The 141,541-nt window shown below is 33.7% G+C and overlaps 10 protein-coding genes and 1 long non-coding RNA gene across 12 annotated transcripts; 8 read left to right on the forward strand and 3 right to left on the reverse strand.

Moving 5' to 3' along the window:
• Window positions 1–12,473: 12,473 nt before the first annotated feature.
• On the forward strand, window positions 12,474–15,037 carry LOC114400832 (zinc finger AN1 domain-containing stress-associated protein 12-like). Its single transcript, XM_028363475.1, has 2 exons — window positions 12,474–12,646; window positions 14,238–15,037. Exons 1-2 carry the CDS (start codon window positions 12,539–12,541, stop codon window positions 14,613–14,615), a joined length of 486 nt encoding a protein of 161 aa, XP_028219276.1. The 5' UTR covers window positions 12,474–12,538; the 3' UTR covers window positions 14,616–15,037.
• Window positions 15,038–15,192: 155 nt separating this feature from the next.
• Window positions 15,193–19,573, reverse strand: LOC114400833 (ferredoxin-thioredoxin reductase catalytic chain, chloroplastic-like). Its single transcript, XM_028363477.1, has 6 exons — window positions 19,376–19,573; window positions 18,727–18,839; window positions 16,432–16,481; window positions 16,237–16,308; window positions 15,581–15,641; window positions 15,193–15,424 (listed from the first exon to the last, which is right to left on the reverse strand). Exons 1-6 carry the CDS (start codon window positions 19,467–19,469, stop codon window positions 15,380–15,382), a joined length of 435 nt encoding a protein of 144 aa, XP_028219278.1. The 5' UTR covers window positions 19,470–19,573; the 3' UTR covers window positions 15,193–15,379.
• Window positions 19,574–38,339: 18,766 nt separating this feature from the next.
• On the reverse strand, window positions 38,340–45,702 carry LOC114400160 (CRM-domain containing factor CFM2, chloroplastic-like). 2 transcript variants are annotated; one of them, XM_028362469.1, is made up of 11 exons: window positions 45,033–45,702; window positions 43,418–43,946; window positions 43,214–43,344; window positions 42,136–42,429; window positions 41,888–42,044; window positions 41,439–41,734; window positions 40,745–40,804; window positions 40,173–40,661; window positions 39,790–40,018; window positions 39,285–39,415; window positions 38,340–39,162 (listed from the first exon to the last, which is right to left on the reverse strand). In XM_028362469.1, exons 1-11 carry the CDS (start codon window positions 45,603–45,605, stop codon window positions 38,977–38,979), a joined length of 3,075 nt encoding a protein of 1,024 aa, XP_028218270.1. In that variant the 5' UTR covers window positions 45,606–45,702; the 3' UTR covers window positions 38,340–38,976. The 2 variants fall into 2 exon arrangements, with proteins under 2 accessions (XP_028218270.1, XP_028218271.1); XM_028362470.1 differs by having other exon boundaries at window positions 43,418–43,968; window positions 45,033–45,182.
• Window positions 45,703–47,283: 1,581 nt separating this feature from the next.
• LOC114400082 (CRM-domain containing factor CFM2, chloroplastic-like) lies at window positions 47,284–55,252 on the reverse strand. Its single transcript, XM_028362352.1, has 12 exons — window positions 54,563–55,252; window positions 52,433–52,964; window positions 52,232–52,362; window positions 51,169–51,462; window positions 50,931–51,087; window positions 50,506–50,795; window positions 49,846–49,905; window positions 49,694–49,750; window positions 49,148–49,435; window positions 48,778–48,994; window positions 48,299–48,429; window positions 47,284–48,180 (listed from the first exon to the last, which is right to left on the reverse strand). The coding sequence occupies exons 1-12, from the start codon at window positions 55,199–55,201 to the stop codon at window positions 47,890–47,892; spliced, it is 3,087 nt and encodes a 1,028-aa protein (XP_028218153.1). The 5' UTR covers window positions 55,202–55,252; the 3' UTR covers window positions 47,284–47,889.
• An 11,853-nt stretch (window positions 55,253–67,105) lies between these two features.
• On the forward strand, window positions 67,106–68,483 carry LOC114398161 (metalloendoproteinase 1-like). Its single transcript, XM_028360321.1, has one exon. It carries the CDS (start codon window positions 67,142–67,144, stop codon window positions 68,126–68,128), a length of 987 nt encoding a protein of 328 aa, XP_028216122.1. The 5' UTR covers window positions 67,106–67,141; the 3' UTR covers window positions 68,129–68,483.
• A 3,099-nt stretch (window positions 68,484–71,582) lies between these two features.
• On the forward strand, window positions 71,583–72,668 carry LOC114399057 (metalloendoproteinase 5-MMP-like). Its single transcript, XM_028361158.1, has one exon. It carries the CDS (start codon window positions 71,618–71,620, stop codon window positions 72,515–72,517), a length of 900 nt encoding a protein of 299 aa, XP_028216959.1. The 5' UTR covers window positions 71,583–71,617; the 3' UTR covers window positions 72,518–72,668.
• Window positions 72,669–85,332: 12,664 nt separating this feature from the next.
• On the forward strand, window positions 85,333–86,439 carry LOC114400890 (metalloendoproteinase 5-MMP-like). The gene has a single exon (XM_028363551.1). It carries the CDS (start codon window positions 85,366–85,368, stop codon window positions 86,242–86,244), a length of 879 nt encoding a protein of 292 aa, XP_028219352.1. The 5' UTR covers window positions 85,333–85,365; the 3' UTR covers window positions 86,245–86,439.
• Window positions 86,440–102,476: 16,037 nt separating this feature from the next.
• LOC114399977 (metalloendoproteinase 1-like) lies at window positions 102,477–103,610 on the forward strand. The gene has a single exon (XM_028362208.1). It carries the CDS (start codon window positions 102,513–102,515, stop codon window positions 103,404–103,406), a length of 894 nt encoding a protein of 297 aa, XP_028218009.1. The 5' UTR covers window positions 102,477–102,512; the 3' UTR covers window positions 103,407–103,610.
• A 5,590-nt stretch (window positions 103,611–109,200) lies between these two features.
• LOC114399371 lies at window positions 109,201–110,714 on the forward strand. Its single transcript, XR_003663710.1, has 4 exons — window positions 109,201–109,298; window positions 109,599–109,691; window positions 109,906–110,047; window positions 110,629–110,714. It is a non-coding gene; the product is annotated as an uncharacterized LOC114399371 (long non-coding RNA).
• Window positions 110,715–119,121: 8,407 nt separating this feature from the next.
• Window positions 119,122–121,489, forward strand: LOC114399224 (cytochrome P450 82A3-like). Its single transcript, XM_028361361.1, has 2 exons — window positions 119,122–120,128; window positions 120,671–121,489. Exons 1-2 carry the CDS (start codon window positions 119,175–119,177, stop codon window positions 121,298–121,300), a joined length of 1,584 nt encoding a protein of 527 aa, XP_028217162.1. The 5' UTR covers window positions 119,122–119,174; the 3' UTR covers window positions 121,301–121,489.
• Window positions 121,490–124,352: 2,863 nt separating this feature from the next.
• Window positions 124,353–126,629, forward strand: LOC114399520 (cytochrome P450 82A4-like). Its single transcript, XM_028361718.1, has 2 exons — window positions 124,353–125,512; window positions 125,885–126,629. The coding sequence occupies exons 1-2, from the start codon at window positions 124,568–124,570 to the stop codon at window positions 126,506–126,508; spliced, it is 1,569 nt and encodes a 522-aa protein (XP_028217519.1). The 5' UTR covers window positions 124,353–124,567; the 3' UTR covers window positions 126,509–126,629.
• Window positions 126,630–141,541: the final 14,912 nt, after the last annotated feature.

Genomic DNA, 141,541 nt, shown 5'->3' on the forward strand with positions numbered 1-141,541 from the left:
ACAATGTCCAGAGTATGTATGTATAATACGGGGAATACAAGAACACAAAACCAAAGTGGCTTCCAAAACTGGTTCAGCAATTGATGTCAACGTGTAGAGATAAGAACAGATGTGTCCAAGCCAATAGAACATTACTCCTTTCGAGTTTTAAAGTTATCACTTACCAGCTTTATCTGGTTAAAACAACTCTGGACTTTTACCCAGTTTTGAACAGTCAAACAATGCCTCCATCATTTATGATGCCAACATATAATAATCAGAATTGTCATAAGATATATACTTGTTTGCCTTGAGTTACAAATGTTAATGAAGTTATAACAAACGACGTTTCTAAATTCTATTGTTGGGATCATGAAATGATTAATGGCCATGTTTTCATTCTGTACCAAACAGAACACAACTGGAAAAACATCAATGAGTTGGAAGAACTCTAATTTTTGAAAAATGATTACATGGTCTAAAATCACTCTACATGTGATTGTGGTCCTAATATCTCTTTACCTAACATATAGTCGATTTTTTTAAAATTTATAAAGAGTTAAACAAACTCAATCATGTATCACATAAAGATCGAATAAGATGTAATTCATTACTACAATAATTTCTATAAGAAAAAAAAAATCCTTGTAGAAAGGCAAAGGAACATTGAATAAATTATGGCCAAAAATAGGTATTACTCTAGTTGGGGAGGAAGCTCTGGCTGAGGGCACTTTATGTGAGAGCATAGTGCCACATATTCCATCGAGGCAAGCCTACAATCAACACAAAAAGGTAAAATAAAAGGATGTCCTTTTGTCTTCGACTGACCCCACATGTAGAACTTTTGCAATTTGTAAAACGTCAAATGGTATCTTAACATGCATTGCTTTGCATGGAGAAGGTTGTTTTTCCAACTAAAGCCACAATTTCGTATATCATTATTGCAATCTTAATAGCTAAGTCTACGTCGCACTAAGCACCCTGATATGGACCTTTATGAGTGTAATGGCTGGACATATTTGTTTACCTCACTTTATTTGCTAACAGTGATTGAGTCCTTTTGCCTTTTCCTGGCCTACTTCACGTTCTCAAACCATATCGTTTTTTTTTCTCACTTTCTCTTTACATTACGTTTCATGGTACAACAATTATGGAGTTTTGCATTCTTCCTAAGTGATTCAATAAGTGTGCTCCCAATTCTTAAGCTTCTGTCTTACTTAACATTTACAACCTAGCTAGAAGACATTATAAGAATTTTTTAATTATTGGGTGGATCCACACACCACGTGATAAACTTAATAATTCATATTTCAATTAAAATAAGTCTTATATGAGTACCCTGAGGGAGAAACGATATGTCCAGCTTTTATCTCTATTGTTTTTTATTTAGTTGTGAGAACTTTTCACATACTAGGTGGTGGATCTGTGGCATTTTATTTTCTGAAATTTATAAATAAACTGCACAAAATCTCATTCATTAAAATTTGTTTTTTTTTTGTAAAATAGTATAATTACAAGCATTGGAAAGTAACTTATTAATCTTACAAATCAAAACTACGAATAGTTATTTTTATAATGTATTAACTATATATTTATTTCAAATTATTTTAAGAAAATATTTTTTTACAGTTGTCTTGAGAATATTTTTATATCCTAACAATATCGAGTATCCAATAACTTTTTCTATCCTAAAGAATTACTAGGTTTGTATTTCATAGCATATCTATAAAGAAAATTATCATCCTTCAAATAAATAAATAAATAGCACATCTAAGGATGCTCTAGTAGTCTTAAGAAGCATTATGTAAAGATAATATAAATTAGAAAGATAAAGGGAAGTCAAGAAAATTTTCATCAAAATCCCAATTTAAATATTTATAGAATACATACATAGAAATTAACCTAACCCTAACAAAGAAGTATTTAGCTAGACATAGAAAAACATAAAATAACAAAAAAAGAAGAAGAATGAATATATAACTCCATAGGAGTTTGAACAGATGTGTACTTTAACCCTAATTGTCCTTTTCATATCCGTAGAACTCATAGAAAGAGATGCAGAATAGCCAATGACTAAAGAAGATAAAGATTTATAATTCTCTATCTGTTTTTCTTTTTGAGAAAAATGTAAATTATATTAAATTCAAAATGATACAACAATAAACGGAACATACCCCGCAGCTAGAGAAAATGAAAAGTCTCCCTAATACAAGAAGACCTATATCAAGATGATAAAACAGATGCAAGAGGTCTCTATCTGTTTTTCTCATCCTTTTATACATGGGCCAAATAGTTAAAATTAAAGAGAAAAGCCCAAAACTCTTGAAGGCTTCATTTTTTTTTGCAGTTGCTTCTCCAACAAATTGCTTCCTGTACCATTTTTTCCTTCTAAATTGGTCAATCTAAAATATAAAATTACATCCTAGATTGATTATACCTTTTGATTTCTGAATGACCAATCCAAAAGATTAAAAAAAAATCATCCAAAAGATAAAAAAAAATCCAAAAAAAGTGCATGAAGTAACAACCCATTTTATTACTGTTTTTTTGGTCTCCATTAGAGTTTTGATTTCCCTTTTTTATTACCTATAATAGAAATAGAAACACAAAAATATAAGAAAATAAATAAAATTTGATTAAATTTTAGAAAATAAATAAAATTTGATTAAATTTTAGAAAATAAATTAGATAATCTTTTCTAATATTCTAAAATATATTTTTTTTTGACAAAAAATATTTAAATTTTGAAATGATTCACTTAAAACCCCTTAAAAAAATTAAAATTGAATAGATTATAATTGAAATTTCAATACGTTTAGGGGTAGGCATACTTGAGATGAACAAGGACGATTTATCTTTTTAAGTGTAAATGTTAGGATTAATACATTTCTGTTCTCTGGATCCTGGAGGTGAGCACGCAATTGCCCCGTATGCTTATACTAAATCCCTTCAATTGCCCCGTATGCTTATACTAAATCCCTTATTCTTGGAAGAAAGGGTTTTAATTAATGAAGGATAAATTTATTCGATCTTATATAGTTTTTTTTACAACAATTCTTATAGGGAGATAAGAAAGAAAGAAAGAAGTACAATTATATAAAATGTGTTTTATGAATTTGTTGTATTGTATATATCTTACTAATGTGTTCTATGAGTTTGTTATCAATGAGGTCTAGCTCAAATTTTTTTTATTCCTACGGATAAGAAATGATAAAAAAAAAGAGGAGATCTATTTACTTAAATAGGTATCTATCATCTTTTATCTCTATCTTTAAATTAAATTTCAATATTTTTAAAAATTATTAATAGTTAAAAATAATTTTATATCACAATTTAAATTTAAATTATAATGTGTAAATCTAAAATATAATTTCTAAATTGCTCATGTTAAATCTAAAACATTTATGACCAAATGTTTTTTTTTTTTTTAACAGAAAGGAGACTATGTAATTTCATTGATAATGAAAGGAGCAATACATGGGGGAATATGATTATAGAATTGGATACAGGTGTAAAAAGGGGCTGCCCTAGCTAAAGCATGAGATACACCACTCCCTTGTCTCCTCTAAAAACCCAAATGGAAGGTTTTATTAGATGCTAAAATCTCTTCACACTCACTGATGATAATTCCAGCCTCAGATTCATCTTTCTTGGTATTTTTCACTTTAATTGTCAACGACTGACTTGTTATCCATCTCATAGAGAACGTTAGTGAGACCCATGTTGACAACAATATTTAATGTTGCACGTAAGGCCCATGCTTCTCCTTCCATAACATGCAGACGGGACTATAACATTGAGTTGAAGCTACCACAAACGTGCTCAAGCTGTCTCGAAAACACATATATGCTAATACTTGTGCAATTAAGATCAACGCAAAAAGCTGCATGAATGTTGCACTTGTACGAACCAGGATGAGACTTGTTGGTGGTGGTGTTGATGAACTGATGAGGAGCGTTGGTGATTATTATTTTCTTGTGCTCTGATCCATACTTGGTAGAAAATATCATATTGATGCACCACAGATTGGCTCGTGGAGGATTTGTTGTCCCACACCTTGCCATTTCTTCTTTTCCACAAATTCCAAATAAGCATAGAAGCTCTTGCTTGTTGAGGATCATCCAGCACTCTCATAAAATTGGCCAAAAGAATCTGCAGAATCCAGACATTGCAACATTTTTGTATCCATTTTGACAGCCTTCCAACACTCACTGTTCACTGGACAGGTGAGTAAAATGTGAGAAGTGGTTTCAACACTTGTTTCACAAAGTGGACAAATAATAGGACATTGAACTCCCCTACCACGTAGATTATTTCTTGTGCGAGGACAACCCCTACAAGATCTTCAGATCATTAACTTAACTCTTTGAGGAATTTTCATATCCCATAAGATCTTCCATTCACCATTAACACACCAAGTTTCCTGATTGACAAAGTTATTCATGATCATATGATATGCACCCTTGACAGAGTACAAACCATCCTTGGTTTCATCCCAAATACACGTATCCTGTGACTTGAATGAAGGTGTAGGAGTGTGTAAAATCTCATTGATATCTGCTGGAGAAAAAATCTGGTTCAAGATAGCTGGAGAAAAAATCTGGTTCAAGATATCCAGATTCCAAGCATTATTTTGGTTGTGGACAATGGCATTCACGGTCAAGTTCTCAAGGCCTGACACAACTGGGGAAGTCACATAACGATAACGACCATGCTTATGAAGCCACGGTTCATGCCATATATTTATATATTTATATCAACACCTGTGCCTAAAGGCCATCTGTAACCTTGTTTTAACATAGCTTTGGAAGAAAACAAGCTCCGCCATATGAATGATAGGTTGTGACCAAGAGATGTGTTGGTTTTAATTTAAGGGAAAAAAAAACGTAGGAGAGATGGAAAAATAATATTGAAGAACATGAGTTTTTAATTTGCAGTAATGATTCAAGAAAAGAATCAAAAACTAATTTAAAATTTGAAACTAAATTATTCATTAACAACACAATAACTCGTTCAAATTAAAAAGTAAAGTTGTCTTGACAACATCTAAGACATGTTCAACAAAATTCCTCTTTGCCTTGGAGGCCGTAAACTCCTGTCTTCTTCATAAATTAAACCGGTTGATTTATATTGCTCAAAAACTATTGTTTCCTTCACATGTTGAGTCTTGACATTTTTAGCTTTCTGGTTCTTAGTTAGAGACTTTAAATTATTCTCATTCTGTTCAATTATTTCATCTTTCTCCCTCAAGTGTATCTTCTTATTTATATGCTCTTGTGTGATAGTTGCAAATTTTCCTCTAGTTGAACTACTTTGGGACTTAGGACTGCTATTTTAGAATTTGTTTGTTTTTCTTTAGCTTTATTAATTTCTTTTGTGAGACAATTTAATGATATTCTCTTTTATTGAAAAAGCATTTTGTTCATCCTCCAATGGATTTAAAGTAAAAAAATTTCCTCTCATTTTTACTTTTAGAATATCCTTATCTTCTACATCTTTAATCAAATAATTTTTTTTTGAACAATACTTTATAACCTTTCTTAACTGATTGTGCAACATTTAACAATTCTAATCAATTTCAGGAACATACAACACATCATAAATGAATTTTGTACTTTTGTTGGTTGAGATTGCTACAGTTTCCTTTCCATCCACAACGATGAACTTGCCATTTCCAACTCAAACCTTCAATGTGCTTGTATTGCTCAGTTTCTTGAATAAATTCTTGTTGTTTGTCATATGATTTGTATAACCATTGTCAATAAGTTAATTTTGACTTGATTCAATACTAGAGAAACATGTAGCAACAAACAAGTACTCTTCCTTCAGATCAGCAACCTTTGCAGCTTCACTATGTTGTTGATTCATGTTTTTGCAAATAACAACTACATGCCCCATTTGATTACACTCATTGCACTTAGCATTAGGTATTTTTTTTATAAGTGCTATGCATACGTCATTTGTATATCAAAATTACATAACAATTATCTAATTTTCTTTTTTATTGCTTATTTTGTGTTAAAACAACATGAACTTAGCTTTCTTCTTAGTTTTCATCTAGAAGATGCTAAAGTTAATGATTTTATAGTAATTTTGGTTGTATTTTGTATAGAGATGTAGCAGAGGTATGGAAGAATATTGAAGAATTGAAGTGTTGCGCTAAGCATGACATCCTCGCTTAGCGCATCAGGATCGATCAGCCCAAGAAGTCAATCTGGCGGCTTAGCTCGCATCTAGTGGCTTAGTTCGCATGCATTTGGCGGCTTAGCGCGCATCTGACGACTTAATGCAGATGCATTTGGCGACTTAGCGCATGATCACTTATGCCAGCTGGACTTTCCATATGCGCTCAACGCGTACGTGTAGGGTTAGCACACAGTGGCAGTTCTGATTGGTCATCAAGTGAGAAGATATTTTCAAAAACTGTTTTTATATATAAAAGCAACATTCATTCATAGAGATACTTAACCACGAAGCAAGGACAACAAAAGGAGAAGAAGAATCATAGGAAGCCATTACCAACCGGTGCAAGGAAAGTCCATTTTCGGAGCTTTGGTCGATCCATTTCCCTCCATTTTTCTTCCATTAAATCCCTAATAAATTAGTCCACCTATCTGTAAGCCCCTCATGACAATGAGAGGTTAAAACTCTACCGTGTTAGGTGCTCTATAATCCAAAACTCTCTATGATATAATGATTATGAACTATCTTTTAATATAATGTTGTTATTATTATTCATTGTTAGTCGTCATATACGACTAACTTTTGTATAGAAATTTTTTCCAAAATGTATATATTTTTCTCAATTTATTGTTCTTTTTGTAGGATTGTAAATATTTTATTGTTTAGTTTTATCTTTGCTAAATAGAGGCACTCTGCATGGAATTAATGCAAATTTCACTTCATTTTCAGGCTAGGAGAAAAATTGGAAGGTGCAACAGCTGGTATCTCGCTAAGCCTGGACTATGCGCTTAGCGAGTATCATCCGCTAAGCGAGACATCAGCCCGCTTAGTGAGTAAGAGGAATCTTGAAAGGGAATCTATCACGCAAACACGCGCCCAGCGCGTAACCAGCTCGCCCAGCGAGTCATCTGTCTCTTTTGGCGCTTAGCGTGCCTGGCTCACTCAGCCAAAGATCCTTACTCGCGCTAAGCGCGAAAATGGCGCTAAGCGCGCCTTCGAGGACATAAAACCTTTTTTAAAACCTGAAATGAAGAAAAAGAGAGAGCTTGGCGGATAGAGTGTGAAGAACAGAAAATAGAGGTGCAAAATAGAGCAAGGAAGCAAAAACCTTAGCTTTTAGGAGGATCTTTGGTTTAGGAGTGATTTTTAGGTTTTTAGAGATGGAGGAGACATCCCACCATTGTGTAATATGTTATTTTCTATGAAAACCGTCTTCCTGCTTGTGAAAGGTGCAACCTTGTGATGGAAGGCTAAACCCCTTTGTTGAAAAATTCTACTGAGAACTTGATGTAAATCTTTATCCTATCTATTTAAAGTTGTTTTTATGTGTTCAATGTTTCTATCTGTACTTAATCTATGCATGTTTGTGGCTTGATAACCCATTTGTATGTAAAGTTAGGAGCTTTAGCATTGAAAAATGTACTGCATCCTTAGAACTAGATAGAACGGGCTAGGTTATCGTATGTCTGGACACAAAGTGTGGTAATTTAGTTTTATTATGTCGTGACCTTAATGTTGTTCGATTAAGCTAAGTTCAACGAGACATTCGAGAATGAAGTTTAATTAGAATTAGTCCATTCATGCGAGACATCGATGTTTGGGAATGTTGTCCTCAGTATAGAACACATGAACATCTTTGAATAGAGAAAAACCCTTAATTGCATCAAGTAACTCAGTAGGAGAACCCAACGCTTTTAATTATCTGTTTTAACACCCACTTGCTTATATTTTTTGTAATTAGTAATTAGAATAGCAAACACTATAGTTTTATTCATGTTCATTGTCTTTTTATACAAATGTATGCTTATTGAATGATGCTTCACTAAATGAAACAAGTTCCCTGAGTTTGATACTCAATTTCTTACCGTTTTATTATGACTTGCACGACTTGATACACTTGTCAATAAGATTTCGCATCCATAATAACAAGTAGTGCAGGGCCGAAACATTCATCCCTGTTCTTATTCACATATTTATGGTTTGATCATCCATCTTTATGTACTATTTTAGGATATAAATATTGATAAATGTTTGTATGCTAAGAACTTGGGAAGAATATCTAGAGTGAGTCATATCTAGGGATAGAGTAGTCTTCTTTAGCCTGTTCGTGCATTTCTACTCTTAATGCAAATCATTTAGTAATCAATCACCAAGGGATTATGAGCGATATTAAGTGATTTAGGTTTTTCCACTCGAGGGATCTAGGTTAGAATAAACTAGTAGATGCGTGTAATAATCATATTAATGTTAAAAAAGAAAAATCTATTAAAATTACATTAAGAGAAGTTCTCGTAGTAGAGCCCCCGACACATTTCACACTCATCACCAACCGCATACTCCAAATGTTTGTCTTCTCACATTTTATGTTAATGCTTTGTTGTTAATTCTCAATTTATTTTTGTTAATATTGGTTCTTATGCACAAAACTCTTTTCCATTCATAATTATTGCTTAATCATTATATATATATATATATATATATATATATATATATATATATATATATATAAATTTGAGTGCAAGCATAATCTATGTGGAATATGATATTTGATCTTACTATTTTATATTACTTGTGCAACTTAGTACACTTGTCAAGGAGTCAACACTTTTCCAGCATTTGAATGTAGGATGTCCTTTCTTTTCGCAGAATTGGCAAGGCGGATAAGATTCCTTCCAATTTCCTTTTGCTTTGGTTGATGTTGAACTTGATCTCGTTCCATCAAAGTTCTTGTTTTTCTTGTATTTGGTCGCATTTTGATGCTTGGCTGGTAAAGCTCCTTGAATTGATGATTTTACCTCATCAATCTTCTCTTATCCCGAGCTTGCAAGGCATGTATCACCTCACCTTTGTCAAAGAGATCTTGGATAGATCCTTTGTAATCTCCAAAGTGGTTATTGATACTTTATATCTCTTAGGCATTATAACTAGAATTTTTCAACAATTCTAGAATATGCAAATGTAGTGCCTAGCAATCTAACCTTGTTAACAATGTCAAGCAATCTATCCAAGTACCCTTTAATTGTCTCGGATTCCTTTATCTTTTGCACCTCAAATTTTCTCAGGTATAGTACTTGCATGTCACAAACGTGCTCATTCCCTTCATACTCTTCCTTTAAATAATTTCAATTTTTTTTGGGTGAATTGAGAGTCATGATCCTAGTGAAGATTGTCTAACACCAGCAAATAGACATGTCTTTACTTTCGCCTTCTTGGTTTTTACCTCCTTGTGATGCTTTATTTGGGCCATGGTGAGATTTTCAGGCAGCGGAGACACTTGATAATCTTTTTCCACAGCATCCGACAAATGAAAAGACTCCATGTAAGACTTCATTTTCACCTTCCAAAGGTCATAACTCTCCTCGTCAAAGATGGGAGGAGCAATTAGCGAGAAACTAGATTCAACATCCATTTCACATGTCTCTCAAGAAGAGAGCTATAGATACCAATTATTGGTTTTAATTTAAAGGGAAAAAAATATAGGAGAGAAAGAAAAATAATAGAGAAAAACATGAGTTTTTAATTTGGAATAACTAACACTTTTTTTTTTATTGAATAAGCCTTATATTTAAATACATTTGAATAATTGAATAAAATATCATGCTCAATTATTTTAGGAATAGCTATTGCCTTCTGATAATTCAAAAATTAAATCAAAAACTTGTTTAAAATTTGAAACGGACTTATTCACTGATAGCACAATAACTCATTCAAATTAAAAATCAAATATGCCTTGACAACATCTAAGGCATGTTGGAGAACAAGATGAACCCATAAAATCTCCCATTGAATAATATTTTGCTTTGAAGATCCTTCCCAACAAAGCATTCGATTGGCAATGAGCCTCCAACCTTATTTACCTAACATGGCCATATTAAAAGCAAAGTGGTTACGAATGCCCATGCCAACTCTGATTTTCTCAATACACAATTTGTCCCAATTCAACCATTTGATTCCTTTCAGATCTCTTTTACAAGAACTCCACCAATAAGAGTTCATATTTTTTTTTGAATTTCATCACCTAGAGGTTGAGGAAATTGACATATGCTCATACAATGAACTGGTATAGCTTGAATAACAGATTTGAGCATAATCTCTCTACCAGTGATAGATATATAGGGATTTACCTTTCCAAGAGTTGATTCTTTGCCAAACCCAATCCTTGATGAAAGAAAAAATGGCTCTTTTATTTCGTCCAATCATGGTAGGGAAGCCAAGGTATCTCCCCTTACCTGAGCCTTCAATTACTCCAAGCTCATATGTGATCTCCTTTCGTAAATCCACATTGACATTCTTGCTGAAAGTAACCTCTGATTTGCTTGGCCAGAAGCTTTAGCATAGTTATCAAGGATTTCTTTGACAGTTTTGGCTTCTAGATGATTAGCTTTGAAGAACAGAAAACTGTCATCTGCAAAAAAATAAGCGACTGACCGGAGGAGCATTTTTGCAAATTCTTATACCATGGAGGGCACCTTTTGCTTCAACATCTTTAATGAGGCAAGACAATTCCTTCAGCACAAATGATAAATAAGAAGTGAGACAAGGGATCCCCTTAATGGAGATCCCTTGTTGGGATGATTGGACCCGCACTATCATCATTGAGAGACACATAAAATTTGACTGAGGATATACATTGCCAAATCCAATCAACAAACATAGGATGAAAACCAAGTTTAAGCATCATACCCCAAAGATAATCCAATCCCACTTCATGTGATCATAAGCTTTACTAATGTTGATTTTCAGAGCAACATCACCTTTGCTTCCATTCCTCTTGCAGTGTAAGTAGTGAATCATTTCAGAAGCCACTAGAGCATTGTTTGTGATAGAGATTTTCCCGGGACAAAACCTGATTGTTCTTCAGAAATAATTTTATCAATCACTCCACCAAGTCTATTGGCAAGGACCTTTGCAAGAATTTTATATATCACATTGCATAGAGCGATTGGCCTGAGGTCTCTCATATTGCTTGGATTATCAATCTTTGGGTGTTTGTAGCTTCTGTGGGTGTTGGAACAATTACTTTTCCATCTTCCTCCATCTTCTGCAGACGTGAAATCTCCTTTGCCCTCCTTCGTTTTATTTCCTGAATTAATTATTTGCTCATCATTATGAGTCAAAATAATTTGAAATTCAGGTTGCATCGAATCCAGATTCCCTGAATTAATGTCACTAATTGCAGAATCATAAACGGTCATTGATGTTTTTATCTGTATTAAATTGGCAATGATTGGTTGTCTCTCCATTAATGTTGTGTGCGCGTCCGTTTGAATAACATTGACCTTAATTCTCATGTATGATCTCCATCTATGAAACACCGACACGGACACCAGACACGATATGGACACGTGGACATCTATAATATCTAAAATATAGAACGTAGTACTAGTGTCATGTCGGTGTCGGACATTGACACGGACGCATGTCAGACACCGGACACGGCAAGGAACTGGGGTGTCCTTGCTTCATAGTTCTCCATATACCAGTGTTGTTCTTATCATCATACTCCATGAAGCTTCCAATGAAATTTCCTAGATGCTTTCCCACAGCTTCAGTTGTGGATCTGTAACCAAAAAGGTACGTGATATATGCTTGTTTGATTAGGTGCTACATTTAGACGAGAGCTTCTCCAAGATCAGTAGTTGATTATCAAAGTACCAGGGACCTCCAACATATATTCTTTGCAAATCCAATCTGTGGAAAAACTGGAAGAGATACACACCTCCTTCTCCTTCATGATATTATGGCTTCGTATAATACTATTGTTTTCATCAGTTAGGCTGAAAACAAAACCATCATCTTCTTCATCTATCAACATGAAACCCTACATTACCTTCTCCATGTTGTCACTCTCTCAAAACCTCACCGTGTTTCACTCAGAACTCTCAGTGGATTCTCTCACTCAAACTCAAAGAACAGAACAGATCAAACGCTCGACTAGGAGAGAAAAATATTTCGATATCAACGAGTTATGATCCGTTGACGAATGAAAATTGGCAAATTATGATCCGGTGGGTCCCATAGTCATATTCATCAATACCAAGTAGGGTTGTATAAAAATTAATTCGATAAATAAAAAATTAAACTGAATTGATTTTAAATTAATTTAAACTATTTTAGTTTTATATTTAAATAATCAAATTGATTTAAAAATCAATTCGGAACTAATTTTAAAAGATTTATTCTGAATCAAACTAATTTTTAATCCATTTTAAATCGATTTTAAAAACTAATTTCAAACTGATTTTTGACTTAAGCCCCAAGCCATTAGCAAACCTATAAATACACGCCTTCTGTTTAATTTGTTCATCTTTATTTCAATTCACATTCATTCATCAGTTTTTCGTTCCTTCACGAAACTCAGAACCCTATAATATTCATGGCTTCAGGCGGAACAGAAGCTTTTCCAGATTTGGGTAAACACTGCCAGCACCGCGATTGCAACCAGCTCGATTTTCTTCCTTTCACCTGCGACGGTTGCCAACAGGTAATTCATTATTCATCACCCTTTTCTTTTTCTTCCCCCATAGCATCATAACTAGCTAGAACACGTTATAACTCTTGCACCCAACAACATGTTGTATTCTCAAAAACGATAAATCTCTTATTCGTTATTGACCAAACGATACATGTCTATAATCAAAATATCGGTGCCAGAGAGGTATAATATTTTTCCGTCTATAATTGAAATGGCATAAGTGATTAGTATTATGTCTGGATTCGTATTTGAGAGCTTTCAACTTGCGTTTCAGAGCCTCCAACAATTTTGTTTTTTTTTTACAAAAGTATATTATATTTGATTATTTTAGTCAGAGGTAATTGTACTTTTCAAACATGTTAGGCTAAAAGCCTAAAATTGAAAGTAAATCTCTTTTTACGTAAGGATAAGAATTTTACATTAGATTTTTTTTTTATGATGCAAATTAAAAGTATGAATTACTTTAGTTTTCCATTCCATCCTAAATTATCTTGCATAGTAAAATGGTTATTTTATCATAATTACTTTAAAATCATAACTTTTAAATTGATTCAAACTATTTATAGTGATAATATACTGAAATTAAACTCTTATTTGAAACTCATTTGATCGAAATTATTTTATAAATCAAATTAATTTGTAATGGCACCGTGTGATTATACAGTTGACTTTACTTGATAGGGATAAGGTCACTAGTGCAGTTCTCATGCCAAATATTGTTTTCTCATTTTGTTGTAATAGTAAATTAACTGGAATCAATTAATTAAATTGGTTTAATAAATAGTATTACTAATAATTTTATTTTAAAAAAAGATAAAATTTAGAATAATGTTCTACTAAGTAGGGGTACATAAACGGGCCCAAGTCCATGGAATGACTCGCGGGGCCTGCGGTCGGCTTGGGTAACGGATCAATTTTTTTAAATGGTCCATGATTATATCATATTTTTGAGTCCGTCCTGCTTAACCCGCGGACTATGCGGGTTTGGTCCGCGAGTGACCCGCATTAGGATTTTATTGCTTCAAATATGGAATAATTTATTGTTGGAGATGTTTAAGTTTCATATTTTAGATATATTGCTTGGATTTTCTTTTGTTAAGACATTATTTATTTTATTGATGTAATTGACTAATCGTTAAGATTTTATTTATATTTGTATTGAACTTAATTTGATTGTATTATATTTTTATTGAAATTGAAATTCTTTTGAAACTAGGCTCGCAGACCGGCCGGTTTGACCTGCAGGGTCCACGGACGAAGACAAACCAATTTATTTGGTTCGTATAAGAATGCGGGGCGGGCTAGCCCAGTCCGTTGCCAATGCGGACTTATGCGGGTGGGCCTTACGCGGGGCGGACTGACCCGTTTATCTACCCCTACTACTAATCAATTCAAATTAACATATAAGATAAATGAATTAAGATCATGTTTGTGAAAACAAATAAAAGTATCTTGATTTTATTCTCTTATTAATTAATCTATAAGTGCATTTTGATTAGAAAAATCATGATAAATCCCTGATTGTTGTTGTAAATTACTAAGAAATGCTTGTAAATAGTCACATGGCAACAACGCTAACATGGCTGCAATGCAATGCCAGGTGTTTTGTTTGGAACACAGATCCTACAAGTCCCATTCATGCCCAAAATCCGACCACAACAGCAGAAAGGTGGTTGTTTGCGAAGCATGTTCCATGTCCATCGAGACCACCGGCAACGTGGGACAAGACAAAGAGGCAATCTTGCAGAAGCATCTCAAGTCTGGTATCTGTGACCCCACCAAGAAGAAGAAACCAACTTGCCCCGTCAAGCGTTGCAAGGAGGTTTTGACGTTTTCCAACACCAGCACATGTAAAACTTGCCACATTAAGGTGTGCCTCAAGCACCGTTTCCCTGCTGATCATGCTTGTAGCAGAGGAGCTTCAGCTTCTGTTGCTAATGGTTTGTGGAACAATAGGTTCTTGGCTGCTTTTGGGTAAGGGGAGTGGACAAGAATGTGCCAAAAATGGTGCTACTCGTCCTCCTAGCACTCCTTCTGTTAAGGCCTATTGATTGCTAATTGCTTGATGTGTATGTTATTGATTCTTGAGTGGTTTGATGGCAATACAATATTGCTTTACAGTGTACTTTGAATGTTCATGTATACATTGCATCCATGAAATAGGATATTGAAATCATCTGTATTGGGATTTGTTTTGATTTGGACCATATATGTCATTGCACACAAAAAGACTGACGCAGTCATGCAGACACAATGGTTGCAGTCTTCAAACACCTTAAAAATCTTAACATTGGGTCGCATTTTGAAAATCCTTTCGAATAAATGTATTACCCATATAAACTAAGCTCATAAATGTATCACTTTTGCAATGTACATCCTTGTTCATAGAAACATACTAAAGATTTCCTTGTCATGTATACTATTCATTGATAGTTCTCGACCCTTTTTTTTTATTGTTTCGTCTCTCTTTATACCAGACTCATCGGCTGTGCTGGTTGTACTGATGGTGAAGATATGAAACTAAAAAGACTGTGTTTTTTGCACCAGCAGCCAAAAAATGAAATGGAGAGGTGAATGAGATTTGTGATACAGAGTAAGATAGAAATGCAGTTAGAAAAATTACATCTGATTTTCGGTAAATACAAATATATTACCTACATATCGTTACACCTTTCTTTTCACTTGTCTTTCAAAGCATACAGCCCGTAAAAATTTAACAGTAACTCAATACACAATAATCTGTTACATGTTGGCTGTTGATTCTTTAATTTCATCCAAGGTGATAGTCTGCAATGAAAGAAAATAGAAAATTTAATTTAAGAGCAGAAAATATTATATTTCTAATAAAATGTGCTAAATGACGGAGCAAAACCATATAGCATAGCACTTGCAGCCAACCGGCAGAATCAATTAAATTTTGAACAAATTGAATTAAAGAATTACCTGTTCATTGCCAGCAAAATCATTATCAGGAGTGAGAAATAGCATGCAGTGGCATTCCTTCCTATCAAACAAAATCACAAGAAGTTGATTTTGAGCTTACGTTTTCTCATCCACATTTCTCAACAAATAAAAGCACAAAATATAAAAGGGCTTTCATAGCTTAAAAATAAGCCAGGGGCTATAGCCCAAAATAGTAAAAAAAAAAATATAGTCAAAGTTACACTGCCTCTGAGAAACTATAAACTAAGAAAGGCAGCCTTGTTTCAAACCTGATAACAAGGTCCCCACAACAGTTTTTGGTTGACTTTTTTACAAGCTATCTTGTACAAATAGGTATTTACAAGATAAATAAGATCTGCGATATGGTTGTTTCATGTTTATAGTTCTGTGATACAATTGTTGCATTCTTAAATATTCTCTAAAGGGTATAGACAGGTCTCTAGCTTTTTGTATTATAACCAATGCATAACATCTGCCAAGAAGGCTATATATGCTGATTTCAAAACATTATTAAAGAAATCACATGAAACTAATTTAAACAAGCACACACTTGTATTGTAGTAAAACTAAGTCATTACAAAAGAAGGAGCTTCAAACTTAACCTGATATCCAAGAAGGCACATTTTTTTTCAAGTAGTAATACCAGATATGCATACCTCTCTCTCATGGGAACACAAGGGCAATTCCAAAATCCTTGTGCAACCTCAGCAGCTTTATCATCATAATGCCTAAAATACAATGATTTTGGGCTTAGACTTGGAAAGTTAGATCAAACTAAGCAGCCACACTGCCAGAACTATAGTATGAAGACAAATTCTGCTTGACAACAAGCTAAAAGTACAAGTACCTACCGGCAAGGGCACAGTGGTGCACCCAACGTATCTTTATGGTCAGCCAACCCCTGTTCCAAAATAGAAATAACATAAAAAACATAATTAATCGAGAGAATGACTAGCTCCAATATTAGTTTTATGCACATATGGACATATGTATTCTCATTTTCGTCTGTCATTTTCTGAATTGAATTCTCTGTTATTACTTATAATACAGCTCATCAAATCACAATCTGGGAAACTCTTTCAGATAACGTGTAACTTTATTGCAACATGTCAATCATTGTTCAAAATTTCCTATTTTCCTGATTTATTTTTTTCAAAAAGCCGTAATATGACAATCAAATCACAATCTGGGAAGCTTATTTCAGACTACTTATATCAAAATTCAAACAGAATAACAGATGCATTAAAACCATAAAAACATTATACGACAAGGGGCAGGATTTGATAAACTTTAAAATGAACTATTGTATGTTTTTTTTTTGTCTGAGACACTCAGATATCTGGAAATTACATTTGACTCTGATTAATGAGTCAAGTCAGGTGGACCCAACAAAGGGCACAAAGTGTCTATTTTTTTCCATTTGCAAGACTCAAACCAAAGACCTTTCATAAAGCAACTTAAAGTTTGGTGAAAATATTTCTAAAATTACTTTGGATATTAACAATATCAAATTGAAAAACAGTTATTATTATTAATATTATTATATCAATTTAATAAGACATCATGATATTACCGTAGTTTCTGAAAGAAATCAACCAACCAAAGTCATAGAACTTGGTATTTTGAAATAGGAAAATATGGAAACTAACCCTGAAATTTAGAGGTAGCCCTCGGTATTAAAGTAGAGCAGAAAGGGAAAAAAAAAGTCACAAAGACAGGTACACAGGAGACCCAAATGTTCAAAGAACTCCTAGCTTCCTCCCAATTCACTCGACAATTGCTTAATTCCCATGTTTCCTCACAGCCCCACTTCCCCACATTTATCCCACACTTTGGTGATGCAAAATCATTCTCCCCTCCAAACCTCCAAACAACACATGCCAGCTTGCCTGTCAGTTAACAACCTCAACAGCCTCTTCTTTTGCCTTTTCTCTGCTGCGTAGACCTTTCCTGCAATTCCTTCCTTATTTCCCTTCTCCTCTACATGCAGCCCAGTCTGCTCATTTGACCCATTCCTCAATTGAATTTGAAGCAGCCCATGTTGTTTCTTCTTCCGACTAATAGTATTGGGCTAAGGGTTTATGACCAAGATAAAAAGCAAATTCAGCTTGTAAACCTAAAAATATACAACCACCCTAAAAAAATCTTGACTTAAAACAGGTAATCATGGCCATCTAAGAGTAGTAAGGTGTGGTAGATTTTCTTAACAATTTCTTCTTTAAACCAAAAGAAAAAATAATTACCTCTGCAATGTGCAGAAAATTTAATAAACAAGTAGCTTAATTTCAATTCTTGAATGGAAACCCCATTTTAGACATACTACATCAGAAAAATCTAATATTTAAGACAAATCTTTGGCTTACCAAACAAGCTAAGATTGACATCTCCCAGCATTTTCATTAGAAGTAATTTAAGTATCGACAACTTCTGCATTCCCAAAAATCAAATTGGATAGATGGAAACTGAAGGAGTGGGGGACGTATTTATGAATTCTAATAGTAGCAGCTAGACAAGAAAACCTAGTAGTCATTACAAATAATCCGGGCTTCTTTAACAATAAAGATGATGCCCCCCACCGGTCTTATAAAAAAATAAAATTTAATATCCCTAACCCCTACAGAAGTTCCTTGGTTTTTAAACACGTAAGGTGACAGACAGAGTAAAAAATCTAGTTAATATCATACTAATATAAAAAGATGGATTGCTTGATAAATATCTAAGGAAATTTGGAGAAAATGACTAATGGCAGGAATATGTTCCAGGACTTCCAGCACAATTTGGACACTGTCAATCTTATGTAAGAAATACAGGCAGAACCTAATGTACACTGCACTTGATATGCTACTAAAATAGGTAGAGATGTACCCATTAGAAATTTCTAACAGTTAATTTTAATTTATATTGAAATGCAACAATGCCAACAACAATGAACCTCCCATGACTTTCACTTCTTACAAAACTGCATAACTTCCCGATACTCAAGGACTAAGAGGACTTACTCCCCCAAGATTCATATCATCAACTAAAGGAGTATCAAACTATGAGATTGTTATTTGGCAATGCCTTCTACTAAAACTAAAAGGGAAACTATGTATTAAAAAAATCATATTAATAAGATAATAATATGCCAAAGATAGAGGGTGTACCTTGATAACAACAGAAGTGACTCCTTTGTCAACACAAAAGTATGTTCCTGATTTACGAGCATATTGCTCTGAGAATTTCCTCATAATTTCAACGGATTTATCTGAAGGTTCCGCTGAAACAAGAAAAATATTACCATTGAACTGCAATTTTAACAAACCATCAAATTGAAAGCACAACCATTACAAACAGAAAACTGATCTTCAATTAAAAATGAAAGTTAAACAAATAAACCACGGTTTTTTTTTTAAAAAAAAAAAAGAAAATGAAGAGAATTAATTTATTACTTTTATAAACACCTCCACGGTCTACACTCTACACACATGCAATGCATGTGCAGCAGATTCAAGTTCAGTCAAAAGCCAAAAAGCTTTCAAATTTGACAAACACGAGCCTCAACCCCAAAACCCAATTCCCGAGTTACAAAATTAATTGTGGTAAAATCAGAAAAAAAAAATCCGAATTTCAGGACTTAAGAGCATTTCCACAAACACCTTCTGGATGACACAATGATGAAACTTACAAAAACAAGAGAAGAGAAGAATTGGGGAGCAACACTAAGACCTAACTGGGGCGTTGAAAATCGGATCGGAAGAAATTGGGTAGCGGGAAAAAAAGAGAGACAAAGCACAGCATTGGAATGAAGTGTACCTTGGGCTCGAACAACGAAGGGATTCCGGTGGCTGCGGAAGGGGGTTGTGACGGAGGGAACGGCGACGGCGAAGGTGGAAGCTTGGGTGGTCATTGCCGGAGCGAGAAAAGGGAATGGTTTGTGTGTGTTGTTCCCAGATTGTGTGAGAAAGAAAGACCGAAACAAAACAACACTTGTGTGCTCTGGGTTTTATATGTTCTTATCTTCGTTATTTTTGGTAAACCATATATATATATATATATATATATATATATATATATATATATATATATATATATATATATATATATTATTTATGACCATGGAAACCATTAGTACATAAATTAATTGGTAAGAAGTAGATAGGTTATTTTAGTTTAATTATTGTTTTTAAATTTTATTCTCCTTGAATTAAATGGCGTGGGATTTTATTGTATGTATACGAAATTGTGTTAAATAGTGAAATATTTTATAGGAGAATTTTATTGTTTATAATATTATTTTAAAATATAAATTTAATTTTTGTAAATCATTTTTTAATGTTGGTTTTTAATATTTTTTGTTTATTATTTTTTCTTTTTACTGTAAAATTGAAAAAAAAAACTCACTCGAATTAAAAATAAACAAAAAAAAAATTACAAGCGTCAAAATTAAATAAACACAAACATGAACTATTTAAGCATAAATATGTTCTTCTTTAAATAAGGATATCTGTGATTTGTTCTAAAAACTTTTTTAAATATAGAGAGAGAATTTTTATTATCAATAAGTCCTATATAAAAAATCAGGATGATCTCTTACAAAAAAATATTTTTTTTTAAAAATGTTGTGATCTACAGTAGCTTGGTTTTTTGTAATTTGTTAGAAAACGAAAAGGAATATAAAATTGGGGCTATCATGTTTTTCTTAAAAAAATATAAGGAGTTATTATTATTATTATTATTATTATTATTATTATTATTATTATTATTATTATTATTATTATTATTATTATGGAATAATAATATAAGTTGCAACAGCCACTCGTTGTTAAAATATCTAGGTGGTTGTTGACGTTGAGGTTTCAGGTTCCAGGCAATGTCATCATTCTTTGGCTCTCTTCATCTTCTTATCCACATTATATTCCACCTCCTCATCCATCAACTTCAGATTTGGATTTTGGATTACCCCAAATTTAAATGAAATATGCATTGTGCTTGTTTTTTTAGTTTATTTCTTGAGTTTAATCCTCTTGCAACCATAATTATTCAATCATAATTTATCGTTATAAAACTTTTAAAATATTTATTGTAAAAGTTAATAAATTTATTATATATAATAAATTATAATTTGATGATTATGTAAAAAAATTTACATTATTAATATATTAATTTTTTCTCTTATTTTTATTTATTTATTTTGCACTAGTTAGTTAGTTTATTTTTTAAGTTAATGTATTTTTAAATAGTTTTATAGATATTAACTTTTTACTTCATTTTGCAAGTTTTGGAAGAATTCATACATTTTTTTAACTTATTGGTTTTTATAAGGGAATTGGGAAATCTATATGAGATCTTAAATTTAAGTTTCATTATTTTTTTTTCTCTCTCAGTAAAACAGAATTAATACAATTTATATTGTTTTCTTTATTTGAGATGGAAGCATAATTAATTTACTCACAACATGTTCATCTAATAAAAAAGTGTGAGAATGGTTGGTGTTAAAACTAATTGGGCCAACTGTGAATCAAATGACTAACGTGTTTAAATTTGAGCTTTTGCTATATCCACTTTCCTTTTTGCAAAGTGTTTTTCTATTTTTATTATCATATGTATACCCTTTAAACCCATAACATTCATACAAAACCATTATTATGGAATGTACCTAGAACAATGTTTTGATTTTAACATTCTAAAAAGTAATTTTTGAAACAAAAATTTATTTTAACATTTTAGAAAATATATTAATAATATTGTTTTGTGTTCTAGAAAGTATTTTTTGGGAATATTAAAAAAAATAAAATTGTGTTCCAAAAATTATTTCCAAAATGTTAAGAAAAATATCCAAAAAAATTCAAGCATAACACTGACCCCGTACAAATCTCATATAAACGGAAAAGTTGTACAATAGTGAAACAATTGAAGTGGAGAAAGTATATTTATATAGGGCGTGTTTGGTTTTACCGTAGGAACATCCAAAATTATGTTTGAGAATAATAAGTTTGAGATTGTATTTGATTACTCCCCAAAATTATGTTTGTGACTAGAATTATGCATGGAAATTATGTTTGTTACTTTTGCAAACTTCAATCCAATCATGCACATAATTGATATTGGTCCTTCAATATGAACATTCCAAGAAGCATTCTGCTGCAACAACTCAATGTTTAGAGGATGAAAAAATCCTAACACTAGGGCAAGAGACTAAGAAAGAAAGGAACAAAGAGAGACTTGGCAAAGAGATTGAAGGGGGTGAAATGAGTGCAAGAGAGGAGAGCTGTGAATATCTGATGAAAGAAAAGGGAATATGTTGTTGCTCTGAAAAAAGGGAGTGTTTATTTGCTCTGAAAATGGGAGTATGCAAAGGAGAAAAAGTTATGCAGCAATAAGGTTATTTAAGTCATTTTGATTGTAAAAAAGGAAAAGAGGAGTGTACTTAGCAAAACTGGGAAGTGGACATAGCAATAATCTAAATGTGTTAGGTTAGGCATACTTTATAGTTTATATTTTGGGTGAATTAACTTCTTTTTAGCAAAACAAGACAATTGCTTCTTCCACTCAATGTTTTTCAAAGTACACCCTATATTGAAAATTAAATCTAAGCAAAAGGCCAAAAATGTCCTCAGCTCTCTATGAGAGGTCTTCGTGCATCCCAATTGTGAGTGACACCAGTGAAGGTAGCAGGCAACCACCGTAATATACTATTTTTTATTTTATTTTTTGCATCAACTTAATTATTTTGTCGCTCTTTTTTTTTCCCTCTCTCTCTTGTCTTTCTCTTTATTATGAAAAATTATTTAAACATACGAATTATATCATTTTTGACTTTTGAGTATTTAAAAAAAGCATACATTTAAAATCAAAATCACAGATTAAGTTAAAATAATTTGACATTAACTGAACGTGTTTGATGATAATTTTATTACATTCTATTGAATCTTATGTCACACTTTTTATTATAGGTTCCATGCATTTTCATTAACTTTCTGATCTTAACTGCTTCAGCACTGGATTTAGAAACTTCTTCAGTACTAATTTCAATAAGCTCCAGGTAGCAAAGCACTGTAATTCACTTTTCGTGTTCCACACGCTCTCTCGTGCTTTACTTTACTTTCCAAATCATCGTGCCATTGTCACTTCGACGTAAAAATCAGAAAGCTTAATTGACTTAAGTCGAAGATTGAAAAACAATCAAACAGTGAGACTAAGACACGTTATTTTTTTGGGGGGTAAACAGCTAGCGAGATGATTGTTGTTTCAGAACTGACAAAACTAACGTGGCTTGTAGCTCTTGGTGCATTTGGTTAATTCAAAATATTAGTTGTACAAGATCATTATGTTTGAAAAAGCTAGTATTTAACTATTTGTATATTATTGATTATTAGCATGTTTTTTATGACACCCTTTTCGCTAACATGTGAATTTATTGCCTTGTTTCGTTTAGCCATATAGGGTATATTATCATTAACAAGTTCGTAGTTGTGCTTCTAAATTTGTGACAGAAATTATTATCTTCATGCACAAAGGAAAAAAGGCCACAAAGTCAAAAGATTAATGTCTATATATAGAACGCGTTTTGATCGCAATTCATGAAGATGACCTGTGTGAACCCTGATCGTACGTAGTACGTAGAATATATGTATGACAGTGGGATACTAAAACGGTTCAATATATAGTCAATTATATACGTTATTTTTGTGAACTATTATAGTTAGATCTTTTAAAAAAAAAACTACTCTATATATATTTAATATATAGGGTGTTCACTTTGTCGGTAAGTGGCTAATATTCGAACGCATAACGTGCTAAAAAAATTAAAATTTGAACTTCTCACCTTGTCCTTGTGATAACAAAAAGATTAAAAAAAAGAGAATACGGGTTCTATAAATATATTTTTGTTTGGTTGATTAACTAGAACATGATATTTAAAAAAAGAAAAACAAAAACAAAGTATTTTTTTTCTTCACACTTTAAATTTCAAAACCTTTTCTCTCTCATTCAAATAAACTAAAGAGATGTAATTAAGACTCTATTTTATATTTTGTTTAATTAAAAAGCTACAAAAATATTAATAAAATGACCATTTTAATTATACTAAAAAGGAATACTAAGAAAGATAGGGAAACAGTAACACATGTGATCAATAATCAAGTAAGAAAAAGAAGAAAGAAATAAATGAATTAAAAATATAATGAAGATGAATGTAAAATAAGAACTGTTAATGATGAACTAGTTAATTTACGAATGCATCAGAATTAATGATCTTAACGAATTTCAAGACCAAGGAAATCATGAGGATTATTCAATTTCACAGATCTCATTATGAAGCATGCAATATATAACTAATTATTATAAGGTGGATATCATTAAATAAGTATATATCCTGCTACATTAATTATAATATTGCAATATACTAGTACTATATTATAATATTTACAGTCCCGCATAAAAATAACATATATTGGATGTTTGATATTGATATCATCCAAAAAAGAACAAACAAAAAGCCATCAATCAATGGATCTGCTTTATATCGTGTATTATCAGTCAAAATATATATCATAGATCTTCATTTCAATACCTTTTAAACTGATATTTTAATTTGCACGCGCAGGTCCTATTTAATTTTCAGAAAATAAATCCTTCCAAATTTGGAAAATATAGATCACGAACAAATAAAACCTAGGGTAGCAGAAAGCACAATCAAACACACTCGAAAATTTTTGTAATCATACACTTATGCAGTGGAAGGATCTGTGTTCAACTTTTAAGGTACCTCGTGGAATTCCAAGCGTTAATCCACATTCAAACCTGGGTGAGAAAAAAAAAACAATAGGAGGAAAAAAAAAAGGCAAAAACCAAATTGTTCATTATGAAAATGCTTTTGAATGCTTTCAGATGGGTTCAACTTTCCCAGAACCTCAAGAACATGTAATAATTAATGTTATGTATTCAATATTATTCTACATATCCGTGTAATTATAATACTATATCGCTCTTTAAGTAATTCTCCAGATAAGTCTCCCAGATGTGAAAGGAGAAAACTGTAAGCAAAACCATGACATATAGATCTAACAGAAAATTCAAATTTAATTCATTTTCTCTCACAAGCTTAAAACCTTGATGGGATAAACATAAATAAATATAAGAATCACTAAACCCAGATACATATATAAAAGAGAGGTTCATACAAAAAGAAGGAAAACCAAAAACCAGAATTGTACAGCTTGCTGAAAGCAACAAAGATCAATACTCTCTTATAACTAACACGAAGACAGGAATACACCAATAACATAAGATAACAAGCTTGCAAACTTTTTAACTTTTCAGATACAACATATAAATAAACCCTAGATATGTAAACACTCAAAAGAGATCGAGAAAAGAAACCCACATCAATTAAGGAAAAAAGTTTACAAAAAGAGCATGCACTAAAAAGCTATTAATAAAGTAGATCGACTAGTCAAATTAACAAACTTGCTGGATGAAGCAAAGTTAATTAATGATCGGACCACAACGCTTGATTCCCCCAGAAAGAATGAAGAGAGAGAGACAGTACCATACCCTTGTTCGGTGAGAAACTAGGAACAATGGTCTCAGAGAGAAGAAAGTGATATCGATGATGTTGGCTAGCTTTTTTTTTGTGTTTGTATTTTTTTTCTTTCTTCAACCAACAACAACAACAACACAAGATGGGAGTGGTGGAAATATTGAGCTCTTGTTCATCTTCTTCTTAATTTTTTTTTCTTTTTGGTGTAGTGAGATGTGAGTAGTAGTAATGATGTTGGTGGGTTTAGGTTTGAGGGGGTGGTTGAAAGAGAAAAGTAAGAGGAGGAGGAGGATGATGTGGGCACAATGATGGCGATAGAGAACAAAGCAGAGGGACATGATGATTTCTGGCGTTGAAACAGAGGCAGAAGAGGTTCAAGGATTTTGTGCACCCTCGCTTTATCTCTGACATGGTAAACACTCCATCCATTTATGAAACCTATGGTATTGCCTAGGTCAGGTCTACCCTCTCTCTCTTTCTACACAGTAGTAATCTATCATCTATACCGCTGTAAAGTCAATAAAATACTATTATATGCTCATTGCTTGTCTCTTTGCTAACGTGGGTCTGCCGTAGACAATTTTACATACCAAGGGGAACTTTATCTTCTTCATAATGCACTACAACATTTATGGCCTATGGCTTTCCCTGGAGGCAACAAAAAAAAAACCCTTGCATTAGGTAGTGATAAGCAATGGATTTTCAAATGTTGTTTTTGGCAGGAAAAAATTTATAATTTTAGACAACATTTTGTTACTCTTCAAGTCGAAAATCACGAATATGATTGAATTTCTTAATGTGTAATATTTGTCTACAAAGTTTATCCGTTATATTCTACACAAATCTCTCAGGAATGTCTTAGCAGAGCTAAGATTACAAAATTAACAAAAAAAAATAAAATTGACCCAAAGTAAAGAGAGAGAAGATTTAATAGAGACAAAGAAAAAATAAAGAGAAACAAAGAAGAAACAAAAAAGTAAGAAAGAAGAAGTCAAACAAAAGTCAATGATCTCATTTCCTTTTAAAATCATTTTTCAAAAAAAAAAAAAAACTTCAACCAACATTTTTTTTCTTTTATCACCAATTATGAGCTTATAATGCCATTGTCCCCATTTTGATTTTAACTTTTATTGTCAATAATAGAAAATTTAAATTTTAAATTTAAATTTAAATGTCATAACTTGTCCATTTAATTAAATATTTTTTAAAAAAAATTGTTTTGAAATAAATATTAATATAAATAAATATATAAAAATTAAAAAGTAACAATTGAATGATAATTGTAAATAATTAAATAACAAAAACGTTCAAATATAATATTCAAAATGAATGAGTTGATATAACATTAAATTTTAATTTTAATTAAATACACATTTAATTTTGAATTAATTGACATAGAACCAATCAATCAACAAGGCATCAAATCATATCACTCTATATTTTCTCCATAATATTTTATACTTTAACAAGCAGCCTTTAACTCTACATGTTAAACCAAATTGATCAAGTAATCAGGTGAAAGAATAAAGCCAGTCATGCAAAAGAGTAATAATGGTGGGGCAAAACAAACAATACTACAATAAGTTGCAACACAACACCTACTTTTCTCGTACACCAATTTTTTTTATGCCCAAACCAAAATCAGATTTACTATAACAAAATATATATAATTCGTTTCATTAGGCTATGTAGTAAAGTAATAGAATATGAAGATAGAACCCCGAAAGTTTGTAAAGACAAAACATTGATAGCATTAGACATTACCCCATAAAAGCAAGATAATTGGGCTGGTAATCTTCAGCGGTGCCTGTCGCTACATTCATTTTACTTTTTATATTTTGATACTTACGATGAACTATACAATGGAAAATGATCACAAATCAGAGTACCTGCATTTCAAATGCTATGATGAAACATTACGAAATATCCATTTTTTTCATAGTAATAGCAAAATTGAAATATAAAATATTCAATCACTTGCCTCTGTAGCAATTTACTACCTCCTTTATCATAGTTTGTTTTAAATCAGCAAGATCAATTTCACGTTATACAGAAGAACATGTTTTCTTAGTTAATTTTGATTCAACACATGTTTCACATTTCTTTGCTTATCATGCATATTAATTAAACCTAGTCGTTGCAATTTCATAGCATACGTTGGATTCACATGTCCTAATCTAGCATGTCATATATCATAAGAATCAATCAACAAAATAGAAGAAGAAGAAGATGCATTATCATTAATCACTTCAGAAACATTGAGCATAAAGAAACCCTGATCACAATAACCCTTCCCCACAAATACATTATTCTTAGTCATAATTGTCTTATCAAACTCAAAGGATATCTTTACCCCAACCTTTTCCAACAATGCTACAAAAATAAGGTTAACTCTGATAGAGAGAACATGGGATTAGAAGGAGCAACACGTAGGTTATTATATTTGTACATATTCTTGTTATTGTGATCGGTTTTGTTAGTTTTGTTGGCATACCTCTTATGAGATGATTTGTCTTGTATCGTGTTTGCCTTGACAAACATTGCTTTGGTACTTGTTGCAACACTTTCTTTCCTACTTGTATCTTTAATGATAATGTGGGGTTGGAAGCATCAACATTGTTGATAGGTTTTGTTGTTTCAACCATGATATAAATCTTTTATATTGTTGTTGTTGAAGTAAAAAATCATGAACACGGTTGAACTTCATGAGGCGTGACAGTTATTGACATAAAAGGTTTATCCGAGGTATCCCACGCAAACCTCCCAGATACAACATGAACGTCTTAGCAGAGCTAAGGTTCACTACTACAAAAACAACAATTTACGACGCATCTTCTGCATCAGTCTTCAGAACACGTCGTAGTTACTAAAGCAGTGACATTTTTGTAATTAGGAACTTGGCCAACAAAGATGGTGCTACAAAAGACCGTCTTTGAACATTGCTTTCCCCTTTTTCCACCACGTTTTTGGAAAGCACCGTCTTAGACTTGCCCGTGATTTAGTCATGTGAAACTAGGCTCGTGCCCTCACTCACTATTGGACTACGTACATTACATTCGACCCTCCCTGAGCTCACCGTCTCCATTGTAGCTATCTTCGACACCACCTCGCCCCATCGTCAAACATCTTCGACCATTGTTCAATTATCGTCGTCATTGTCGTAGCTAGGTCAGTCTCTCATTTCCCCTATTTGATTGTTACATTACTGTGCCTTCAAGGGTTGTTGATATTGAACGAAGAAGCATCACTTTTGAGGATGTTAAAAAGCCTCCATTAGGGTACGTATCCTCAAAACTCCAACATTTCCCTGAAGGCTTTTGTGGCCATGGAGTTTATGTTCCTCTTCAAAACATTTCACGAAAAAAAACTTTACTGGTTATAAGCGAGTTTTGTAGCCCTTTAGTGACTTCTCATTAATAGTGTTCAGTGACTTCTCATTAATCGTGTTTAGGTCGCAGTTGTAATTTTGTTTTTAATTAATGCGGATATAAAACCATATTATTGTTTCGTTGCAGGGAAATTGATTATCATTGCTAACAACTGTTCCCCTTTGAGGAAGTGGGAGATTGAATACTATGCTATGTTGGCAAATGTTGGAGTTCATCATTACAATGGGAGCAAGTTCTTAATCTTATGCTTTTCTTTCATTCTCATTCTTTTTTAACGTTAATATGAATTATATGATAGGTGGAAAAATCTTCAGTTTCTGATTTATTTTATAGTTTTTGAAATCTGCCCCGTATGAATTTAACTCGGTTTCAGAGAAATCAACATAATGCTTGAGTCAGTCATATGACTTGAATGTCCTGTATTAAAACTTGTAAACTGGTTTCCTTGAACTTGGATTATAAGCATTTGGTGATTAATTTCCTTTGTTGACGAATTTATAAGATCTGCATTTATATTTTATTGTAGCTGATGCAAGTTTATAGCTATTAGTGTTTTGATGGTTGCACATGCAATATTGGTTTCTGAACTTGTATAAATTATTGCACTAACAAATGGATTGTAATTTAACTTATTGATGATAATTGTGTGGGCTATATGATGATATCTTGTAGAACTTGTCATTTGGCAGTTTTCAATGTTTTGGTATAATTCTGTCTCATTAACAAAATATTTGTTGTTTATAGACAATGTGGATTTGGGCACTGCATGTGGAAAATATTAGAGTGTGCTGCCTTAGCATTATTGATCCTGATATCTGATGTCATGGGAGCTATTGGGCCTAATTGTGCTGTTAAGAATAATAGTTTTGAGTGCATTGAGATGGAAAGGAAAGCCCTTCTTAAGTTTAAACAAAGTCTAAATGATCCTTTTCATTGCCTATCTTCATGGGTTGGCAGTGATTGCTGCAAATGGGTGGGTGTAAGATGCAACAAACACTCAAGGAAAGCCCTTCTTAAGTTTAAACAAAGTCTAAATGTTCCTTAATCCTTTTCATTGCCAATTCACTAGAGGCATACCAACAAATATTGGAGCACTACATCATTTGGAAAGCCTTGACCTTTCTAGCAACCATATCTCAGGTCCAATTCCTTCAAATATGGCTTCCTTGACTTTCTTGGGACATTTGAACTACTTGTCCTATAACAACTTGTCAGGTGAAATACCCACAGCAAATCAGTTTCATACTTTGACAGATCCCTCCATCTATGAGGGTAATCCACACCTTTGTGGGACACCCTTGTCCATTAAGTGTTCAGAATATGATGATGAAAACACCACAGATGAAGATCTAGACAGTTCCCATGATAAGTTATGGTTATATTTGAGCATAGGACTTGGCTTCATTGTGGGATTTTGGGCTGTTTGTGGCAGCTTAGTATTGAAGGAATGTTGAAGACATGGCTATTTCCAGTTTGTTGATTCTACGAAGGATTGGATTTTATATATAGAATTAAGAGAGAAAATTATAAGAAGAAATTATCTACTTATTTAAATGAGTAAAAAAGATAATAAAAATAAACAAATAAGTTATATAAAAGATTTTATATATAATAATAAAAATTTAATATATTAAAAAACCTTTTCATAATAAAAAATTGATAATAAAAGTAAACAAATAAATTATATATATATTGGGTGCCTCTAGTCAAGTTTGAACCTATCTCTCAAACAATAAGAAGTCCTATCCTAAATCCCGTTTAGATTTATATTGGGTTAAGATAAATTCAAGCCAATATTTGCGTTATCCTGACCAGACCTAGACATAAAAACTATATTTTAGGAAAAAATATATTTTTAATATTATTTTAATAAAATAATATTCACTAGTTTTTTTTTCTGAAGAGAATATTCACTTTTTTATATTATTAAATTTACTTATCAAATAGACTGTATCTAAAAAAAAATACTATTCAAATAGAGAAAACTAATTGAGTCTTGAGGTTTCTTATCGACCCTTGACGAATAAATATGGGTACTCCTCTCACCTTTCCTCCCCTTGTTTTCTTCTTCTATTTTCATAGACATAGCTAAACTTGCGCCAATACTGTTTTTTTTTTTTACGGAAACTTGCAACAGTAATGTTATTCGCATTTGTACGTTGAAATTACGTAATTTATTCACTTACAATTTATTTGTATCTACTAAAAATCTCAATTTGAGATGATATATATATATATATATATATATATATATATATATATATATATATATATATTCTGGTTTTATTTATACTTTATTTTAATCAGACTTGTAAACCATTGTTATTTGTTAAGGATAGATTCGAGTTTCAAAATAGTTATAAAAACAAGTTTAAAAAATGTGTCAGATAAAAATTTTAAGATTGGACGATAGATAGTATAACCTCGTCTCACAAATTAACTCCCTACACACGCCTTAGACTTATGCTTTTTTTTTTTTTTGACATTACCTTATACTTATGCTTGTATGTGTACGTAAGATACTGGTTTCTATTTTTTCCTTTTTAACCTCGTAACACTTAATAAAAATCATATAATTTTTTTTCCAAGTTTGTAATTTTAAATATTTTTTTCATTTCAAAGACTAGTCCAATAATAAATCGTTAGTAAATATTGATTTAAAAATTTTATCATAATATCTTAATAGGGTAATAATTTACTCTCTTAAGCAATCTTATTCTTATTTTAGCGTATCATTGAAAATTATTAATAATTTTTATAATAATCACTTTAAACTATACCTAAGAAAGACAATAAAAAACGCGTGTGAAAAAAATTAAGGAAAAAGAAAAGATAAAAGTGGGACAATAAAATAAAATAAAAAACAAAAAAAACTATATATTGATATTCTTCTAGTTCTATATAATACAAAATCAATTAGAAAGCTATAAATTTATTAAAAAAAACTTGTTAATACAATACTTTATTTTTATCGGGACAACAAAATAAAGTCTTTTTTGTTCACGTTACACCTGCATGTAAATGTTATCACACGAAAACATATGGGTTTTAGTACACATTATGACCTCTACTTGGCTCTTTGTCTGACAAGTTTGACTAGAGTAAAAAGTTGGAGCAGAAGAAGTGTACTGTGACTGGGATAACAGTAGTCAAGATTGCGAAATGTGAAGTGGTACATTTGTTAATAGGATTTTTTTCCACAATAATAAAACGGAGATAGTTTTTCTATTTTGTATTTATTTAGAAAGAATATTTTTGAGACATATGTGTTTAACCATTATTGGCTAAAATAAAAAAATATAAATTATCATTTGTACTATAAAATAGCAAAATTTAATACATAATAATAGAAATAAAATAAAACACATCAATTGTAACAATAAACTAATGTTAATCAAAATTCAATGTACATAAAAAATTAACATTAATCCAATTGATAACAATGTTGAAATTATGAGAAGAATCTAAATTTGATTCTCATGTAATATACTTTTTGATAGAAATGATGAATTTTAAGTATGATTGAACTTCAAATAAAAAATTAGTCTTATAATAAGTTGAAAGAATTAAAGCTCTTGCGAATATCTCAGAATTTCATTGAGAAGACAAAGATCCTAATTACAATGGTTGAACAAACACAAAATTAGCCTTAAAATGAACTTTGACAATACATGCACTATTAAATTTATCATCTATAATTTGACTAACTATAAAAAAATATGAGCCAATGAACTAGCCTAGCCCAATATTGGGGGTGACATCTCCACAAGGAAAATAAACACAAAATTCGACTCCCTTTGTTCTCCCCCTTCTCCATAACAAAATTTGACTCCCTTTGTTTCTCCCTCCTTCTTCATAACAAAAATGGAACATCAATCATAGATGACATTTGCACCTTGCCAAAATCTTGAATTGCCTGCGTTGATTGAACCACTGTGTACAATATATACAAGAATTAGCTACTGACTTCCCACGAAATTTTCCTAGAATTATGCTATCAGATTACATATTTCCTAATATAACAAAGTCAAAGATATATACAAATCATCTAAACAACCTTCCTAAAATAACTCCTAAATCATATCTCAATCTTTGTTGATATGATTGGATACCACACAGATAAATATAGCAACAATATATATATTAGCGTATCCTCATATTACCCCCCCTCAAGGTGGCGCATGCAAGTTTTGGATGCCCAACTTGCTTAACAAGAACAAAAATTGCTTTGTCCCAAGAGCTTTGGTGAATATATCAGCAAGCTGAGTACGACTAGGAACATAAGACGGCTAGATAGTATTCTTAAGAACCTCATCCCGTACAAAATGACAATCAACCTCAATGTGCTTTGTTCGTTCGTGAAAAACCGGGTTCTTAGCGATGTGAAAAACTGCTTGGTTATCGCAATAGAGTTGAATTGGTTGAGGGTGAAGCACACCAAGACTAGATAAAATAGCTTTCAGCCACGTCAATTCACATATGGTGTTAGCCATGGAGCGGTATTCCGCTTCGGCAGAGGATCGGGAAACCGTATGTTACTTTTTGGTCTTCCATGAAATAGGCAAGTGACCAAGAGAGATGTACCATCCTGTAAATGATCTACGAGTAAGTGGACAACCAGCCCAATCTGAGTCACACCACCCATACAATTTCAGATCATTGTCGCTGCGCAAGAGAATACCTTGGCCGGGGTTCCCTTTCAAGTATCGAACCACACGCAAGGCAGCATGCCAATGTTCTTCGCGAGGTTGCTGCATAAATTGAGATAGAGTATGGACACAGTAAGAGAGTTCAGGCCTAGTGAAGCACAAGTAGATGAGTCGCCCAACAAGTCGACGATAACGACCAGGATCAGAGAACAACGGACCCTCAGCCAATGCTAACCGATGATTTTCTTCAAGAAGAAGAGACATTGGTTTGGCTCCAAGTAACCCAGTCTCAAGAATAATATCTGTGGCGTATTTTCTTTGACACAAGTAAATTCCTTTGGGTGAGCGAGCAACTTCCACTCCAAGAAAATATTTCAATCTTCCCAAATCCTTCATATGAAAGCATCTATGAAGATAAAGCTTAAACCGAAGAATAGCTTCAGAATCATTACCTGAAACAATAAGATCATCCACGTAAACGAGCACCACAAGATGTACAGTTGTAGTCCATAAAGTGAAGAGGGAATAGTCAGAGCAAGATTGACGAAATCCATAATTCTTCAATGCAGTAGAAAGCTTAGCAAACCAACACCTTGGAGCTTGCCTCAAACCATAGAGTGATTTACGAAGTTTGCATACCATTCCTTTGTGTTCTGTCATGAAACTGGGAGGTAGTTTCATGTACACATCTTCTTGAAGGTCACCATGTAAGAAAGCATTGTGAACATCCATTTGATGAAGTTCCCATGCTTTAGCAGCCGCCACAGCCAACACTATACGAACAGTAACCATTTTTGCCACTGGAGCAAAAGTTTCAGTGTAGTCTAGCCCTTCAACTTGGTGATTTCCCAAAATGACTAGCCTTGCTTTGAATCTCTCAATGGTTCCATCTGAGTGATACTTGATTTTGTAAATCCACTTACAACCAAGAGCTTTCTTCTTTGGAGGCAAGGTAGTAATGGCCCATGTACCGTTATTTTGTAGTGCCTCAATTTCACTTGCCATGGCTTCTCGCCAGCGTTCATCTTGTACGGCCTCTGAAAAATGCATCGGTTCTCGACCTGCACTTACTGCTGCAAGAAACTGACGATGCTGATATGAAAATCTATCACAATTTACATAGTGAGCTATAGGATAACGCGCACCTGAATCATGTGATGAAGCAGAGGAACAGGTAGATGGGCTCAACTTGATCATGGTGTAGGTCACATAATCAATTAACTTCATAGACGGTCGCTTGATCTGATGACCTTTTCCAAGTGGAGAGGTGGGAGGAATGTTGCTTCTTGTTTCCGGTCCTTCACTACTACATTGTACAACATCTATGCAATTTTGTTTTTCTAGTGGTGGTGCAAAGCTTTGGGGTTCATTGCTTGCTTCACTAGCACCCCCCCTGACGTCAGCATTTGTGTCATTATCATGGCCATTTTCAACCATACATTCCTTATCCATACATGGATTAATGAGGGGCACCAGTGATGTTGGGGAAGGATTATTGATTGATTCTTCAAATGGAAATTCTGTTTCAACAAATTTTACATCTCGTGAGACAAAGAAGACCTCTCTCTCTAAATCATATAATTTCCATCCCCTTTGACCATATGGATAGCCAACAAAAATGCACTTACGGCTTCTACTATCAAATTTGTCTCCCTTTCTATCTTGATTGTGTGCATAGCAAAGCGAACCAAACACGCGCAAGTGGTCATAGGAAGGAGAGGTTCCATCGACGAGTTCATATGGAGTTTTTCCATCAAGGATGGGCGATGGTGTCAAATTAATCAAGTAACCTGCGGTTAAAATGCACTCACCCCAAAAACGAATTGGAAGTCTCCCTTGAAATCTTAGAGCCCTTGCTATATTTAAAATATGTCTATGTTTCCGCTCGACTCTTCCGTTCTGTTGCGGAGTGCCAGTACATGATTTTTGATGGAGAATGCCATGTTCAAGAAAGTATTGTTTCAAACAAGTGAATTCAGTTCCATTATCACTTCTAATCACTTTAACGTGTTTATCAAATTGTCGTTCAATTAGAGCAAAGAAATTTATCATTGTTCGAGACACTTCCCTCTTTTCACTCAACAAATATATCCAAACAGAACGGGAATAATCATCTACTAATGTTAAAAAATAGGATGCACCACATGATGAAAGAGTTCTATAAGGACCCCATAGATCACAATGTATTAAATCAAAAATGCCTGATGCACGATAAGTACTCAAGGGAAATTTTTCTCTTGTCTGCTTTGCTCTTTCACATATTTCACAGACTTTATTCGAATGCTTACCACTACTAGTTACATTAGGGATCAATTTAACAACCTTAAAGGATGGATGCCCCATGCGTTTATGCAAGATATCAAGGTTATATTTTGTACTGGTATGATAAGCCTTGGAATTTTGAACACCATGATACAGATAAAGCCCATCTTTCCGCTCACCCGCTCCAATCAGCGTCTTCAAAGTGCGGTCCTGCATGGCACATCATTTTTTTGTAAATTGGACTACACAATCTGTTTCATCAATCATTTGTGACACAGAGATAAGATTGCATTGTAATTTTGGTACATAAAGGACATTTTCAAGTTTGAGACCCCCATCAAGAATCGCCGTCCCTTCTTTGGTGGCAATTACTTTTTCTCCATCAGGCAATCCCACCGGACATCCTTGTATTGTTCTTTGTTGACATAAATTCTTCAAATACCCTGTCATATGGTTAGAAGCACCAGTGTCTATTATCCACAAATTATCAGGATGCTTACCAATCATTTTCTCAATCTCATCTGTCTTACGGTTGTTCAACATCTCAACAAGAGTTTGCCACTGTTCGTTGCTTAAACCAGGCAGCTCAGATTTCTCAACGTGTGTTGCGTTAGCTCGGGCCATGCCTCCTCTGCCACGTCCAGCTGAAGTCCCATTTCGTTGCTGATTTTTGGCACTAGATCCGCCTTCACTTCGTGGGCGATCACCCCACCAGTCGGGATATTCGACGACTTGGAAGCAGTTCTTATCATCATGTCCTGCTTTCCTACAAATAGAACACACCATCGATTTGTCTTTGATTTCTCCTCTCCACTTACTTTTATGTCCTGCTTGTACTGCAAGACCCATGACTGCTCCTCTCTCTTCCTTTGTTCTGCTGATTGTTCTCACCCTTTCTTCTTGCACTAGAATTGCGTATACTCGATTTAATGAAGGTAGAGGATCAACAACTAATATGTTAGACCGCATAGTACCATAACTCGCATCATCCAAGCCCATCAAGAACTGATGAACCTGGTCTTCCTCTCTTCGTTTTTCGAGTTTGGATGCAATATCACATTTGCATCCTCCACATGAACACCGAGGGATCTGCTCATAATTCGCGAGCTCGTCCCAAAGTGTCTTTAATTTGCCATAATAGGAAACCATGGTCATCCCTTGTTGCTTGCAATCAACTAATTCCGCTTTCAGCTGCTGGATTCTCGGACCATTTACAACTGAAAAACGATCTCGAATGTCCTCCCACAAATCTTTTGCGTTTTCCGCATATGTCACTGTTGAACGCAGGGTAGGTTCAATGGCATTCAATATCCACGACACAAGCATGGATTGAACAGTCCACCAATCTTCCATTTCTGGTGAGCCGTCGTCAGGCTGTTCATAGGTTCCATCGATGAAACCCCACTTTCTCCGGGCACGCAACGAGATTTTCATTGCTCGGGCCCATTCTTCATAATTCTCACCCTGCAGCTGCACTTGTGTGATCAAGTTCCCAGGGTTGTCGTTTGAGTTTAGATCATAAGGAGAAGGTGTTTTCTTGGTACCATCGGTATGAGGCTTTTAATTTTCTGCCATGGCTCTGATACCATGCCAAAATCTTGAATTGCCTGCGTTGATTGAACCACTGTGTACAATATATACAAGAATTAGCTACTGACTTCCCATGAAATTTTCCTAGAATTATGCTATCAGATTACATATTTCCTAATATAACAAAGTCAAAGATATATACAAATCATCTAAACAACCTTCCTAAAATAACTCCCAAATCATATCTCAATCTTTGCTGATATGATTGGATACCACACAGATAAATATAGCAACAATATATATATTAGCGTATCCTCATATTACACCTCAATCCCTCCCTCGTACCAAGGTCACAAGGAAGAGGATATGCGGTCCCTATTCATCTACAACACTAATGTCCTTGTTGCACCCTACAACTTTGTTAACAACAACATCCTTGTTCCCGTCACACCCTACAACTTCTGCATCTTCCTTTCTCTGTGTCGAATGAGCTTGGGCTAGTTTAAGTGGTTGCGATGGTGGTGGTGGTGGTGTTAGGTGGTAGTGGTGGAGGTGGGACATGGTGGTGGTCTTTGATAGCTAGGGTTTCTTGGGGGAGCCAGGGGTGCTTGGTGAGTGGTATTTTTGTCGGTTGGCATCTTGTTGGGGGAGTAGACGCAAAAAAAAGGGGTACAAGAAGTAAAGGTCCTTAGTAAGTTTGAGCTTGAATTTTTACAGCTCCAACCCAACCCATTCATCAGGTTAATAGGGCCATGTCCATTATTACACTTGTAGCTGCAACTAACCTCAGACAAGGTGGAGAAAATAACTTGGAAGCCAGGGCTCGCATGCTTCTGTTCTGAGAACTACGTCTACAAGCAATGATTCATTCACTTTGTATTTTGCACTTGCACTTTCTCGAAGAGCATAACAAGCAAAATGACACCGATTAGAAGAATTTTAAAAAATAGAAATACAATACTTTGGATCATTGAAGCCAGTGAACCATCACTTTTGCTCGGTCTTCATAATTTTGGATCAATTCAACAATTTTCTGACCAATTTTTATAAAATTCAATTTCAAGGGACACTCGGACAGGATAGCATACCGTTTCTTGGTCCGACCAGTCAAATCAACCGGTCCTACCCAATTTTCACTATAATGATCATATCTAATCCATCTCATATTTCGTATCCAGACTTCACATACCTAGGTTTTGGCTATTGAATAATACTCTTCATATTCAAAGAGTAGCAAATATTCGAGTCAAAAGAATACTACGCCTAGAAGAGTACTAAGTTTATCAGGGAAGTACCCTTCAAAAGGAGAACTCCTTAATTTGTTTTCTATTCTGTTCTCCACCAATTTTGGTTAGAGTCTAGTTTCGATATTGTTATTGACTATTGAGCCAGATCACCATCTTGAATTTGTATTCATCCCAACACAAGTTCTCATACATTCGGACATTATCTCAAAAAACACACAGTTTAGAATTTTTTAATACGTGAGTACGTAGATTTTTACGAAAATTTGATCACGTACATGCTTACACATGCAAGTCAAAACTTGAGTCACATCCAATCATCTACCACAGCTTTGCCACGTCACCTACCACATTACTACCATGTCAACACTGGCCACATCAACTACCCAAACATCACTTGCCACATCACCATAATTGACTTTGATTGTTGATTGTGGACTTTTACATTTACCCATGCTTGGTTGAATTGATCTGGGAGCCATTACATGTTAGTCCCAGGATTAAAAAAAAACCAAAAGTTTAGGCACTTGAGGACTCAGAACGGCTTCAAGAATAACAGAAGCTCTGCCATTTGTGTATTTCTTATTTCTTTTTCAGTTCTCGTTTGGTGTTTCTTCCTCCAAGTACAAATGCACAATCATACGTTCCTGACACTAAAATTTCAATATTCATCACCAGCAACCCCCAATTTTCTTTTGACTTTGTAGCTCCATGTCTAAATCCTAGGGTTGATGGAAAAAAATGATGGCAATATGCTTGTAAAAACTTTGATCAGTAAAGAACTGCAATGTTCTGCTTGTTACTGCAATCCACATTCAACTCTGATTGCTTCCAAGAGTTCAGGAGAGACGCCAGGCTTTGCCGCTACCTCTTTACCCACTTTATCAAAATTTATTGCAGTGCTAGGTTTCTCTCCTTCCCCCCAACCCCTGTACAGTATGACTTTGTTGAGTTCTTGAGAGACTAGAACGGCACCAGTTTCTTGCTGCAAAAATAATAGGGAAAACAAATTTCAGGGATTTAGAGAAAGAAATTTGCCCAAGATATGAAATAAAACTTCAACGACGAAGAGATGAGAAAAAGGGAAGGAATTTTCAGCATGTGCACCTCTAGCTTGGACACCACCTCCTGAATTGAGGTCCCTTTTGCCCTTCCTTTGACATTAACTATGGCAAGAGGGTGCTTCTGGAAGTGAGCTTTGATTGCTTTCGCAAGACCAGTTACAATGTTGCTCTTTCCTGAAGAAATTATGGCCATAAAACAATAATGAGATGAAGATATTCAGGAAAATACAAAAGGGATATAAGGCAAAGCCGAAAACAGAAGCTGCAGAGCCACGTGGAAAGAAAGTACTTAATACATCATCTAAGAATGGAGACCTTTCAAGATGTTGATATTAATTGAAGATTTACATCATCTAGAATGAAGATATTAAAGACCCCCCCTCCCCAAGGGCAGAAAAACATAGCAAATCACACAAGAGAAAGCTACAAAACAAAAACTTAGTAAGATTACATAGCATAAACTTAGGTAGGCTTACAAAGTGTAGAGACAACCTAGAATAAACATGCAAATAATATTGGCAAAAGGAAAATAAAGCCAAAAACAATACCTACGGAAAGGACAGGCCGCTTTTTCATCTTTAATGCCTGCTTTCGTAGAAGAAGTCTTTCTCTATTGGAAAGATATACAGATCTAGAAGGCAACTCGTTGGAACTCATATCTCTCACCAGAGCTGATAGGTCAGGATCACTCTCTGATGCTACGATTGATGATTCCATTACCTTGCTAATAGAGACGCAATGCTGAGTATCAACAACAGAATCACTGTCTCTGTCCAACTGAAGTCCAAGATAAATTTTACCAAATCAACATTTTAGAAAAGAAACAAGAACCCAGAAAATGCCAAAGGAAGCCTTGACATAACCAGATGTTAATCCAGGAGAGGATTGAGGTCAACAGTTCATTTCTCATCAGTCAAAGTCATGTGTTTACCTTTGTTTCTTTAGGAATCAAACCAGACCAAGATTCTGGTTCATCTTGATGAGCTCCACCACCATCAATCAGCTCAACTGGCTGCCCTTGTATAGCTTGTTGATTGTCAACAGAAGCTTCTTCAGGAGAATTCCAATCTATGGAATTTTCTGGTTCACCATGATGAGCTTCACTTCTATCAATGAGCTCAAATGACTGCCCCTGTATTGCCTGTTGATTATCGACAGAAGCTTCTTTGGGAGAGTTCCAATTTATGGAGTTTTGTGGTTCACTTTGAACAGCTCCACCACCATCAAACAGCTCAACTGATTGCTCCTGCATTGTTTGTTGATAGTCAACCGAAGCTTCTTTAGGATAATTCCAATTAATGGAATTTCCTGGTTCAGCTTGATGTGCTCCACCACTATCAATCAGCTCAACTGGCTGTTCCTGTATTGCTTGTTGATTGTCAACAGAAGTCTGCTTACTGTTTGCCTCCATATCTTTAGCCTAATAAGGTGAATAATCTCTATTCCTTAATTGAAATCAAAATGTATGTCAGGAACATAATAAAGAAAGCAAGGACCACTCACCATTTGATGTTTCAATTCGTTTATGTTCCTATCTAGTTTCAAAACATGGAGCTTCAATGACTGCAATAAGTGAGGAGAAAGGAATAAGGTTGTGATATTTATGCCATATAAGATAAGGTTAGCAGACAATTCCCTCTTCAAATGAATGGGTGAATGAGTGATAAGGTATAAGACCCATGCCACATGTGGTGGTCACTTGTCGGGCACCACCAGTAACATAATATTAATACTATCTGTACCAAATAAAATATTGAATGTCTTTTTTCTAGATAAGATTCTTATTTATGCATGTTTCTATGTCTTAGAAAGTTCAGATGAGCACTTCTTTAAAAATTGAAGCATTGAAACAAGGACAAATGATTTTTTTAAGCCAGAGTTTGCTGCTTCTAATAAAGTATCTTGTTTACAACATTGAAAAAACTGTTCAAACATTGAAAAAAATAAAACAAATCTTCTCAAATTTTACATCAAAACTTAAAATAACTTTTCTTCTTTTTTTTTTTTGAGAAAGGATTATATAGAAAGATCCTTTTTTTTAAAGGTGATTCAAATCCAATCTATAGTCATCATTTTACATGTGGCATACCCGGCAAAATAAATCTCTCCCACCATACCCTTCCACTTCTCTTTTTCACAAGGAAATGCAGAAAATCAGCTAACACTCCTATACAAACATAAGTTAATACACCTTTACCTCACAGCGCTGTGCTTCTATAGAGCGCTTCAATGCTTGTTTTTTATTTAAAAGTGTACGAGGCCTTAAACTTGCAGGCCGACTATAATTCTTTCCACGATACACAATGATTGCATAGCTCTTGTTCACTCTTTCTACTGCAATTAATATTCCGCCACTTTCTGCCTCTAAGGTTTGAGCTATCTGTTGGACATCTTCCAGGCTCATCTGTTTATTACATATTATCTTCACAAGTTCCCGATACTTCCAATGAAGATGCATATTTTCCACCGTTCCATCAAAAACCCCTCGTCTACCTGAGAAAGAAGAGAAGAGGATCTATCAGGAAAAGGTGTTATCTTAAAGTCAAGTACTTTAAATATGTTTAAGGATCTCAGTCATTTCATTCAAAATTCAGAACAATCAAATATTTATGATTGTGAATTACAGACATCATCTTCAAGAATCACCTAGTAACAGGAAGGGACTCATCTTCAAGCCAATCCTCCGCAACATGTATTTCTCTTCTTCAGTAATACCCTCTTTATTGATTTCTTCTTCTTGGGGGCTCTCTGCATTTTCCAGCTCCGATAGAAGTTTTTCAGCCTTTGCTTTCTCTTCTAGTGCCTGTATGTGAAAGCTACTATACTATCTGTAACTCAAAAAAAAAAACAAAATTTGAAAAACAGAAAATTGGAGCTTGTTAATGAAATCATACCATTGACAATTTGATGCTAGTGCTTTTAATAGCTGCCTCAGCCTCAGTCAACATTCCTTGTTTAGTATCTTTCTTGAAGTTCATACCCTTTACTTCAGAATCACACTCTATGGTTCCATCTTTCAGGTCTGGATCGTCTGTAACTGACAAACTGTTTCTAGTCTTCAGTTTGTACATTCCAATACTCCTTCGCTGTTCAATTGCGGATGACACTGCAGTTGGCAAGAAGTCTTTTCCTCTGTAGAAAACGATGAATTCTTTATCCCGAGCAATGAGAGTACCTCCAGTCAGATACTGCAGAGAAATATATCTTTTTATTGAATTGCAATTGAGATATAATGGTATTATATATCATTTTTTCTCTTCATACAAGATTGTGTTTTAGTTAAGTTCTTTAAAACAACTATCGCAACTATTATATTTACAAAATAATTATGACATATGTTCAATGTTGCTATTAAACCAGTGTTTAACTAGCTCCCCTCACAGTTGTGCCAGATCAGTAGTGCAATTAATATATAACTGGTAGTTGATCTTTGAGTTCTTCTATTTGTCTCTCGGGACTAAAGAGGAGAAAATATTACTGAAGTAAAAAGCCAACTATGTGAGTTTTAAACAAGATTTCAGGGCTGCCATTCCTGTTATCATGACGAGTCAAAAGTGATAGAATTTTATCATTAGATTCAATTTTACCCACGGGATGATTGGAAACATCTAATAATAAATTGATATAGTGCAAACATATCTAGCGTCCACTTATTTAATATATGTTTAAGTATGAGAAAAGTAGAAAACTTATAAGTTAAGGACAGTATTCAAGGTCCTGCAGATCAGCCACCAGCATAAAAATAAGAATGACAGCAAATATGTGATTTAATTACCATCCATGGCGAAATACACTAGCTAATCATCTTCTCAAATAATTTAAAAAATGATATCGATGAATGATAATAGTTGACAGCAGTAATGCCTTTCACACAGAACAGGCTATACACTTCCATTTACCATAATATTTAAACCATAAGTGCTAAATACCTTAAAACTTGAAATATCATAAAAAAGTGAAAAAAAAACTGACCTTTATCTCTTCAGCCATCAACTCGCCATTAGTATTCAGCACACCTCTCTTTATGGCAATCTTGACAATCTCACATCTTTCCCAAAGCTTAATAATTGCAGCAGCCAATCCATGAAGTTTTTTATTTCTACCTGTGAAACAAAAGAACATGAAAAACGACTACATCTAATTTTGGTTAGATAAGAAAGAGTAGGACAAACTCACCTAATGCAAAATGACATGGTAAATGTTTGCCAAGTCTCCTCATTGTGGTCATTTCATCATCTGTTAGTTTAGGCTTCACACCATAAGGAAGAAGGCGAAATGGCTTCCTATATCCAGGAATAACAGCTGGTAGAAGATCAGCGTCAACAGGCAGAGGGTCATATCCCCACCAATCAATGAATCGTGGCCCTATACCTGTTAACAAGCTGTCTGCATCTTTTGCAAGTTCTGCCTCACCTGGCAGTTGAAATCGTACTTTATTGGGACTCCCAACACCTTGTATCAAAGCTGGTTTTGCTGTTTTGACATTTGAACTTTTCCCAGCATATGTCACTGAATTCTTTTCAGACGAGTGACTCTCTCTTTTATCAAAATTTTTAGCATCCTCATCCATATGTTGCATAGCATCACCAGTGTTGTCATCTCTGGACACTTTATCAGATAGGAAGTAAGGGTACTTATAATCAGTCCCTCTGTATAATATTATCTTACTTCCAGATCTCCAAACAACAAGGCCTCCAGTTTTTCTCTGACAATGACAGAGAAATAAGCTACAATCAGATAATTAGAAAGTTCAATAATCTTAATTCCTGATTGAATGACGGTGTAAAAGGTGCATTCTTATTAGAAGCCATGTTTGGATAAACCTTGTCAATAAGTACTTGTAGAAGAAGAAAATAGTAAGTCAAAATGAATTAGGCTTTTATTAAAAGTTAAAATTAACACATGCATAAGTTAAAATCAACTTTCAAAAAAGTTAAACAAGAGAGCTTCTATAAACTAGTTTAATTGTAAGCTAATTTTAACTCAAAAGAGAAATTTAATTCATTTCACCTTCTTATTTTCATCTCTTATAAATACTTATAGAGACATCTAATAACTTTTTACTATAACTCGTGGGAGAAACTCAATTCATTTTAATTCCTTATTTCCTTCCTATAAATGCTCATGGAAAAATTTATTGAAACATGGCCAAAATTCTAGCTAGTATGATTCTCAATTCCAAGTGACACGTCCAAGGCTTCCATACCCTGTGCCATTTCCATAGAGCAATAACAACTTAGGGCATGTTTGCTTAACCATTCAAAACGTATTTTTGGGTGCTGAACGTACATTTAGAGATTTGCACATTATGTTTGGTTTGCTGGTGGGGGAGCTCCAAACTCAGTTTGGAGAGGGAACTCATTTTGGTGACATGTTTGGTTACCCCCAAAAGTATGTTTGTACATGAAATTTTTCCTGAAAGCTAAGTTGTAAGACTTGTGTTGCTTTTGCAAACTTAAGTTTAATCCAAACTTAAATTTGCATATTTTAATCCAAACATGTAATAAATTCCGTCTACAAACTCAGTTTTGTAGAAGTAAGACTTGAGTTGCTTCTGCAAACTTAAGGTTACAAACTTTAATCCAAAGGAGATATAAGGTGAATTGGATGGTTAAGGGAGAAGGAAAGAGAGGAAAGGTCGCGGGTTCCATCTCATCTGCTAACAGAAACTAACCTTCTAACAACTAACATGTGCCCATAAAAAAAACAAACTTACTTCAATCCAAGCATACATTTATTCATTTTGAAGTAGTAGCAAATTAGCAATGGCAATTGGGTTTTGTTCACTTACCTCCAACAAGTCATGAGTCCTTTTCATGTTAAACCTAGAGAGATCCTCACACACGATCCTCACCACCTCGAAACTCCTCCACCGTTCGTGAATCCCGTTCACGATCCCTTCCGTGAGTCCCGCCTTCCCGACACGCAGCTTCTGCCTCATCGCCAGCCCAGCCGTCGTGAGCCGCCGAATCTCGGCATCCGAGAGGCTCAGCTCTGCCAGCGTCGGAACCTTGTCCTCTCGCCTCTCCCGCTTCGCCCAGGTCGGGTCGATCGTGTGCCCCACGCGCCGCGTCGGGAGTTGCTGCGGAAGGGGAACGAAGATTTCACCGGCATCGGAGTCGGAGGGACCAGGAGTGGCGGTGGAGGGTTGGTCGGCGATGCCGAGGCTGCGGAGCTTGTCGGCGATTCGCTGAATGGCGGAGTCCGGGAGGGTTTCTGTGTCGGAGCAGCGAATGAGGAATTTGGGTTTGGGTTTGGGGAATTGAAGAGGGAAAATGTGCAATGTAGAAGAAGAAGAAGAAGAAGAAGAAGAAGAAGAAGGAAAGGTGTGGAAGTAGTGAAAGTGAGTTGCAGGAAGCAGCATTGCTGTAGAAGTTGGTTACTTCATGGACATGGATAACGAACGAGACTATACATCAGTTTAAGAAGTTTGTTGTAATGATAAAATATCGAGAAATGTTATGTACACTCTCACACACTTTTTCTCAAATATTTTTTATAATTGATTAAAATTTATTAAAAAAACATATTTTTAAAAAGTTTTGTTTCTTATTTGATAATTCTTTCTCCTATTTTTTATTAGATGAGAAGCTTAACCTACAATAAAATAATAGTTTTTAACAAATCATAAAGAAAGTCTATAAGGGAAAATATCATAGTGTGTTTAGTATTCTTTTAGAATATTTTGTCTTTCAAGTTTTTGGTAATATATAATAAGGATTTAAATATAATTTAATATAATTACACCTTTTCTTTTTATTCTCTTTTTGTTGTGACAAAAAGTGTTGAATTCTCCAGAAAACTCATATTTTTCATAGAAAATTATACAATGAGTTAGGTGATTTAAGTCATTAACTCCTCTAATATGTTCGGCATGACTCAATGAGTTGAAAAAAAGTTAAGATAGACTCACATGTCAAGCAAATTATATTAAAAAAAATATTTTTATTCTATTACTAACATTTTTTCATGATTTATTTCTATTCGTCATTAAGACAGATTAAAAGTGAGTTAGTAAAGTTAGTAAAGTTAGTACGTTTTGTCACAAACTCACCATTATTAAATAATTAGAAAGATAACCTAGTTTTTCTTATTTTTCTCAAGAAAAATACTAAATGTTCACTCATTACGGAGGAAATTAGGCAAAAGAAAGAGAAAAATAAAAAATAAAGTTATAAATATGACAAACGGTATAAAGAGAAAAAGAAAAGTGAGATAAAAAGAAAATAGAGTGAAAATCAAACAAAAGAAAAAATAAGTATATATTTATAATAATCCTTTTCTTAATCCAATTCCAGATAACTTGGAAAATTTCTCATTATCTTTTCCTTTCTAGCTATTTTCATCTTTCCCTTCTTTAATTTGATTATTTAGTTTTCGCTTATTTTATTTTTACTACAATTTTTTAACATAATCTTTCATTTCTCGTCATTATTGGACATAAACTACTATTGTTATAATTATTTTAGAGTTTAAATATGTTCCTTTTAAGTTAAAAAAATATATGACATTTTTCAAAACTAATTCCTTTTTATTTTTTATTTTTTGATTTCTAAATCTCATATTTAACAAAAAAATAGTGTTCTTTCAATGTCTTAGCAGGTGATTTAAGGAACTAAATATTTCTCAAGTATAAATGAAAAAAAATAATTAAATATAGTTGGATACAAAGATTAAAAAACATGTTCAAGCCACTTTTTGTTACAAAATATTAAATAATAGTAAAAAGTAAATCAAACTGAAGATAATAATTTTATATTTCCAAAATTGTTTTACTCTTATCACCTGATCGAAAAGATTTTTTTCTTCAATTTTTTGACCTAATTTAAATAAAATAATTTTTACTTTTATTTCCTGAATCTTTACTTATTTTTAATATGTCTAAAACAAAATATTAACATTATATATTTTTTTAATATGCTAAATTTCATATAATGCTAAAAATATAAGATTAAAACTTATTTTATTGTACTTGAACGTTTTTTAAAATAAAGATAAAATAGGAAATACAAATAAAAATGGAAAAAGAAAAGGAGACATAATGAAGTGGGAGTGGCAAACAATGCCCCACTGAGGTTCCCTGGACTGGAACTTCAATATTGTGAAGTGTATAGAGTTAGATGAGAAAACCTGAGAATACCAGACATGGATGTAATGGAGTTCCAAATTTATAATCAACAAAGACAACTTTATTATTTTATTTTTTTCCTTTCTAAACATTCAAACATGTGGTATTCTTTTCCATTTAAATGTTTTGTTGTAATACAATTTTTTCTTCTTCTTCCGCTGGTATCCGTATGCTGTATGCCTGTATCTAAATTACTTTCTGCTCAAATATGATTCAAGCATATCGTGCATGATGAGTTGATAACCTTGAGTGTTAAGAAACAAGGTGCTTGGTAGGGAAAACATGATGACCTTGTCTTAAGTACCAGGAAGATATTACTAGACATGTAAGTTCAGTCCCAGAGAAACAAAAACTGGGCACTTGAGGAGTGAAGAAAGGCTTCAAAATTAGTAAAGGCTCTTTGCTGTCTTTCTTCTTTCTTTTCCAGTTCCTGTTTGGTGTTCTTCCCACTAAAAAATTTCAATGTTCCCATGTCACCCCAAATTACTTCTCTCTGAGTTCACAGTGCTGAAGTATGATGTTACGAACTAGTGCTAAAGATGGGGGTAGAATCTCTCCTAAAATTAAAATTTGGCCTTGAGCCTGTTCTATCTATTCTTCTTTTCCCTATCATACTTATTCTTATTTTCCTGTTCCTGTTCCTGATCCTGATCCTGTGTGCATAGGCAGGGGAGACACTGGGCTCTGTCCCTTCCTCATTTCTCACTTTATTAACATGCATTGCAGGGCGGCTACGTCTCTCTGATGGCCAACCCCTGTAAAGTATGATATTGCTAGGCTCCCGAGAGACTAGAAGGGCACCTGTTTCTTGCTGCAAGAATAACAGGGAAAAGGAAAATTAGTATGTAGGGAGTATTTATTGCCCAAGAACAAGAAAGGTTCAACGAGGAAGAGATGAGAAAAATGGAAGGAATTTTCTGCATGTGCACCTCTAGCTTGAACACCAACTCCTGAACTGAGGTCCCTTTTGCCCTTCCTTTGACATTAACTACAGCAAGAGGGTGCTTTTCAAAGTGAGCTTTAATTGTTTGCACAACACCGGACACAATATTGCTCTTTCCTGAAAAGATAGTATGGCCACAGAAAAGAGAAAGGAAGAGAGAGAGAGATGATTCCTCCCAATTAGCATAATTTCAGGAAAATACAAAAGAAATACAACACAAGACAAAGCAGGAGACAGCAGTTCCAGAGCCTTCTGGAGAGAAAGTATTTTTCAAGATGTTGACATCAATTGAAGATTTACCCCGCACAAGTGAGATAAGAAAAGCCAACAGCAGTTTTTTCAATTTCTTTATAGTAACAAAGACCAAAACCTAGAGTGCTAGTTAGCTATCTATCTTTACTCTGCTAAAACAACCTAGAACAATCAATATTGGCAAAAAAAATAAAATAAAGCTGAAAACAATACCTATGGCAAGGACAGGTTGCTTTATCTTTAGGGCTTGCTTCCGCAGAAGAAGTCTCTCTTTGGTTGAAAGATGCACAGACCTAGAAGGCAAACTCATATATATCACTGGAGCTAATGGTTCACGATCATTTTTTGACAATGAGTTTGATGATTCCATTCCCTTTCTATTAGAGATGTGAAGCTCGGTATCAGTCACAGAATCACTCACTTCATCCGACTGAAATCCACGATAATTTTACCAAATCAATATTGAAAAACGAAATACGAAGCCAAAAACAAGTCAAATGAAGCCTTGACATAACCAAATGATAATCCAGGAGACGATTGCAGTCAACAGTTCAATTTTCATCAATCAAAGCCATGTGCTTACCTGTGTTTCTTTATGAATCAAACTAGGCCAGGATTCTGGTTCATCTTGATGAGTTGCACCACCATCAATCAGCTCAACAGGATGCTCCTGTATTGCTTGTTGATTGTCAATGGAAGCTTCTATAGAAGAATTCCAACTTATGGAATTTTCTGGTTCACCTTGATGAGCTCCACCACTATCAATCAGCTCAACTGGCTCCTCCTGTATTGCTTGTTGATTGTCACCAGAAGCTTCTTTAGGAGAATGCCAATTTATGAAATTTGAACAAGCTTCATGTTCGTCTGTAGCCTTGAACCATGCCACAAACTATTTCAGATATTATATAGAGAACCATACTAGTAACTATATTGCAATAATAATTCTTACTAATTTTCTACTAGTAAAATACAACCATACTGTTATCACTTTTCATATTGCCCATCTTCATTACTGCAACATTTACAATGGATCATATAGTCTGTTCTGAAGTAACAAAAATGCTAGGCATTGTATTTGTAATGAGGAAAGGAGAATATAGAGCTAAAGAAGTAGCATGAGATAATTTACCATGTCAAGTCTCGACGCTTCAGCCATTTGCTTACTGTTAGCCTCCTCATCTTCAACCTAGTCAGGTGAATAATCCATATTGCAAATTGAAATCAAGGGGAGAAGTATTTCAGCAAAAATGCAAAATAATAATAAAAATGTGGACCACTTACAATTTGAAGCTTCAATTCATTTATTTCCTTATCTAGCGTCAAAATACGAAGTTTCAATGACTGCAGGAAATGAGATAAAAGGAATAAGGAGGTGAGGATGAAAACCCATGCCACAATATAGTGGTCACCATAGAGACCACTGGTAACAAAATTAACACCATCTCTCGATCAATCAACCAAATAAACATCAAATGTAATTTGCTTTTCCAAGATAAGAAAGATTTTTTTAATATATATATATATATATACACACACTTTAAAGTGATCATATGAACTTAAAAATAAAAAAAGAAGCTGAAGCACTGAAAAAAGTACAAAATGTTTTTTTTTTCCAACGAGGAATTTGTGCTTCTGAAGAAAAATCATTTTTACATATTAAAGATGCTGTTCAATTCAAACATTAAAAAAAGTGCTTCTCAAATTTTACATCCAAACATAAAATAACCTTTTTTTTTTATGAAGATATTTAAAAAAAATCATATAGAAAAGATCATTTTCTGAAAGTTCATGCAAAACCAACCTATAGTTATCATTTTACATGTGGTGTAACAGGCAAAAAGAATCTCTGCCCCACCCTACCCTTATTTTTCACAAAGGAAATGTTGAAAACAAGTTAACTTACACTCCTACTCAAATACAAGTTGATGATGACAGTTTTACCTCACGGCGCTGTGCCTCTATAGAACGCTTCAAAGCTTGCCTTTTATTTAAAAGCGTTTGAGGCCTCAAACAAACAGGGACACTATAATTCTTTCCACGATACACAATGATTGCAAATCCCTTTCTCACTCTCTCTACTGCCACTAATATTCCACCACTTTCTGCCTCTAAGGTCAGAGCTATCTGATGGACTTCTTCCAGGCTTCCATTACATATTATCTTCACAAGTTCCCGATACTTCCAATGAAGATGCATATTTTCAACCGTTCCATCAAAAACCCCTCGTCTACCTGAAGAATAAAGAGGACTTATCAGGAAAAGGTGTTGTTGTCAAGTATTTTAAATAGCTTTAAAGGTTTCATTCCAAATTTAGAATAATCAACTATCTATGGTTGTGAACATCAAAAATCATTTTCAAGAATCACCTAGTAACAGGAAGGGCTTCATCATCAAGCCAATCCTCCGCAGCATGTATTTCTCTTCTTTACTAATACCCTCTTTATCTATTTCTTGTTCTTGGGGACTCTCTGCATTTATCAGCTTTTCTAGAAGTTTTTCAGCCTTTGCTTTCTTTTCTAATGCCTGTATGCCAAACCTATACCATCCGTAACTAAAAAAAAAATGTAAAAAACAGAAAATTGGAGCTTTTTAATGAAATCATACCATTGACAATTTGATGCTTGTTCTTTTAATAGCTTCCTCAGCCTTAGTCAACATTCGTTGTTTAGTATCTTTCTGGAAGTTCATACCCTTTACTTCAGAATTACACTCTATGGTTCCATCTTTCGGGTTTGGAGTGACTGTAGCTGACAAACTGTTTCCAAACTTCAGTTTGTACATTCCAATATTCCTCTGCTTTTTAATGGCTGAAGACACTGCAGCTGGCAAGTAGTCCTTTCCTCTATAGAAAACAAAGAATTCTCTATCCCGAGAAAGGAGAATTCCTCCAGTTAAATGCTGCAGAGAAGTAGATATTTTATTAAACTGAAACTGAGATATAATGGTATCATATATATCATTTTGGTTTTTAGACAAGATTGTGTTGTATTTAAGTTCTTTCAAATCAACCATCTCAAATATTATATTTACATGAAATTTATTTGTTTACTATTGCTACATAACCTAAGTTAATTAGTTCCCCTGACAGTTGTGCCAGATCAGTAATGCAATTAAACTTAAAACTGATAGTGGATCCTTGTGTCATTTTATTCATCTCTCGAGATGGAAAAAGAGAAAAGAGATACAGCAAAAACCAACCTTATCAGTTTTAAACATGACTTCAGGTCTACTGTTCCTGCCCTCATAAGTCATGTCAGAGGTCAAATCAATAAGAATGTTCTCATAAGATACAATTTACTTATTTTAATCACACCAAATAAAAGAAACATCACAAGGTGATTACAATCTTCAGTGATCACAAGTACCAGTAGCACCATTTGCAACTTATGACTAGTAAAAATTTCAATGTCAGTTAATCAGTCAGCACCATATTATCACTACATTAATTTATTGACATTGTCTAAAGAAGCATTGCCTCGCCTGGTTGATCAGTCAATAATCGCAGTTATATGCAGAGAATGCCATTCTCAGACAACATATGGCACAAGAAATGGGAAGTCATAGACTGTGACTGGTTATACAATTCCATTTACTATATTTAATTATTTATACTGTAAGTTCTAAATTTCATAAAATTTGAAAATTCTCAGTGAAAACAATAACTAACCTTTAGCTCTTTAGCCATTATCTTACTGCTAGTATTCTGCACACCTCTCTTTACAGCAATCTTGACAATCTCACATCTTTCCCAAAGCTTAATAATTGCAGCAGCCAATCCTTGAAGTTTCCTGTTTCTCCCTGTGAAATAAAAGAAAAAAAGAAATTAAACCTAATTTTGGTCAGGTAAGGAAAAGTAGGACAAACTTACCTAATGCAAAATGGCAAGGTAAAGGTTTGCCAAGTCTCTTCAATGTGGTCATTTCATCATCTGTTAGTTTAGGATTCACACCATATGGAAGAAGGCGAAAGGGCTTCCTATAACCATGAATAACAGCAGGCAGAAGATCAGCATCAACAGGCAAAGGATCACCTCCCCACCAATCAGTAAATCGAGGCCCAAGCCCTGTTAGCAAACAGTCTGTATCTTCTGCAAGCTCTGCTTCATCTGGCAGTTGAAATCGTACTTTATTGGGAGTACCAACACCTAGTATCAAAGCTGGTTTTGCTGTTTCAGCATTTGAATTTTCCACAGCACATGCCACTGAATTTTTTTCAGACAAGTGGCTCTCACTTTTATCACAGTATTTATCATCAGCATTGACATGTTGCAAAGCATCATTACTAGTGTTGTCTTGTCTCGTAACTTTATCAGATAAGAAGTAAGGATACTTATAATCAGCTCCTCTGTACAATATTATCTTCGTTCCAGATCTCCAAACAACAAGGCCTCCAGTTTTTCTCTGAAAATGGAAGGACAGAAAAAAGAAGCTACAATCAAATCATTTTATACACAGGGCACCATAATCATAATATCACATCGGAGAAAAAAAAGGCTAAAATGTAAATAGCCCCTCCAACTTTGGTTTATTTCCTGCTTTAATTTTCACTTGATATGCTTTCACTAATAATTGCAAATACAACGCTTTATTTTCACAAAAAGATCATTTTTTTTTAAAAATTATTCAACAATATCTTGGAAACAAGACAACCTGAAAATAAAGTAGCATTGCTGTAATTATAAGTTAAAACATATCAACTGGCGTTGAAAGAAAACAAAAATGCAACATTAACAACTAGAACTCTGAACTTCGTCAAACCATGCCAATCAGTGTCAATTATTTGCTGGTGCACAGGCAGAAAACTTGCAACACTTACAGTTTAACAGCATGAAGAGTTCCATTGCTGAGTTTTGAACCACATGGGAATTTTCTATATTTACATATGAACACTTATCGTATAACAACTTCAAGAGCTGCATTGTTGAATTTTGAACCGCATGGGATTTTTCTACATTTACTTATGGCTGAAGAAGATTTCTTATATTTCAACCCAGAAGAAAGAATAAATAACAATGCCATCCACAAAGCCATATCTCATTCTCACAGCACTAAGGTTCTATCCGGACACTAAGGTTCTATTTGGATAAATTTCTCCATATGCATTACTTGTAGGATAAGAAAATAAGGTCATTTTTAGATAAACTTGTCCATAAACACTTGTAGAAGAAGAAAGTAAGAAGCTAAAATACGTTGAACTTTTCTATATGCAAGTCTAAAACCAACTTATGCACCATAACTTTTGGAAAAGTTAAATAAAACGAGCTTTTATAAAAGTTAAGTGCATAAATTGATTTTGGTTTATATGACAAAGTCAATTCATTTTACCATCTTATTTTCCTTTACTAGGGGTGCTTACAGAGAAGTTTATCCAAACAGTGTCTTAAGAAGATAAAGGGCATGTTTTAGTAAACATCCTCTTCCATCAAAATCACGTTTGCCAAAGCAACACATGCCTTACTTATGCATTAGAACTGCATTAGAATGTGTGCTACAACAATTTGGACGGCTACCCAAACGTGCACAAAAATTGAATATTTGCTTATGTTAAAATCAATTTATGCATCTCATCTTTTAAAAAGGTTAAATGAGAGAGCTTTTACAAAACATAAGTGTATAAGTTGATTTTAACTTACACAAAAGAAATCTTAGTTCCTGTTTCACAAGTTAAAATCAATTTATACACCTAAGAGGAAACTAGATGAGATAGCTTCTACAAAAGTTAAGTGAATAAGTTGATTTTAACTTAAAAAGAAAAGAAAAAAGTTTAATTCATTTTTTCTTCTTATTTCCTATTCCCCTAAATATCCATGGAAGCCAAAATGAAGGTTTTAAAAAACAGTCTCTGCCACCATGATTTAGGTCACAACATCAAGGTTTTTTAACCGTCCGCAACCGCAATTGCGACTGCATTGGTCCGCGATATCAACAATTTAAAAAGCTTAAACAAACAGAACTTTGGATACAAAAGTGGCAGTGGTGTTTCATGTTTGCTAACTCACCTCCAACAAATCATGAGTCCTTCTCATGTCATCTCTAGAAAGCTCCTCACAGAAGACCCTCACCACCTCGGAACGCTTCCACCGCTCGTGAATCACGTCCACGATCCGCTCCGTGATGCCGGCCTTGGCTAGCCTGACCTTCTTCTTCGTCGTCGAAAACCCTAGCGTGGTCAGGCGCCGAATCTCAGAGTCCGGGAGGCTCAGCTCCGCCAGCGTGGGCACCAATTCTTTCCTCCTCCTCGACTCCTCTGCCCGCAGTTTCTTCTGCCTCCTCACCTCGCTCTTGCTCAGCGCCGCGATGCCGGACCCCGGGACCGGCACCGGGTTCAGCGGCGTGCTCCAGCTCGGCTCGAAGGTGTGCCCCACGCGCCGCTTCGGGAGCTCATGCGGGAACGGAACGTGAATTTCGGAGGAGGAGGAGGTAGGGGGTTCGGTGATGCCGAGGCTGCGGAGCTTCTTGGCGATTTGTTCAATGGCGGAGGAGCGTCGACGGGTTCGGGTTTGAATCTCGGGAGTGGAGCAACGAATGTGGAATTTGGTTTTGGATTTGGGGAATTGAAGAGGGAAAAAATTCAATGAAGAAGAAGAAGAAGAAGGAAAGGTGTATTGAAAGAGGACATTAGTTGCAGGAAGAAACATTTCAGTAGCAGTTAGTTACTTCATGGAACATGGATGACAACACTGTACAATGTTTGCACCTAAGAATAAAAATAGGAGGCACCAAGGTATTTTTTTTAAGAAAAAAACTATAATTGAAAATTATTGTATGTATTAAAAATTGCCCCAATTTGGATTCGAACCAATATTGCCTATTTCTTAGAAAAAATTATACAGTGTAAAACTCTTTAAAATTCTAGGGATAAATATATTTATTCTTTAAAATATTATCTATATAGTATTTATATGAAAATAAGAAAGATATATACACATATTAATGTGTAAGAATTATATATAAAATAAAATTAGTGGTAAAAAAACTAACAAGGAAAAACTAATGAAAAAAAAAATTGGTATTCACACATTTCACGCACACCAATTTGTTGGTTGCTGTTGAGATTTTTTGTCACAACCACACACAACAACTGAAATTGTGAGTTCACCACATTTGTAACAAGATTCGTAATATATATATATATATACACTCCAACTTGAGAGAAAATATAAATATCATTTGATATGTTTTAATTAGAGCAGTTTAGTATTTGATTATTTTTCTTATTATTTATTATTTAGTTTTCTTATTAATCAATAATTGATTGGTCTACATGGACACACAACTCATAAGAGTAAATTCCTTCAGTTGTATACATTCTCTTCAATCTCATTTTTATCTTATTTTATTTTCGTTTTTTTTCTTATTTTTTTATAATATTATCTGTCATCTAGCTAATCAATTTTTCTCTATTTTTTTAAAAATCTTTTTTCTCATTTGTTTCTTCTTTCACCCTAAGTCTATAAAAAAAATGGAATGAAATTTTACAATTCCATTAATTCACATAGAAAATAGTAAGAATTGAGAGAAAAGATGTATGAGAGGGAAAATTTTACAATATATATTTATTCTTGTGTTATTTATTATTACATATCCATCCATCCTTAAATATAAGGTGTGATTCAAAACAAAATATAAAATTTGTTGAAAATTCTCAAATTGTCTAACTCAATTATTGGGTTTCAACGCGATCACTTTTTTTATTTCTGGGAGAGCTTTAGTTAATGTTAATTAATTTTAAGAAATCTAACTTGATATTAGATCTTAAATAAAGTTCATGTGAATTGCCAATTCTAATAGCTAGAGATTGGTTGTTTAAGCAAGTATTTATAAATGATATCTCAATTCTTCTTGAAGGGTAACTTATAGAAAGTCCATACATCTAGACACTTCTACCAAGTAACCAACTAAAACTTAAAACAAAGAAATTAAAATAGAAAACAACAAATTGAGTAAGTAAGAATGAAAGTTATACAGCACTGTTGATTCTTCCTTTGCTTGTTGATGCTATAGGAGTTGCTACAGTCAGGAAATAGTTTTTTCTTTTTTCTGCTTTTTGTTGTATCTTTCCCCTTCATAAAAAAAATGTTATCCTTCTCATATATTCTTTGTAGAGAAAATTTTGAAATTTCATTTGGTCAATTTAAAGGTAGGATTAGGAACTTCTGTTATGAATCATCTTATGTTGTTTGATGTTTGTCCTCAAGACCTGTATAATTGGTTTTTTTGCTGATTCTATAGGGCTGTTAAGGACCAGACTTCGTTAGTTTCTGGTTTTAGGCAGTGTGGTGCTTGTTTTTATCTTTCCTCATGTATAAAAAAAAGTAGGATTAGGAAACAATGGCATAACAAGTCTTTCATAGAAAATAATGGTAAATGAATTGGATGGAAAAACGCATAATCATCATAAACTGTCCATGAATTCTAAGGAAAATCATTATAATTGAACTAGGTCCTGGATAAGACAAAAAATCTTATTAGATTATATTAGTTTTCAAAACGATACATACATATACTTTTCCTCACTTAGACTTATATATGCTTGATCTTTCCTTTTGTTTCAAGACTTTGATCGACCAATATAAGAGCTTATCCAAAAGTAGCATTATTAGACCCTAGTTAGCTGCTAAGTTTTAAGTTTTCTATGAATTGTGATCTTAGGTTTTGCTATGAGCTTCCAGATGAATTTGGCTTTGAGGTGAACCAATTCATGAGCTTGAAGCTTGAGGGTTCTGTAGATTAAACAACTCATGGTATATCGATTTATAAACTATTGTGTCGAATTTGTTCAGCTTTGAGCTTAAGCATTATATTGTTCTGCTCACAATTACAGTGAAATTCAACACTGTTTGATCCACAATTCAGTCTAAGTTTCAGTCGAATAAATTCTAACAGAAAATCATACAAAATCATTAATTAAATTTTAAATTAGATTTTTTTTCTTTAAGTAAAATCAATCAAGTTAATCACAATTACATAAAACATGGTGTCACACCTATCTAATGATTTCAACATAACTTACAAAGGTGTCAATCTCTGTACACCTTGTACAGGTTGCTTTTTGTAACTATGCTTGACACATCAATACAAATCCTATATTTGTCTTTCAAAAAAAATATTTTTGATCTCTTAATTATACTATGGTTTCAACATTTGGGCAGAGATTTTTTCAAGGTAGACCCTGACTTTCTTGTTTGATATGGGAAAGCAAATGATGTGGGAAATAGCCTATGTGTATTTTGAAGAAGGAAAATGAGGATTCATGCTTGTAAAACCATGGATTTCTGGTTTTTCGGTAGTATTTGTTAAGGTAAAGAGTTTTGTGCTTTATACTATCTTCCTAGTTGTTTTTTTCTCAACAAAACTTTGTAAGTTGTTAGCACTTTCTCTTTGCAATAACACATTTTTGGTTTTAAATAACTATTACATATCAATAGTTGAGGCACCACTAGTAAGGATATGTTTGATACAAGTCATAAGTGTTTGGAGAGTTTCTCTCTGAAAATATAAAGTTTTTTTTTTTTAAATAGAGAAAATCTTAAAAACTCTAAAAACACTTCTAATCTTATATACCCTAAGGACTTTGATATATTTGTGGCGGTTGCCATAGGAATTGCTGTAGGAAAGAGAGTAATTAAATTCAGGCCTTGAGGGATGACGATGGTAAAGAAAATGGGATAGTTGAGAGTTGCTTGAGGTTGTGAATGAGAGATTGGAGATGAATCAGGTTCGACATTTTGCATTGACAAAGATGCATGATAGCTAGTCTTATGATTGTCAATGCATATAGCTCTTTGGAAAGCCATGTCTCGCGGCAGTGAATCATACATAAATCCTCAAAAAGCAAACTTTGATATATAATTTTAGAAAACAAAGATAACATGACAAAATGAAACTAACAATGCATGATAGAAAATACGTCATATGATGGTAATTGAAAATGATATCAAGTTTCATTGCCTAAGAATTCACTGCTTCAAGTTTCAATAACTAACTTACAAAGTGATTTCTCTAATAAGGTGTGATAACTTATATATTTTTGTAGGCAAAGTTTTAAAATTTTAAGTTTGCTAATAATAATCAATTTCTAGTTGTATATCAAATTGAAGGTCTAACAAATAATGGGGATGCATATTATCGATACATATAATATGTTAGCATGATATATTATATCAATAATATGGATATTTAATGCCTATTTCACAAGATTATTTAAGTCTATATATATCGATCAATACATGTAAGCTTAACAATTATATTATTATATTTTCATTAGTATAGTATTTTTTTTTTTTGTAATGAACATGCTTAAATTGAAAACTTAAGTTTGAATAGAGGGATGCAAACCTAGCTACAGGAACAATTGTATCGCTTTTTACAATATATCAACTACCACATCTTTTAACACCTTGTTTAACTAAATTTCTCATTCTAGAGCTCAACTCAAATTTGGCGGCTTCAGTGTTTGTTTGTGCAATTGTGCACATGTCCACCACATTTTAGAAGATATTCTCTAGAATTATGTAGCATTTGGTATGTGCTTGTGTCCACCTAGTTTGACAATTAATCTATTTGAATTCTGAATTTGCAAGGTATTTTTGAACTAATCAGGGCACTATTTTGTTGTGTCTATGCACGTGTGGCTGGTTTTGATAATCCATCTTCGATCTGCTTGATATCATGTGGTTGTGGCTTTGGAGTTCTAATCCCCTATTGTCCTATGTTAGAAGTTTGTGGGGACCGATCTCAGAATGTGTTTTCGGACCTTTTCCATCCTATTGATGCTGCAAATGTTATATCATCACTAAATGCCTTTATAAGAGGGGCAAAGAAAGTTGCATAGATTTTAGTTTATTGGGCTAAATTTAATAAAGTAGCTTTTTCTTTATTTTTATTTTCTTGACTTGAATGTTGGCTTGACCTAACCTTTTGTGTATTTATACGAAACTTGCCAATAGTTTTATTATTGGACTTTTATTTCGAGGGGGCATTTCGTTTGACTCGATTTTGTGGGCACTATCAATGAAAAATCCTTAATTAGTAGTGGGTGGACTTTGCACTGCTAACTAAAGAGTTTACCACTTTAATTTCATTGGACGTGAACATCAATCTTTTAAGGGTATTGATAATGCATATATGTTAAGAAATTCAAAAATAAATTTTTTATTTTAAAAATTATAGGAGAACTAAAACATTATGAATAATACATTTTTATGTATTTTAGCAAAAATATTTTTATTTTTAATTTTTTAACCAGTGTACTAAGAACACTGATTTGCATTTTCCATCTTTTAATATTTCATCCAATGAATCTTCAAATTCAATAAAACTACCTCTCCAATCATATTAATTTTTATATTTTAATAATAAAAAATAAAACAAAAGATTTAATGATCATAGAAAGTGTAATACATGTTGAGTACCACGAGTAAATATCTTTTAACAAAATGTAACTTTTTTCAAAAGTCCTTAATGACAGCTTATAAAACTTAAGCTGATTTATTTAAATAATTGAATTTAATTTTAAGTTTGAGTTTATTTATTTATTTAAATAATTCATTTTTATCAAACATTTAACCTGTTGAATGATTAGGTTGCAAATATTTTAGCTCATTTACATTCCTAATAATGATAGACTACTAACTATATATCACTATATGATCTCTCAGAGATGATGTCCAAGAAGTCCATTATATATTTACCTAGAGAATTTTGTTCTTCACACTAGATGCCAAATTCCAAATAGTCCAATTACAGAATTTAAACAAAATAATAGAAGAAAAAAACTCATTAACTAGAGAAGTCTAAAAAGGATGTTAAAAGTTACTAAGAACATGCATGAAATTGATCTATTATGGTTAAATTTGCGCAGAAATCTATTTCACTTATATAATTCAGACATAGATTTAAATAAATAAATAAAAAATTCTATCATATTAAATATGCATATATGTTTCTCTATCAGTCACATTTAACAGAGAGACTGACGTTTCTCTATTAATGACACTTGTAGGGAAGCCAATGTTTTTGCTGACATTTTGGCTAGGAGAGAGAAGATCTTCTTCCTTAGATAGTTTATAGTGCCCTTCCTTCCTTAATCTGGCTACCTTAATTACCAGATTTTGCAGGGACTGTTCATGTGCGCTCTTAGTTCGTTTTGTTGTTTTTTTAATTTCTGATTGATAAAAAAAAATGCTATGTAAAAATATATATTAGATAGTTAATACTATTTTATATTTATATTATTATTTGCTCACTTTTAAAAATATTTTCACACAACAATGATAAAAATCATTATTGCCAAATAATTTTAAAATCAGATAACTGAATTATAAATATGATAAATAAAAAATTAATTATAATATTTAATGTTAGATTGTTAGCACCACCCACCAGATAGAAGAAGAGAAGACACGTTCAATCCCGTCGACGCCGGTGGTACAACCCATGAGACCAGCACGAACTAGGGCCAGGCCATTGTGCTTGCAAGATTACCACGTAGATGGGTAACCATATTAGCTTTTGATGAAATAATCATAGTAAGAAAGAGCACGTGTGAGTAAGAAGAATAGACACGTGTATGAACTGTAGTAACTCATTTTGTTAGGCAGTTAGCTCATTCTGTTAGGCAGTTACTGTGCCAATGATTGGCCATAAATACTGGTAAAACCTGTAATAAGGGAAGGAATGAAAAGATTAAGCCATTTTGCTCACAGGAGTTTCATCCCTTCCTCGAATAAGGGTGAATATACCTTCGTCTACGTCCATATTCATTGCGCCTTCCCCTCCCCGCCACCGTAAACCCTAACAACTGGTTCGACCTGCGCCGTCGCCATCGCCATGGCTGACCACGGAACCAGAAAGATGACCACTGATCGCCTCGAAGATGCCATCGTACGCCTCACTAATAGTCAGGCTTTCATTAACGAACGTTACGCAGACCTTTCTAGCAAGGTCGATTCGATTTTGGATCACCTTTGCCTCCACGATTCCGGCCAGAACACCACCACCACTGCGAATCACCAGAACCATCAACGCAACGCGGTCAAGCTTGACATACTGAGATTTGATGGACACGATCCGTTAGGGTGGATCTTCAAGATCACACAGCTTTTTCAATACCAAAACACACCGGAGGAAGACAGGATCACCGTTGCGTCCCTGTACCTTGACGGCACCGCATTGAGATGGTATCAATGGATGTTCAGCAATGGCTTTATCACGTCATGGAACGGTTTCCTCCAAGCTCTCGAATCATGGTTTGCTCTGACGTTCTACGACGATCCAAAAGGCGCTCTACTCAAGTTGATGCAACGAGCAATAGTGAATGAGTATCTAACCTAATTTGAACGGCTAGCAAACCGCGTGGTAGGCCTTCCACCTCCATTTCTCTTAAGCTGTTTCATCTCTGGATTAAACCCAAACATTCGACGAGAGGTACTGGCGCTTCAGCCAATCTCACTCTTGCAAGCCACCGCCTTTGCCAAGCTCCAGGAGGAGAAACTACGTGACAAGCAAGCTCCAATACCACGCAACTTCGTCCCACCTCCGCCCTCCGCTAGCCATATCACTCACACAACGAGCAAAGCTAAACCTTCCTACGTTCAACGAACACTAGAGGAAATGGCTTTCCGGCGAGAGAAAGGCTTATGCTATAACTGCGATGAAAAGTGGAACGCTAATCATCACTGCAAAGGGCGAGTAATGTTGTTCATCGCCGACGAGCAATTGTCGTTACCAGAGACTATCGAGCCAGGACCTGAGGAGGAGCAGGTTGCAGTTGTTAGTGAACACACAGAATCCCCGTCTGATACCGGCTGCTCTCACATAAGCCTCTATGCGTTATCTGGGTTACCTTCGTCGGATACCTTCGGAATATTTGGCACGGCTAAACACGCGCGACTTACCATCCTCATTGATAGTGGGAGTACCCACAATTTTCTTCAACCTCGAATAGCACAGTTTCTTTGACTTCCAATCCAGGCTACCCATCCCCTTCACGTACTAGTTGGAAATGGTTCTATGTTGGAATGCGATCAGGTTTGCCCCGATATTCAGGTCGCCATGCAAGGCCACTCCTTTGCAGTTACATTCCATCTTCTCCAGATCAGCGGTGCCGATGCCATACTAGGGATCGATTGGTTGAAGAAGCTTGGACCAGTAACAACAGATTACACTACGTTTGTTATGCACTTTAATCATCTGGGCCAAGATATTTCGTTAAAAGCAGATGTCACAATTGGGCCTGAACCAACATCAGTAGCCCAATTGAAATGCCTCATTCATACGGGTTCGACGTCAGTGTTTTATCACTTGAGCCTCGTACCCGAACGTCGACCCGAGCAACCCACGGCCCAACACCCCATCTCCTCTATCGCAAACCTTCTTCTACGATATGATCATCTCTTCCAGCCTCTATCTCAGTTACCGCCACCATGCAATGTGGTTCATCGAATCACCTTGAACCCATCCACCGCTCCGGTGAACGTCCGGCCGTACCGCTACCCCCATTTCCAGAAGAATGAGATAGAGAAGCAGATTTTTGACCTCTTCTCTGCGGGGTTGATAAGGCCAAGTACGAGCCCCTACTCTTCTCCGGTGCTTCTGGTAAAGAAAAAGGACGGAATGTGGAGACCATGCGTGGACTATCGCGCACTTAACTCAGTCACAGTTCGCGATCGCTTCCCCATACCAACAATCGATGAGCTATTAAATGAATTGGGCCACGCCTCCTGGTTCTCTAAGTTGGATCTCCGGTAGGGGTTCCACCAAATACTGATGAACGATGATGACATTGAGAAAACGGCCTTTCGAACTCATCATGGACATTTCGAGTACTTGGTAATGCCCTTCGGGCTGTGTAATGCACCGTCGACTTTTCAGTCCGCCATGAATCAGCTCCTACAACCATTCTTGCGCTGATTCGCCATTGTGTTCTTTGATGACATCCTGGTGTATAACAACTCCTTGTCATCCCACGTTCAACATCTGGAGATCATCTTTCAAACTCTACAACAAGGTAAGTTCTACCTAAAACGCTCTAAATGTTTGTTTGCATAGGAGAACATAAAATAACTTGGCCATATCATCTCCGGTAAGGGAGTTGCCCCTGAACCATCCAAGGTTCAGGCCATCGTGAATTGGCCACCACCAACGTCAGTCAAAGAACTACGTGCCTTCCTTGGCCTCACGGGATTCTACAGAAAGTTTGTTAAGAGCTATGCCGCCATTGCAGCCCCACTTACAGGCTTGTTGTGCAAAGATGCGTTCACCTGGACACCGGAATCCTAGTTAGCATTTGAATAGCTCAAGCCTGCAATGACTAGTGCCCCAGTGCTAGCTCTGCTCGACTTTTCTGAACCATTCGTTATCAAAACTGACGCTTCAAGGACGGCCATTGGTGTCTTGCTTCTGCAGAATGGGCACCCTCTGGCTTACTTCAGTAAAGGCCTCGGCCCTCGGCTCCTCCATGCCTCCACCTATATTTGGGAACTGCATGCTATCGTCGCGGCGGTAAGAAAGTGGAGGCAATACCTCTTGGGTCGGTCATTCACCATTCTAACTGATCACAAGAGCCTCCGGGAGTTGATGACGCAGGTCATCCAGACCCCGGAGCAACATTACTACCTCTCAAAATTATTGGGTTATGAGTATTGCATCCAGTACAAGGTCGGCGTAACCAATGTGGTCGCGAACGCACTTTCGTAAGCCCCACCGCCTGTAGGGCAATTGCTGATTCTTTCGGTGCCTCGACTTGATTTCATGACTGACGTTAGGCACTCATTAGAAGCTTCCTTGGAATTCCAACAACTACTAACATCGATCCAGACTGAACCAGCAAGCTACCCTGACCATACCTTTTGCAATGGCTTGATCCTGTTTAAGGGTATAATATGGCTAAACAACGACAACCCATGCATTCCCAAATTGTTAACTGAATATCATGCAACTCCGTTAGGTGGTCATCTGGGTGTAGCTAAGACCACCCATCGCATCAAATCCAATTTCTTCTGGACAAGCCTGAAACAGGATGTTAAACGTTTTGTTAAAGAGTGCTCGACATGCCAGCAAACTAAGAGTATTACCAGGCGTTCAGCAGGCCTGCTGCAGCCATTGCCACCACCGACTGGGGTGTGGGAAGACCTCTCAATGGACTTCATCACACACCTACCCCTTTCCAATGGCTTCACGGTTATACTCGTCGTAGTTGATCGATATTCAAAAGGGGTGCACCTGGGTGCCTTGCCCACTGGTTTCACTGCATTCAAGGTCGCCACCTTGTTCCTGGACATTATCTGCAAACTGCATGGATTTCCCAAGAGCATAGTGTTTGATCGGGACCCGATATTCCTGAGCAAGTTTTGGAGCGAATTATTTTGGTTGAGCGGGACACGGTTGCGACTGAGCACTGCCTATTATCCCCAGTCGGATGGCCAAACCGAGGTGATGAACTCGAACAATATCCTTCGTTGCTTTGTTCATTCCCAACCTACCGCGTGGTTCCGATACTTGGCTCTTGCAGAATGGAGTTACAATACTTCGTTGCATTCTAGTTCGGGTCTAACACCATTCAAAATCATCTATGGCAAGCCACCCCCAACCGTACTTGACTATGTGGCTGGCACGACTAATAATGAAGCTGCCCAGTCCTTACTTGAGTCCCACCATGCACTGCATTCTAAGCTTCAACAAAGGTTGAAGAAGGCCCAAGAAACGATGAATCACTACGCTGATGCAAAACGAGATAGCGTCTCCTTCGAAGTAGGGCAATGGGTTTACGTGAAGCTCAGACCAGGCCGCTAGAGCTCCGTCATCGGACAGCCCCACCCGAAACTATCCGAGCGTTTCTTCGGTCCCTTCCAGATCATGGAGTGCGTCGGAGCGGTGGCATATCGACTCCAACTCCCGCCTGAGTCCTGAATCCATCCCGTCTTCCACTGTTCTCTTCTTCGAGCTCATCATGGACCGAAACCAGCCGCACATGATGTTTGCCCCTTATAGTTCCTGGATCAGCAACCTCTCCGACAACCATTATGTTTCCTCGACGTTAAACTCGATCAGTCGACAACACCACCCACCCTGTTGATCCTTACACAATGGGTCGGCGAGCCACCAGAGGATACTTCTTGGGAGTCGTGGTCTGAACTACGCGACACCTACCACCTTGAGGGCAAGGTGGATTTTGGAGAGGGAGGTATTGTTAGCACCACCCACCAGATAGAAGAAGAGAAGACACGTTCAACCTCATCGATGCTGGTGGTACAACCCACGAGACCAGCACGAACTAGGGCTAGGCCACTGCGCTTGCAAGATTACCACGTAGATGGGTTACCATATTAGCTTATGATGTAATAATCATAGTAAGAAGGAGCACGTGTGAGTCAGAAGAATAGACACGTGTATGAACTGTAGTAACTCATTCTGTTAGACAGTTAGCTCATTCTGTTAGGCAGTTACTGTGCCAATGATTGGCCATAAATACTAGTAAAACCTATAATAAAGGAAGGAATGAAAAGATTAAGCCATTTTGCTCACAGGAGTTTCCTCCCTTCCTCGAATAAGGGTGAATATACCTTCGTCTACATCCATATTCATTGCGCCTTCCCCTCCCCGCCACCGTAAACCCTAACATAGAGACTATTTATTTTTTATCCATAAAAATGATAATAATTACCAAAGAATTTATAACAACTCGTGAACATTCCTCAATCAATTAAGGCAGACTCTCTTGGTGTGAGATGATATTTGTGATCATTTGTTTGTTTTCTAAATATTTTAAAATAAGATTAAATAATAAATTAATATTGTTATTAAATTATTTTATTATTGAATAATTATCTATTTAATAGTATATCATTTGATTATGTATTGTTATGTTTTTATTTTAAAATTATAATTAATTTTAATATTGTTATTAATGTTTCTTTTCAAATGAATTTTACTTAGATGTAACGATTCTAATTAAACTCGTATAATCCATATTTTACTAAAAAAAAGTTAAAGTATTACTGCCAAAGATTTTGTCACTAGGATTATTTTTATAACTAATACTTGTGTTACTAAATTTTTACTGACGATTTTTTTAAATGACATAAATTATTTTATTACTATTGTTAAGTTTTTTTTTTTTTTTTTTTAGTTTCTAAATGTTTGTGCAGGTCCTACTGCCTGAGCCTAATTTCATCCAGTCACGCATGGTGGGCTATATATGTAGATATAGACTAGTAATTAATATTGGTGATGCTGGACGAAGAATACTGAGTCTAAGTGACTAATTAGCCGTCAAAATTAATCGGATCACTAAATGTGGTAACTAATGTCTAATGTCTCGTTGAAAATTTCTGTACTGTAATTTTAGTGTTAAATAATCATATATATATATATATATATATATATGATATAGCTTAATTAGAGTATGTGATAAAATATCAGTAAAATTTATAATTTTATACAAATTGAATGTTTTAGTCACCGTCCATGGCCAGTTGCACCTAATTGGTGTTGTGTATAAATAGTCACCTATCCATGTAATTTACTACCCGCCAAACCATTACAAAACTAAACACCCAGCTACCACATTGTCTAGTATGGCTCTTAATCTCTTAATTTCAATCCCATTCTTTTTACTCTTTGTAGTGAATCCATTTCACTTTGTTGAGCCAAGAACCTTAGAAGTCTCCGAGCATCCATTCACCAGAACTCTCCGAAAACTCAAGGACATCAACAAGGGACAAAGGGTGAGAGGCGTGGGCGAGCTCAAAAGCTACCTAAAAAAATTTGGCTACCTAACAACAAATGACAATTCTTCAAACAACAACCACTTCGACAAAAACGTTGAGTTTGCTCTCAAAGAATACCAAGTGTTCCATCACTTACGTCCCACGGGTCGTGTGGATGCCGAAACCATCAAAAGAATGGGCCTCCCACGTTGTGGTGTGCCTGATATTATCACCCCCCAAAACCATAAGCTTAAGGGGTTGGTGATTCTTGCAAACTATAGCTTCTTCTCGGGTTCACCAAAATGGGAAGAGTCTAAAAGGGCACTAACCTACACATTCGTATCAAGTGCTAACGTGTTGAGGATGTATGATGTGAGGCTAGCAACAAGGAATGCCTTCCAAAGTTGGGCAAGAGCCTCTAACTTCACATTTATGGAAATGCCAAGTGAGTATAATAACCTAGCTAACATAGTCCTAGGGTTTCATCGTGGGGACCATGGTGATGGGTACCCATTTGATGGGCCGGGCCAGGTTTTGGCCCACACTTTTGCACCACAAGATGGTAGGTTGCATTTTGATGCTGATGAACCATGGAGCATTGAATCAACAAGCTGGAATGTAGGACCAGGATGGAATGTGGGTTGGGATTGGAGGAGGTGGGTGCGTCCTAGATGGCAAAGCCGAAGGACCATTGATTTGCAAACCGTGGCTTTGCATGAAATAGGTCACCTTTTAGGGCTAGGGCATAGTAACGTTCCCGGCTCCATTATGTATCCCTCTTATGAAGGGGTAAAGAGGGATCTAACTCAGGATGATGTGGATGGCATACGGGCTCTATATAGATTGCCCAACTAGAACTTGAGAAATGTTGTTCCACTTGAGTTTTGTGAAATAGTTGTCAAGTGTAACAGCTAAGCCTTGGTGGGTTGTTAACTTAAATTGGTTAAGTAGTGTGTTTCGTAACAAGTTGATTTGCATTGATCGAGGTTTCTTGAATCAATAAGTAGGTGCTTTTATGTTGGTTTTATTGTTATTTTATAGTGACTGTAGATTTCTAATGTCTTACTAGCTATATGCTTGAATGCTTTTATCTTAAAAGCAAATTTACTATAAAACTTATTGTAAAATTTCCAATTCAACATAAAAGTTACTTTTTATCATATTCTATATAAAAAGTTCTAAGCGCGTTGAATGAAACAACTTAATTGCAGATCAATTATTTTTAACATATATATGATGTTTTCAAGAACTAATCACAAAGTAGGTAAAAGAACAATAGAATAAAGCTAGGCTTAATTATATTTTTTCCTTCAAAGTTTCACATTTTTTTATGAATCTTGTCTCCCAATTTATAAAAAAATCGCAATTTGTCTTAATTATGATCATTTTTAATACATTGAGACAATATTCAATATATATCGTAAATTAAGAGGCAAATTTCACACACAAAAAATGTTGAGAAAAAATTTATGAGATTGTAATACTTTGGAAGTACAATGAAACCATAAAACTAAACAAAGTAGAAAACTAATAATAAACTAGATAAATTACACAATCAACCAGATCGAAAAGTAAATAAAGCAAAAAATAAAATAAAATTAGTTAGTAGCAAGAAATTAAAGGATTAGTAGGTGTTAATAGACGATTATAAATCAATTATAATGATTAGTTTAGATTATTAGTAACTTATATATTTTAAGTCTTAGAGGTAGAATAATAAGCAAAGTTTTGACGGTCTTCTATTGTGACAGAATGAATAGCAGAGATTACGCAAGATCAAGCAAGATGGGATTAGAAACACCTCGCCAAACGCAAGAACAGTTATATTATTGTTTTAGAAGCCATGATTGATGCCTCCTCCCCTACCTTATTTTGTGTAGCTGAAAGAGCTTGACAAATGAAAGAAACTGCTTGATTTATTTTCAGATTAAATGAGATTATAGGAGCTTGGAGCCGTGTTTAGTGATTTAAGCTTGTTGAGAATTTGTGTGAAACAGAGAAGAGTTCCTGAGGGACAAAAGATAAAGAAATGAAGGAATTGAAATATTATTTATAGTAGGATCTAAGGAATTAATCTTAGTTAATTAAATCAACGTACGAGTTTCTCCTTATTACTACATTATTTCCTACGTGAAAGGAGGAGAACCACAAGTTGCTACACGGTTATACTTAATTTATTAAAAGGCATGACATGCACATAGGTTTGTAATAATAAGTTTAGTTCCTAGGATATGTTTAGTTGAGCTTTTTAGTTGCTTTACAACTTGTTTAGACATTAGTTTTAATCAAAACCATATTTTGCTCAAGGTTTGAACGGTGCATTAATCTGCTAAAGGATAAGAGCATTAAAGAAGAGCATTAAATTTTAGTTAGCTCACCGAAACTCACGTACGTGTATCCTATCCATTATTTTTTTTAAAAAAATTTACAAATAGTTTTATATTAATACAAATTCTCGTTAGATTTAATTTTATCCATTAGAGGGAATATTTCATGATTCCCACGTTTTTTTTTGAGAGCACGGTTCCCACGTTATTTCATTTTCTATGGCTTTTTACAAATAGTTTTATATTATTACAAATTTTCGTTAGATTTATTATCATTAGGGGGAATATTTCATGGTTCCCACGTTTTTTTAGAGCACGATTCCCATGTTATATCTTGTGATTCTTATCTACTAAAATAAGTATCTGTTATAAATCGAGAAAAACTAATGAATAAATAAAAAATAATTTTACATTTCTAATCTTAGTATAAATATTACATTGAAAAGTTTATTATAGTTGTTAGTGAAAAAATAATTAATATGATATTGTTTTACAATATTTTTTTCTTTAAATTTGATGTTTATTTTGAGATGGAGGAAGTATTATTTTATACTATTTTAGTGATTAAGGTACTAAATTAAATGTAAGTGATGACTTTGGTCTAGATTTATTCTCCTAATTCTAGATTAGTGTATTTGAATTGTAAATTAATAATTTTATTCTCTATTTAGAAATTAACTAAGCTTAATCGTACTTAATTAATTATTTCACCAATTAAGATTAATTTTTATTAATCTAAGTTAATTAAGATTAAGCAAAAAATGTCTAATTAGACAATTAAGAACTTAAATTACATAAAAACAAAAAAATTACATAATAATAATAATAATAATAATAATAATAATAATAATAATAATAATAATAATAATAATAATAATAATAATAATAATAATAATAATAATAATAATAATAATAATAATAATAATAATAATAATAATAATAATAATAATAATAATAATAATAATAATAATAATAATAATAATAATAATAATAATAATAATAATAGAGTACTTAAATTTGCTAAAATTGATCTCTTCTACAAATAAATACCTTAAACATTACTCCCTAGATCTCAAAATAATTGTTGTATTAATATTTTATCCAAAAATAAGTTAGTTTTTCAATGAAATATTGATTGTTTTTTTTCCACAAATACACCTAATAAATATCACTTTATCTTTTAATGTAATATTAATAATAATATGAATTTTGTAAAGTTATGACTTTTTTTCATTTTTTTTAAGTAGGTGTAAAATAATCTAGGATTACACTTATTTTCAAATATGGAGAAAATATTTCCATTCAAATTCATCATTAAACTTTATGCCCTTGAAAAAATTGATATTTAAACTTTAAAAAATTTTGTACATAAACAACTTAATTTCAATGTCATCTCAATTAATTCTTAATTTTTACCCTTTCTGTAAATAGTCTCTTATGTCAAACGAGTTTAATGTTTTTCTTAAGGAAACGAGTATAATATCTATGTATTGTTATTATGTGTAAAAACTATATTTTCATACGAAATTCATGGAGGTTTAAACTTTAAACTACTAGTAAAGAAGAAATCTCAACCATTTATTTATTTTAATAACAAGAAATTTTTGGTTTTATTTCTCTTAATCAATTTTCCAAACACTAAAACATAATAATATTTATAATTAAAAATAAAATAAAGAATATTTCATTTTTTTATTTTATTCTTTTCCAAATTCATATTTTTATTATATTTTAAGATATGAAAAAAATGAATTGTAACAAAAAGAGGAAGTCATGAACATTAACGAATACTTGACTTTTAAGACAAATAATTTAACTCTAACATTATAGACAGAATTATTTTATTAAATAAATTTCCAATTATATAAAAAATTGTGTAAATCGTATGTTTTTAGTCAATGTTGAAGGCAACAGTTGCACCATGGTATGTGTATAAATAGCCATGCATCCATGCAAGAGAATACCCACCAAACCATTACAAAACCTGAAAACCCTAGTTAATTACACTTTGTCAAGTATGGCTCTCAATCTTCCCAAACTTCCCATCTTGTTCCTTTTACTCTCTAGCATGATTCTATTTCCCTTTGTTGAGCCACAAGCCTTAAAATCCCCTGCAAATGCATTCGCTAAAACTCTTCAAAACCTGAGGGGGGTTCACAAGGGACAAAAGGTGAAAGGCGTGGGCACACTCAGAAGCTACCTCCAACATTTTGGCTACCTAGCAAACGGCGATTCATCGAACGACAACTTCGATGAAATCTTCGAGTCTGCTATCAAAGATTACCAAGGGTTCCATCACTTGCACGTCACTGGTGTGGTAGATGATGAAACTATCAAAACATTGAGCCTCCCACGTTGTGGAGTGCCTGATATTGTCACCAACCCTAACCCTAACCCTAATCCAAGGGGGTCGACGGATCCTGAAAACTACAGCTTCTTCCCGGGGTCACCAAGATGGAGGAAATGGGCCCTAACCTATGCACTATTGTCGGGTGCTACCGTGTCGACCATCAGCGGAAATGCTGTGAGGCAAGCAATGCAGAATGCCCTACAAAAATGGGCTCAAGTCAGCAACTTCACGTTTACTGAAATTGGAAGGACCCCAGCTGACATAGTCTATGGGTTCCACCGTGGCAACCACGGTGATGGCTACCCATTTGATGGGCCGGGCCGAGTGCTGGCCCACGCTTTTTCGCCACAAGATGGTAGGTTACACTATGATGCAGACGAACAGTGGAATTCTAACGATGGGTCAAACGTTGATTTTGAAACAGTGACTTTGCATGAATTGGGTCACATTTTTGGGCTTGGACATAGCAACGTTACTGGCGCGGTTATGTTTCCCACTTATGCAGGGTTAAGGAGGTTTCTAAGCCAGGATGATATTGATGGCATACGAGCCTTATATGGCTTTTAAGCCAGGATAAATTGTTGCCAATTAACTGTAGCACGTGTGTTAATTGGCTATTTGTTAATTAACTTGGCTGCTAGCAAGTTGCATGTATTAAGCAATAACTAAATAAGCCACCACGTACACTTGTTACGGTAATATCCTTGTAATAATGATCAGCTACTTTAAAATAAATAATTGGTTAAAGCCCAACATTACTTTTTCTTATCATGAAACTGATAGAAGAACACGCAAAAGTTGGTGATGAAATGTAAATTCAGTCAAACGAATCATATTGGTACAATCAGTCCATTACTCATACAAGGATACACTCATACGAGGTTATTGGAGTAACTAATTCGGGCTGTAGCTTATTAGTTAACTACCTGGTAGCAGTTAGGATAAATAACTAACTGGTCAATTATTAGTTAATCCATTCCTTAAAATTCTGCAAGGTAATATACTAACTGTGTAAAAAAAAAAACTAGTTTCTATCATTTTTCCTATACTTGATTTACCTCTCTTGCAAAGTTTTAAATTAAGCAATAAATAAAGAGAAAAGACAATTAAAGGGGCTCATTTTAAAAAAAGTTGGACTAACTAAATGAATTCAAATAAAGGGTTCCTGAATCCATCCATTTTTTTTTAATCGGAAAAATAGATAATATTAAAACGGTACAAGGAGTGCCATAAACCCATATACAAGAGGATATTGATTCCAACAAAAAACTTACCAAGGTTATATACTATTTTACCATCCTCATGTAAAAATGTATAATAACCCCGGTTACAAGAATAACCCAACCCTATTGCAACAATGAGCCTAACAATACTTTCCATACAATAGTCTTTACCCACCCTTTAATCAACCATCTTCAATAGAAACTAACAATACTATAGATGCCATCCCTTTAACTGTTAAGCACCACCCAATACCAACCGGCCTTCATAAATAAACCTGCCCCCTCTGTTTCAATAAATTGCCTTAAAACCAAACATGATTCACGGCTCAAAATTGACCACCTTATACGTAGCCACACAAACCATGCATGTTGCGGTGACAACACTGCTACCTCCAATATAATATCACCACCACACAATATCGATCACGACACATGAAATTAGCTATGGACTAATTTCTTCCACCCTCTCAAGCAAGCATGCTGCATGAAATTAGTTATGAGTCCATTCATATATATTGTTCAAACTTCAAATCATTAAACTGATAAAAAATTCAAAATCAAACAAATTGTTAACAAAACACACCATGAAAAACTATAAAGACACGTTTTGCTAATTATTTGGTTCAGATTCCAAAGTTAAAAAGCAAACTAAATCAAATCGAATCACTAACAAACGCTTTTAAAAACTAATAAATACATATACAAGGTTGTGTTTTAGGATGAGATTTAAGTCTTTGAACAAGTTTTTTTAATATTAAATCTATTGTTAAGAAATCAACGCTTTGATATCACTATTGAATAATCAATACTCTCATAAATAAAATTACACATATCTACAAAAGATCGTGAGAACACACACAAAGATTACACCGTAAAAAAATAATAACAAACACAAAAATTTAATGTGGTTCAAAACCTATTTTCTACGTCCACAAAATAGTCTCAAAAAGTATTTCACTATCACAAAAATGATTATAAGATTGTAACTTTATTTATAGTGAAGATTGTCATCAACTATAATAAATAAGCTCTCTTGAAAATTGAAACAAAAATAATTTTCAATGTATCCATTCAACTAAGGTTCATCTAATAAAATGCAATTTTTTACTTTGTATTTAAGTCATCTAAACCTTAATAATAAAAATCAATTCTTAATATACATACACCTTATCTTTTGGTTTGAAACTCTACCGTAGATGACTTTCTAGTTAACATTGTTCCACACCCGCTTTATGACAGGTCAAGGTTTAACATAAGGTTGCTTTTCTTGTGTGAAGACTGGAGGGTGTTTCTTGATGATAGATTGCCCACAAAAAGTAACTTGCTGAAGAGAAATATCCAAGTTAATGAGGGTGATTTTAATTGTCCTTTTTGCAGCTTGGAGGAGGAGACAACTTACCATTTATTTTTTACATGTGGTAAGCTAAAATGCATTTGGGATGGACGGTATTATCAGGCGGGTATTGCAGCATTTTCCTAGTGCAGGATATAATCGTATTCATAGAGATTGTTGGGTCAGCAAGGTTTTAAATATAGATTGTGTTGTAATTTTTTGGCATTTGTTGATATCACGACAAATTACGAACATATACGATCGATGTCGTTCCAATTATGGTTGCGTTACAGTTGCAGTTGTTTAAAAAACTTTAACGTTGTGGTCTAAATCACGGTCGCAAACCCTTTTTTAAAACCTTAGGTGGCCGGTGGTTTGGTGTGCAATAGTCTGGTGTATTTGTAAGCTTAGGAATGCCTATCTGTTCAGAGGTCTTGGGTTGGATATCCAATCACATAAAACAGGATATTTTGTTCTTCAGTTAGTTGGTGTTGGATGAAATCCTCTGGTTTGAAGTTTAATAATTCTGTTTCATCTAACCTATGATGGGGTGGCCATACGTGGTGCAGTATTATTAATAGTTTGCTGGGACGGTGGGTTTTATCTAATACTCTTTGTCTTATTTTTGTAGCTAAGGAACCTACCTAGCTTAGTAACTTATATATTCTAAGTCTTACAGGTAGAAAGTGCTCTTCCTGGATTCATGAATGTAACATGCAGCGTGTTATAGTAGAGCTCGATTGCAAATATGTAGTTGCTTAGATAGTAATAGTTCCAATTTATTCACAAATGTAAACAATTGCTTTTTCACCTTCCAAACTTCAGTGCATTTTATTCGTCAACAAGTTAATTAATCAAGTTGTTCATTCTCTTATAAATGCATCTAGATATTATTTAATTTGCTAGTCACCATATCTTTGACCATGATGTTATTCGTTGTATTGAAATATTTTACATTAATGAAATGATATAAGTCTTTCTTAAAAAAAAAGTTACATTACAACAAAATAGTATTACAAAAGTCATCATAAAGGTAAAGGATATGGTTCTCCATATTCTATATTGCAAATCCACTTAATATAAAAATGAATTTGAATCTTAATATAAAAATGAATTTGAATTAATCATATAAGATATAAGATTGATTGAATGATTAAAAAAAAGATTGCTTTCAATTCCTTATCTTATCATCAAGAATTGGGAAAGTTTCACAATCACATTCTATTACACATTGCAATGAACAATTCTTGTCTTCACATATAAAATTCTTTGCTTATCTCATTCAGTGTTTGGATGCATGAAACTTAGATAAAGTAGGAGCTCGCACAAGAACCTTTATTAATTATGTATGCTCAAATAAAAGGCGAATCCCTAACATTTTCTTGCCTCCATTTCCTATCTTGCATCTAACGTTGTGATGGAAAGCTCATTAATTTATCACAGTATGGGATTTGCAAATAGAGAATTTCAGTCGGGTGTAACATCTATTTCAGTGTAAAAACCAGGAACTTTTGGCTTTGGCAATAACTTATCATAATTCAACAATAAAATTTAAAAACACTGATGACATGTCTAACCTATCTTCTGGTCTTTGTTGCACGTATAATAAGGCTACTTGTATGCATCATATGACTTCCAAGGACGTGCATTGTTCTCCTAATACTTCATCCAACAGTAAACCTCCCTGCCTTCTGCTCATAATTTCCATGCCTAGGTGGTGAGAATTAAATTAGTTGGAAAAAAATATTTCTTTATACAAATTAGCAACATAGTCAGATTAATATGCTTACACATGTCCTATTAGATTGTTATAGTGTTCTGGGTCTGAAAATTCACTGTTTTTCTTCCCACTTAAAATCTCTAATACTATCACACCATAACTAAAGGCATATTATTTCACCGAGAAATGCCCGCGCGCAGCAGCATACTCCAGAGGCATGCAACCACTAAAAATTAAATTTTCAAAATAAAAGAATGAAACCTTGACAGAAAAATATCAAAGAATCTTAATCAAATAGAAACTAACTTTGTCGCAGCTGCCCTATTTGTGTTTGCCTCAACTTGATCTCCCAAAAAGGATTGAGTCAAGCCAAAGTTTGATATTTTGGTATCCAAATTTACTTATAGTCAAATACACACATTTAGCATGGCAGTTACAGTTTTTATAATTTCCTAAACTATAAATAAGAAATAGAAAGATTAATAGATGTTTAGAATACATCATAAAGGCTCCAACCAAAAAACATAGTAGTCCAAGTTGTGGTTGGGCATGTACTCATAAAACAACATTTTTTCTTCTTCTCCTTCAATGTGATTATGGTGCTGAAATTTTGAAATCAATGCAACCAGTGAGCTTTATTTTAGCGGCTAACTCTTTCCCATTTATCATTTTGCCGTGAAAAATAATTATCAACTATAGTTAGAAACTTAGAATATTTTAAAGGAAAATAGAAGTTTAGGATATCAGTTTTTCTTATCACCTTGGATACCTGTCCAAATCAACATTCTCCAAACAAAGATGGAAAGTTTTTAGTGGCATTAGATAAGACTTGCAAAGTTGACAAATCAATGTTTTCCTTCTTTATTAGTATATTTTTGTAAGGCTTGAAGTAAATTTTTCTTGCAACCCCTGATTGGTGAGAAATAACAATAGTATGTAAACATGACGTAATCATAAGTAACTACAGACAAAGTGTAAACTAACATTAGGTTACTTGAGAGAATGATATAATTTTTTAAATGACAGTTTAGTAACAAATAAATAGCATTTGTTTCAGTTTTTAAACTCCTTGCTTGAGAGAATGATATGAAATTTTTTTAATGATAACTTTGTAACCGATGAAATGAATTTGTTTAAGACATTAAAGAGTGGTCAAATTGAGAGACACTTGATGCAGAGATTTCATTCACGGCATGGTCCTGGTTAAAAGGGAAAAACAAAAATTTCTCTTACTCTAATGCATTTCTGCTGGGTTATGCAGGGACGGTTAGAAATCTTGGTGGTGGCATTAAAAATTCAAATTAGATGGGAACGGATTCGAGGTGATTTAGTTGGAATTTAGATGCCAGGTTTTTTTGGAATTTGACGTGGGATTGAATGGTGGTGTAATTGTAACTCAGGGTATGGTGTATCTCCACTACGTATCAAGTATGTAAGATGCCATTCTCTATTGGTTAGTAAGCATATCTATTTTCTATGTGGATAGATAATTATCTAACCTGTAACAAGTGGTATATAGGGGTGCTCATGGTTTGTTCATTCAAATAATGATAATCATAACTAATAAATAATTAAATTATGAGCTGTATCATAACCAGTTTTGTATATATAACTAGTTATATAATCAATTAGGGAGCTGAATGATAGTGAGGGACAAAAGTTAAAGATTAAAGGAACTAATCTATTTATAAAAGGATCTAAGGCATTAGCCTCGGCTACAACCTCTAACCACATGTACTACTCGGACTCAGCGAGTCCTTGTACTTAACTGGCCGACATAGTAGATTACTCAGATTCAAAATATCCAACAAATTTAAATAAGAAATTAATGATTGAAAATTTTATTTTCTAGGAGAAAGATAAAGATAAATTCTTATTACCATAAGCTATTTATTATTAGAGAAAATATATGATAACATCATATATTTTTTTATTTAGATTATCTTTGCAGGGAGATTGAGATCAAATAATTCAATTTCATCTCTATAAATAGAGATCATTTGATACGAATAATGCGATTCTAATATTACTGCTACACTACTAAGAAACTAAGAAGGAACATTAATGGAGATAATTATTCTGATTCCTTATTTATTCCACTTCTTTTACATATTTATACTACTATAATTAATAGAATTATCACTACCAACAAACTAGTGGAATGCTGTAACAAACTCAGGAAGATTCTACAAGAACTTGGAGCCTTCCCGCAATTGGAACTCAAATGAAGTCCTGCAAGTAAGTGGGCTTCTTACTCACTCTTCTTGGCCTGTTAGTAGCTTTTGCAATGTGGCCTGTGTGGTGTTCTGTTGCTGAATTGCTATCAACACCCACCGCTCGAAAAATAACCTTGTCCCCAAGGTTGGACAATAAAAAAACAAGTGGAAAACAAAGGTGAGTTTAGGAAATAAAAGGTACGTAAGTGAAGTGGCTTTGTTTGTGGGATGGTTTGTGTGTGACCCGTGTCATGGAGCAGTCAAGGAAGGTGTTAAACACGGTTGCGGAGATGATGGTGGAGGCGATGGCTTCGGAGGTGGTGGTGTATGTGGTGGCAGTCGTTGACGTCGATGACGAACGGAGCAAAGCAGAGTCTCAGTAGCGAAGAGAATCCAAATCCAACACGGACGAATCCGGTGCGCGACGACAGCATCCCCGAGCAGGAAGATGTCATTGTCATAGGGGATCTTGCGGTAACAACGGGGGTTGGTGCGGAGCGGTAGAGGCCACAACTGGATGGACTGGAAGTGGCGATTGATGTCGGCACGATGGTGCTGCCACATGTTGACGGGGAAGTCGATGGTGCTGGAATCGATTCCAATAACAGGATTATCTCGTTGTCCAGCCATGGGAGGAGGCACGTGATAGCGAGGCGGAGGAGGGTATTGGCTGGGGTGGTAAGAAGTAGCGTACGACGGAGGAGCTGGCGGTGGCGGTGGTGGTTGTGCTGAAGGAGAAAATAGTGGCAGCAGCGGTGGTGGTGGTTGTACCGAAGAAGGAAACGGGGAGCCTTGGCGGGAGATCATGGTATCTAGTTTGAGGATAATGAGATCGAGTTTGGAGAGCATGGAGGCTTGGAGCGCGTCTAAACAAAGATGAGATGCATGGAGATCGGAATCCATGGAAGTTTGGGCTACGACAAGGTTGGCCATGGCGGCGTCGAGGCGAGCCAGGTTGGCGATGAGAGAAGGGGCATGTTCGGCATCTGCCATTGAAGAGCGGCAGAGAAGGGCAGGTCAGACCAATTGATACGAATAACGCGACTCTAATGCTACCGCTACACTACTAAGAAACTAAGAAGGAACACTAATGGAGATAATTGTTCTGATTCCTTATTCATTCCACTTCTTTTACATATTTATACTACTATAGCTAACAAAATTGAAATTACTGTAACAGAATTATCACTACCAACGAACTAGTGGAATGTTGTAACAAACTCAAGAAGATTCTACAAGCACTTGGAGCCTTCCCGCAATTGGAACTCAAACAAAGTCCTGCAAGTAAGTGGGCTTCTTACTCACTCTTCTTGGCCTATTAGTAGCTTCTGCAATGTGGCATGTGTGGTGTTCTGTTACTGAATTGCTATCATCATTATTGTCTAGATAAACCATTATGATTTCAACCTACATATTGTTGCTTACTTATCTCTATGTCTTTAACTTGAGTGTCTTCATAGATATATTCCACCACTATTCTTGGAGGAGTTCACGAAGGAACACTGCTATGAGAAGGACTTGCCAAACCCAATAAGAAAAATACAAAAGAAATTAAAGCAACAAAAAACAAACAAAACTAACTATTCCTGGTGAAGAAAACACCAAGAGCATCAACCAATAACTAGGTCTAAGGCTAATAGGAGAGTCTTCTAAGATAAAAAAACTAGTGATCCTCTGAAGCATCTTTCTTTGCAAGCCAGTTGCACAACTGTTAGCTTCTTGAAGTGTGTAAGTGAACCAAAGTTGCCAATAGAGCAACATGAAACAATGAATTTTGTGAACAATTGGGTAGTATGGGTGAGTTGGAACCACACCATTCGAAATAAATTGAAGAGCCATTTTAGAATTGGATTTACAATCCAGGTTGTGGATGCCTTCAAGCCAAGCAAGACCAATCCCATGATAGATTGCTTGTAACTCGACATTAGTATTGGTTGAGACGCCACATGTTCCATAAAAACCAATTACCAAATGACCATGAGTGTCATGAACCAATCCTCCAAATCTTGATTTTCTCGGGTTTCCAAACATGCTTTTGTCAATGTTGAGTTTGTAGCTATCACTCTTTGGAGCATGCCACTTAAGTAACGCTGATGATGAGGTTTTTGCTTGTGCTAATAAATTTTGTTAACCAAGTCATGAAGGCTGTAAATTTTGAGAAACTTGAGTTAAATCACAAATTAACCACCTTATTGACAATGACTTCATTGTTTCTAGCCTTTCAAATCTCCCAACACGTGAAAACAAAGATGGTTGTTATAAATAGATATTGTATTGTTCAGGACCCATAAAATACATGTGGCATTCTACATGACACTTTGAGACATGTGTCAATTCTCCACGTCAACCTTGTAATTGGAGTGTGGACACTCGACTCTTAGTCGTCGGACTCCCCAACCAATAGGTTATCTCTAACCTATTAATATTCAAATATATTTGAATATATTTATTTGTTGACAAATAATTAATTATCTACAAAGTCATACATTATCTACAAGGTACAATTATCTTTTACCTTTTATCAATAAACTATTGTTTATTTCTAACATTATTTACAAATTCACGACTATTATCTACAAGTCGAGATTTATTTGCAAAGGTTATAACAACCCTTACAAATAAGGACCCGCATCTATGCTCCACTCCTATAAATATTAGGTTCCATCAAACATACTCAATTACATTTGCTCATCTCTCGAGCTCACACACAATCGCTCACCCCTCGAGCTTATGCATACTTGCACTTATACCCATATATTTGCTTATTTCTCCTAACTCATATTCTTATTTGAGTGTCAAAGTCCTTTGTTTTGTAGGTCTTCCTTCCTGTCCTCTTGACAAAGACACCTCTCAAAGTCGACGTATGAAGTGTAGGAGTCCTCCTTGGCCACATCCACCCTGACTTGTGCTAGTTCCAAATTCTGATAAGAACATATACAATGTGTCTTTTGATCCAAATAAAAACATCTTCATTTGCGTTTTGAAGTTTATCTAACGTCCAAATAACATTCCAGATCTTAACAGCCTTTGGGTAGTCTATAAAGAGATGGGAAATGGATTCATCGATGCCTTCACACCTACATATGTTTTTTAGTACTAAAAAGGTTTGGGGGAAGACTCTGAATGATCAATCAACCACAAGGAGTGTTTATTGTTCACTAATAAATTTAGAGACCAGACCCAAAGAGTCTCTCCTCATTCAGTTTAGGATCAATCCAACGACAAATAAGATCTAAAATCTTTTTGTCAACATACATATATATATGACATTTTTTTCTAACAAATGTCTTAATTTTTGTTTTTATAAAAATGAAAAGAAAATATATTATTATTGGGTGGACCTAAAATTTATGCTATAGTTATTTTATCCTTGAACATGTCCTGATTAAATTAGCGGTAGATTGAAGAGGATGAGTTAAACCAACGAAAAGCGGAGCTAGTTGAGTATCTGCCATCCGATGAATTTTCCCAAATAATAATGTACGGAGTATCTTTATTGAGACATTATTATACTCAGTATTATACGGCCTGAGTTGCCTCCTCAAGAATGGGTATAGAGAAGAAGAAGGAATGCAAAATATTTCATTAATTCTCAGATCTAGAAATTACAACGATTATAAAGGAAAAATATCTAAAGGATCTAAACAAGATTCAGCTAAGGATATGACAGCAAGACAATTCTAACAAACTATTGGTGACTCAGTGGTTCTAGAAACAACAGCATGAAATAGAAATCTATTTATAAACTATGTGATCATTGAACCTAATTGACATCCTCCTGTTACGTGTGGGTCTTTTCTTAGCAGGTCCAATATCATTACCAGCAATAGGTCCATCTTCGGAACTTGGACTTGTAACAGACATAAGCTTTGAACCTCCTCTTTAGGCCAAATTAGAACGACAGTAGACACTTATCCCACACCATTGATCATTTATCCACAAATCTCTTTAAGATTATTTACATCCTGAAGTTGACTTCTACGTCTCCAAGTTGCTTACAAATAATTCCCCTATCTGACCAACGATCATACTAGATCATGATTCTAAATAACAGTTCACAACAACAACTACAACGGCAACGCCAAGATATTTTGATACTTCACAATTATATTATGATTGTAATTACAACTGCATCAGTCACCTGCAACACAACTGCGACCCAGGATTGATTTAAGAATAAAACAATTAAAACTCATACATTAGGTCCATAAAAAAACATATCCTATTAATATTTATAAAGTAAAAAACATCTTATATATTAATAAAAACATTACATATGTTAGTAAAAAATCCAAAGGCTTTTGAGCTACTTATTTTAGAAAATTGTTGGCCAGGTTAAAATTCCTCTTGGTCTGCGCTCCTTTGCACCAATAACTATGTAGTTAAGGTAATTAAATAATATGTTGACTAACTAATACTTGTACTGTTCCAAAATAATTGTGGTTGTAGATTATTATATACATACAATAAAAATAATAAATAAATGAGAGATAAGTTATTTTATAAAATTAATTTTATATTATCATTAATTTATTTACAAATTTTATTATTTATTATTAATATTATAAGAGATATATTCCTCATAATTTCAAATATAAGAAAAAAACATTTTCGGTATCAAATATAATAAAATTTTAATTAATTTTAATTTATTTAATGTTACTATTTTTAAAATAATTTTCATTTACTTAAGGTGTTAGTTCCAATAATTATTTCTTATTTTGGATACCAAGTTCCAATAAAAGGTAAGTTAAAAAAATATTTTTAATTAAAATTAATATAATTAAATGTAATTGATTAATTTTTTTAATTAGTATGACATATTTTTTTCTTCTTCTAATATTTGAGATATGAGGGAGTAAATAGACCAAAAAATATTTAATATGAAAATCCTAAAAAGTATAAAAAATTATAAACAACACAATTTTATGAATTTTAATTTATAATAATTTCTTTTAATATCTTAGCCAATTCACTAACTATATTGATTAACATTTTCCTATACTATAATCTTGGCCGTCAGTCTCAAGTGAAGTGAGTCATTGAATCAGTATGTAGACGTAGTAATTAATTGAACGATTAATGTAATTTAAATACTATTAAATATTCACGCAATCCAGTTGTTCTAAAAATAAGTTTTATACGCTCATTTTTAAAAAAAAGACTTACTAAATAAAATTATTAAATAAGTTTTATATATATTATACCAACATTATGTTAATCCGATGGAATTGAGTATGAATTCCTTAAATAGGATTTTGTTTGAGTCCATTAAATAAAAAAATGTGATTAAAAGAAAAGATTTTACTAAAAATAATTAATTAGATTTTTTTATGAAGACTGATAATTAATAATACTTCATATTTATAACGTTGATAAAAAAAAATTACATATATTGTAACAATAATAATAGGAAAAGGAGTATTAATAAACTACCTAAACTTTATCTCTTTTGCAAGACACCTTAAAAAAAATTAGTTTCATTCTATATAATCGTTAAACTTTGCCCTTTAAAAATAAATATCTTAAACTTTAATTTTTATCCCAATTTATCTTTAATATTTTTTAATATAAACACCACAATTTCAATTTTGTCTCAAATAATTCTTAAAATTTATCCATCTTGTAAATAGTCTCTTGTACATAATGAATTTAATTTCTATACATTTCCCCTATAAAAAAATCTATTGTTAATTAATTAGAAATTATGATAAATATCAATTTTATAGTGATTATTGAAAAACTAAACCAACTTATACCATACATGAAAATTTAAAATTGAATAAATGTGTAAAAGTGTTTTAGACTGTAAATGTCAATGTATAAATTGTTTTCTCATATTCAATTGGGGGTAAAATACTAACAAAGAAGCAATGTCAACATTTATTTATTTTAATCTCAACAATTTATTAGTTTTCTTTTATAAATAAAGAATAAGAACTATTTCATTGTTTTTTTTTATTATTCTCTTCTTTTCTAAATTCATATTTTATTGTATTTTAATATATTTAAAAAATAAATTATAACTAAAGAAGAAATATAGATTAATGAATGACGACTTACATTTAAGATAAATATAGTGTAACTTTAACATGATAGAAATAATTATTTGTAAAGAGGTTAAACGTTAAGGATCAATTGAAAAATTGAAAAAAATAAATCATTGTATTTATTTGCAAGCGGCGGGTAAAATTTAAGGAGCTATTATTGAAAAATTAAAATTTTGAATGTTTATTTGTAAGAGAGTAAAGTTTCATGGAGTTGAATGATCTTTTCTCATAATATATACTAAATTTTGAATTAAATATTTTTTCATTTATCTAAATTTATGGTGAATATGTGTGAGAGAGAGTCACAAAATGATCAATCTTAACAATTCATTTAAGATAACAAGGATGGTCATCATCATTCATATTATTATTATCATTATCATCAATATTATTATTGTTATTATTATTATCATCATCGATATTATTGATGTCATCACAAACTTCAATAATAATTAATGATTAGACTTAATTATTCACTGAGTCTAATTATACTTAATTATTTTCAATCTCATCACTATTATTATTATAATTGTAATTGTCCTTCTCATTATTATCAATATAACCATTGTTGCCATAAGGCAGTGACATTAATGTACATAGGTGAGAGTGATTTTAAGTCAATCTTATAATTTTAACCTTTTATTTTAATTTATTCATTCTCATCTAAACAAAGCCATTTCCATCTAATACTTTGAAAAGTATTATAACTTAGAGTATATGGATAAAATATCCATGCAAATTGAATGTTTTAAGTCAATGTCCATGCCCCCAGTTGCACCTTTGGTTGTGTATAAATAGCCATGCATCCATGCAACATCATACTCACCAATTACCATTACAAAACTAGAATATTCCCAGTTCCCTTTGTCAAGTATGGCTCTTAATCTTCTAAATCTTTCAATCTTGTTCTTTTTACTCTTTATTGTGAATCCATTTCCCTTTGTTGAGCCAAGAGCCTTACAATTACCTGTGTTCACCAAAACTCTCCAAAACCTCAGGGGCGTTCACAAGGGACAAAAGGCGAACGGTGTGGGAGAACTCAGAAGCTACCTCCAACATTTTGGCTACCTAACAAACGGTGATTCTTCGAACGACAACTTCGACAATAATGTCGAGTCTGCTCTCAAACACTACCAAGAGTTCAATCACTTACGTTCCACTGGTGTGGTAGATGACGAAACTATCAAAAGAATGAGCCTCCCACGTTGTGGAATGCCTGATATTGTCACCCAACCTAACGCTAACCAGTTGTTGGTGGCTCCTAACAACTACAGCTTCTTCCCGGGGCAACCTAAATGGAGAAAATTTGCACTAACCTATGGACACATGTCAAGTGTTGTCTTGTCCAATAACTTCTTCAGCTCTGTGAGGGCAGCAAAATTGAGAGCCTTGCAAACATGGGCTAGAGTCACCAACTTCACGTTTACAGAAAGGGCCCCACCAGCTGACATAGTCTATGGGTTCCATCGTGGGGACCACGGTGATGGCTACCCATTTGACGGGCCGTATGGGGTGCTAGCCCATGCTTTTGCGCCACAAAATGGGAGGTGCCACTATGATGCAGATGAACCATGGAATTTTAATGGGCAAAACATTGATTTTGAAACAGTAGCTTTGCATGAATGTGGTCACCTTTTAGGGCTTGGACATAGTAATACTCGGGGTTCGGTTATGGAAGCCACTTATGCAGGGCAAAGGAGGAGTTTAACGCAGGATGATATTGATGGCATACGAGCTCTATATCAGTTCTAGCTAGAGCTAGAACTCGATGTTATGCCAAATAATTTTCAGGTGTAGCACGTGTGATGGCTAGTGTTGTTAACTTGGCTGCATGAACATGGCGGCGAGTTGAATGTATTAATTAATCATTAACTAAATAAGCCACCACGTACACTTGTAATAATTAAGTTGGTTATATCACAACCATTACTTTTTCTTATGATGCAACTGATAGAAGATACACTGATGCAAGGTTATTGACGTAATTAATTCCTTACACGAAAATTGGTGGTCAAATGTGAATTCGTTCGAATGAATCACAATGGCACAATCAGTTCATACCTTCAACAAGTTTTCTCTTTAAAAAAGTCTTTTTAAGTATCTGACCTTTTATTTAATATTGTACCCTAAAAATTTAAAATACATAAAATTAATCTATTCAATCCAAACAACAAAAGATCGTATTATTTTAAAATTGTTCATCTAAACTACATAAGATTTTCATGAGGTTGGTGTAATAATATAAGATCTATTGCGTTCAAAATGTAATATAACAATCTATTTAACACCAAAAAAATATATTTGATTCCATTTATATGTAAAAAAAATTTGAGTCAACGATATTCTTACCGTATGAATATAATTAGTTTATGATAAATGGAGTGGGATACAATCCCTAATATTTGACTCATGACAACAAAATCACATCACATAAACAAACTTTGTTTTGTTATGATGAACCACATGATTTTATTTTTGCCTCAAAATTAGACTAAATTGCATAGCAAACAACCCTAAACCCCAAACCATCAAGTTCATTCTTAGATTTCCTCTATATGTGGAATCAAGCCAAGCTAGTAAAATTCTGATTTTAGTAATTTGAAAGTGATCATTCAAACCAATTAATTTTTGAAAGTGATCATTCAAACCAATTAATTTGAACCCCTTTCTTTATTTTTAACACCATCAAGAGGCTAAATACAATTTTAATTTTTTAGCTAAAAATAATGGTTATCTAAACCAGCCAATTCACAACAACATTCTAAAAAACTTTAATAACAATTCCAATTAGTTTTGCCTAACCTATCGTATTGTCTAGAGTTCACAAAATACATGTGACATACTACCTAGTTCTCCAAAGACATCTTGACTCAGGAGCACAAATATCATGTTTTTAACTGCCAAACTCTCAACTGATAGGTTATCTCTAACTTTTTTGTTATTTGCATATATTAATTACAATCTCCTTGTCACGTGACAGATATATAACTATTTCTAAGTTACACATTATCTATAAGTCATCATTATTATTAACTATTATCTACAAGTCAATAATTATCTGCAAGTGTTGTTATGTTACTGTAACAACCCATACAAATAAAGACTTATAGCTCTCACTCTACTTAAGCATAACGTTTCATCTCATTCTTTTCATATTTATTCATATTCTTTTAACTAATTCACGAACTTACTTTAGCATTAGAATTTTTTATTTTGTAGATCTCTCCTCTTATCCTTTTATCGAAGAAAAATCTTGGTCCAACCTGTGAGATCTTGGAACTCATATTAAGAAGTATGTTACAACTAATTATAATATTTTATTAAGATTATTGAGAGTTTATGTAATGTTCATTTTAAAGTTTTAAAGATATAAAATTACATTTTAAATTATTTTAATCAATTTAATTTAATAATTCTTATTTAATTAATAATGATCAGTTCCAAAATCATCGAGAAAACGAGCCTAGAAGTGGTAGGTCTAGTGCCCCGAAAACACTGGAACATATATCCTAATGACCCATTGTTGGGGGAAGCAATGAACAGTACACACGTAATGGTTTTAAGTCATAAAAATAACATTTTTTTTTTACTGATCAATATATCTACAGTATGTTGTTTCCCATGAATCACGTACGTACGTGGTCCATATAATTTGGGTTTTGAATTTTTAAGTATATTCAAGTCTAGTTTATACATTTATATTGATTTATGCATTTTAAATTTTTAGTTTATACGTTTATAATGTCCCGTTTTCGTGTTTGATCCTTGCCGTTTAAAATCAACATTATGTGTTGAGGTGACAATTATTTTAAAACATTTTGTGACGGTTCAGTTTCTTGTTTAATGAACTTCCACAAAATGTTTGATTAAAGTGTTTAAAATATAATGAATAATTTTTCTGGTATTTAAATTAATTAAAAACTAAATAAAAAAATACTTCATATGTTCCATCAATACATTAATAATATTTTTATAAAATTAATTTTTACCATTATTAATTCATTAATTTTATAAGGGATATAATATATAAGTGAAAAAATGTTTAGCATTATATATGAAAACTAAAATAAAAATTATTTTAGAATAATTTTTTTCTTTTTACATAATGATTATTATGAGACAGAAAGAATAATATTTAATGAATACGTTTTTTTTAATTGGCAAAAATAAAGACTCCCTCCGTTACTAAATATAACATTTTTTAAAATTTTATTTATTCATTTTTATAAGATTCTTTTTAAGTTATTTTTGTATTAATTATTTTTTACCTAAATATCCTTTATTATTTTACAATAAATAATATATATTTAGAAGATAAATATATTATCTCTTATAAGAATTGGATAAGAAAACTATAACACATTAATTAATTAAATATAAAGTAATTAAGTGAAAAATATAATATAAATCTCAATAAACTTGAGGATAATTTTGATAAAATAATACTAATATAAGACAGGAATGGAGGGAATGTATATTAATGAAATAGGTACTAGCTAGTGACACCAAAGGATGGGTACATGAATCAAAATCCATATACATGGTAACTGGTTAACAAGTATTATAACACCTCACACGACAATCATGCATTGATGCGTGAATATAACATAATCAAAACGAGGTAATTATGGCAAGATAAACGCCCACTGGCGCCCCACCTTAAACGCAGCATTGATAACAAACTAACTTCCCTATCCCTGATTGCATACAGAATTATGAGTCCTAAAAAGTTACCTATCAACCAATATCCATCATCAAATTCTGATCCCAACATATATTTTCTGGCATACAATATAACATTAAACACCTCCTACCATTCTCAATATCTAATAACACGTAGCCTCCTAGATATTCATCTTCACGAGCTGATCCCATCAAACATCCACCAATACAAGCCACATGACTACTCCCCCAGTAAATGAATACATTAAAAGTAAATAAGAAATCATAATACTAAAAGGGGGGGAGTCAGGGATACATTTGCTAGTCTTTCCCATTCTTATATAATAATCGATGGTGCTATGAACTTGAATTGCGAACAAAAGATTAGTTTGGATTAATTAAAATTTCAACTAAAATAAAAATTCATTTAGTGCATTGCAAGTTAAAAAAATTATTTATAATAATTAAGTCCAAAAAATAAAAGATTAGTTTTGAATAATTCAAAATTCTAATTATTGACGAATTGTTCATTTAAATCACATTACAAGTCTCTCTCTTTCACTCTCTCTCTCAATGGACCACATGATTTTTTAGCCTCAAAATTAGACTAAACTTAATTGCAAACAACCCTACACTCAAAATATTATATTAGAATATAAGTATGAAGGTGAGTCTCACCTTGAGTATAAATGAGTAAGTTGAATAGGATAATTAAGTAGACTTATAATCTTGATGTCTTAAGATTTTAGGTTAAATGTTATATCAAATTTACTTGTGTGGTGTTTTTAATGTAGTGAAAATCTCTTAATGTTTTATTTCCATTGGTTGCTTCTTTTAATTTTATTTTATCGGCAAACCATCAAACCCATGCTATATGTTTAAAGGAATCAAGTTACTGGCTATTTGTGTTACAATTGTGGGTGTCCGAATTGGTTTTTACTTTTAACAATTATACATTCATGCATTATATATTAATGTTTTTAATATCGTTAGGTACTAATTTAATATTTTAGGACCTATCGATTATGGTTGAATCATCAATTTTTTAAACACCATAGGCCTTGTCCATGTACTGATGTACATGACTTCCTTGTGCACCGTTTCAATGTGCACCTTTTAGTATAAGTTTATATCCTTCATTATTAATAAAAATAAAATATTAGGAATTACTTTAAATTTAATTACATATTTTTTATCCAAAATAAATTTAAATACATGTTTACAAATCAATATTTTTTTAAAAATACATATAACTTTTTATAATCTTGCCATATTAGATGCTCTTATCATAGTATTTATATATCTAAGGTGTCTTTTATCATCTTTTAGTTTGTGTAAAATTTAATCGTATGTTTATAAAATCATTACTTTTGGAATATATCTAAATTTTTATAATAATACAGAAAATGTAGTTGATAGTAGATGATAGTAGAGATCCCACTAAATTGAAAGTGGGATAAAATAACAGTATCATGATAAATCATAATTTGAGTGATATTTTATGTGAGTTTTCATGTTATTTCATGTATTTTATTGATATAACTCACGTTTGAATATTAGTTTTTATCTTGTAAAAGTATAATCGCTTAATCAAATGATCCATAGGATTATGTCTCCCGCATTATTAATAGAACACTCAAATCAACTGAGCTAATAGACATAATATGTTATAAATAAATAATGTCGTTATATATAACACTAAAATTTTTAATTTATATTTAATATACATGTAAATTTACATAATAAATTTTGTGATAATTATTTTTTATCTAATAATTAATTTGTTTACATATATAAATTATAAATAAAAATTATAGGTTTAATAAGTATTTACATATATAAAAAAATATCAAATTTATTTAATTATCAATAGCTATAAAAAAACATCTAAATACATCATTCAATTAAATATCATATTTATTTAATTTTTAATCATTATAATGAACATATAAATATATCATTTAATTAAATATCAATTTTTTTTAATTATTAAAATTTGTAAATAAATTAAATAAATAAAAAATTTATGATCTATATGAGTCATACAAATCAGCATCCGTGTTGATTTCAAAACCGTGGTTTTGCATGAAATGGGTCACATTCTAGGTCTTGGACATAGTGACGTTCACACTTCGGTTATGTTTCCCACTATTCAAGGGACAAGGAAGGTTCTAAGCCAGGATGATATTAATGGCATACGAGCCCTGTATGGATTATAGAACCAGAACTTGATATTGTGTTAAAAAAGAAAGCTCGGGTGTAGCACGTGTGTTGGCTGCTTGTTAACTTGGCTGCTGAAATGTTAAGGGCAGAGTTGCATGTATTAATCTATAACTAAATAACCCACCATGTACACTTGTGATAATATCCTTATAATAATTATAAGATACTTTAATAATTAAGTTGGCTAAATCACAACATTAATTATTTATTTTATCACATGGAAGTTTATAAAAACTGATACAAGTACACACGGATCAGATTAATTGGTGCAGTTAGTCTATTAATTACTCACACAAGATTGCACTAATAGGTGGTTAATGGGGTAACTAATTTGGGTAGTAGCTGGCCCCTTCACCCCTTTAACATTTTTTGTTCTTATATATTTCGCTGACATATTCTTCCGTAAGATGCTGGTAATATATATGCTAAGTACAAAAAATTAATTTACATATTGGTTTCTGTCATTTTTCTTATGCATGTTTTACACCTTATGCAAAGTTTCAAATCACGTTTTGGTTCAGATATTGAATTCGTAGGTTTTAATACCAAACTAAATCCAATTGAATCATCAGTAATATATATATATATATATATATATATATATATATATATATATCAGTGCGTAACATGTTTTGCTCTTCTATATTAGTTTTGCTAGCTATTCTATATGAGTTTAACGGGGCCAAATTTGCAAAGCAAACAAATTGTTAACCATTATACAATGAAAAAACAAATTATTAACCAAAAATACCGAAAAATAAAAAACTAGAAAGGCACATTTTCATTTGGTGTAGGTAAGATTCCTATGTTTAAGACCAAAATAAATATAATTGAATCACTAACATAAATGTATATTAGTTTTCCTATTCCGCATTCCCTCAAATAAACATGATATATGTTTCTTTTAGACATGATTAAATTTAAGGGAAGGGACAGTGCCACGGTCTAAGGCAGAAAAAAATTATATATATATATATATATATATATATATATATATATATATATTACCATTTTTAATTTTATTAAAAATCAAAACAATAGATAAAAGATTTGATCCATTTACATGAGTATTCACGATTCCCACGTTTTTCATATACTGGCTGAATAATTATATTACTTTAATGATTAATTAAGTACTAAACTACTGACTTAAGTTTTTTTTTGGAAGGAAAAGATGATATTATGTATATTAATAAGGGTAATAACAGGTTTACAGAAAATGTATAGTAAGTGACTGTACGTACGAGTCCTCCCAAAAAGCATAAAACCCCTCTGCAAAAAGCATCAAAAGGCTATATTACCATCCATCATGAGCACAAGAACAGATCCGTACACCATGAAGAATAGAATAAAGCCGTATTGGTACCATTCCTGTACAGAAGCCATTGCCATGAAACGGACTTAATCCTATCAACAATGTTATCTGCTTTTGCTACCTCCCCTCTATTTTGTAATTAACTAATTAACCCTATTCATTTTGTAAAAGAAAAACCCTAATCATAGTATTTCACTAACTAATATTAAGTGTAGTCAACCTACGTTAATTAATATTCAGCAGAAAAATTCTACTTAGACAGTTAAATAAGATTTTTGTCTTTAACTGACGACGCTTAATCAGTGATTAACATGTCTAAATTTGTATTAATCCAATTTTCTAATTGAGGTGTTTTGTGGTTTTAAAGTTAGGAGTTATGAACTACGTATACCTGCTAGAGGGTTTTTTTTTTTTTTTTTAAAGTTTTGGAATATTTAGATTTTAATTTCCTACACTGACATTGTATAGGTATCGTCTTGAATTTTTTTTTGTCTGCTATATTTAAGTTACAAATTATTTAACAATTTTCTAAAACTTAAATAAATAAAAGTGTGTATTTATAACAAATAAATATCAGTAATTTACTATTTAAATTTAAATTAAAAAATAACCGGTCCTAATATTCAAGAGGTTACACATTGGAGGAATAAGAGGTGCCACCTACGAAGCCAGAACACAAGCAAAGGGGGATCAACTGTTTTTTTTTGGTGGACAGAAAATAAAATTATATTACTCAAGCTAGGATCAGGTATAAGAGATATCAAAAACCATAATACACAGCAACCATCAGTAGCAGAACACAAAAAATCTGGTTATAAGGTAATTATGCAGAAGATTCAAATAAATACTGAATAACCAAAGAGAGTAACAGCTCGCTACTGATAAATACCCCCCACACACTCGCACACACAAATATGATTGTAAGAACAAAATTAACACAATCAAAGATGATCATTGTTGTTGTTGTGATGCTTTGTGCATCATCGCCTTTATATATAAAAAAGGGATGGGTATTTTCTAAAAGGTCCTAAAGATGGGAAGACGAATCTCCCTTTGTAGGGACATCAACACCTTATAAGCAATTTACTGAAAAAAACTCCAGAATTGCAAGCTGTCCACACAAACCAGCCCTCTACATGTTGACACAACTGAAAAGGGTTCAAATCATTCAAGAAAATTTTCAACAATAGTTCTCTCCCACTCGAACCACTCCCTTCTCCACGATACCACCTTCAAATCCATCTTCCCAACTCACTAATCTTACACCATTTATTTTCCTAGTTAGACAAGATTCTTGGAAATTTCTCACACAAAGATTGGTTGTTGTCCCCCCCATTTGTAGTTCCAAAGTCTAACAACTTTACCATTTCCAACTTTCCAACTAGAATTATTCTCAAACCAACCACCCTCATTCAATCCGCCACTTGCTTTCATGGCATCCTTCCACCAAGTTGATATCTTGTCCATATAAGTACGTTGGGGATTAACTCTTCAAATGATCCAAATTTTTTTGTCAGCAAAAAATGTATATGTATTGATGGGATAAGGTACAAATGATACCCATCCAAGCACATAATCAGAATCCATAAGTTTTACTGCCATCAATTGGTTACTAAACATTAAATGACTTAAACATTAAATGCCCAGAAACCAATCCCAACAAACAAAACTTTACTACCCCCCGTTTACATATTGCAATACCAAAAGGATGCATGTGCATGGTTACAAAGAACATCACACTATCCACATAACCTCACGCACCCCAGCTAGACATCTCCACATTTTAGCTCAACCTAGAATAGGACAATCAATGAGGCACACTGGTTTTAAATAGAGTTCTGCAACCGAAATTGCGGCTACAATGCCAGTCGCATTTTTTTGCAGTATAAAAGTTTTTTAATTTACTGCAATGCAACAATAACCGCCACCACAATTTAAAACCATATTCCAGGTTCACACTGTTATGAATCAGCCAAAGTTATGGGACTAGCCAAAGTTATCAAATTAAGGGGAGACAAGCACTCACCTAGGATCAAAAGGCACAGCACACATCCTCAATACTTGAGGATGTCATAACAAACTTGGACCAGGAATGCTTGGCACCTTAGCATTTGACAATTAGAATATTTTGTTGGCTAGAATATATCTTTCTGTTAGGATATTTTTAAAATCTGTTATTGCTAGCATCTTCGTAGGACATGTAGAAAGAACTAGTATTAGCATTTGGTGCCTATAAATGGACAATAATTGAAATGGAAATACAAGCAAAAATATATAAAATTCATTTTCTTCTCTCTTTCTTTCTTTGGGAGGTCCTTAATCCTCAAATTCTAGGATAATCTTTGTTGAGATCATAACACACGCTCAACTGCGTAAAAGAGAAGCCAATAAACTCGTGAGCCAGGACCAAGCGGGGAATGTAATATTCTGCAGCAAGTTAGCTTTATTAAAGGCACGATTATTGAACATGCAACCATTTCTAATATTCCATGTGCACTGTACACCATTGAACTTTAGAATGATCCATACTTTGACTTTAGAACCTTGATAGATATATAATACACTATTGACCAACGTTGGTCAATAGTATATTATTAAACTCCTCCTTCCTCCTTTTTATCTTGTAAATAGTGTTCCAACTTGCTCACACCAATTTCTCTCATTCCTCACCACTACCCCAAGGGGACCAACTTTAAAAATTAATGTTAATCTAATAAATATATATCCATCAAAATCTATACAAAATGTTTTCATATAGTTAAATATTTTCAAACCTTAATCACTACATTGATAATTTATCTAAACATCACTAATGTATATTACAAAATATCTAAAATTGAATCTATACTAAACTTTTCAACAGTTTCCTTATCAAAATAAATATTTTTCTGAACAAAAAATCAGTATAATAAGCATTATTTCAACATATTAAAAATAATTTTGAGTAAAAAGAATAAAGAAAGTTTGGATGTCATTTTTTTTTTGTTCAAGGATAATTTCTTTCTTTCTTTTCCCAATTTAATAAAAAAACATACAACAACAACAACGCCTTATCCCACTAAGTGGGGTCGGCTACATGGATTAACTTCCGCCATAATGTTCTATCAAGTACCATACTTCTATCCAAACCATTAATTTCGAGATCTTTTTTGATAACCTCTCTTATAGTCTTTTTGGGTCTTCCTCTGCCTCGAATTGTTTGTCTTCTCTCCATCTGGTCTACTCTCCTCACTACAGAGTCTACCGGTCTTCTCTCTACATGCCCAAACCACCTAAGTCTATTTTCCACCATCTTCTCTACAATAGGCGCTACTCCAACTCTCTCTCTAATAGCTTCGTTTCTAATTTTATCCTGTCGAGTCTTACCACACATCCACCGCAACATCCTCATCTCCGCTACACCTACTTTATTCTCATGTTGGCTCTTGACCGCCCAACATTCTGTTCCGTACAAAATCGCCGGTCTTACCGCAGTCCGATAAAACTTTCCCTTTAGCTTGATCGGTACCTTTGCATCACATAACACCCCCGATGCTTTTCTCCATTTCATCCATCCTGTTTGAATGCGATGATTCACATCCCCTTCAATTTCCCCATCATCCTGTATTACAGACCCAAGATATTTAAACCGTGTGACTTGAGGGATAATATGGTCTCTTATTTTCACCTCTGAGTTAGAAACCCTCCTTCTTTTGTTGAACTTACATTCCATATACTCCGATTTGTACTTAATATAAAAATTTTCTATTATATGAAATGTCAATGATCATTTTCATGTCACGAGAATCTTTGTGAATTTATTTTATAGTAAAAATGAATATGTACATTAATCATAATTAATTTGTTTTTTAATATGTCATATGGATTATGTAGTGTTGGTAATAAAAAAAATTGTCAGACCCAAATGATTTAATACTTAAGTCCGATTTGATCTCCTGTTTAAATATCAAGTCACAACTGAACATATTATTTTATAAAAAAAATGAGTCGACCGATAAGTTGGAAGGACGTTAGTTGTCGTATTCACTATTTACCTGGATGGGAGGGAATTTTTTGTTAGGAAACGTGGGTTATAAAATATTTTTACCCGAGGTTGGTGAAAATATTATATAACCTGCGGTAGAGCGATACTTAATTTTTTTTTTTTTAGCCCTCATGTATATGGTTCAATGTACCCTTTTACTTTTTATTAGTATATATTTTTCTGTCGAGAAAAAAAATAGTTGCGCTAAATAAAAAGTCTTAGATATCTTTTGGTTAGAAAAAAAATATAATGTTCATAGTCTTGCCCGATTGACAAAGCTTAATAAATAAAATTTAATTCTAAAGTCAATTGCAGCCAAATCAACATAAATACAAAACTAAAAATTAAAAGTCATTTGATTGAAAATAAATTATTTATAGCCATTAAATTAACAATAGCAAATTAAAAAAGTAAAGACTATCAAAAACTTTTGTTATGAGATAAACACTTTTCCGTTTCCACAAAATACGTAATTTTCGTTATTCTGTTTTTCTTCAATCTCTTTCTTGCTCATCTTCTCCATTTTTCTTGGTGAGTTTCTTGGTGAGTTTGTGTGTGTGATTCAAGTTTACATTGCTTGATGCGTGCTAGATTAATGTTCTAGATCCAACATTTTGGTATCCAGAGCCTAATCGAGTCTGGGATTGGGAAACATGAGTGAAATCAGTGAGGTTTCAATTTGCAATTTGGGAAACACGAGTGTGAGCGAGTGTTCTTCATCGATTCAGTGAATTGAACACGAATTGAGTGAAAATGAAGTTAAGCACAAATGGAGGAAATGTCCCTGCGCAATTGCTGGTTCTTGATGGAAAAAATTGGGAGCGGTGACATATTCAAATGAAGGTGTTGCTTGAATTTTAAGACGTGATGGAGGTAGTGAAGAATGGCGTAGCGGCGGAACCAGCAGAACCCGCTACTGAGGCGGTGAGGAATGCATACAAGGATAGCAAGAAGAAGGATGCGAAGGCAATATTCTTTCTGCATCAGAGTGTAGATGATGCGAATTTCAATCTGATCTCGAAGGCGACCTCAGCGAAGCAGGCCTGGGATAAACTTGAGAAATGTTATGCTGGTGGAGATCGAATCAAGAAGGTGAAACTTCAAGTGTTGCAGCGACAGTTTGACTCAATGACGATGGAAGAGAATGAGAAGATTGCTGACTTCTTTGCACGAGTAAAGGTAGTCACCAATCAGATGGCTACACAAGGTGAGATCTAATTGATGGAAAAATTTGTGAGAAAATTACTCGATCTCTGCTGGAAAAATATGATTATATAGTATGTGCAATTGAGGAATCCAAGGAAGTAAGTGAAATGAGTTTAGAAGAATTGCAAAGTTCACTAGAAGCTAGAGAACTTAGATTGCTAGAGAGAAATAAGAAGAAAATTGTTGAACAAGCCTTATTGGCTCAATCTAGTAACAAGAATTCTGGCGACAGTAACAGAGGAAGAAGTGGTTTTAGAGGAAGAGGTCGTGGTAGGAGCAATAGAGGAAGAAGTGGCTATGTTTCTAGTAGTGGAAGAGGCCAGAATAATGTTGAAAATAAACCTGATCAGTCGCAGAGAGGTACCTGGACTAGAGAGCAATTTGCTCAGTCTAGGACAATTAGTGGAGAAAGGCCATAAGGTGATTATGGAAGATAAAAAACTTAAACTGTTTGATTCAGGTGGTAAAAACAGTTTGATATTTGATGTTTCTATGTCTAGAAACAGGACATTTAGAGCCAATCTGGAAGCACTTTGCCATAAATGCCTAGCTGCAGTAGTGAGTGAAGATGATTGGGCGTGGCATCACAGATATGGTCACTTGAATTTTAGAGACTTGCATGACTTGAATACTCACAACATGGTTAGGGGGCTGCCATTGATAAATGTACCAAAAGAATTATGTAAAAATTGTGTTGAGTCTAAACAGCACAGAGAGTCTTTTAAGAAATTTGTTGAAACTAAGGCAAGAGAAAAGCTTGAAGTGATATACTCTGATGTGTGTGGCCCAATGCAGTGTGAATCTCTTGGTGAGAGTAGATACTTTGTATCATTCCTAGATGATTTCACTAGGAAAATGTGGGTGTATATCTTGAAGAGAAAGAGTGAAGTGCTAGGAGTATTCAAGAAGTTCAAGAGAATGGTGGAGAGACAAACTGGTTTCTTGATAAAAACTATAGTCACTGATGGAGGAGGAGAGTATACTAGCAATGAATTTGATGAATTCTGTGAACTGGAAGGTATTGTGCATGATGTGACACCTCCCTACACTCCCCAACATAACGGTGCAGCAGAAAGAAGAAATCGAACAATGATGAATATGGTCAGATGCATGCTTAATGGAAAGAAGCTACCAAAATTTCTTTGGGCAGAGGCTGTCTCCACTGCAGTGTATGTGCTAAACTGAAGCCCAACAAAAAGGCTCAATAAAATCACACCTGAAGAAGCATGGTCTAGACGCAAACCAGTGGTTAGTCATTTTAAAATTTTTGGCTCTATTTGTTATAAACATGTGCCTGATCAGTTGAGAAAGAAGTTAGATAGCAAAAGTGAGATAATGATACTGCAGGGTTATCATGCCACTGGTGGTTACAAATTGTTTAATCCAGTAACCAAAGAAGTGCTCGTGAGTAGAGATGTGGTAGTTGATGAATCCAAGGACTGGAATTGGGATAAAGAGATGGTAGAGGAGCCTACAAAAGTTGTGATTGAAGCTTCTATTGATGAGCCAAGTGATTCTTCTGTTGCAGTAATTGATGACAGTGACCAAGGAGGAGTAAGGAAATCACAGAGAGCTAGACAACCCTCTAACAAGTTACATGATTATGAATTGATACATGATTCAGCAATAGGGGAGGAAGGTGAGCTAGTACACTTAGCTCTATTTGCTGAATCTGAATCAGTGAGCTTGGAGGAAGCAATGAATGACACAAAGTGAACTGATGCTATGAAAGAAGAGCTGAAAGCTATTGAAAAGAATAATACATGGCAACTTGTGCCTTTGCCTGCTAAGAAAAAACCTATTGCAGTAAAGTGGGTTTATAAGGTAAAAAAGAATCTGAAAGGAGAGATTTCCAAGTATAAGGCCAGGCTAGTGGCAAAGGGATTCTTGCAAAAGGCTGGCATTGATTTTAAGGAGGTGTTTGCACCTGTTGCAAGAATGGAGACAGTGAGAATTATTACTGCTATAGCAAGTCAAAAAGGGTGGCATATGCACCATATGGATGTGAAATCAGCCTTCTTGAATGGTCCTCTAGAGGAGGAGGTTTATGTGAGTCAACCACCTGGGTTTGAAATAAAAGGAAGTGAAGAGAAAGTGTATAGATTGAACAAGGCTTTGTATGGCTTAAAGCAGGCGCCTAGAGCCTGGAACAGGCGCATTGATGGCTTTCTAATGAAGCTTGGATTCCTCAAATGTACAACTGAGCATGGTGTTTATATAAAGGGCAGCAATACTACTAACTTGACTGTAGTGTGCCTGTATGTAGATGACTTGCTTGTGACAGGAAATAATGAGACTGAAATTGCCAACTTTAAATGAGAGATGATAAGAAAATTCGAAATGACTGATTTGAACCTTATTTTTTATTTTCTTGGAATTGAATTCAAGAGAACTGATGAGGGAGTGATCATGCATCAAGGGAGGTATGCAAGAGATGTACTGAAGAAGTTCAAAATGGTTGACTGCAATTCTGCAAACACACCCATTGCCACTGGTGTGAACTTGGTGAAAGATCCTAATGAAGAAGAAGTAGATGCAACTTTGTATAGACAAATGGTGGGCTCACTGAGGTATCTTTGTTGTACTAGACCTGACTTATTGTATGTTGTTGGCTTAATTAGTAGATATATGGAGAATCCTAAACTTTCTCACTTCCGTGCTGCCAAGAGAATAATGAGGTATGTGAAAGGTACTCTCGATTATGGTATTCTATTTTCCAGTGCTGCCAAAAAATGTAATGTTCTGGGATATAGTGATTCTGATTGGTGTGGAGATAAGAGTGATAGGAAGAGCAAAGTAGGTTATGTGTTCTTCTATGGTGATGCCCCAATCTCGTGGAGTTCAAAGAAGGAACAAGTGGTGGCTCTCTCCTCATGTGAGGCAGAATACATTGCAGTTGCTATGGCAGCATGTCAAGCTCAATGGCTTGATAATATTTTTGGTGAATTGAAGATGAAGGAAAAGGGTGCTATTACACTGATGGTGGACAACAAATCTGCCATCAATCTAGCTAAACACCCAGTTGCTCATGGGAGGAGCAAACACATTGAAACACGATTTCATTTCCTTAGAGAGCAAGTGACAAAAGGCAAGCTAAGTGTTAAGTATTGTCCAACTACTGTGCAAGTAGCATAAATATTCACTAAACCATTGAAGATTGATCAGTTCAAAGAGTTAAGGAGCAGATTGAGAGTGATTGAAGTGCAGTGAAGATCTCTGTTAAGTGCTGTGAGGGTGTTGTATCTGTGATTTGTTGTTTTCTTTTACTGTTATTGTAATGTTGAGTTTAAATGATAGATACAGAATTAAAGGAGAGTATTAGAGAAAGGGATAATTCTGTCTTTACTGATATAAGTAGGGGAATAAGTGTAATTTCACAATAAGGGAAGCATTTTGTTATAAGATAAACACTTTTCCGTTTTCGCAAAATACACAATTTTCGTTATTATGTTTTTCTTCAATCTCTTTCTTGCTCATCTTCTCCATTTTTCTTGGTGAGTTTCTTGATGAGTTTGTGTGTGTGATTCAAGTTTACATTGCTTGATGTGTGCTAGATTAATGTTCTAGATCCAACAAAAATAAAAATAAATGTTACTCAGATATTTTGGCTATGAAAAGAAAAGAATGTAATAATCTCTATGAAAAAGGACTATAAAAACTAAAAGGAAAAATAGAATAATTGTCTAAAAAAAATATCCTTATTTTCACAATTAAAACTATAAAAAAATATTTTGTAAAAAAATATTTTTAATAATTAATTGATACGTGTTAGTCATCTTTTTCAATCTTCTGACTAAGAATGGATTTATTTTGTTAATATATAGACTTTTTATAAAATAATTAATGATATTTTTGTAAAAAACAATTAATGAAGAAAAAACATAAAGAGAGTCTCATAGTAGGATTTTTTTAAGATAAATATATTTATAGACGAAAGTAGTATTTCAAATACAATCTTTATTTAATATCTTGAAAAGTAGTGTACGACTTAAAAAGTACCATATGACTTTCAAGACGAATTGTATAATTTTTATGTCCAAATTTTTTATCTTTTAATTAAGTTAATAGTTTTTTTTTAAAGAAAAGAGTAGCACATAACTTTTGAAGCATAATTTTGATGTTAATAATATTTTTTTGAAAAATCTTTCTATTCAAACACTTCTTGTATGACTTATTATTGTTTTATTTTTGTAAAGAAAAAAAAAACCTTATTAGTAAACTAGCTACATAAATTTTTTAGCAAACATATACTATGTTGGAATATTTTTATTTAAAATTTATTTTGATATGTTAAAAATAATTCAATCAATTAATCAGGATAAGAGCTTTAATTTTTTATTTTTATCTCAAATGATTTTGGGCGATTAAAAACATATTTGATATGTACAACTAGAGAGCCAGTTTGCGTCTGGTTGTGTTTATATAAATAAATCATAAGATATATAAAATTTTATGTAAATTGAATGTTTCTAGTCAATGCCCATGCCTAGTTGCTCGTTTGGTATTGTGTATAAATAGCCATGCATCCATGCAATAGAATAGCCGCCAAACTATTACAAAACCAAAAACCCCAATTTCACTTTTTCAACTATGGCTCTTAATCTTCTAAACCTTTCAATCTTGTTCGTTTTACTCAACATCATCAATCCGTTTCCCTTTGCAGAGCCAAGAACTTTAGAAGCCTCTACAACTCCTTTTTCCAAAACTCTCCAAAACCTGAGGGGTGTTCACAGGGGACAAAATGCAAAAGGTGTGGGCGAACTCAGAGGCTACCTTCAAAAATATGGCTACCTAACAAAGGGTAGTTCTTCCAACGACAACTTCGACGAAAACGTCGAGTCCGCCCTAAAGCACTACCAAGCATTCCATCACTTACGCGACACTGGTGTGGTGGATGACGATACTATAAAAAAAATGAGCCTCCCACGTTGTGGAATGCCTGATATTATCACCAACCCTAACCCTAACCCTAACGGGTTGGTGGGGGCTCCTGAAAACTACACCTTCTTCCCTGGGTCGCCAAAATGGAGCAAATTTTTTTTAACCTATCGACGCACATCAGGTGCTACAGTGTCCATCAATGAAACCGCTGTGAGACGAGCAATGCGGGATGCCTTTCAATCCTGGGCAAACGTCAGCCCCTTCACATTCAATGAAACTACAGATCGTTCAGCTGACATAACCTATGGATTTCACAGAGGACTCCACCTTGATTTGTACCCATTTGACGGGCCAGGAAGGGTGCTAGCCCATGCTTTTGCGCCGGAAGATGGGAGGATTCACTTTGATGCAGACGAACTGTGGAGATCTAACGGGTCAGACATTGATTTTCAAACAGTGGGTTTGCATGAATTGGGTCACTCTCTAGGGCTTGGACATAGTAACGATACAGACGCCGTTATGCAACCCAATTATGATGGACAAAGAAGGTCTCTGAGCCAGGATGATATTGATGGCATACAAGCTCTATATGGACAGAACTAGAACTTGATAAATGTTGTGTGAGATAATTAATTATCAAGTGTAGTACGTGTGCTGGCTAGTTGTTTAACTTGGCTGCTGGAACATGGTAGCGAGTTGCAATGTATTAATCAATAGCTAAATAAGCCACCACTTACACTTGTGATGATAATATGCTTGCAATAATTATAAGATACTTTAATAAACGTGTACGTGGATATTATTATACATCTATAAACGAAAAATCAAACATACTGATAACCTGATAAAAAAACTAAAAATCAAACACACTGATAACCTGAAGTATCAACAAAGAACATCTAAAAAGCCACATTTTGTTATTTGGTTCAAATTCAATCACTAACACAGACGTATATTATATTTGCCATTCTATTTGTTTTACACTTTTTTTTTCGTGATCGAAATTAAACTAAATTAAACTGCAAACAACCTTAAACCCCAAACCATGTTGATTTACTTTATCTTACTTTGGATAATTTGAGGAGAAGAAATGTTGAGGTCCAGAATGGTGATTACCTATGCCCTTTTTGTAATGAATTTGAGGAATCTTTGAATCACATTTTATTCTCATGGAAGTTGGTAGATGGGATCTGGAAAATTGGTTTTGTCAAGGCTGTCGGTTATCTCGGTGCTTCCTCAAACTGCAAAGTCGCATTGGTTCCAGCATGTCTTACAATTCAAGATGGATATTATACAACAAAGTCTGTTCCATATAGCTGGAAGCTGGGCATGGTTAAGAGGGTTTGATAAGGCTTTCTGCGCATCCTTGGTTCAGTGGCAAGCTAACTTCCATGGGTGTTTATTGTGAAACCATTGAGATTCGGTGTTAGTGGTTGTTGAGCTGGCCAATAAATATGGATGGTTGATCTGCGAAAAGGAAGTTGGTGCATCAGCTATGGCTAAGCGTTTTAAAGAGTGGCGGTTGGGGTTTGACTTAAGTGTATTAATGGAATTGGTAGGGGTCTGCACGTGGGGTTTCTAATCACATTGGCTATGTAATATTATCATTCTTTGCATGGTAAAACCATAACCTCTTTTGGATTGGGATCTTGTTTTTGGACCATACCCTTTTGTAACTTGGTGGGGACATCACTGACTAACCATAAAATGAAAGGTGAGAATAAAAAATAACTTTAAAAGAATTATTTTTTTAGAGAAAGTGAATCATTAATCTTTTTTTATCTCTCTTCATATATATATATATATATATATATATATATATATATATATAAACTAATAATACCCCGTGTTAGTGGTTTGAAAGTCAATGACTTAATTAATTGTTAGTTTAATTTCACGAATTACTTTGCATATTATTTTCGTCCTCTTTTAAGTTAAATATAACTTTGGTTTAGCTTTAAATATTGATTAAGTGAATCAATAAGAGTTGATACAATAATACAAAATTTTATTGTATTTATATAAGTGAAAGATCTTGTATTTGATTTTTATCATATATAAAATATTTTTGGACTAGTAATAATTATGTATCATAAGTCAAATTAATTTTTAATCCAATAAATTAGAGAAGATTCATAGTCTCAAATCTAAGTAAAAAACAACTTCAAATTAATATTGGTTATATGTACCAATCAATTTACAGTGCACTAGGAAATTACTTGAATATAAATTCTAATAATGGTGAACTAACCTATATCTAGATTTAAAAGTGAATTTTAAGAGGTACGAGATACTTTATTTTATTCATAGAAATTAAACTTAGATACACGAAATTTATGCTACTAAATAAATGAACTGGACCTTCATACTTTAGGAGATACTCTACAATTAATTAATATTTCCTAAGAAACATATGTGTAGTAGGTAATAACAAAAAAAAAAAAAAAAACCAAAACAGCTAAATAGCCACATTTTGTTATTTAGTTCATATAGGATTTTTATGTTTAAAACAAAACCAAATTGAATCAATTAATTAACATAAACGTATAAATAAATATTATAATTTTATTTGAAGTTTTTTTTTTCAATTTTAAGATATAAATTAATTTATAAATTATTCTAATAAAAATATTTAATATTTTTAATTAATAATAAAATTGATCTATTTAATATTTATTAAAATATTATTATTTTAATTAATATTTTATTATTAATAATAAAATTAGTATTCCACAAATAATTTTATGTATAGTTTATTCGTAGGAAAAAAATATAAAATTCTAACAATATACCAATTGGTTGAGTCTAGCAAAATGGATAGTAGCTCATATTGTATACCAATGGGTTTCAATATTCATTGTGGTTTGACCTAAAATAGAATTCCCTCTAAAAAAACATTTTAGTGGAGAATGAAACATATGCTAATAATATTTCCTAAAAAACATATGTATAATAGGTAATAACAAAAAAAACAGATAAATAGCCACATTTTGTTGTTTAGTTCATATAGGATTCTTATGTTTAAAACCAAACCAAATTGAATCAATTAACTAACATAAACGTATATTAGTTTCCCTATTCTATGTCCCCTTAAATAAACTTGGGATTAATTTGATTTATATTTTGTAATTTAGACCAAGTTGTGTTTTATGATGAGATTTAATACCTTAAAAATGTTTTATATTTTACATCTATAATTATTTGATCTTTTATTCAATTAATGTCGGTCCTGAGTAAAATTAAAAATACATAAAATTAATCGATTCATTCCAAATAAACAAAAGATCATATTGGATTGATACTAATTTCATATTTTTTTTTCAAATTGTTCATCTAAACCAAATCACAAGTCTAATATTATGATGGGACCACATGATTTTTACCTAAAAAAAATTCAAAGTTAAACTAAATTGAACTGCGAACAACCCTAAACCCCAAATCAAGTTGACTTACTTCAGTTTATATGCTTAGGTTGAAATTTAACCAATCTAGTAAAAATGTGATTTTAATGATTTGAATCTTAATGAGGCGTAACTAAAACCAATTAATTTGAGCCTCTTCTCTATTTCTTTTCTCCTATAAACTAAATACAACTTTACTTTAGGTAATATTAATAATGGTTATCTAAACCTGTCAATTCACAGTACAATAAAACTTTAATAGCAATTCCAATAAGGTTGGCCTAACTTATATAAAGACTTAAAAGTGAGTTTTAAAAGGTATTTTTCAACTAACAATAATTTTATTTAATGTTTTTAAAATTTTAAAATATTAGTTTACTTTCTAATTATTGTAAACCATAATAAAGTATCATTTCTTAAAATTGTCCCCTAAAGAATTAAAAAAATGCATAAATATAATCCATTCAATACAAACAACTTAACAAAAAATCATATTTGGATTGATTTGAATTTGATATTATTTTCAAACTGATAATTTAAACTAAATTGCAAGTCTTATTTTATGATTCAACCAAGTCAGTTTTTTGCCTCATTTGTTTTTTTTTTTTGGCATAGGAAAAAAGAATTTATTGGAAAAAATAATTTCATTAGAAAAAATCTGAGCCTATAGCATAAGGAATGCTAAAAGCCAAAGAAACATAAATAATAAAATTTGAGAACCCCAAACTAAATTTATACTCGCCTAACTTCTAAATGCAGAAAAAGTTAAAAAAAAAAACATAAAGATCACCTCAAAATTAAACTAAACTGAACTGCAAACAATCATACACCAAACACCAAACCAAGTTGATTTGTTTTTTTTATATGTTTGGGTTGAAATAGAACGAAATTAGTAAATTTTGATTTTAGTGATTTCAAAGTTATGATTATTTATTCAGACCAATTAATTTGAACATCTCTATTTTTTTCTAGAAGCTAGATATATTAGTTTAGCTAAAGATAATCTTTATCAAAACCAATCAATAGCTAAATACATGAGTTTAGTGACGATGACGTTAATAGCAATTGCAATAAGGTTAGCCAAACCTATATATCTAGACTTAAAAAAATGAATTTTACTAGATGTGTCCAAAGAATTAAAATGATTTATCACAATAATTTAAATTTTATTTGAAGATTATTTTTAATGTTTTTAATATATAAAATACTCTATAAATCATCATCATCATTTTTTTTGACTGATCGTCGTCAATTTATTTAATAGTTATTTTACATTAATAAAGTTAATCTATTTAATCTTCATTAAGAAAATACTAACAACACATGAAATATATTTTTTAACACATTTTTTATTAATGACTGAAATTTATTGATAATCACAAAATTTTGTAAACTTCAATTCTCGCTTAAAGAGTATTTCTCTTAATTTTATAATTTCTAATAGATTTTAATCAATACTAGAATATGTGTCAGAAAGAGCATGTTAAACTATGTTACTGGCATTGTTATTCCATAAGTAATTTATGTATAATAGCTAATAAAACGCCGATGATCATCAATATTTTGGTAACATTGAACATTTCCAACATTTACAACACTAATTAACAAAAGATTTTATTTTAATTAGGATTGATAAAATAATAAAAGTCAACTACTGTAGCACTGCCTTTTATTAAAAAAATAAAACCAAACAATTTGTTAACCAAAACTACGTACCTATAAAACAAAAAAAAAAAATATGCATTTTGTTATTTGGTTTAGTTTGGATTCATATGTTTCAAAATCAAACTAAATCGAATTGAATTACTAAGATAAAGATATATTAGTTTCTCAATTCAATGTTCTCACATATAAAGTTGGGATTACATTAATTTTTTTTAATTTGATGAGTATGTATTGATTGTATAAAATAATTTTATATTATATATTATTTAATGATAAATCATTGTTAATATATGATTTTTAAAATTGTTAATGTGAAAGTCAATAAACTTAACTTATATAATAATTTATGATTAAATAAAAGTGTAAAATAATGTAAAATAATTTGATGAGTGTATAATATACACTCTTCTCCCTAATTTAGACAAGTCGTGTTTTATTATGAGATTGAATACCTTGAACTAGATTTTTATTTATAAATATCTATTAACTATTAAAGAATTTGACCTTCAAATTATTATTTTTCCTCGAACAAAATTCAAAATACATAAAAGTAATCTATTCACCTGTTCCGGGTGGTTTTCTGTTTTAATTTTTTTAAAAGTTCTCGGAAACTGAAGATGGATAATATCACTACTAGAAAAACTATTATCTACGACGCTGTTTTTAAGACGGTTCTAAAGGACCGTCTTAGAATAGGAGGCGATGGTAATTTTGTAATTTGGAGAAGAAATAATATTTTTTACGTCGCACATTCTAAGGCGGTTAGAAAGGACCGTCTTAGAATGTAAGGTAATGAAAATTTTGTAATTAAGATTAATAAGCCAACGACGGCTATTGCGTAAGCCCGTCTTAGTTTAATTGCGTCTCATACTCTGGCCCTGCTTTTAAACACTTAGTTGCTTGACATTCTTCTGCCTTAGCTTACGCTAGTGAAGTGAGTGAGCGAGCAAGTGAGGTTCCGCAACCACTTACCCACTCCGCCGTCATCATCCTTCGGGCTCCGGGGCCGGAGCCCTTCACCTACCTGGATGACTTCCCCCACCCTGATCCCAACCACGATGAGACGATCCTTGCCATCCCCCGCGCCGCCTCCGACAAGAACATCTCCACCAAGGAACGTCGCGCCAGGCGGCTTCGGAGCATCGTGTTCGAGCAAGAAGACGGCCAGCATAGCGGCAAGAAGCACCTCATTTATCCTCCTTCTCGTTTATTTAACCCTCTTTTTCTTCTATTCTTTCCTTCTTTTCCATAAATGTTCATTGTTTTGTAATCACTGTGTTTTCTTTCTTTCTTTTTTTGGTTTCAGCTTTTGTGGCGAAGTCAGTGGCGAGAGAGGACGACATTAGGGAATGTGCAACCACTGTTCACGCTGCCAATTCTAATGTTCTGTCCGGGATTGGATTTTCTCGCCCCGTTTTTCACCATGACGGTATGCAATCTTCTTCCCCTGTTTTATTGATTTTACTCTCGCACTGCTAAACCCACAGTCTAAACTCAATCCTTAGATTTAGGCTCATCATAATCCTGATTTTACAAAACAACATTTACTTTAATCTAATTTTTTATGCTAAAAATTAGGGGATTAATATGAGAATTTTGTAAAGAACTAAAATGACCTACACTTGCAATCTCGGAACTAGAATGAGAGTTTACTCTGATTTTCTATTATATGTTATGTTGGAAGGGTCATGGCTCGTGGCTTACTTTATTGATGCTTTTGACTTGGCAGGTTCAAAAGGAGGGGGTGGGAGTGGGAACATTTCTGCCTTGCTGAGTGGTGTTCCGCGGGATGTTAATATGCAACTGTTACAGGTAACCTCAGGTAACCAATCTTATAGATAATGTGATTATAGATGATGTTGACTGCAGCATTTTTGTTCTGAACTATAGTATTTTTTCGTAATTTATAACTCATTGCAGTTTGCTTCTATTACTTATAACATTATGTTTTTGCATTTTTCTTTGTGTATTTTTCCTTTTACCTTCTGTCTAAACCTTATTTTTCCTAAGCTTGATATGTAATTATGTCTTTTTAGGAATGACCTTTAGCAGTAAGACAATTGGCGGCAATTTGAATTCTAAGGTTAAATCTGCTGTGATGAAGGGTTCAACACTAATGAAACCTACTGCTAGTCTGTTGGCTAAGCAAAATCAGCCCCATCCAATTGTTAGCTCAAGGTGATTATTGGAGAAACTTGTCCTTTGTCATGGTTCAAGGCATGAATTATTAGTGAAAATCAAACATTCTTGCAACGCTTGATTAGTTGGCAAACATTTTTTGAATTGAATCATGTCACTGCATTCTACCATAAGATATTTGTTTGCTCCGCATGGTGCATTGATTTAAATGCTTTCTTTCTTGGATGGTTACTCTGTTCTTTATGAAATCGTGAATTGTTATTAAGTAGGATTGTCGGAGTATTACTGCATTTATTCCCTACTTTTCTCTTTGGTGCTATGATGTTTTATGGTTGTATCTAGTTTTCTAATCCTTGGATGCCGAGAAAACTGTTTTTTCTTGTATATCTACAACTCAACTATTCCATTGTCCTCAGGTTTCAGAAACTACAAGATCATAACAATTTAATGGATTATAGATTATAGGTTATTAGAAGTAAATTTGCCCCCATGTTTGGCTGGTAGCATGGAAGTACTTGAAACCATGAACTGAGAATTTAAATGTGTATTTACTATTGATGGCATTCCATTTATTTTTAGACTGGGTAATTGGATTGCTTACTGTATCTTGTCTATGATAGGTTGGTGATGTGAAGCAGCAAGTTAATTTTGTCCACAAGGCACCTAAGAAGGTAAGGGTTGTAATGCAATTAATTTCAACGTCTTCACTTCACTGCAATGATTCTGATAAGGTTAATTTAATTCACACAATTTTAAGTAGTAATATTAATGTCTCTTCACATAGTTTTATTCTGTCAATGCCATTCATTTTTCTTGTACCAATATATGAATTACATTGGTTATGAAATTTCTGAAGCTGTACTGCTTTTGACCTGCATTTTCTTGCTTTAATTTGTTGTTACAAGATATATATGATTAGTGATCTCCAAGGAACTGAAGTTTGCTGGTTGCAGGATTTGGACCTGCATTTTCTTGATAAATGTTAGAATTAACATTCTATTTCCATAAATCATGAAACAATGGTACTAACTTCAAAATACTCCATTTGCATAGGCGCCTCCTCGTGTAATTGGTAAGCATGCAGAATTCATTATTTCAATAATACAATTGTTTACGCCTACCAATATTCATAATTTTTTATTTAATATGTCAATTTTTATTATTTTTTTACTTAAAATCCCATTTTATGCTAAAAGTTGTTTGATCATTTTTTAAAAGAATATTAATTTTATTTGAAATTAGTTATCTCATCTAATGAAAATATAATTTTATAAAAAATGTGTAAAATAAATTTATAGATTAATTTTAATGATAATTAAAGTACAGGTATTTAAAATTTTAATTTTTAGACATGCCCAAAATTTATAGATTAATTCTAATGTATATCAATAGTGATTTGAAATAATATTTTTTTTACTGCAGTTTAAATTAATATATATTGATTATAAATTCTGAAATATTTAGGATATATTGTTGTTCAGGATTTAAGTGTTTTTGCCAAAAGGAAGCACCACATAGGATTTAAGTTCAATTATCATTAATATATTTTTGTAAGATAATTATACTAAAAATTGTCAATGATAGCCTTGTTTTTGCCAAAAGGAAGCACCGCACAGGATTTAAGTTCCAATTTAAAACACTTTTCATGAAGTTACCTATTATTCAAGATAAAACTTAGAAGGAATTGAGCTATATTACTACATTATAATTAATGATGGGCAATTTCAATATTAAAGTATATTAAAACTATTTTTCTCATTCCCCTCTCATACTATTTTTTCCTTTATGTTTAGACAGCGCGTGGACCATTTTATGACTTCGTAGGGGCGGGACTAACTAGTGTGAAGATCAAGGGACTGAACAATGGGACAATAGACTTGTCTTTGTATGTCTAGACTTACAAGGTATTAGTAGAGCAGTAATATTTTAAAATGCTTTTTTTTTTGGTAAAAAGTATAATTAACTAGTCTACCTATGAACATTATTTTAGCTAAATCATTTTTTATATTTTTCTTTTTCCTTATTTTCTCTCTCTTCATTTCAATTCAATTCATCCCATATTTTGTGTTGAGTTCTAAATAAAACAATAATTTTAATTTTATTCTTTGATATTTTGATTTAGTCTATAGTAAATTAGTAAATTTCCTATCTGTTCCTTAACAAATTATCGGATTTCATTGTTAATAATCGCAACATGATTTCTGTATACTTGCTTAACCACAACGTGTCATTTATTTATGTGGCTTTCTTATCTAATCTTGAAACAAATAGATTATAATATATAAATATAATATTTTTATAATTATTTCCTATATGTGATTTTAGGTAATTAAGATTATATATATATTCAGTCTGCTCTGCATGTTTTGAAGCAATTTCAAAGCCAAATGAAGTTTAGGAACAATTCCATTTTCTGCTTCTATTATGATTCTTCTCTAGTCAATTTCCAAGAATAGTGTTATTTGTTATGAAATTTTTGCTTCATGTTTATGTTACACCTGCCTCTTGACCTTAATGGGCCATATGACAAATTGGGGCATTAATACTAGTGACATTTTGGGTCATTTTTTGTTTAAAAAAAATCTGTCAAAGAGACTCAGCAGAAACAAATTAATTGATTGGTGATATCTGTTGTTATAAATAGGAAATCAAGAGAGGGAATCATGACCAAATACAATTTTTATTTAAGGTTGGATTAAATTAAGACAAAGCATGCTAGTTACTATTTTTGTTTTGTCATTGTTGAATCATATTACGGTCCACAGTTATGATAGGGGACCATAGATGAAAAGTTGCATTTTTTTTATAGTGTTAAAACATAAACAGAATTTCAAGTTCTGAAGCTATATTTAATTTATCTTTAGCTTAAACAAGAGAAAAATTGACCATAACTTAAGAATTAGTTACTTTTAAATTTTCCTTCTAGAGATGATTATGCACTGCAATGATTAAAACTCCTTATGTAGATCAATACTCAATACTTTTTGGCATCCATATCTCTTTTCATGCTGCACTATTTTTGAAGGTGGGTCTCTCTCTCCAAGTGTTGATCATCAAAGGTTGACGTTAGCACTTTTGGCTTTTGGAAGGCATCGGGAAGCAAAACCTGCATTGACTTGTGATTCAATTGCATAACGTGGCTGATTACTATTGTACCATTAGTACTTGACTACTTGTTTATGCAATATTATGGTCAACCTTGTAGAAAATGCATGTCTATGTTAACATATGCAATATAATTGGTGTGTTGTATTTTATCCACAAATACCATCATGCTAGCCCATTTTTTTTGCATCTAAATGTTAGTGTTAGACTTTAGTTGTTTAAGTTGTCAGTTTAAGTATTATAACTAGCAGCCACTTATTCCTACATGGTTTTATGCTCACATTTTGTTTTCTAGTTACTGCTGAATCTGCTGTTTATGGAACATCTTCTGCCAAGTGATGATAGAAGTTTAAGGAGGACTAAAAGAGGCTAGCCTTGTATGAAATGTCTTTATTAGCTGCATTTTGTTGTTATATTGATGCTATAAAACATTATTATTTTCGGGTATATCTTTGACTTGCAAAGAAGGAAGCAGAAGACTTGAAGAAGGTCATTCCAAAAGAAATAAAATAAAAAAGTAAATGAATACTATGACGGTTATTAGATGACCGTCTTAATATATTAGACATACTACGATGGTTGTTCAATAACCGTCATAAAAAGCCATTATCTACAGACACATACAAAGACGGTTCCCCATAAGCCGGCGTAGTAGTTAAAACATTCTAAGACGGTTATACAATAACCGTCGTAGAAAGTAGTGTCACAATATAGACATATTAAAACAGTTAAGCCAACAACTGTTTTAGATTGGTTTGATATATTGCGATGGTTTTGTATCAACCGTCGTAGAAATTAACCTATATAACGACAGTTTTATAACCCGTCTTTGTAACTTTTTTACTTTTTACGACGCCTTATTTTACGACGGTTCAAAACCGTCATAAAATGTGTAATTTAACCGACTCAAAAGGGATATATATATATATATATATAAAGAACTTCATGCCATAAGACATAAAAGTAAAACCTGTCTTCAGCGTACAACTTTGAACAAGGGTATACTAAGGTGTTGTACAATCTTTTCTGAAATAATATTAGAAGACAATCATCAATAAAGAACTAAGCCTTGTGCAGGAGGTTATTAAATTCAATGACCTATGATGCCCTAAATATATATAATAGCCTTGCAAAGCCATAAAGCATAAGAGAATGTTCATTTCTTGTTGCTCCAAGACGTACTTAATTAGTCCAAAATATTTAAACTTAAACTAATGAGACAAAGTCTCAAGATACTTAACATGTAATCATCACTTTTATCTTTTCAAATAGACCATTAACACTCAGTCCGAGAAATCATAACATTTAGCATGCATTAAATATGTATTTTAACTTTCCATCCTATTGGCATATCTGAGCTTATAATCTTCATGTGACTTTCATTTTATTTTTGCCATACATTCTTCCCTTATTGATCGATGACTCTTACCAGTACTCATTAGGGTTCAAAAGGGATAGAACCCTTATCTTCCCAAAGAGAGCATGCTATAAGTCTTATGCATGCTTTCTTTTAAGTTTTAACATTTATCTTTTGTGTTCCTTTGGAGGCTGAAAGGGTTTATTACTCTTTCCTGCCAAAGGAGACCTCTCATCATTCAATACGTACGTATTTATAAATAAGAATGTGGAATTTATAAGATAATCATGACAATTTAATCATTCACATTCAACTTCGGGGTTTTATGCTATGTGCTGGCAAGGTCACACTTAGCGCTACAAACACGATGCATAAAGCACTCAAACTGCACTTACTGCTTAGTGAACCTAGGCAGGGGTTTCAGACCACGTCTCTAGATAGAGGTCTACTGTTAGTGCACTAGGGTTATGCTCAACGCTTCTATACACAGGAAAACAAATATAACTTCGGGGTTTTACTGCAAATGGGGTTTAGACCTCTACCTCACTCTTCAATTTAAACTCACCAATGCATTATATTTGTTTTCCTTTCATCATAATGTAACAGAAATTAAATCTTACTAAGCCAAGAAATTGGACACAACCATAGTATCAAGCTCGCAATATTAAAAAATTCACCGTGTAAGATTGATAACATGATTGACATTAACTTGTTAAGGGCAAATTGCTCATAGCTGATAGCAATGCTAGGCTAGATGATGATCAGACAACGGGGAACAGGGCATTAGCTAGCAGCAGTAACAGGCCAAGGAGAGTCATAAGAAAATCCACTTACTTGCAGGAGTATGTGTGAGTCTTGTATAAGGAATCCCAGTCCAAGAAATCCCAGCTAGTTCCCTCCCCTGTGCAACAAATTGTAAAAGCTTCAAGTTAGAATTCCTTTTTGTATAAATTCGCAAAAGCAACAAAGAAATAATGATGAGAAGTTTAAATCCGAACTTAGCTCTTATTGTAGTTTCCTCTCTCTCTAACTCCAGTCCTCAATCAACTGGTCCGACCTATCACCACCACCACACCATTCAATCGCCACCATTACAATCACCACATCCGCCATGCCTGAACACCACACGTGCCAGGTTACCACACATAAACTCGAAGAGGCTATCAGTTGCCTCAATATTGGCCAAACAAATCTTGACAACAAAATCGATTCCTTGTCATATAATGAATCAGGCAAGTTATAGAGTTATTAAAAAAGGAGTTTAATAGTTATACACTGTAAAAAGATTTCAATGGTTACCTAGCTAATGGATTCCTTTGTTTTCAATGCTGATCTTTTGTTCAATGTGCAAGCAACCCGAGAGCATGTCAGCATGTGTAAGAGGAAAGTCCCTTTATTTACATCATTGCTGCCTCAAGCTTTACTTTGGTGGAGCTGAAGAGGAGATATTGATGGGATCAATCTATGTAGTGCTAAACTGTGTTGTGCATCATGTTTTATTTATGGTCTGGTATTGGGCAGCTTTCTATTCAATTCGGGGGAGCTGCCTCTATATGTGTTGTATTTTGGGACAGTTTGGTTAATGCTCTCTGGTATCTATATTACAATAATATATATATACTTCTGTTGAAAAAAAGAAGAAGAAAAAAACATGAAAACAGAACAACAACATGTGGAAGCAGCATCACTGCAGTCATATACGACATGCAGCCTGGTTTTTCATATATTATGGAGCTCTCATATGGGACAGCAACATACAAAAGGGTGAAGCAAAACTGATCCAAAATTGAACTCAAAATTTGCACACACATTAAGCTTGTTACAACAGGGCTTTAAATATAGAACTAACAAGTCCCTCATTGGGTGAAATAAACAGCATATTATGGCTACCTTAAATTAGAGATTATTGACTTACAACTACAAGTTGTTTTATCTAAGCACAAGTAACATTTAACCAATTTTACAAGCAATCACAAAATCTTCAAAGATACTTATGACAGTAGAAAAATCTCACGCTGCCAACAACTTCATAACCCTTGTTACTTGTGGAACTTTGAAGCCCTTCCGTGTATTGTTTTGGTACTTCTGGTACATGTTATATATCATTTTTCGCTGTTTGTAAAAAAAGTGTAAAAACTTTTAAACTTTCTACTAATAAAAAAATTATTATTTGTATGATTTTTAAATTAATTATTATAAAAATCAATAAACTTATTATTTTATGATAATATGTGATTGAATAATAATATAATTTATTTTACATTAGTGCATAACCTATTTTCTTTTAGAAATATTAAAACATAACCATTGACATAATTGACTATAAAATCTGTAGAACTGAAAAAGAATGGAATCCTAAAATAATCAAATAAAGATGGCCTATGAAATTAATTCTCAAGTTGAGACTTAATTGTTACATTTAAAGTTCATTATCACTCCCCATGTAAATGTTATGCAAAAATCAAATTCAATTTTTTTTTCTATAAGCTTAACATGTTTGTCAACTAAGTTACACCAATTATTTTCATAAATCCTTTAAAATAACAGTTTTATCAACTCTACTTTTTGTTGTGTGATTCGATACATTTATTTAATTCACATCATTTATTAAATCAAATTTGAAATTAAAGCAAAATGTCATCAAGTATTTTTTTTTCTTTTTTAAGTAGGAATTCAAATATAAAACTCAGTATGTCTAAAGTTAATATATCTTAAAATATAATAAATCTTAAAAATAGTTCATTAGATTGGACCAACCCCACTTAGCCTTAGCTCATGTGGGTTAAGGCCACCCAAATGGCCACGAGGCATACATAAAAAAGCTCATGAAAAGCCCACAAGATTCTGTGGGTTAAGGACCAATCCATATGCTTTAAATAAAAAATAAAAAATGTTGGCATAAGGCTTAGCAAAGATGTTCGGCCTAGGTCATATGGAAGATGGGTTGAGGTGAAGATGCTATTGCTGGAGCTGAGGTTAAGATGCATGCATTGGTTGAGGCTATAAGCTGAAATTCCCTTGGTTGTTGTTGATACACATTCATTGGTCGAAGTTGAGTTAAAATGCATTGGTTGAAATCAAACCAAAAATGCTTTGGTCCATGTTAAATTGAAGACACACTAGTCAAAGTCAAACTAAAGATTCCATAATTGAGGTCAACCCCAGGGGATGGATCCAGAAAAAAATTAGGGATCAAATATAACCTAGATAATTTTATAATAAAAATCTATATTAACTATTTATTTATAAGAAAAAAAATTCAAAATCTATTCAAATAAATTTTGAAGAATGTCTTGTACAACTTAATATTTCTTTTTATTATATCATGTTATTGATATGAAATACTTATTGACTTTATCAATGATTAATTTTTATCAGAAACTCTAATTGTCTATGAATCTTTATTGAATCTCTTCTTCCATTTTGTTTCTTTCAATCACAAGATTTAAACCTAAAATCTTGCTTGAACCTACTATTACTCAAACCAACAATTGATTAATGTACAACTTAATATAATATTTGATTTGTTTTTTTATAATCAAAATCTTCATATAAAAATAATTAATTTAATATATATATAAATCAAGGGAGCCAAGGCCCCCTCTCCTCTATACATTGGTCCACCCTTGATCAAGCCAAAGATGTCTTGGTCTGAGACGAAACCAAAGATACCCTAGTCAAGGTCAAGATAAAAATGTCTTATCCAAGATAAATTAAGATTTCATGGCCAAAGTTGAGCCAAAAATACCCTGAGATCATTCGGAAGATATTTTAACTAGAAGAGTCACATTCAAACTCATCATATATTGGAGTTTGGACTCTTGAACAAACGCTTATATTCTATATTTCATTCATCTTAAAGGATAGAAGAAAATTTTCACCACCTTTTCCTTCTGATTTTTATCTATCTAAATAATAGTTTTTTTACTTTATTTTTTATATTTGTTTTATTTTTATCGTTCCAGTTTATTTTCTATTGATTCTTCCAAAAAGTGTATCCGTCACTACCGAATACCGATACCGACTCCATAAGCTAGCGTTTGTCTTATTTTCATTACATGGAGACAGCCGCAACAGTGGAATCCTTGGTCGTCAAGAATCCTTGGTTACCAAGGTTGTGATATTGACCGTTCAAATGATTTTATACTAGTAATACTTTATACAGAAATACTTGTCAGAAGTACTATACTAACGTGCAAGTATTAACTAAAAAATATTTTATATAATTTATCTATGTAAAATATTAATTGTTTTTAAAATAATATATATATATATATATATATATATATATATATATATATTTTATCCATTCTGTCATCCTTTGCATTTTATAATACTACACCAAGCGGAAACAAATACAAAAGTGAGCAGCAGCCGGGTTTGAAAAAGAAAAAAGAAGTCAAATCGCATTCAAACTCATCATACATCGGATTTTGGACTCAAGTATGCAGTATCATCTAATATTCTAATCCTTGCCGATCAAGTTAGGATATTGCCTATTTTAGAATATCTCATACTTTATGCACATTACGATAATTCTCTGACTATTTCAAATTAATACATTATAATAAAAATTTACATCATATTGGTCCAACCATGCAGCCGGTCATGCCCTTAAACCCTAGACGCATCTTCTACTTATAAAAGAAGAAAGGATAGAGTTTGAAGAGCAAGGCAACAATATTACACCATATCAAGCAAAAAATGGACCTTCTCCTAAATTGCATAAACCTAAACAGTATTGCTATTGCGTCATTCATTTGTCTAATTTTCGTGTGTTTGTTTCTACATAGCAAAAATTCTCGTGGGAAAGATGCTCCAGTAGTGGCTGGTGCATGGCCAATACTTGGTCACCTCTCATTGCTGAATGGCTCACAAGCACCCCACAAAATGATGGGTACTTTGGCTGACAAGTATGGACCCTTATTCACCATCAAGCTTGGTGTGAAACCGGCTTTGGTACTCAGCAACTGGGAAATGTCCAAGGAATTGTTCACCACAAACGACCTTGCCGTTTCGTCTCGCCCTAAACTCGTTGCCGTCGAAGTCATGTCTTACAACCAAGCCTTTGTTGGCTTGGCACCGTATGGACCCTATTGGCGCGAGTTGCGTAAAATTGTTACGTTTGAGTTTCTCTCCAATCGAAGAATCGAACAACGGAGCCACATTCGTGTCTCCGAAGTTCGAACTTCGATTAGAGAGCTATTCCACGTTTGGTCGAGTGGAAATAAGAACGAGTCTAGTTATACTTTGGTGGATATTACGCAATGGTTCGCGTATTTAACTTTCAACATGGTTGTGCGAATGGTCGTTGGGAAGAGGTATTTTGGTGTCATGCACGTTGAAGGCAAAGACAAAGCAGAAAGGTTTATGAAAAATATAAGAGAGTTCATGAATTTGATGGGGACTTTCACGGTGGCAGATGGGGTTCCTTGTTTGAGGTGGTTGGATTTGGGGGGTTATGAGAAGGCCATGAAGGGAACCGCTAAGGAAATTGATAAATTATTGAGTGAGTGGTTGGAGGAGCACCTTCAGAAGAAGCTTTTGGGTGAAAAGGTTGAAAGTGATAGAGACTTTATGGACGTGATGATTTCAGCACTTAATGGTTCACAAATCGATGGGTTTGATGCTGATACCATATGCAAAGCGACAACCTTGGTAAGTAGTTTATGAAATTAGTATTAATTCTATTTTAATTTCTAATGAGTCAGTAAAATTACACTTTTATGACGTTTCAAACTTCTCTGCATGATTAACACCAGGAGTATTGGTTGAACTGATTTTGGAATTATGGTGTATTTTTATAAAGAAACAACATTATAAGCAAGTTAAAAAAAAAACTTTTTGTAACGAAGAAAATGTCAAGAAAAATAGTCTCTGATTTTTTTTACTATTTTTTCTTCTCTATTTTAAATTCCAAGATTTAAGCTTTACAGTAATTTATAGCATAAACATATTATATAACTAACTTTAATTATTTTTTAACAGTAGCTTTACAGTAATTTTTAAATTCTAAAAAGCTTAAGATAAGTATTACCTTCGAATCTCAAGCGGTGGTCTACAGTGGCTTTTCTGAACTATAATGTATATATAAAATATTAAACAATTAAATACTAATGATTGAATATAAATTTTCATTGTATTTCTTTTTCTTAGATAATTTTGGACGACTCTTATGATAAGTTTAAACTTATTTACAGGAGTTGATCTTGGGAGGAACTGATACAACTGCTGTTACTCTTACATGGGCACTTAGTCTTCTATTGCGAAATCCTCTTGCATTGGGAAAGGCCAAAGAAGAAATTGATATGCAAATTGGCAAAGATGAATATATACGTGAGTCAGATATAAGCAAACTTGTGTATCTTCAAGCTATAGTTAAAGAGACACTAAGATTGTATCCACCAGCTCCTTTTTCATCACCTCGTGAATTCACAGAGAATTGCATCCTAGGTGGCTACCACATCAAAAAGGGAACTCGTCTTATCCATAACTTGTGGAAGATCCACAGGGACCCTAGTGTTTGGTCAAATCCACTAGATTTCAAACCAGAAAGGTTTCTTACCACTCACAAACATGTTGATCTTAGGGGTCACAATTTTGAGTTGTTACCCTTTGGAAGTGGGAGAAGAGTTTGTGCTGGAATGTCCCTTGGCTTAAACATGGTTCATTTCACTTTGGCTAATTTATTGCATTCCTTTGACATCTTGAATCCATCGGCTGAACCTATTGACATGACTGAATTCTTTGGATTTACCAACACCAAGGCTACTCCACTTGAGATTTTGGTTAAACCACGTCAGTCTCCCAATTATTATGAAACTTTGTAATCCTTATGTTAGTCGTTTGATCCGATTGTGTGATCCCCATTGTTCATATCATGTTATGGTTTGAGGTCTATTCTAAGTTAAATTGTGTCTGCTTTCGAAAAGGTTATGTAACCATGCATGTTATGGTTTGATCGCATGCATAACGTTTTGGAATTAAGAAGGAATTTTCTCATTTTTTTTTGGATTGAAGTTCAATCTCCTTTGATTTTCTTTGTTCCTTTGATTTTCTTTGTTCCTCAGAAATTTATTGAATCTCTTTATAAAGAGATTGAAATCATAATTGATCTTCTTCTAAGTTCTTTTCATTTGAGTCTTTTTTGTCATTTTTCTCATGAATAGAAGAAGATAAGGCTTTGAGTGCAATTCCTTTCTTCTTTTTGTCATTCTCTTCATGTTGATAGAGTCTCATAAGTTCTATTTCATGTTCTTAAAGTTTTCCAAAGAAAGTAGCAAGAGACATGTTAGTGAGATCTTTTAATTATGCAATTGTTGTTACTTTTGGCTGTCATTGTCTGCTTAAACATCTCAACATTTTGTTAATAAGATCTTCATTAGGAAATATTTTCCCTAATGACGCAAGATGATTAACTATATGTGTAAATTTCTTTTGCATATCTTGTATGATCTCATTTTGATTCATTCTGAAAAGTTCATATTCATGCGTGAGAGTGTTTATTTTAGATCTTTTTACATCAGTTGTGCCTTCATAAGTTACTTGTAATGTATCTCACATTTTCTTTGTATTTTTACAATTTGAGACTCTAAAATATTCATTCATGCCTAATGCAGAAGTAATTATATTCTTGACTTTTAAATTATATTGAATCCTTCTTCTTTCATCTTCATCCCATTATTTTCTAGGTTTTTCTATAATTGTATTTCTCACTATCATTGTAGGAATGAAGGGACCAATTTATATTGTTTCCCATATATATATATATATATATATATATATATATATATATATATATATATATGACTTCTATAAAGATCTACATATGGATTTTCTAATAGTGATAACCCTCACCCTTGAAAATAAGAGGCCTATTAATAAAATTTTCCTTAGGAAATGGAAAGTTAGATGAGACCATAATTATTCTTGAAGTTTTTAAACTTTAGACAAGAATCTTACTCGACAAATGACCTCAATAACTTTAGAGGGGGGGGGGGGTGAATTAAGTTTCAAAATTATCCCACTAACAAATTTTAACTGCCTTTTAAATGATATATGATAGGCTCAAAATGCAGAAGAAGAAAAAGAAGTAATCAATTTAATAATGTTCTTTTAACTGGGTAAGACAAAGTAAACTGCAATAAAATAACCGAGATAAGGGAAGAGAAAATTGCCAAGTCGTTTTATCATGGTTCGGTCACTTCTCGTGTCTACGTTCAGTCCTTAAGCAATCCATTTCAGATTTTTCACTATCTTTGTAAACTCTTTATAACTTCTAAACACACCTTGAGATTCCTCTCCCTTGTGTTCAGGATTCTCACAAGTCAAAAGACGAATAATCTTTTGATCACAACAATATTTTTAGAATGTATAGAAGGATTTCTCTCTTTTAGAGATGATAATACAAATTGAAGATCTTAGAAGAATACTCAATTGATTTCCAAGTGTTTGGCCAATAGTTGTTTAGAGAGTATTTGACAATTAAGTTCTCTTTTAAAATCTCTCTTATTTTTTGAAGTCAGACACACATATATATAGGCCTATTGTGCCTTTTCAAAATGGTTTGAAGAGATGTGTATTTTCAAAAAGTTTTTCTGAAATATTTTCACTGGTAATCGATTACAGGATTCTGACAATCGATTACAAAGTTGTATTTCTGAAGAATCATGACTTTTCAAAAGTTTTTTGAGATCTCTTCACTGCTAATCGATTACAAGATTCTGGTAATCGATTACATAGATCAAAATTCAAACAATTTTGTGTCGTTAGTCAAAAGTATCTTCACAAATTCTAGTAATCGATTACACAGTCTGGTAATCGATTACGAATTCAAAAATATTTTTTTTGAACTGATTTAATCTTTGATAAAAGAGTCTTTGATACTAAAGATGTCGAGACCAAAGTAAAGCAATCAAATTAAAATTCTTTAAACAAATTTATTAAGTTCTTATCTTAGATTTACTTGATTTTTAACTTAATTCAATTCATGTTCATCAAGTAACATTTTTGACATTATCAAAAGCTTTATACATACATATGAAACATAAAAGTCTGCCAACTGTAGCATCTCAGAAGTCAAATAGTAGTGTATTACTTGCATGTGTTATGTCTTAGAACAGAGAACCCACCTCAAAAAAAAAAAAAAAAAAGAAGTGCAGCGAAGAGAAATGAGATTTAAACATTATATTTATAAGTTTAGGAAGAAGTGCAATAGTGTCTGCTTAAGATGTCAGCATGTGACACCTCTATTTTTTTTAGAACTCTAAAATATATATTATTTATTTACGTCAAAAGTCATTAATTGTTAGGGACAAAAAATAATAATTTTAAATTTTGGAGTAATGAAAAAAATGATTTACAAGAATCAAAATTAAAAGTCACTCATTTTACATGAATAAAAACAGTGATTTCAAAAAATATAATAAAATTAGATAAGCAAAAAGGTTTATTTTTAAGAAGAGAGTTGTACAGGAAGCACGATGTTGTTCTCCATCCAAAAATACTCCTCCCCAGCAAAGAACATACGTTGCCTCCAAATCCAACATAAAGCTAAAAAAGAAAAAAGGAATTGTACATAATAATAGCATAACAAGTTAACAACAGCTAGCTGGTGAACGGCTTCTAATAAATCCCCAATAACATGACGCACGAGAAAGCCAAGTCAATGTTTGATACATCAACAATGAAAAAGATGCCAAAGCATAAAATAAAATATAATTGACATGAGGTGTCTAAGATTTCCCAGAAGATTTGGACAGAATTGCTAATAATTAAATGTGAAGCAATTATGAGCCCATAACGCATGCAGTTAGAAAATTTCTCCTGAAGGCATCATATTATACATTTATATACTCTAAACCTGAGGAGAAGTGAGTAGGATATATATGAAAATCATATTTTTTAAAAAAGAAAGCAAAATCAACACTCATTTTATAAAATGGTGGCACAATCGTAAATCTTCTCTTCACCCTCATGATTCTTCAGACTTCTTTCTTTATATAGCAATGATTGATCTATTTAAGCATAATGAAAAGCATTACTGCACATCTCGATCTCCAGACTCCAGCTACAAGAAGCAACCTTAACTAGCAAAAATGGATTTTGTTCTAAATTACCTTAATGCCAATACAATTGGAGTTCTTTCGCTAATCCTCTTCTGTTTGTTTTTGTATCATCCCTTCAAATTTGCTCGAGGTAAAAAAGAGGCTCCCACAGTTGCAGGTGCATGGCCAATACTTGGTCACCTTCCACTGTTAAATGGTTCAGATATACCCCATAGAGCCTTGGGTGATTTGGCTGACAAGTATGGACCCATATTCACCATCAAACTTGGCGTCAAAAAGGCTTTAGTAATTAGCAATTGGGAAATAGCTAAGGAATGCTTCACCACAAATGACATTTTTGTTTCGTCTCGCCCTAAGCTTGTTGCCGTTGAGTACATGGGCTACAACCAAGCCATGTTAGGCTTTGCACCCTATGGTCCTTATTGGCGCGAACTACGAAAGGTTGCAACGTTAGAGATCCTCTCTAATCGCCGAGTGGAGCAACTACAAGATGTTCGTGTCTCTGAAGTTCAACATTCGATTAAAGATCTCTTCAATGTTTGGTGTAGCAAAAAGAACGAGTCTGGTTATGCATTGGTAGAGCTGAAACAATGGTTTTATCATTTGACATTCAACATGGTTCTTCAAATGGTCGTTGGGAAGCGATATTTCAGTGCTACAACTGTGGATGATCAAGAGATGGCTCAAAGATGTGTGAAAGCTGTGAAGGAGTTCATGCGTCTCATAGGGGTGTTTACAGTGGGAGATGCTATTCCTTTTTTGAGAAGGTTTGATTTTGGTGGCCATGAGAAGGCCATGAAAGAAACTGGGAAAGAACTGGATAATATTTTGGGTGAGTGGTTAGAGGAGCACCGACAAAACAGGTCTTTGGGTGAAAGTATTGATCGAGACTTCATGGATGTGATGATTTCCTTGCTTGATGGAAAAACAATTCAAGGGATTGATGCCGATACCATCATCAAATCCACTGTACTGGTATGTAGTAAGCTATGATTTTGAAAAATTAAAGATTAAAGCCAAGAAAACGTGACTAATACGTATAAATTTATGATTAGAATGGTATATATATATATATATAGTAAAAGAGGTTAGTTTTTTGTTGGAGTATAGTAGATGAGTAAAAATCTAATTTATTAATTGATTTGAGATCCGTTGGAAATGTATTTTGATCAGAGGGATATCTTTTAAATTTATGTACCAGAGATCGAAAAGAAGTGAAACTACAATAAAAAAAAAACAAAAATCTTTAGCATGTAAATATCATGTCCATTTGCTTTGTGTTTTATTTAATTAAACTCCTCACTTATGGGACATTCTTCATTTTCATTACATATGTTTGATTTGCAGGCAGTAATTTTAGGAGCAACTGACACAACCAGTACTACTCTTACGTGGGCAATATGCTTGATGTTGAGAAATCCTTTTGCGTTGGAAAATGTTAAAGCGGAACTTGACATCCAAGTTGGAAAAGAAAGATGTATAACTGAATCTGATATAAGTAAGTTAACATACCTTCAAGCTGTTGTCAAAGAAACTTTAAGATTATACCCTGCAGGTCCTCTCTCAGTACCTCGAGAATTCACGGAGAATTGCACTTTAGGTGGCTACAACATTGAAAAAGGAACACGTCTAATTACAAATCTTTGGAAGATTCACACAGATATTAATGTTTGGTCAGATCCATTAGAGTTCAAACCAGAAAGATTTCTCACCACCTACAAAGATGTTGATGTTAGGGGTCATCATTTTGAGCTATTACCATTTGGAGGTGGTAGAAGAATTTGTCCTGGAATATCCTTTGGCCTTCAAATGGTTCATTTAATTCTTGCTAGGTTTTTGCATTCCTTTCAAATCCTAAATATGTCAACTGAACCTCTTGATATAACTGAAACCTTTGGATCAACCAACACTATATCTACCCCACTTGACATTCTTATTAAACCATATTTATCTCCTAATTGTTATGTATGAAAGCATACGATCCATGTGTTAGCTGAGTGATATTGGTGTATAGTTTATTGTTGATCTATTCGATCTACTTCTATATTAAATAAGGTTTGCCTCAAATTATTTCAACAATGTATAATTGTTACTTTCTTTCTATTTTATATGCCTGTATAATTGTCAAGTTTTTTTAACTATTAACTATCATGAAGGAGGGAGTCTGCTTGAAGATTTTTTTTTGAGGATTATTTGGTCACAATATCATTTATATTAAAGCTGAATTAATTATTTATTTCGACCCAAATTCATGTTCTTGTGATTGCAAACCTTTTCTTATTTCATTGGTATATTGATATTTTAAACTGTAGTTTTTTTTCTTATTTCTTATAATTTATATTGATATTTCTAGTTCACACTTACAAAGTTATTGATCTAAGTGTGATAGAATCCCCTTTCTAAGTAGGTACTCCTTTGTTAGTATTCTATCAATGACCACCTTCCATCCTCTTGCGAATGATGCTGATGTAACTTTTTGTATGTTATCTTCACAGTGTGTAGGATACAACATTGATAAGGGCAACCAACTTATTGTTTAACCCACTCAAATATAATCCTTTTTATATCTTTGCCAGCAAATGTTCCACTTCATTTCCATTATTGCAAAATTTAAGATTGATAATATTAGTTCTTAAATGATAAAAGCACTATTTTTATTTTTAAAAGAAAAAAGTTTATAACTTATTAATCTTTTTATATCAATTAGTTTTTAATATAATATGACAGTTTGTTAATCTTTCGGAAATCACAAAGCTATTTTACTCTATCAAATATGTTTGAGACACGTAAGACATATGACTAGTTTTTTTTGCTAAGAATGTAGAAAAATCCTCAGTGTGTTTGTAAAGAAAAAAAACTAGAAAAATCCTCAGTCAATAAGAAGAGTGTGATAATATATAATTACTTGTCAAGCAATTGCTAGTTGCTACTATTTTATGCATGAAAATTATTTTTGGATACAAAAATAGGACAACAAAGAGTTATTCCTTTCATTTTAGGATATATTTTTAGATGTGTTCATTAAAAGTATTAAAAAAATAAAATATATAGATAATTACATACGATATATTGCTCATGGTGTTAACTTTTTAATGTTTAAATGACCAAAGTGTATATTTATAACACTCATACAGGAAAAATATCTAACATGTATAGTCAATTTGTAATCTTATAAAGATTGCCTTTAGAACTTGACGTGTTTGCCAAGTTAAACATCTACAAGACTTTCCATTAATTTGACTGTAAAAAAAAAAAAAAAAGACTTTCCATTAATATATTTGGAATTATAGAGGGAAAGAAGAAGTTTGCCTGGTTGCCAGTTCAACATCAAGTTAAATCAAACGAATTTTTTAAAAAATTAAATTGATTGTTTATGTGTGATTATTGGTGTGTTTTGTCCTTATTTTGCTACTAGGAGAATTTGTCAAACAAGCTCACTTGTATTCAGGACAAAATTGAGTGCCGCACACTTTACTATTGTCTGTTGTCTGATAAATTACATTATTGTGTATTACTTTATACTTGTTCTTGCCAAAGAGCCTGATGGTAGAAACGTGCATCTAAAAAATGGGTGTAAATTAGGGTGGATAGAGAAATATTTTTGAAGAAAAATAAGGTTTAAATATATTTTTAGCAGTTTAGACACGCAAACTACGGTTTAAAAACAATTCAATACTAACAACAAAATCTTAAACAAAGGCAAACGCCAAAAGCGACAAAGGTGGTGACAAATTGGACACAAGCAGCATGTGAGAATACTGATTCATGAACGAGATCTTCCGAATGCTAGAAGTGGCAATGAACGAAAAGGAGTGAACTCAGATGGTGTGTTTTCAAAAGAGGTGTATATTGGTTTCTTCTCCAAAAAAATACAAAGGGTTTGATAGAACCAGATCGACGACAAGCACGACTTTTTATCGAGGCTGCTACCATGGCTGCTCCTGGCTTTGGAAGAACAGCAAGAGGCCTTTGTGGTCTCTTCACCATGACGGGACAGCCATGAACGATGACCGTAGTACTCGAAGGTCAAAAAGACTCCATCGGATTCCAGAGGTGCTATTCACAAACAAAGATGTTGTTGACAATAATTTTAATTCTTAAAAATAAAAACTAATCCAAATGTTGATTTATTTTAAAAACAATAAATAAAAACTCATCTAAACTGATAAACAATTAAACGGTGTTTATATTTATAAGGTCAGTTTACCCTCTAAAAGAGATCGAAGCTCGCTTTACATGATCCAAATTTCATACAAGTGTTTGTTTGATGCTTTTATGCGTGATTTTGTTTCTTTTGTAATTTTGTCTTTTTAATTTCATTCTTACTTTACCAAAGAAAAGCATACTGTAGGTAATGTTCCACTTCATTTCCTTTCTGTATGCTCGAAGTTTTTCTTTTAAGGTCTTTCTCACAAATGATTAATTTCTTACACTCCTGTAAGGCCAGAAGCATGAACGAAGCAGTAGAGTTATCTGCATCCTTTATCTTTGATTTTTCATCTCCTGACATCTGAAGGATACCATCTCCAGTCTCTATTTGAATGACACGAACATATCTCCTTTTATAAAATCCTAAAGGAGGGGATTCAGAGCGTTTTGGACAACAACTTTCTATGTGAAAGAGAACCATTTTTAGGGCTCTTAGCTTTAAATTATTATATACTTTTTATGTTTGGATTTGATTATTATAATCAATCTATGAACAACTAATCTCTTTATCTGTCCAAGTTGGAAATGGTTGAATTTAATTTTATGTAATACTCTTTTTTTAATACTATTCAATTTTATTATTCTTCTTCTTTCCTTAATGTCTGTTCTAGATTGATCGGATATTATTTGATCTTAGGAATTGCTAGTTTAATTGATAGACATTCATTTAATTTTCGAACTGAAAAGAGATTCTAATTGAGATTAATTATAGACATAGGTCAATATCAATTAGGTTCCTTTAAATTCTTAAATGTTGATGTTGGTCATTTATAATAATTTACAAAAATATTAGGACTTAATTTGAAGGACGTAGATTCCTCTGTATAAGACATCAAGGTTAGAAAATAACTCTGAATGTGAAATAAATTAATTACATGAATAACTAGATTAATTGATATTGTTTCATTGAAAAAGGGAGAAATCAAGTCTTATCTTAATTGTTCAAACTACTCATTCTCATAACAATATTGCGATTATCTTTTATTTATTCTCTTTTAATTACTTGTTTTTATTCTTATATTGTTCTTTTATTATTCAAACACAAACCATTGAGAAATATCCTTACAAAACCTTAGTCTTGTGATTGGACTTGCTTGAATAATTACTAGTCTTATGGGAGACAACCTGGACACATGTGTCCTAAACACTACTTCAAAACTTAATTTCACGTGTTCACACGAAAATTTCCTAACAACATGCACATTACACAAGTATTTCATCTAATAAGTGATATTTTAATATGAGTATTACATAGGATAAATGTTGTTTTAAATAATTATAATTATAATTCACGATACATAGATATTTTTAAATTTATAAATTATATTATAAGAAAGTTTATTCATAATAAATTGTGATGTAATGTTATTTTAAAATTAAAATGCATCAATGATTAAGAAAATCAAGTATAAAAATAAAAAAAAAGAAAATAATTTGAGTTGAAATGATTAGAAAACATATTTTATAGTTTTTGTGGAGATGTGTAAACACACCTCCCATTAAGAGAAAAGAGAGAGTATAGAGAATATTTAATTAAGAGAATAAGCAAAATGAGAGTATTAATTAAAAACATTTATTCAAGAGTGTAAGGAAAGTGCAAATTAAATATTTCAATTTATATTATACGACTCATAAGGAGTATACGAAACATAAATATAAAAGATAATATAATGTGATAAAAAAAATATAATAAGATAAAAGGAGTATAATATTAAGTGCTAGAAACAAAATAATTTTTTAATATCATTATGCAAACAAACAAAATTTCATTGACAATTTATTGGGTATCTGTTTTCTTAGGCAATCATGTTTGTAGCCACTAAATATGGATACAAGTTCCAGTAGATAGTCGATCCGTGATTCATGACTACATTGTGGAAGGCTAGTCTATTTTGCTAGACTCAACTCATGTAGGTCATCACCATCATTACTCTCTTCAGTCTTGACCAACTTTGATGGGTTATAATTAGTTTCTTCGTTCATGTTTTTTCTTTTAAGGCCCTTCTCACAGTTGATTAATTGATTACGCTGCTGTAAGGCCAGAAGCATCAACGAAGCAGCAGAGTTATCCGCATTTACCTTGGATTTTTCATCTCCTGACATCTGAACGATACCATCTCCAGTCTCTATTTGAAGGACACAAATATATCTCCTATTATGAGCGGGACCTGAATTAATCTCAAAGCTACGAGACATTGCAGAGGAGATATTAACGAGTTAGTCAACAAGGAAGATCAAAAGCTTCACGCATGCATCCAAGTTTATGCAAGGCAATCTTGGAGGCTTCCAACTTCGCAAGATACTTCTGAGCAGAGGAGGTGGAGGCAACAATCTGCCCTTTTATAAAGACGTTAGCAATACTTAATAGGTCTTTGTTCTTCAACTGTTTTATAAATGTGCATTCCCTTCTTCTGGCATATCTGAAACAATGTCGTCACTGGTTGAGGTTGTTGCTCCAAATCGTCCGGTGTCACCATCGGCTCCAAAACATGCCCAATCGCCTGCCACAATCACAATTGGCAAAGCAACTTTTTAACATCTTGAATTATACAAAGATGTCAAAAATAATCATTTATAATAGTTATTATTCATTATCATTCATTTATAGTGAATAAATTACAACAACACTAAACAATAATCTATAACTGTTATCATTTATTATCATCCCAATGGATATGCACATTGCTACCTTGTTAATAGGGTTAACGAAGAGTTGTAGAATATATATATATGTATGTATATATGTATATGTATGTGTGGCTTTCTATTGTTACACATGAGTAAAATGGTAGATTTTTTACCAATTATTAAGTGACAATTAATAAAAATGTATTGGTATGAATGATTGTAATATAGGTAATAATCAAAACAAAAAATAACATAAAGAACAACACATTCTATGACAATTCTTCTAAAAATCGATGTTGGTATAAAGAAAATAACATTGGTTATTTAAAAAATTGATATTTTTTACTAACAATATCGATTATCCTAAAAATCAACGTTGTTTTATGATTTATTTTTAAATATTGTATTTGTTTTTTAATCAGTAATTTATAGTAATTAATTCAGATCACTTATCGTTCAAAGTTGTATAAAAACGCATAAAATCAGCCATGGACCAAAAGTTATAAATAAAGTATATCAATATATCATGCACCAAAGGTAGTTATAAACATTTATAAACAAAATAATATATTGTAAACAAAAATTTACAAATTGATAATATATTAAAGTAGTAATATAATTTAATTACAAACAAAGCCAAAATAAAACAAAATTAGAAATTACATCTGGGAACTCAAATATAATTTGAGTTCTAAGAAGCAAATTTTGTATTTGTGAAAAAGTCATTCATCCATTTTCAATTTTTGCGGTCTTGTTATGATGATTATAAATTATTCTACACTCTATCCCTTCCAAGTTCAGATGAGTGAATCTTGCAGTTTTTATAAATGAGTAAATGGTATTCGGCACATCCTGAAATGCAAAAGAAATTCATATTAGATAATTATATGATACCAAAATTTGACATACAAAAAGAAGTACTTAATTACTCATTAAATTGTTGTAAGTCACTTTGTACTCAGTGAGAAAGAATTTAAAAGTGATTGAGTTAGGAACTTAATGGTACAAAGAATGTCATTTAGGAAAAACTTTTGATTCAGAGTTGCTTTTGAAGATGGTGAGGAATAAAACACTTTGTCCATAGTAGGTCAAGGTGACCTGATGATTTTCAGTGAGCCTATAGAACTCTCTAAGTTTTGTCCATCCAACAAGTAGCTAGAGTTGGGCTCACTAAATCTTGGTTATATATGACAAAGTGCATGTTACCACTAGAGTGTAGCAAATGTCACGTAGGCTCTAGTTCATCCTTTCATCTTATAGCAAATGACCTATTCATTTCACTGTAAGACTATATTTAACAAATAAATTAATATAAGCAAAAGTATTATTATATATCAAGTCGTGTTTATTTTAGAATAGTCTTGAAATAATTTCTAACCTAATCAATAACATGAATAGTGTTGAACATTTCATCTGATTCTTTGTTAATCTTTATCATTATGTTAGCCATTTCCTTCCAATTTTGTTGATGTTCATCCATGGTTTCTAAACTCCATTTATAATATAAACATGACATTCATATGCATGATACATTTGACATACCTATATGATATTCCTATTTTGGGGGCCTAAGGCTATGAAAGAATTGTCACAACAACACAAAGTCCTATTAACAAGCACATACATACAAAACCATGCAAATCAGAAACAAAGTTGTGCAACCAAAGCCTATTTTCAAGCAGTGTGTACATGAAGCTACTACCATATACATGACCCAGAAGGCCACAACTATATACAACACGATGCGCTATCATAGCTTAAAAACACATGTATAATTTAACATCCATGGTAATAACCGCAAACCAAGCAAAAATAAAACACAAACAACAACACTATCATAGCTTACTGATAACTGCTAAATAATTGTATTTTGATAATAGAAAATAAGGCAAAATTGTCTTTAAAAATAATTATTTAGCAGTTATTTGCGCTTAAATATTAAAGAATTGATGTTTTGTTGAATTTTGGCTACAGATATAAAAACTGGAGGTGTAACAAGCAAAAAGGCCAGAAAAATTGAAGAAAAGAAGAAAATCTGAAGCAGGCCCAGTCCAATACGCGCGCTGAGCGCGCGTCACGCGCTAAGCCCATTGTTAGTGCTTAGCTCTACTGAGTTTTAAAAGATTGGCTAAGATTTTGTTAAAACATAAGCACTTAGACAATGAAGGAAAGCTGGAGTTGCTGCACATGATGTCCAACGTTATGTCAAAAAATAAGATCGGGCTGCACAATGCACAAGGCAAGATGAAATGTCAAATGAAGAATTGAAGCTGCAGGATTCACGATGTCGGATACAATGTCCAGGACATCCTGCCTGAAAATACTGGAATTGCTAAAAGCATTGAAGCTGCAGGATCCACGATGTCGGATACAATGTCCAGGACATCCTGCCTGAAAATACTGGAATTGCTAAAAGTATTGAAGCTGCAGGATCCACGATGTCGGATACAATGTCCAGGACATCCTGCCCGAAAATACTGGAGTTGCTAAAAGCATTGAAGCTGCAGGATCCACGATGTCGGATACGATGTCCAGGACATCTGGCCCGAAAATACTGGACACATAAATCTGTTATATCTTTAACAGATTATTGTGCAGTTAGCAAGAGATTAGATGATCTATCTTTAGGAACGAATTAAAAGATAATTAAAGTTCGAATTTCAAAGTAGAAGAGTTCGTTCAGGGATTAAAGATTAAAGATAAAAACTAAAAGATCAAACTGTATCTTTTAGATCTTTAAGTGCAGATTTTCAGGAAAATGATAGATCTCATCCAGCACAAGTAGTTGCAGCCCAGAAACGCACACTGCTATATAAACATGAAGGCTGCACGTGTTCTGTACCAAGTCCGGGATTGAAGAGTTATTTTGTGAGTTTTGGGACTTGAGTGTTTTGTGAGCCACCTTGATGGTACCCTAACATCAAGTGTTGGACCTGAGTGTGTAGAGTTGATCTCTAGTGTGTAGAGTTGATCTCTTTTGTTCAGAGAGCAATCTCTGGTGTGTCTTTGATTTGTTTGTAAACACGGGAGTGTGATTGAGAGGGAGTGAGCGGGGTTCTCATATCTAAGAGTGGCTCTTAGGTAGAGATTGCACGGGTAGTGGTTAGGTGAGAAGGTTGTAAACAGTGGCTGTTAGACCTTGAACTAACACTATTTTAGTGGATTTCCTCCCTGGCTTGGTAGCCCCCAGATGTAGGTGAGGTTGCACCGAACTGGGTTAACAATTCTCTTGTGTTATTTACTTGCTTAATCTGTTCATACAGTCAAAGACAATCTGCATGTTCTGAAGCGTGATGTCGTGACATCCTGTACGACATCTGTCATCGATATCAGAATTTCAATTGGTATCAGAGCAGGCACTCGAAATCACTGAGTGAGATCTAGGGAGATAAATTCTGATGAACATGGAGAAAGAAGGAGGACCAGTGAACAGACCACCAATTCTGGATGGGACCAACTATGAATACTGGAAAGCAAGGATGGTGGCCTTTCTCAAATCACTGGATAGCAGAACCTGGAAAGCTGTCATCAAAGGCTGGGAACATCCCAAGATGCTGGACACAGAAGGAAAGCCCACTGATGAATTGAAGCCAGAAGAAGACTGGACTAAAGAAGAAGACGAATTGGCACTTGGAAACTCCAAAGCTTTGAATGCTCTATTCAATGGAGTTGACAAGAATATCTTCAGACTGATCAACACATGCACAGTGGCCAAAGATGCATGGGAGATCCTGAAAACCACTCATGAAGGAACCTCCAAAGTGAAGATGTCCAGATTGCAACTCTTGGCTACAAAATTCGAAAATCTGAAGATGAAGGAGGAAGAATGTATTCATGACTTCCACATGAACATTCTTGAAATTGCCAATGCTTGCACTGCCTTGGGAGAGAGGATGACAGATGAAAAGCTGGTGAGAAAGATCCTCAGATCCTTGCCTAAGAGATTTGACATGAAAGTCACTGCAATAGAGGAGGCCCAAGACATTTGCAACATGAGAGTAGATGAACTCATTGGTTCCCTTCAAACCTTTGAGCTAGGACTCTCGGATAGGGCTGAAAAGAAGAGCAAGAATCTGGCTTTCGTGTCCAATGATGAAGAAGAAGAAAATGAGTATGACCTGGATACTGATGAAGGTCTGACCAAAGCAGTTGTGCTCCTTGGAAAACAGTTCAACAGAGTGCTGAACAGAATGGACAGGAGGCAGAAACCACATGTCCGGAACATCCCTTTCGACATCAGGAAAGGCAGTGAATACCAGAAAAGGTCAGATGAAAAGCCCAGTCACAGCAAAGGAATTCAATGCCGTGGGTGTGAAGGCTTTGGACACATCAAAGCTGAATGTCCCACTCATCTCAAGAAGCAGAGGAAAGGACTTTCTGTAAGTCGGTCTGATGATACAGAGAGTGAACAAGAAAGTGATTCTGACAGAGATGTGAATGCACTCACTGGGAGATTTGACTCTGCTGAAGATTCAAGTGATACAGATAGTGAAATCACTTTTGATGAGCTTGCTATATCCTATAGAGAACTATGCATCAAAAGTGAGAAGATTCTTCAGCAGGAAGCACAACTGAAGAAGGTCATTGCAAATCTGGAGGCTGAAAAGGAGGCACATGAAGAGGAGATCTCTGAGCTTAAAGGAGAAGTTGGTTGTCTGAACTCTAAACTGGAAAACATGACAAAATCAATAAAGATGCTGAATAAAGGCTCAGATACGCTTGATGAGGTGCTACAGCTTGGAAAGAATGTTGGAAACCAGAGAGGACTTGGATTTAATCCTAAGTCTGCTGGCAGAACAACCATGACAGAATTTGTTCCTGCCAAAAACAGCACTGGAGCCACGATGTCACAACATCGGTCTCGACATCATGGAACGCAGCAGAAAAGGAGCAAAAGAAAGAAGTGGAGGTGTCACTACTGTGGCAAGTATGGTCACATAAAGCCCTTTTGCTATCATCTACATGGCCATCCACATCATGGAACTCAAAGCAGCAACAGCGGAAGGAAGATGATGTGGGTTCCAAAACACAAGACTGTTAGTCTTGTTGTTCATACTTCACTTAGAGCATCAGCTAAGGAAGATTGGTACCTAGATAGCGGTTGTTCCAGACACATGACAGGAGTCAAAGAATTCCTGGTGAACATTGAACCTTGCTCCACTAGCTATGTGACATTTGGAGATGGTTCTAAAGGAAAGATCACTGGAATGGGAAAGCTAGTCCATGATGGACTTCCTAGTCTGGACAAAGTACTGCTGGTGAAGGGATTGACTGCAAACTTGATCAGCATCAGTCAGCTGTGTGATGAAGGATTCAATGTAAACTTCACAAAGTCAGAATGCTTGGTGACAAATGAAAAGAGTGAAGTTCTAATGAAGGGCAGCAGATCAAAGGACAACTGTTACCTATGGACACCTCAAGAAACCAGTTACTCCTCCACATGTCTATCCTCCAAAGAAGATGAAGTCAGAATATGGCATCAAAGATTTGGACATCTGCACTTAAGAGGCATGAAGAAAATCATTGACAAAGGTGCTGTTAGAGGCATTCCCAATCTGAAAATAGAAGAAGGCAGAATTTGTGGTGAATGTCAGATTGGAAAGCAAGTCAAGATGTCCCACCAGAAGCTTCAACATCAGACCACTTCCAGGGTGCTGGAACTACTTCACATGGACTTGATGGGGCCTATGCAAGTTGAAAGCCTTGGAGGAAAGAGGTATGCCTATGTTGTTGTGGATGATTTCTCCAGATTTACCTGGGTCAACTTTATCAGAGAAAAATCAGACACCCTTGAAGTATTCAAGGAGTTGAGTCTAAGACTTCAAAGAGAAAAAGACTGTGTCATCAAGAGAATCAGGAGTGACCATGGCAGAGAGTTTGAAAACAGCAGGTTTACTGAATTCTGCACATCTGAAGGCATCACTCATGAGTTCTCTGCAGCCATTACACCACAACAGAATGGCATAGTTGAGAGGAAAAACAGGACTTTGCAAGAAGCTGCTAGGGTCATGCTCCATGCCAAAGAACTTCCCTATAATCTCTGGGCTGAAGCCATGAACACAGCATGCTACATCCACAACAGAGTCACACTTAGAAGAGGGACTCCAACCACACTGTATGAAATCTGGAAAGGGAGGAAGCCAACTGTCAAGCACTTCCACATCTTTGGAAGTCCATGTTACATTTTGGCAGATAGAGAGCAAAGGAGAAAGATGGATCCCAAGAGTGATGCAGGAATATTCCTGGGATACTCTACAAACAGCAGAGCATATAGAGTATTCAATTCCAGAACCAGAACTGTGATGGAATCCATCAATGTGGTTGTTGATGATCTAACTCCAGCAAGAAAGAGGGATGTCGAAGAAGATGTCAGAACATCGGGAGACAATGTAGCAGATACAGCTAACAGTGCAGAGAATGCAGAAAACTCTGATTCTGCTACAGATGAACCAAGCATCACTCAACCTGACAAGAAATCCTCCATTAGAATCCAGAAGATGCACCCCAAGGATCTGATTATAGGAGATCCAAACAGAGGGGTCACTACAAGATCAAGGGAGATTGAGATCGTCTCAAATTCATGCTTTGTCTCCAAAATTGAGCCCAAGAATGTGAAAGAGGCACTGACTGATGAGTTCTGGATCAATGCTATGCAAGAAGAATTGGAGCAATTCAAAAGGAATGAAGTCTGGGAGCTAGTTCCGAGACCCGAGGGAACTAATGTGATTGGCACCAAGTGGATCTTCAAGAACAAAACCAATGAAGAAGGTGTTATAACCAGAAACAAGGCCAAACTCGTTGCTCAAGGCTACACTCAGATTGAAGGTGTAGACTTTGATGAAACTTTCGCTCCTGTTGCTAGACTTGAATCCATCAGATTGTTACTTGGTGTAGCTTGCATCCTCAAATTCAAGCTGTACCAGATGGATGTGAAAAGCGCGTTTCTGAATGGATACCTGAATGAAGAAGCCTATGTGGAGCAGCCAAAGGGATTTGTAGATCCAACTCATCCAGATCATGTATACAGGCTCAAGAAGGCTCTCTATGGATTGAAGCAAGCTCCAAGAGCTTGGTATGAAAGGCTAACAGAGTTCCTTACTCAGCAAGGGTATAGGAAGGGAGGAATTGACAAGACTCTCTTTGTCAAGCAAGATGCTGAAAACTTGATGATTGCACAGATATATGTTGATGACATTGTGATTGGAGGGATGTCGAATGAGATGCTTCGACATTTTGTCCAACAGATGCAATCTGAATTTGAGATGAGTCTTGTTGGAGAGCTGACTTATTTTCTGGGACTCCAAGTGAAGCAGATGGAAGACTCCATATTCCTCTCACAAAGCAAGTATGCAAAGAACATTGTCAAGAAGTTTGGGATGGAGAATGCCAGCCATAAAAGAACACCTGCACCTACCCACTTGAAGCTGTCAAAAGATGAAGCTGGCACCTGTGTTGATCAAAGTCTGTACAGAAGCATGATTGGGAGCTTACTATATTTAACAGCAAGCAGACCTGACATCACCTATGCAGTAGGTGTTTGTGCAAGATATCAAGCCAATCCCAAGATAAGTCACTTGAATCAAGTAAAGAGAATTCTGAAATATGTAAATGGCACCAGTGACTATGGGATTATGTACTGTCATTGTTCAGATTCAATGCTGGTTGGGTATTGTGATGCTGATTGGGCTGGAAGTGCAGATGACAGAAAAAGCACTTCTGGTGGATGCTTCTATCTGGGCAACAATCTTATTTCATGGTTCAGCAAGAAGCAGAACTGTGTGTCCCTATCTACTGCAGAAGCAGAGTATATTGCAGAAGGAAGCAGCTGTTCACAACTAGTTTGGATGAAGCAGATGCTGAAGGAGTACAATGTCGAACAAGATGTCATGACATTGTACTGTGACAACTTGAGTGCTATTAATATTTCTAAAAATCCTGTGCAACACAGCAGAACCAAGCACATTGACATTAGACATCATTATATCAGAGAGCTTGTTGATGATAAAGTTATCACACTGGAGCATGTTGACACTGAGGAACAAATAGCAGATATTTTCACAAAGGCATTGGATGCAAATCAGTTTGAAAAACTGAGGGGCAAGCTGGGCATTTGTCTGCTAGAGGAATTATAGCAGCTACTGCTATCTGAACGTGCTCAAACGTCTCACTTAACATTAATAGCACGTTCACTACTAAGCCAAAACGAATTCGACCGTTGCTTCACACGCCCCTCTACACTCCTCATTCAAACTTATATTTTCGTGGAAATCTCGTTTTCAGCATTTCCCAACAGCTCTCAGAGATTTACGAAATCATTCCAAACGCTCTGCTTTTCCATGGCTACCTCACCAAAAGAAACTTCAGCTCCTGGTTCACCCTCTGTACCATCATCCCCATCATCCACCAAAGCGCCATCAATCCAGGAACAACCTGAATTCCATATCCAACCCATACAGATGATTCCTGGTCAAGCCCCTGTTCCTGAAAAACTGGTTCCCAAACGACAACAAGGTGTGAAGATTTCTGAAAACCCTAGCCTTGCAACAAGTCCTAGGGAAGTAGACACAGAGATGGATAAGAAGATCCGCAGTATTGTAAGTAACATTCTGAAAAATGCCTCTGTTCCTGATGCTGATGAAGATGTTCCAACATCTTCCACCCCAGATGTTGCTGTTCCTGATGCTGAGAAAGATGTTCCGACATCTTCCACCCCAAATACTGAAGTCCTCCCTTCACCCAGTGAAGAGGAATCAACAGAGGAAGATGATCAAGCGACAGAGGAGACCCCTGCACCACGGGCACCAGAACCTGCTCCAGGTGACCTCATTGACCTGGAAGAAGTAGAATCTGATGAGGAACCCATTGCCAACAGGTTGGCACCTGGCATTGCAGAACGATTACAAAGCCGAAAAGGGAAAACCCCCATTAAGAGGTCAGGACGAATCAAGACTATGGCACAGAAGAAGAGCACTCCAATCACTCCTACCACATCCAGACGGAGCAAAGTTGCAATCCCTTCCAAGAAGAGGAAAGAAATTTCCTCATCTGATTCTGATGATGATGTCGAACTAGATGTCTCGACATCAAAGAGGGCCAAGAAATCTGGGAAGAAGGTGCCTGAAAATGTCCCTGATGCACCATTGGACAACATCTCATTCCACTCCATTGGCAATGCTGAAAGGTGGAAATTCGTGTATCAACGCAGACTTGCCTTGGAAAGAGAACTGGGAAGAGCTGCCTTGGATTGCAAGGAGATCATGGACCTCATCAAGGCTGCTGGACTGCTGAAAACTGTCACCAAGTTGGGAGACTGCTATGAAAGTCTAGTCAGGGAATTCATTGTCAACATTCCCTCTGACATAACAAACAGAAAGAGTGATGAGTATCAAAAAGTATTTGTCAGAGGAAAATGTGTTAGATTCTCCCCTGCTGTAATCAACAAATACCTGGGCAGACCAACAGATGGAGTGGTGGACATTGCTGTTTCTGAGCATCAAATTGCCAAGGAAATCACTGCCAAACAAGTCCAGCATTGGCCAAAGAAAGGGAAGCTGTCTGCAGGGAAGCTGAGTGTGAAATATGCAATCCTGCACAGGATTGGAGTTGCAAATTGGGTACCCACCAATCATACTTCCACTGTTGTCACAGGTTTGGGTAAATTTCTGTATGCTGTTGGAACCAAGTCCAAATTTAATTTTGGAAACTATATTTTTGATCAAACTGTTAAGCATTCAGAATCCTTTGCTGTCAAATTACCCATTGCCTTCCCAACTGTATTGTGTGGCATTATGTTGAGTCAACATCCAAACATTTTAAACTACACTGACTCTGTGATGAAGAGAGAATCTCCTCTATCCCTGCATTACAAACTGTTTGAGGGGACACATGTCCCAGACATTGTCTCGACATCAGGGAAAGCTGATGCCTCGGGTGCTGTGTCCAAGGATGCTCTGATTGCTGAACTCAAGGACACATGCAAGGTGCTGGAAGCAACCATCAAAGCCAACACAGAGAAGAAAATGGAGCTGGAACGGATGATCAGAAGACTCTCAGAAAGTGGCATTGATGATGGTGAAGCAGCTGAGGAAGAAGAAGAAGCAGCTGAGGAAGAAGAAGAAGCAGCTGAGGCAGAGGAAGATGCAGCAGAGGATACAGATCCAGATGATG

The sequence above is a fragment of the Glycine soja genome, chromosome 19, assembly GCF_004193775.1.
Source record: "Glycine soja cultivar W05 chromosome 19, ASM419377v2, whole genome shotgun sequence".
NCBI lineage: Eukaryota > Viridiplantae > Streptophyta > Magnoliopsida > Fabales > Fabaceae > Glycine > Glycine soja.

Coding starts and splice junctions, on each gene's coding strand:
- LOC114400082 (XM_028362352.1), bottom strand. CDS start 55,201: ATGTTTCTTCCTGCAACTAATGTCCTCTTTCAATACACCTTTCCTTCT. Junction 52,965..54,562: donor GGACTCATGATTTGTTGGAG/GTGAGTTAGCAA, acceptor TTCCATTTTCAG/AGAAAAACTGGAGGCCTTGT. Junction 49,906..50,505: donor TAGAGGCACAGCGCCGTGAG/GTAAAACTGTCA, acceptor CATTTCCTGCAG/TCATTGAAACTTCGTATTTT.
- LOC114400832 (XM_028363475.1), top strand. CDS start 12,539: ATGGCTTCAGGCGGAACAGAAGCTTTTCCAGATTTGGGTAAACACTGC. Junction 12,647..14,237: donor CCTGCGACGGTTGCCAACAG/GTAATTCATTAT, acceptor ATGCAATGCCAG/GTGTTTTGTTTGGAACACAG.
- LOC114400160 (XM_028362469.1), bottom strand. CDS start 45,605: ATGCTGCTTCCTGCAACTCACTTTCACTACTTCCACACCTTTCCTTCT. Junction 40,805..41,438: donor TAGAAGCACAGCGCTGTGAG/GTAAAGGTGTAT, acceptor CACTTATTGCAG/TCATTGAAGCTCCATGTTTT. Junction 40,662..40,744: donor ACGAATTGAAACATCAAATG/GTGAGTGGTCCT, acceptor TCACCTTATTAG/GCTAAAGATATGGAGGCAAA.
- LOC114399057 (XM_028361158.1), top strand. CDS start 71,618: ATGGCTCTCAATCTTCCCAAACTTCCCATCTTGTTCCTTTTACTCTCT.
- LOC114399977 (XM_028362208.1), top strand. CDS start 102,513: ATGGCTCTTAATCTTCTAAACCTTTCAATCTTGTTCGTTTTACTCAAC.
- LOC114398161 (XM_028360321.1), top strand. CDS start 67,142: ATGGCTCTTAATCTCTTAATTTCAATCCCATTCTTTTTACTCTTTGTA.
- LOC114400890 (XM_028363551.1), top strand. CDS start 85,366: ATGGCTCTTAATCTTCTAAATCTTTCAATCTTGTTCTTTTTACTCTTT.
- LOC114400833 (XM_028363477.1), bottom strand. CDS start 19,469: ATGACCACCCAAGCTTCCACCTTCGCCGTCGCCGTTCCCTCCGTCACA. Junction 16,482..18,726: donor TCACTTCTGTTGTTATCAAG/GTACACCCTCTA, acceptor ATTTTGGAACAG/GGGTTGGCTGACCATAAAGA. Junction 15,425..15,580: donor ATTTTGCTGGCAATGAACAG/GTAATTCTTTAA, acceptor CTTTCATTGCAG/ACTATCACCTTGGATGAAAT.
- LOC114399520 (XM_028361718.1), top strand. CDS start 124,568: ATGGATTTTGTTCTAAATTACCTTAATGCCAATACAATTGGAGTTCTT. Junction 125,513..125,884: donor TCATCAAATCCACTGTACTG/GTATGTAGTAAG, acceptor TTTGATTTGCAG/GCAGTAATTTTAGGAGCAAC.
- LOC114399224 (XM_028361361.1), top strand. CDS start 119,175: ATGGACCTTCTCCTAAATTGCATAAACCTAAACAGTATTGCTATTGCG. Junction 120,129..120,670: donor TATGCAAAGCGACAACCTTG/GTAAGTAGTTTA, acceptor ACTTATTTACAG/GAGTTGATCTTGGGAGGAAC.